Raw genomic sequence first — 121,936 nt, 5'->3', positions numbered from 1 at the left:
CTAGTGCCGAGGACTGCAGGGGACAGGGAGTGAGACCCTGAGGGAACAGCCTGGCTTCTCCCCTGCCTGATGCTCAGAACAGCACTTAAGTGCAGGGACCGCCCTTACATTATCCCTACTGGGGGCTTTTGCAGTTGGGTTTGCAGAATCCTCAGTTGCTATTGGAAACAATGATGTCACTGGCAGGGGGCGGAGCTTGAGCCATCCTTTGCTTTAGGGAGGTGAAGCACTCTGGGGCGGGGGGGGGGGGTGGATAATTAGGATCATGAGGGCAAGAGGGACAAGGGAGGCTCTAGAAAGGGGCAGGAGGAGTGGGGGCCGGGAGTGTATTAGGAAAGGGGCTGGGGAAGAGTGGAAGCAAGGGATCTGGGGTGTCTATCTTGGTACACACCTCACCAGAGCAAGTGCTTTCTGATGTCTAACCTTAGTCCCATCTGCTACAAATGCAACTCCCTCTGGCCTTGGCTTCTCCATAACTGATTTGGGTCCAGACCCCCAGACTCTCCTGGAAGATCCAGCTCTACATGGGGGCAGCCACCTTCACCCCTTCTATTCTTATCAACTCTCTGGGGGGAACGCAAGTCACATGGCCAGGCAGATGGAGTCTGTCCCCCATTTTTGAGCCTTTCAGAGAGGGGATCCTTACTGTCCCTCCCCCAGAGGCATGGCTTAGGGCATCTCCACACCCCTAGGTCTCCAGCCAGGAGAGTCTGGCAGAAATATCGTTGACTATGGGTGAGAACTCGCGTGCGCGCGCGCGCGCGCGCACACACACACACACACACACACACACACTGGCCAGACACATTCGGTCATGTTAAAAGACACGCAAGGCTGCACGCAGTGACACGAACCCCTCTAACCTCCCCAAACTCTTCCTCCTTGCAGGTCTGAGACAGTCCAGGTCACTGTCCCGGCGACCCCTCCAAGCACACCCGCGCACACACGCATACTCGCGCACAGGCTCCCCCGCTCGCGTGCTCTGATAAATGCTCACACCAACGCAGGCGCACACTCTGGCGCGGGAGGCGCCCCTCCGTGTTGGGAAGCGGGGGCGGCGGGAGGGGTAGGAGACGTTGGCCCCACTCGCGGCTCCGCAGCTGCCGCAGTCGCCGCAGCGTCGGGACCAGCACCAGCGAAGCCCGCAGAGGAGCCGCGGCCGCGGCGTCCTCCCGGCGCGGGGCGCCTGGAGCAGCTCCGGGACGCGCTTCAGCACCGCGGACAGCGCCAGCCGCTCGCGCGGAGCGAGGCACCCACGCGCGCCCAGCACAGCGACCGCCGGCCCGGGGCTCGGGTGCCCTCTTCCCGCCCGGAGACGCCCCAGGACTACGGCTCCGGGGGAAGACCTGGCGCCCCCAGCCCGCGAGATCGGGCGCGCGCAGGACGGCCGGGACACCCCGCTGGGGATGCGCCGAGGGCCCCGCATTCGCGCCGCCCAGAGCTAGGGCTCTGCCCGGAGCCCATGAGCACCATGCGCCTGCTGACACTCGCCCTGCTTTTCTCCTGTTCCTTTGCCCGTGCCGCCTGCGACCCCAAGATTGTCAACATCGGAGCCGTGCTGAGCACGCGAAAGCATGAGCAGATGTTCCGTGAGGCCGTGAACCAGGCCAATAAGCGGCATGGCTCCTGGAAGATTCAGCTCAACGCCACCTCGGTCACCCACAAGCCCAACGCCATCCAGATGGCCCTGTCGGTGTGCGAGGACCTCATCTCCAGCCAGGTGCCCACCCCTCCCCGCCCCCCCGCCAGGGCTTCCACTGCGTTGCTCTTGCCCCTCCCCCACCGCCTCCCCACCATCTTCCCTCCTACTGTTCCAGTTTCATCCTAGCCTTCCCCAGCCCTCTTAAGAGACGACTCCTAAGTGAGCTGGCTCATTCTGGAGCAAGCTGGTCTCACTAGCAGCTGAACGCCACCTCCCCATCTTGCTCCCCTAAGCTGGTCACCTGCCACCCTGGTCAGTCCCCGCAAGGGTTCCAGGGCTCCAGATCCCAACCAGTGTGTGCAGACATGTGGCAAGCATTTCGTGGTTTGTTTCCTCACTGTGCCAGTGAGGGGGTGGGCATTCTGGGCTTATGGGCAGAGATGCTGTCCCAGCCACAAGCACGCGCTAGGCGCGGGTCTCGAAACAGGACGGGCCCCGGGGCCATCTTTGTCTCCGCTTTTAGACCTCCTTCCCTTCCTCCTCCCCCTCCCCCTATCCGTGGGTTTGTCCGAGATGGGAAACGGCCCAGGTGGTGAAGCAGGGTGTTCTGTGGGGTGGGAGTGGGGGCTGAGCGTGTGGGAGGTGTCAGGGCCCAGCATGGCAGCCGCCGACAGCCAGCGCTGCGGGGGAGGACATGGCTTCTGGGATTTCGCCTGTCAGAGCTGTCCGCCCCTGTGCCGTGCTGCCTGCTGAATTCCAATGAAAGCACGGGAACACTGCAATGCAGCCCTTTATGTAAGAGCCAGGACCGACACGGGGCCAAACGAGGCTCTCCTTGCTCACCTGACAGGCACACCACATCTGTGGACACGCACACTCACACACGCACGCATTTACACCCAGGTTTACGCACAGAGACGCACAGACTTACATTAGCACACACTCACGCACATCAGCATCACACAGCCAATTTCACGTACTCACACACACTTGCCCACACACACGTGCACATCCGTGGACACGCACACTCATGTGCCACATACTGCCTGGCATACCCAGGTGTACGTGCAAACACATGTGCCCACGCACACGGGCTCAATTGTGCACACACACACAGTATACATATGGACATGTTGGGCCATAAATGTATACACAATGCACATCCCGCACACACTCGTGGGCACTGGCATGGCCAGAGACTCATCCAGACACGGACCGGGAACTTCTGGGTGCAGACTGGTGGGACGGCCTGGGATGGATAACCAGTCCTCACAGCTCCAGCTGCAGACAGGACAGGGCTGAGCTTTGCTCAGAAATCTGCCCCCCCCCGCCCCGCATACCTCATAAGCCACCCCACGCTTCCAGCCCCGAACACCAGAGACGACTGGGTGACGCCTTTGTGGCTGGCGGCTTTGGTCACACATCCCATCCGGGATGAGGGAGAGACATAAAGAGGTAGAGTTAGAGAGTCCAGGTAGGGCCCTTTCCGGGGGCCCCTCCTGCAACTCACAGGACACAGTCTGTTCCCTCAGAGAACAGCCAGTGCCAAGAGCAAAGGTGACAGCAGCTGCCACTCACTGAGCGCGACCTATGGGCAAGCACCACGCTGGCATGGCAGCCGTCGCCCCCACCAGATGGGTCCAGAGCCTGCCACCCCCACCCCATTTGCAGGAAAAGGGGCACCCCGTTGCTCAGAGAGTAGAAGGCAAAGTTGGGACAGAACAGGTCCTCCCCGTGAGGGTAGCGTGGAATCACCCAGACATCTGCTCCCCCCACCACCTCTCTGCCTTGGAGAGCTGAGCCACTGGCTTCAGGCCTGCCCCCGGGGGCCTCGGTCTGGGCAGGAAAGCTGGGCTGCCCCCCCCCCAGCCCCTCCCTTCCCTTCTGCGAGGATGTGGTCAGCGCTCAAAATCAGCACTGGGTCTCCTCCAAACTAAGCGGGGCTCAGCCGGCCCCCGGAAGACACTGGCGAAAAGACGGAAGGTTCCAGGGGCTCCTTGCCTGGCTTCTCCAGACAAGGCTCAATGTGCAGCTTTAGATGCAGCCTTCTGGAGCTCCTCCCAGTCTCTGAACTACGGGCTTTCGCACCCAGGAGGAGGGCCAGTGGGTGGCATGGGTGTGCCTGTCATCATGATGCGGGACCAGTCACTCTCCCCAGCCCACGCTGGGGGCGGTGCGTGCCACCACAAGAACAGTTCTTCACCCTCCCTGTCAGGGTCTCACCACGCACCCAGCACAGCCCCCCGCCCAGTGTGAGAGGGTGAAGGGAGGCCCCGGCAGGGGAGGTGTGGGGAGGGGCCGGTCGCCTCCCTCTGTGTTCTTGCTGCACCCTGCAGTCCGGTTCTGCCTCCAGCTCACCCCTGTGATTTGTTTCTCCTCTGAGGGTGGTTATAGGGTCCTGTCCCCTTGGCTGGGAGCGTGTCCCCTGGGGCTCTATGTGTGCACAGTCGGCGCCCCTGCCTGTCCCCACCCCCGGCCTGCTGAGTCAGCCTCTGCTGCTTCCCGGCAGCCAGCTCCAGTGCCGTGCCCACCCTGCCCTCACCCCCGACGTGCGCTGACCCTGTCCCCTGTGTCCACAGGTCTACGCCATCCTAGTTAGCCACCCACCTACCCCCAACGACCACTTCACTCCCACCCCCGTCTCCTACACAGCCGGCTTCTACCGCATCCCCGTCCTGGGGCTGACCACCCGTATGTCCATCTACTCAGACAAGGTAAGCCTGACCACTCGGTGGGGACCCAGCTGGCTCTGTTCCTGTGTTCAGACCCAGTGGCCGCCGGAGGCAGCTGCCCTGGGGAGGGGGAGGAGGCCGGGCAGGCACCACGCAGGCCGGGCGGGGCACAGACGTGCGCGGACCAGGGGCTCCGGGCTCAAGGAGCAGCAGGGTGATGCGTGAGCTCACGCGTTCAGGCATGTGCACACACTCGTACCCATACCCATAGCCTGAGACGCAAACTCATCCACACGCAGGCACCTACACACCAGCACAGACTCAGACTCACAGAGTCACGGGTACAAACAAACCCACACACTCGCTCGCGCCCACACGCATCAAGTTCATGCACACACGAACACATTCACACGGACACTTGTGTGCTCTGACACGCACACGCATATTACGCACGTTGACGTGCACAACCACATCATCACACACTTGCGTTTGCACTCACGCACACACTCACAGACACTCACGCTCCAGCACACAGACCGACCATCACAGGCACCCTCACGCACTCACGCACACGCACACGCTCACCCTGACAGGTGTCCCACTGGCAGGTGGCAGGGCACAGCTGAGAAGGATGTGGGCACGCGCGCAGGGTTACAGAGGAGGCGGCTTGCGGCAGGAGAGCCTGGCCTGGGGTCTGCAGGCCCAGGGCCGGGAGCAGCACCAGTCGGCAGCGCGTAGAGCCCTTGTGGTCCCCAGGAGGGGTGTGGGGGAGCCATCCGGTCCTGGAGTAGCAGCTGGAAAGGCCAGGAGGCCACTGGGGTGGTTTCCCACAGAGGTGGGGAACTTGTTCGAGGTCACGCTGCTCTCCCACGGCGTCTGCTCGTGATTCCGGGAGGACTCATCAGCTGGGGGTGCCACTAGCCACCAAGAGGCTGGGAGGCCCCCACAGCCTGGCCCACACCCTCCTTCAGACCTTGGGCTTACCTGCAGACAGGTCGGGAGGGGCCGGAGGAGGGGCCGTGTGGTGGGGGCTGCCCGGTCTCCCCATTCCCTCCAATTCCGTCTTGCTGGGAGCCCACAATTCTAGACAAAGCCGCCTAAGGCACGAGGTCATCCCAGCCAGGGCCAAGGGTGTCTGGGGAGGTCAGGGATGTGTGTGTCCCGAGGCTCTGGGAACCCTGGCACGCAGCCGAGGCACCCAAACTGTTCAGATGCACTTGCCCTCAGCTGCAGAGAAGTGGGGGGTCCTTTCCTGGGCCCCCCAACCTTAGCTCTCTGGCGCCAGTCCTCCCATATGTAGAAGGAGGGAAAGCGGCCGACAGGCCACCTCACAGGCAGGGAGGAGACACCCTCTTCCAGGGCAGAACCCTAGCCCAGACCCAGATTGTGGCCCAGCTCCCTGGTCCAGTATGAGGTCAAACCAAATGACCGAACCTCACAAATCCAGCCTGGCCCCACCCACCATCCGGTCCACTGCGAATCTGTGCCCAGCACTTGGACCACGAAGGCCTGGGTCAGAGTCTGTCCAGGACCCCAACCATAACCCCCTTGTAGCCACGTTGTCTACAAGTGGATGAGGGACAGAGGCAGAGGGGCATTCTCACAGCCAGGTTCCAAAACATTGCCCCTCGGGTCACAACGAGGGAGCAGGTAAAAGGCTAATCTGGACGTCTCAGAGGACCACAAGGTCACTGTGGGTCTGCGGGGTCACCGAAGGGGCTAACACAGAGGACCTAGGCCGAGGAGGGCTGCACACATGCTGTGTCCTGCCACGCCCCTGGCTGGCTGCTAATATTTGCACACAGAGGGGCGCCTGGGGGGCTCAGTCCGTGAGCCTCTGACTCTTGATTTCGGCTCAGGTCATGATCTCACGGCTCATGGGTTCGAGCCCCACACTGAGCTCTGCGCTGATGGTACAGAGCCTGCTTAGGATCCCTTCTCCATCTCTCTCTGCCCCCCGCCCCCTGCTCATCTCGCGCGCTCTCTCCCTCTCGAAAATAAATACATAAACTTAAAAAAAAAAATCTTCAAAAATACGCACACAGAGAAGTAAGGCAGGGTCAGCAACCAATAACCCCTGGACTTGAAGAGAAGAAATATTTAGCCCCAAATAAAGATTTCCTGACAAATACTACAGTTATGCAAATTTGGGAAGCTCCCCAAGTCAGTGGGAACTTTCTTGAGCCCAGGCTGTCTGGCAGGGGGTGGCTGGTCGCCTCAGGAACAATTCCACGGAGGCTGTTTCTGAGATTAGATGACTTGGGGGTGGGAGGGGGGAGGGAGGCAGCAGTGGGAGTAGGGTCCCGCGTCTGGCAGGTGTCCCCCAATGGTGCGAGGGTAGGGGTAGGAGGAAGCAGGGTCTCCAGCGGCAGGAGGGCAGGCCGGCGCCCGCTGGCCGCGGGCTCAGGTCTCCGTCCCCGAGGCCCCTCAGCCCCCTCCGTGTCCCCGGGAGAGCGCCCCCCGCTGGCCGCGGGCCGAGGTCCCGTCCCCGAGGCCCCTCAGCCCCCTCCGTGTCCCCGCAGAGCATACACCTGAGCTTCCTTCGCACGGTGCCGCCCTACTCCCACCAGTCGAGCGTCTGGTTCGAGATGATGCGCGTCTACAGCTGGAACCACATCATCCTCCTGGTCAGCGACGACCACGAGGGCAGGGCCGCCCAGAAGCGCCTGGAGACGCTGCTGGAGGAGCGCGAGTCCAAGGTGAGGCCCGGGCCGCGGGCGGGAGGAGCAGGAGGAGCCGAGGCGCCGGAGGAGCGGGAGCAGGAGCCGGCGCGCTGCCTGCCGCTGTGTCTGTGGCCCGTGTGTGAACACCCTTTCTTTCCATCGTGCATGGTCAGCACCACTACGTCTGGCGAGCGCCCGCCCCAGCCTGTTCTCGGCTCATTTCACTCGCTTTGCCATTAGTCGAAATCTCCTTCGTGTCAGTCCCTGCGGGGCGAGGGCAGGACCACCTGGAGCTCCGCAAACACCCCACCCCGCCCCCCGCCCGCGGCCGGACCCTCGCAGCCCCGCCCCCCGCCCCACCGTATACCCCCGCCCCCCCCCCAAGTTCCCCAGCCAGGCCCCGGGCTCGGCCCCTCCCACTCCCCAACCCCAGCGGCCTCAGGGCCACAGCGGCCCCGGCGCCAGGCCCCTCCCCAAAGGACCCTGTACCCTCGCTGCTGTGACGCGTTCCGCGTCCGCAGGCCTCGCCTCCCCCCCACCCCGCCCCCCACGCTGCCCGCCCCCTCTCAGCTGCCCATTGTCCTCACCAAAGCTCATCGAAGACATCCGCCACCTGGACCCCTCAGCCTGGGCTCTGCCCCCTTCAGGCCTCCCCCTCGGCTCCCCTCCCCACTGAGCCACTTGCGGGTCCCCTCCTCACCCCCACCCTGGGGTTGGGCTCTGGACCCCTCCAAGAGACACTGGCCGACCAGCCCCAGCCTGGCGCCCACTCTGGGGCTGCAGAGAGAGCAGAGTGGCAATTTCTGGGGGTCCAGGTGACCCCCATCCCCACCCCCACTGCCAGCCTGAGGAGGCCCAGGGTCCCGCCTTCACCCAGCACAGAGCCCTGGGTGCTCAACACCCGTGCCACGGCCCCTAAGTCAGGACGAGGCCAAGCCGGGCAGAGAGGGAGGGAGGCCTAGGCTGGGGCGGGCCCTGGAGGCCAGACCAAGGGGGTGGCGGGAAACACGTTCGGCCCGTGGAGTCAGAGCTGGCTTCAACAAACTTAGCGCCAACCCCAGGCCCCTCGTAGGCCCCTGAAGGGAGTAGAGGGCACCGGCTGGGGTGGGCGGAGCCAGAGGGCAGACTCAGAGGGTCCTGGGGGGGCCCTGCTGTGGGACACTGAGTCTGAGAGGGAGGGCTGACCACCAGCGTCGTGGGCCCCACCCCTCCCAAGACAGCATCCCCCAGCGCCTGGCAGGCCGGTCACCTCCTGGCGTGCCCACCTGTGGCCGCACACACTCACTCGCACGCTCACCAGCCACGTCCCTGCACATCCACCCACGTGCACCCTTGGTCACGGGGACATGCTATCATTCCCAAGACAGTCCCTTCACACCTCACATCACCCACCACACGCTGAGACCACAGCTGGGCACACACGTGGGCATGCAGCCCACGGGCACACTCACCCCCCCCGGCTCACGCACATGCACATGCTTGCACACACACGCGCGCGTGCACATGCACACACATGCCTGGGCTCAGATGGCTCTGGCCCTCATTTCCCCACCGAAGAGCGTATGTAGACTAACACTTTCACACAGATGCCCACAGGTGCTCGCCACCCCTGCGCGCATGTGCGCGTGCACACACACACACTGTACACACACACTCCTATCATACTCGCTCTCCAGTGCACACGTGGGCCGACGGGTGTGCACACACCGGTCAGTGAGAACAGGCACCTGGGCCGCTAAGGGAGACAGAAGGGAGGACGCCACGGGCGGAGGGACAGAGGGGACAGGGCATGAGGGAGGGGCTGCTCACCCCCCAATTCAGGACCGACCGGGGCGGGGTGGGTACTGCTGGGGCCACACGGCAGGTGCATGGCAGGGGTCGGGAGGGCAGGCGGGACCCCAAAGGGACACGTTTGGTGTGGACACAGACAGGGCCTCCCTTTCTCCCAAGTATGACCGTGTCCGAGAGCACAGCTCCGTGGCCGGGAGCCCCGGTGGCCCCCGTGCCCCCTCGTCCCCAGCACCGCCCTGGCCCCCAGCCCCGCTCGGGCCTAGGTGTTTGCGAGCTCCAGGTACGTGCCCGTCTGCAGACGTGCCGAGGAGGTGGTGTGATTGCTTTAGCGCCGTCATTTTCAACCGTTTATAATCTTCTTCTGTGTCTGCATATTTTCTCTGTGCACATTATTCATCAGAGTAAAAAAAGGAACTATGAAAACCTCGACCAACTGTCCTATGACAACAAGCGTGGACCCAAGGTATATATGCATGGACGTGCACGCCGCCCACCGGCTAGGGGGCCCTGCTCCGGCGCCTCGGCCGCTAGGGCCGCCGTCGGCCCGGCCCTGCCGCGCCGCAGGCCCGAGCGGTGAGGAGAGTGAGCTCGTGAGGCAGGCAGCCGCAGGCAGGAGAGGGCAGGAGCGGGCCGCGAGGGTGTCCGCGGCCCGCCCACCGCGGCCCCGGCCTTGGCCTGCGCCGAGAAGCAGGCGCGGCCGCAGGAGGAGCCGCTCTCCGGGAAGTGCATGCGAATCTCTGGGACCCCCCGGGTTTCCTCGTGGAGCCCAGGAGGGAGCCCGCCCGCCCAGCCGCCCGCCTGCCCCGGTCCAGCCGCTCTCGCAGGGGGCCTGCGGGGTCGGGCCTGAGAGGATCTCCCGTGGTTTTGGAAAAGTCGGCCCCATCTCTGCTCCCGGTTGCCTTCCAAAACTCTTTTCTGTTTCCTGTCCGCTGCACGCGTCCTTCTGAGTCTCAGCCCACTTCAGCTTGCATGCTCAGCGCAAAAGTGAGGCCAGGAGAGCGAGCAGGCTGAAGAAGGGACAGCGAGCGAGGCCGGGCCAGGCCAGCAGGAGCCAGGCAGGCAGGTGCACAGTGCAGGAGGCAGGCGCAGGCCGGGGCAGCCCGAGCCACGCCGCCTCTGGGTTCCTAGCAGCTGCGGCCCGACTCTCGCCCCTGAGGCGCTGTGTCCCCGGCCGCAGCCGTCCGCTGACACTCTCGCTTACACCGCAGGCTGAGAAGGTGCTGCAGTTCGACCCGGGGACCAAGAACGTGACGGCGCTGCTGATGGAGGCGCGGGAGCTGGAGGCCCGGGTCATCATCCTCTCTGCCAGGTGAGGCTGGGCCGGGCCCCTCCCTCCACCTCACCCAGGGCTGCACCTGGGCCACGGGCACTGTGGGGCCGAAGCGGAGTTTCAGCTTCCGAAATGCCATCGCCAGGGAAACCCCCGCCCCCCCCCCCGCCCCCCGCTCCCGTGTACACAGCTGGTGCCCTGGCAGATGCCACGCCCTCCACGTGTCCATCCCAACTCCTTCCCGTCGCCTGCCGCCGCTCGCTCCGAGCTGGACGACGGATAAGCCCCTGCCTTTAGGAAGGCAAACACGGCCTGAGGTGATAGACGTGTCACAGGACTCTGGGAACTGGGCGCAGGGAGAAGGCCCAGGGAAGTGGGAAGTGACATGTGTGCAGGTGAGCCCAGGCGAGAAGGCCACAGCGGGGAGAGAGCCAGAGTCCTAGGACGGGAAGACTGCAATGGTCAGAGTGGGCAGCACAGAGAAGGGAACCAGTTAGGGACCTGTGAGCACCAGGCCGCCGCCAGACAGGGCCTGACCCACACCTCGACTTTGGAAATGAGCCCCTAGGGAACCTCTCCCTGTCTGTAAATGGCTAGGATCCCCTGGGAAGGGAGAAGGCAGGCCACCCGGAGCAGGAAAAGGAAGAGCCCCGCTCCACGGAACAGCCAGGAGGGCCTGGGTGGGCACGGCCCCCCGGCCACCCCTTCCTAGAAGCACTGCCAGGCTCCAACAGAGCGGGGGACCAACGGGGGTCACCTCACCCAGAGAAGCATTCCCCAAATGCTGCTCTCCGGCAGACCACAGACAGACAGACAGACAGCAATACGCCGAGGCTCAGGACAGGTGTCCGTTGTGCATTCAGTCAACAAATCTCTGATACAGAGCCGGGCGCCCCACCTCGAGGTGCAGGAGCAAAGTGAGGCCAATCAAGGCTCCTTGGGCCGGAAGGCAGGAAGCCCTCACTCACCACTCACCCACGTCACGGGCCACTTGCCAAGCCAACCATCTGACCCTGGGCGCTTGGGGAGGAGAAAGGTTTGAGGGCTTGTCCAGACAAGGTCAGGGGGCTGCACGGTCCCTCCCAGAACAAGCCCCTCCAGGAAGGTGCCACCAGATCCTCTGATTGGTTCTATTCCCCCTCACCCATCATAGGGCTTGAGACAGACTCCGTGGGTGCAGTGGGGTGAAGGGTGGGTGGATGGGCCAGTGGACGGGCAGGTGGGCAAGCAGACGGTCAGCTGGCAGCCAGAAGGCCCCTTCCCCCGGGACAGAGCAACTCGAGGAACTCATTATGCCAAAACATAGATGTTCAACCGTTGGGCGCTTTTACAAAGGATGAGGTCACGTCAGACTAGACCCGTCCAGCCCACACACTGCGATCAGAGTGGCCACCGGGACGCAGGCCAGAAAGCCACAGGTAAAACCGACCCACGCAATCCCACCACACCCGGGTCCCAGAGGAGGGGTGGGTGCTTTCTGATCGGTTTTCGCCTGGTCAGCGAGATCCCACACCACACCCTGAAGCCCCCTGAGCTCGGGCTGGGAGGGGCTCACCCTGTGTCGCCAGCCCCTAGGGTCAAGGAGGGGTTTGGCAGATGTGAGTCCAACAAAAAGGCCAGCCCGGGGAAGGGTACGTGGTCACATCAGACAGTTGCACACACACCACACACAGGGCCACGTGCACGAGTACGCGAGCACACACCATATAACGCCACACGTACACACACATCATCTGCACACGCACACCTCAGCAAACGGGTGCACACAGGCACACGGCATATTCACACCAGTCACACACATACACATATACACACACGTTCACACACTCACCTGCACAAATACCACGTACGCAGCACACACAACACGTACCGAGCACACACATGCCACATGCACACACGTTGTGCACGTGCTGTATAGACACGTGCACGCCATATATGCACTCACAAGCTTGCACGCTCACACCCACACATCCATACACAGTGCACACACACGTACCTTACACATATGCACACAAGCCATTCACACGCACAGACACCATATGTGCGCATACAGGCTCACCACACTTATGTGCAGACATATGCACACCTGCACACAGGTGCGTGCACCCCACACACGCACGTACTCCACACCCGCATGCACAGCGCACACGTGTTCCTGCGTGCATACGCACACACACCCCACACGCACACACGCCGCCGACAAAGGCACAGCACTCGTATCGACCACACAGCCACCAACACCCCCTCTTGAATTCCTGTAAGGCCCCCGCCTGGACTGTTAAGACTGGAAGAAACCCCTCCGCTCACATACGGGGCTCCTTGGAGCAGAGACGCCCCAGTCCCACGACAGAGGCTGGCCCGGCCCCCAGCACTCCCAGCTCCCCGGGAGCGGCACCTACAGGCCTTCCTGACCCTGGGACCTCCCCCCACACACTGGCTCCTCCTTCTTGAGGGCTGTTGAGAGCACTTTGCAGAGAGACCTCACTAAGCCAGTCTTCATTTCTGAGCCATTTCCTATGGAGGGCGGAGAAGTCGTTCCTCAGACTTTTCATTCCTATCTTCCGGAGATTGTCTCCTCTGGGGCCAATTACTTCCCTCAAACAGTTTTGATGGATCGATCAGGATTTTGCGCACAACTTTTTACTGGCGATACCGATGTACACAGATACGAGCACAGGCATGTGCTCGTTCCGCTAAGTCAAAAGTCACAGACCTGCACTGTGTCAAGCAGATGAGCTTCTCTGCCAGGTTTTGTGAGCACCACTGACAGGGGGCACAGGTGCCCCTCCACACACAGCGCTGGTCTTTCCGGGTCATCTTGGCTCGATATTCTCCTTTGGCCTCGGGTACGGGGCTGCCTGGAGTACCTCTGTTTGCGTTGCTTATGTCTGAGTAGCATGTCACGTAGAGCAAACACTGAAGGTCTTGGCTCATTCTTGAGAAAATCGAGGGCAGACCCCTTAGGGAGCCTCGGGCCACCTGGGTTTCCAGAGTCAGCCATTGTGAAAATAACCCAACGCTCAGTCTGTCCAGCCTCTCTGTGCCCCAGTGCCCACGTGTTAGAGAGGCAAAGTGCCAGGTGTGGTCTAGGCCTGTGTGGGGCCAAGTCCAGTCCGGCAGAGAAGCAAGGGGGGGTTCCGTACTCGCCCGCCCCGTGGCCCCCATGGCCCTACCGGGCCCAGGATCCTCGTCCTGACCAGGAGACCCCTGGGGATCAGGTGCACAGGGGCTCGCCTGTAAGGACATCCCGAGAGCTCAGGACCACCTGCACTGTCCCCCGCGATGGCCCGGTTCTAGGCGGCAGGACACACAGCATAACGGGTGCAGCAGCTACCGGCCCCCTCCAGCAGCTTCCGCTGCAGTGCTAGGGGCAGTTCCCAGACGCTGGGTCCCACCAACATCTGACCCGCCTGGAGAGTCCCCAGCCCCTCGTCTCGCATGTGTGGACTTGGAGAACCAGAATGTGCGCAGCCTACCCAGGAGGTCACAGGAGCATGGGCCCTGGGGTGACTGTCCAGACGCAGACCCGGGTCTGCCATTACCGTCACTCGTGTGCTTTGGGTGCCTTGGTTTCCCCTCCTGACACAGGGATAGTACTGATGTCCGTCTCGTAGGGATACCGTGAGAATTAAGTAAGAGAGTCCGTGTAACGCGCTCAGAGCAGTGCCTGGTACCGTGAGCAAGTAAGCAATCAACAATGATCCGTCACCATCTGGGGCGCCGTGACCCTGCTCACCAAGGGGGGAGGGCCAGCAAGAGAGGCCTGGGAAGCTCTGGGGGGTCTGGGCCCCGTCACCCCATCCCCACCCTCCACCCGTCACCTCTGCTGTCGGGGTGTGTGTGTGGGGGGGTGTTCTCCTGGTCCAGGTGCGGGCTGGCGATGCAGGCTGGGACCGGTCACCTGTGTAGGGTCAGTGGGCCCAGCTAGGGGGGTACCGGGGACTGTCCACTCTGCAGCATCACTGGACCCAGGAAGGGCTGGAGGTGGGGGGGTGCTGGGCCTGTCACCTCTGCAGTGTCTCCATGCCTCTTTCCAGGGGAGGGAGGGGCTGGGGGCGGGGCCAGGGCCACACTCCAGAGGAGGACCTGTGAACCCAGAGTATCCACAGGCACAGGTCCGGTGGGGAAGGGCTGGAGGGTTGGCCGGGCCCGTCACCCCCCTCTGCCCCACAGCGAGGACGACGCCGCCACCGTGTACCGCGCAGCCGCGATGCTGAACATGACAGGCTCCGGGTATGTGTGGCTGGTGGGGGAGCGAGAGATCTCGGGGAACGCCCTGCGCTACGCCCCGGACGGTGAGTGCTAGACCTCTCTGGGTCCCGGCGGGCAGGGGTCCCCCACGGACACTAAGCCCACCCCACTCGCCCCAGGCATCATCGGACTGCAGCTCATCAATGGCAAGAACGAGTCGGCCCACATCAGTGACGCCGTCGGTGTGGTGGCCCAGGCAGTGCACGAACTCCTGGAGAAGGAGAACATCACCGACCCACCGCGGGGCTGCGTGGGCAACACCAACATCTGGAAGACAGGGCCGCTCTTCAAGAGGTGGGCGGGGATTGTCTTCAAGAGGTGGGCGGGGACTCTCCTCAAGAGGTGGGCAGGACTCTTCTAGAGGTGGGGGCAGGATTCCCTTCTGGAGGAGGGGCGGGACTCTCTTCTAGAGGAGGGTGGGACTCTCATCAAGAGGGCGGGTTTCTCTTCTAGAGGCGGGCGGGACTGTCTTCTAGAGGTGGCTGGGGTCTCTTCAAAAGGAGGGCGGGACTCTTCTGGAGGAGGGGCAGGTCTCTCTTCTAGAGGTGAGGGGGGCGGGATTGTCTTCTAGAGGTGGGCGGGACTCTATTCTGGAGGTGGGTGAGGCCTCTCAGAAGATGAGAGTGGTCGCTCCTCAGCAGGTGGTCAGACATCCTACACGTACAGGCATCTCCCGGACTTCCCCCCCTGGCCCCCCATCTGTCTTCCACCACCACCTCCAGCTCCACTGTGATAATCATCTGTCCCATTTCCAGCAGCGACATTAATGTCTCAAATGTCACTGAAATCGTGGCTGCCTCCACTGCTCCTGACCCCGAGACCCACCCCAGCTCCCCAGGGTAGCTGACAGCCCTTGGGAGGAGGCTCCTGCTGCAGATGGGGACAGGGGGCTTCCAAGTACCGAGAACATTAGACAAGGAGCCCCCTAAGGATGGAACCTAAGCCTGTAGGGAGCCAGGGCTGGCCAGATGTCCAAGTGGACGGACATAGTGGGGCAGGAGTTACTTCACAGCACCCTGGACACTATGCCACTCAGCCTATCACCAGACCCCCTCCACCCCACTAAGTAGCAGACGCGGAATCGCTTGTGCAGAACCACAGTTATGGCGCCCACAACCGGAGCACACACACAACGGCAGGCTTGTGCAGCAGACGTGCACAGACTCGGCGAGGCACGTGGCACGCACACATGCGTAGGGATGCATCCACACAAGGGCCACGCGTGTTCATGTGTATGGCTCGTGGGCACGCTACGCGTGCATGTACCAACAGGACAGCACATCGGCCCTACTTCCCTTGTTGGTGAGCAGGTTACTGCTCCCTTCGGGGCAAGGATAGCTGCTGGGAGGCTCGAGTGTCCCAAAGCTCAGAAAGCCCTCGAATGGGGCGTGGGCTCGGGAGTTGCTGGGCTACCACGGCGGTGCTCTCCGTCTGGTGCCGGCAGGCAGGCACACCGTCTGACTCCCAGCACGAGGGTCTGGTTCCTGCTAACCTCTCCTTGTTGGCACTGAGGCAGAGGAAGGGGCTAGGGCTGCTCAGAAGGCCGGGGAGAGGGCACGTGTCCGGTAAGTGTGCTCACACCGCCCTCCCCAGGGTGCTGATGTCCTCCAAGTACGCAGACGGGGTGACAGGCCGTGTGGAGTTCAACGAGGACGGGGACCGGAAGTTCGCCAACTACAGCATCATGAACCTGCAGAACCGCAAGCTGGTGCAAGTGGGCATCTACAACGGCACCCACGTAGGTGGGGGTCATGAGGGGGTGGGGGCTGGGGCCTTAGGGTCCTGGGGCCAAGACCCCTGCGTGGCCACCCTCCATCTCATACTCCCACCCCCAGGTTATCCCCAACGACAGGAAGATCATCTGGCCAGGTGGAGAGACAGAGAAGCCCCGAGGGTACCAGATGTCCACCAGGCTGAAGGTGGGGGCCTACCGCCCTGTGCCAGCATCCACACCCAGACACTCCATCCAGCTCCGCGGGCCCACAGGAGGGGACAGTGAGGCCAGTGCAAAGGACCGAAGCGAGTGGGGAATGGACCGGCGCCCGGCTGCCACAGCCCACACCTGGTGACACAGAGCAAGCAGGGAGAGCAGGTGGAGGGAGGAGAGGCAGCTGCTGGGCCCCGTCCCGTGGGCTCTCTCCAGAGCGTCTCTGGATCCAAATGCACTTCGGTCAGGAAGCCGTGTGGGATAGGACTCTCCTGGGGATGAGCTGCTAGGGGACGGAGGGACGGACAGAGGTTGTTCTGTGGACTCGAGCTCCTGCACTCATCACCCCTCTGGGGGACCCTAGCCACCCCACCCGCGGTCTTCACAGCCTCTCACCATGACTGAGTCAAACCGTCCTTTCGCCCCTGCCCCCTCCCCCCACACAGCATTCTCCATGGCAGGCTGTTCCCTCCTTGACCCTCCTGCTGGGGCCTCTGGGAGACCCTCCTGGCTGGCCTTTCCCCTCACAACTTCTCTTCCTTGCTCCTTTGGGCTCATCCCTGCCTGGGCCCCTGTGTCCTCCTCGGCACTCTCGTGCGAGCCCCTCCTGTTACCGGCTCACAGCAGCACTGGGCCAGAATCTTAGATCACCAAAGGCAAAGATCCTAAGTGCCGTGGGCCCAGTGAACCTTCTCCTGGCATGCCCAGGTCCTCAAATGTCTCTTGACCTAGTCTCCTTTCTGAGGCCACCCCCTAGGGCCTCTCACCCAGACCCATGTCAGCACCTGCCCGCAGGGCACCGTCCTTCATGACAGGCAGAGTGGGCTTTTCCAAAGCCAACCCGGCTTCTTGCAGTTCCATACCTTGTGTTGGAAAGTGAAAGTAAGAGCCAAAACACTGATGGCCAGATGGTCCAGATGGTCCCATCCAGGCTGCCAGATTCAGATGGCTTTTTCAACTTTTTTTTTTTTTTTTGGTCTCACCGATTTTTTAAACGTGCAAACATACATTGCTTGTATAATAGAAAAACGTGATGAAAGTTTACACAGCTCCTGCAGGGGCTCCCAGTCCCCCGGGGGAAAAGTCAAAATGCTGCCCTTATAGCTGAGGCTCTGGCCAGCCCGCCCTGCAGACCCACCGTCCCCCATGTGCCAGGAGAGAACCCTTCTCAAACTGATCCCTGCTCACTCCGCAGGCTCAACCTGTTGCGTTTGGCTCAGCCCCCCGCGTCCTGTATCTGTCCCCCTCATCCCCTAGGCTATGGGCCCCTGGAAGATAGGAAGAAGAGAGAACCCCAGCATAAGCCTCAAGTATCCCCTTGGGCTGAGAGGCAAGCTACGGGAGAGAGGACAGCATTGGCAAAGGAAAGAGAGAGGCAGGACAGATGATCAGATAGCCATTGCTGAAGAGGCTGAAGGCCAGGAGAGGCCAGGTGGTCAGACAAGGGTGATCCCTGCGGGTCCCAGGTCCTGTGCAGGCTCAGAGTGGATGTCAGGCATGCCCCTGTCCTCATGGTGGGTGGTGGCAGGCAGGGTGCATGCTCTGGGCCGGGACAGGGAGTTTCTCATCCCTGAGAGATCAGAGAAGGTGCTGGGCGCACTGGCCATTCCAGCAGGCTCCTCTGATGGAAGGAGTGATGTGTAAGCCAAGATCCCCAAGACAAGTGGCCAAGAGGAGGGCACACTGTTTCAGGAGGCCATGTGTCTTCTGAATGCTGAGGAGTCTGGGGACCCTCCTGAGGGCAACGGCCAGATGTTGTTGATGGTGGCCGGGGAAGATGTGGATTGGCCCCCTGAGGCTGAGCAGAAGGGAAGCGGCTGGAGTGGGGGGACACCAGGGGCTTGGAGGGAGTGCAGGGGAGTCTGGGCGCTGAGGGTGGATGGTCCAGGCTGGGTCTCTCCCCACCCCCACCCCCCCCCCCCAGATTGTGACGATCCACCAGGAGCCTTTCGTGTACGTCAAGCCCACGCTGAGCGATGGCACATGCAAGGAGGAGTTCACGGTCAATGGGGACCCGGTGAAGAAGGTGATCTGCACAGGACCCAATGACACGTCACCGGGCAGCCGTGAGTGCCAGACGGGCGTAGGGCGCGGGCGCGGAGCGGAGTAGCCAGGAGCTCGGTGGTTACGGCCCCTGTCCACCTCCCTAGCACGCCACACAGTGCCTCAGTGCTGCTATGGCTTCTGCATTGACCTGCTCATCAAGTTGGCGCGGACCATGAACTTCACTTATGAGGTGCACCTGGTGGCCGATGGCAAGTTTGGCACTCAAGAGCGGGTACGCGTGGATTGCTGGGAGCCACGAGGGGCGGGACCGGGTGGACCGAGTCTTACTAAGGACTGGGACAGGGGGTGGGCGGGGCCTGCCAGCGGGGGCGGGGCCTGAGCGGGTGTGGGCGGGGCCTGCGAACCCGGCGGGACCTGGTGTGGGCGGGGCCTGCGGGCAAGGCGGGGCCTGCAGACTGGGGCCGGGTCTGGAGTGGGTGACCCAAGAGCTGAGCCCAGGCGGGAGCCGGCGGCTGGAGTGGGACGGACGGTGTCCGCGCACCCACCGGAGCATCGCCGCGCAGGTGAACAACAGCAATAAGAAGGAGTGGAACGGGATGATGGGCGAGTTGCTCAGCGGGCAGGCGGACATGATCGTGGCGCCCCTGACCATCAACAACGAGCGCGCACAGTACATCGAGTTCTCCAAGCCCTTCAAGTACCAGGGCCTGACCATTCTGGTCAAGAAGGTGGGCAGGGCCCGGCGCGGCTGGGGCGGGGTCCGAGGTGAGGTCGGGCGGCGCTGACAGCCCATGCACCTGCAGGAGATCCCCCGAAGCACGCTGGACTCGTTCATGCAGCCCTTCCAGAGCACACTGTGGCTGCTGGTGGGGCTCTCGGTGCACGTGGTGGCGGTGATGTTGTACCTGCTGGACCGCTTCAGGTGAGCGCGGCCCGAGGGCCTGACGCCTCCACCTGGGGGGGGCGGGGGGGGCGGGCGGAGCCCGGCGAGGGGCGGGGCAGGGCTGCCCTTTCCAGCCCTCTCCCGCCGGCCCTCTGCTCCCCGCAGCCCCTTCGGCCGGTTCAAGGTGAACAGTGAAGAGGAGGAGGAGGACGCGCTGACCCTGTCTTCGGCCATGTGGTTCTCCTGGGGCGTCCTGCTCAACTCGGGTATCGGGGAAGGTGAGGCCACGTCCCGGCCGCCTCCCGCTCCGCCCCTTCCCGCGCGCCGGGAGCTGACCGGCCTCTGCCCGCAGGCGCCCCCCGAAGCTTCTCAGCGCGCATCCTGGGCATGGTGTGGGCCGGCTTCGCCATGATCATCGTGGCCTCCTACACCGCCAACCTGGCGGCCTTCCTGGTGCTGGACCGGCCCGAGGAGCGCATCACCGGCATCAACGACCCGCGGGTGAGGCTTAGCCGCTGCGGGCGGCCGGCGTGAGGTCGGCGGGTCTCTGCCTCGGGTGGAGCCCGGGAGCAGCCGCGAGCCCTGCCCTCTGACCCGGCAGCTGAGGAATCCCTCGGACAAGTTCATCTACGCGACTGTGAAGCAGAGCTCGGTGGACATCTACTTCCGGCGGCAGGTGGAGCTGAGCACCATGTACCGACACATGGAGAAGCACAACTATGAGAGCGCGGCCGAGGCCATCCAAGCCGTGCGGGACAAGTGAGGGGGGGACGGGACGTGCGGGACACGCGAGGGGGGACGGGGCGTGCGGGACACGCGAGGGGGCGGACGGGGGAGGGGCATCCACCCCTACAGGAAGAGTGTCCGTCCAGGCTGGACGGGAACCACGGGACGGAGATAGAGGTGAGGATTCGGGTCGGGCAGGACGAAGGCGTACCAGGTGCAGGGGCGAGGGCAGACCGGTTGTGCCGCGCGCCCATGACCCCCGCTCCTGCCCGCAGCAAGCTTCATGCCTTCATCTGGGACTCGGCGGTGCTGGAGTTTGAGGCCTCGCAGAAGTGCGACCTAGTGACCACTGGCGAGCTGTTCTTCCGCTCAGGCTTCGGCATCGGCATGCGCAAGGACAGCCCCTGGAAGCAGAACGTCTCCCTGTCCATCCTCAAGTGAGTCGGCCTCCCCCGCCGCCCGCGGTCCTGCACCTTCCTCCGAGAGCCTCCCACCGGAGGCGGACCCCTCCCCAGAGCCCGACCCCGCCGCCCGCCACGGGCCAGGCCCCGCCCGCTCCGGGCCCCGCCCACTCCGGGCCGCGCCCTCCCCCCCAGGTCCCACGAGAACGGCTTCATGGAAGACCTGGACAAGACGTGGGTGCGGTACCAGGAGTGTGACTCGCGCAGCAACGCCCCTGCTACCCTTACCTTCGAGAACATGGCAGGTGGGTGTCCCCATCGCCCTCCGTCCCCCTGCGGACACTGGCGGGGTTCTCCAAGGGGCCTGCAGGCCGGCAGCCAACAGCTAAGGCCCTGGGTCCTGGCCCACAGGGGTCTTCATGCTGGTGGCTGGGGGCATTGTGGCCGGCATCTTCCTGATCTTCATTGAGATCGCCTACAAGCGACACAAGGACGCTCGCCGGAAGCAGATGCAGCTAGCCTTTGCCGCGGTGAACGTGTGGAGAAAGAACTTGCAGGTAGGACAGGCACTCTCCGAGGCCTGGTGCCCACGGCCCGGCCTGGCCCCGGCCCTCCTCCATTCCCGCAGGCCGAAGCACTGGCTCTGGCCCCCGGGAGCCCATGTGGGCAGGACCGGAGCTAGGAGCCACAGCCAGGGGCAGCGCTGCTGGGGGCCACCTGCGGGTGGCTGCCCCCTGCAAAGCCCGGCTCCAAGCCTCCGCCTGGCCCCTCTGTCTCCAGAGTCGCCCACCGGCGCCCATTCCATAGGAAGGCAAACTGAGGCAGGGTAAGACAGGGACCCACCTGGGTATAGCACGTGAGTCCAAGACATTCTGCCCTCGCCGCCCCACGCCTCCCCTCGGCACCCTCCAGGGACCCCCTTCCCTGCTGCCCTGCTGTGTCCTGTGCTCCATAACTCCAGCCTGAATCGGGCGAGCTGGCCCTGCCTGGCACTCCAGGCCGTGTCTGTGGGAACTTGCTGCCGGCTGGAAACAGGCTGCACACGGGGCAGCCACGGCCCACCTGGAATAGGGCAGGCAGTGGGGCCTGCGCAGGCCTGAGGGCTCACGCCCCAGGGTCCTTTCTGGCTTGCTTCTTCTCTTCTCTTTCTCTGGGTGATCCCCCAGAGCCTGTGTCCTGGGATGAATTTGATGTTCAGAGAGGGAGGGCCAGGTCCGGGGCGGGGGAGCGGGAGGATGGGTTGCTGGAGCCCCCACACCTCTCATCTGCCCACTCTTGCTCTTGGGACCTGGTCACTGCTCTCACTAGCTGGCACAGGGCCATCCTGGCCATCAGACCCCAGGCCAGGGTCTGGAAGCCACCTCCATCTATCTATCTCTCCAGTTCATCTCGCCACCTGCCTTCGGCCCCTCGGCCCCTTCCCGAATCTTGGCGTGCCCCCTCAGGGGACAGAATCGCTGGCAGGGCCCGAGGGGCGACTCCTCCGGTGCTTGAGGGACCCTTCTCCTCGGGACACCTGTAATCCAGGGCCACCCAGGAGCCAGGGAGCCAGGCAGACGTCCCAGCAAGAGAGCCAGACGGGACCCCCCCCCCACCCCCTCCCAAGTCCAGCCCCAGCACAAGCAAGGTCAGGCCCAAGACCGGGCAGGAGCAGAGGCCGCCTGCACACGTTCGGCTGTTGGTGCGTCTGTCCAGCACAGGGAGGCAGGCAGGAGCGAGGGCCTGAGCGGCGGCCAGGCTGGGCGGCAGCCCCCGAGAAGCAGGCGAGGGCAGGTGTGGCCGCCACCCTTAGCCGTCTAATCACTTATACATATTCATTTTAGGATAGAAAGAGTGGTAGAGCAGAGCCCGACCCTAAAAAGAAAGCCACATTTAGGGCTATCACCTCCACCCTGGCTTCCAGCTTCAAGAGACGTAGGTCCTCCAAAGACACGGTAAGGGGAAGAACGCCCAGTCCCACGTCTCCGACTCTTATCTCGCCCCGCCCCCGTGTCTGTGTCCCGTGCATCAGGCGTGCCCTCTCCCTCACCATCCCATCCACCCCACCTCTGACCGCTGTGGCCCTTCTGCCCTCATCTCTATTTGCCCAGCACACGAGGTCTTCACTCTCTGACTCTCTAGACCTTTCTTGGTCCTTTCTCCCACTGGCCCTCACTGGGCCCTCTTTCCCCATGTGTCTCTGCGTTGGTCTGCCCCCCATGCCATGACGCCATGCGCCATCTTGAAGCTGTGTCATGTTGTTGGTCAGCCGGTCAGCCTCACCGACTCGGGGCTGCGCCCAGGGCCCCGGGAGCCCGGCGCCAATCTGTCCCGGACTCCTCACTGTCAGGAGGCCACACCACCTCTCTGTTACGTCCGTTTCTCCAGCCTCTCCCAGAGCGGCCCACTGCCCTCTTTCCCACCCCTTGCGACATCCATGGAGGGGTGGCTGTGATGTCCCATCCGCCCGTCTGTCTGGCCGCCAGCCCCACCACGCAGACACCTGTCTCACGTGTCTCACCAGAGCCATGCCTGTTGCACCCTTTCCATGTGGTCTCTGTGTGGGCCGGGGCTGGGGGCCGGGCCTGGCTCTGTCTGGGTGGACGGCTGGGGCCTGGAGTTGGAACAGGCCCCCAGCCGCAGGGGACTGTCAGGCGGGGACTGGGTGGCACCAGAGGGGGTGGAACCCACCCCAGGCTGAGCTGTGGCCTACAGAGCCGGAGTCACTGAGGCTCCCAGACAGAGGCCCAGGAAGGAGAGGCCTCCGTGGAGAGGACCAGCGCCTCAGCTCCTGACCCTCCAGCTCCTCTCCCCACGGGGCCACGTCAGAGCAGGCCTCCTAACTTGGGCAGTTTGTCGCTGCACCAGATGCGCACACTTGGAATAAAAGCCCCTAAAATGGACCCAGCCTTGCTAGAGGCACCCCGGTCTGAGGTGGGGAGGGGGCCGCCCAGAGTCAGCACTGCCCTTGGCTTCCCTGCAGTCCAGGGGCAGCTTGGCCCGCATCCCGCAGAAGCTTATGCTTCAAGGTGGATATGGGATTTAGACTCCCCCACACACAGTCCACTGGAAGGGGGGCACATCTCCAGGACACAGACAGGGCTTGCACAGAATAATCGGGAGTCCAGGGTAAAGCCATCAGGGTGCCCCAAGAGCGGCCCATGAGACCTGGGCCGCTCTGCTTCCCAGGAGGGGCTCAGCACTGGCAGCGGGTGGAGACTGAGGGTCGGGGAGCTGGGAGCCCAAAAGTGTGCAGAGCTTGAGCCAGTGGCCCTTGCCAAGGGGTTCAAGGAGAAACCCAAGACCAGAGAGGAGGGGTGGGTGGGGCAGGCCTGGAGACAAGGGTATCCTCACAGACAGCACTTTTAGGGAGGAGCACAAAAGCTACACAGGGAACTTTCTGAGGGCCTCCTTGAGAGCCCCCGCCCCCCCCCCCAATACTCCTGCCCAAAGAAAACACACATGCCCTTAGCTTGTCCAGGTGCAGCTCAGAGACCTTCGAGGTGCCTTTCTGGGGACACACTCCCAACAGACTCCCAACAGACTCTGCCTGGGACCATCCCCCAGGCCAGCCCTGACGCCATGTGGCATCTGGGGCTGGGGCTCTGCCCTGTAGGGGTGACTGGGGGTACTGCCACCTGGAGGGGCTGGGCGGGGGAGGGCAGCCCAGTTTCCCCGTTACGGGCTGGGCGCCTGCTTGGAGGGAGGCCTGGGTGGGGGGCTCTGTTGGGAGGGGTGGGGTCGGTCCGGCTGCTAAGATCCTCTGCCCCTGTCCTGTGGCCGGTCCGGGCCAGGGCAGCACTGGGCGCTCAGGGCTGGGGTCCCTGGCGGCCGGCGGGGCCAGCGGGTATTGATTGTTGGTTCTTATTTATAGAGCACCGGGGGTGGACGCGGCGCTTTGCAAAACCAAAAAGACACAGTGCTGCCGCGACGCGCTATTGAGAGGGAGGAGGGCCAGCTGCAGATGTGTGCCCGTCATAGGGAGAGCTGAGACGCCCTGCCCGCCCTCCTCTGCCCCCCTCCCCCGCAGACAGACAGACAGATGGACGGGACAGCGGCCCGGCCCACGCAGAGTCCCGGAGCACGACGGGGTCAGGGGGAGGAGCGCCCCCCAGCCTCCCCCAGGCCGCGCCCGCCCGCCCGCCGGTCGGCCGGCTGGCCGGTCCACCCGTCCCGGCCCTGCGCGTGCCCCCGAGCATGGGGGCTAACGGGCTGCCTTGTCTGTGTATTTCTATTTTGCAGCAGTATCATCCCACTGATATCACGGGCACGCTCAACCTCTCAGATCCCTCGGTCAGCACCGTGGTGTGAGGCCCCCCGGAGGCGCCCACCTGCCCAGTTAGCCCGGCCAAGGACACTGATGGGTCCTGCTGCTCGGGAAGGCCTGAGGGAAGCCCACCCGCCCAAGACTGCCCACCCTGGGCCTCCCGTCTGTCTGTCCGCCCTGCTGCCTGGCGGGCAGCCCCTGCTGGACCGAGGCTCGGACCAGAGCGGCTGAGGACAGGACAGAGCTGAGCTGGCTGGGCAGGGCCACAGGGCACTCCGGCAGAGGCAGGGCCCTGGGGTCTCTAAGCAGTGGGGAGAGGGGCTAACCTGGCCAGAGGGGCTTGGAGCAGAGGCTGAAGCCCCATCCTTCTCCAGCCACTAGCAGAGCCACAGTGCGGGTGCGAGGCCCCACCTGGCTGGGTCACCCCCTCCTCCAGCGCCTGCTCCTGGCAGCCTCAGCTCCACCCCTCTTTTCTGACCCATTTCCCTTCTCCGCTTGACCCTATCCATCCAGCTGGCCCTGCCCGTCCCCCAGTGGCAGACTCTGACCCTCAGCTGGCCGCTGCCTCCCAGGAGCGCGCTGGGGATCCCCCACTGCCTCCGACCTTCTCCAGTCCCCACGAGGGCTGGGCCAGCTAGTCGCGTCCTCCAGCCCGCAGCCCAAGATAGGCTCCCCGCCCCCGCCAACCACCACACTGGCTCGGGACTGTCCTCAGCCCTGCCCGCCAACCTGTACAGGCCCAGCCCTTCCCGTGTCGAGCGCGTGCCTTCCCCATGCGGCCCGTGCGCAGCCGCGCGCTGCCCCTCCGCCCGGGGGCCCGGCGCGCGCCGCCCCCTGACCCGGTGTGTGCAGTGGTGATGTCTAAAGGAATGTCACGGAACTTTCTGTCTGTGTCGCTTGTTGACGCCTGCAGGGAGAGTGAAGAAGGGCAGGGGACAGGGGAAGATTCGAGAACAGCCAAGGCCCGCTCAGTCCTGAGCAGCGGCCGCGGGGCTCCCGGGGCCAGGGTCCAGCGCTCTCCTCAGCGGGCCGAGGGCGGTGTCGCGCCAGCGGCGCGTGCGGCAGGCGGTGAGCACGGAGCCCAGCGCCAGGCAGGCGGCCAGGCTGGCGAGAAAGGAGACGGGCCCGAGCGCGTAGACCACAGCCAGGTCCCGGGGGGCGAGCCGCTGCGCGCAGTGGCCGAAGGCGGCGTCCGTTAAGGCGGTCAAGGGTCTGAGCGTCAGGCGCCCTGGCAACACGCAGAGCAGCGTCTCGGCCTCTGCGGGACACAGGTACACAGTCAGGTGGCGGCGGCGGGGACCGTGGCCGTGGCTCCCGGCCCGCCTACCCCAACCCGGAGGGCTCACCTGGCGCCGGCCGCGGGTGCCGGCGCAGCCAGGAGCAGAGTGGACGCAGCGCGCAGCCGCAGACCCAAGGGTTGCCGCGCAGGCGCAGTGCGCGGAGAGCGGGCAGGCCGGCCAGCAGTCCCGGCGCGAGCGCAGGCAGCTCGTTGTCCTGCAGGCTGAGCGCGTACAGCAGCGGGAGCGCGCCCAGCGCCGCCGGCTCCAGGCGCGCCAGCCGATTGCCCGCCAGCGAGAGGGAACGCAGCGCGCGCAAGGGCGAAAAGGTGCCGGGCGCCAGCGCCTCCAACTGGTTGGCGCTGAGGTCGAGCTGCTGCAGCGCGCCCAAGCTCCAGAAGGCCCGCGCGTGCACCCAGCGCAGCCCGTTCTCGCGCAGGTCCAGGCGCAGCAGCGTGTCAGCGCCCACGAAAGCGCCGGGCGGCAGCGCGCGCACACGGTTATGGTCCAGCAGCAGCGCGCGCACGCGCCGGCTCAGGCCCGCAGGCACGGCGGGCAGCGCGCGCCTCGAGCAGTTGGCCTGGCCGCCCGGCGCGCACGCGCACGCCTCCGGGCAGTCCGGGGTGCCTGGGGTTCCCGAGGAGGCGGCCGCGGCCGACAACTGGGCCCAGACTGACCACGGCGACAGCAGCAGCAGCAGCAACATCTGCGACGGCCGCCGCGAGAGAGAGGAGAGGCTCCGCATGGGGGCAGAGCTCAAGGCCTGCTGCCCGTGCGTTCACGTAGCCAGTGCGTCTTTGCCGCGCCTGCACAAATATTAATTCTCCAGCCCGAGTGCCGGCAGTTCCTGTTCCACGGCTGGTCCCCGCGCCCAGGGCGGGGGCTGGGCGGATAGCCAGCACCCTGCACTGCCAGCCACCTGTCCCGGAGCCGGGCTCCTCTTGGCTCTGTGCCAGCTGCGGCGGTGAGAAGCCCCACCTCTCCTCTCCTGGGGTATCCACCACCCTGTGCCCCCCTTGAGGCCTAAGCCGCTGGATGACCCCCCCCCACACACACACACCCATCAAACTCATGGATGCCACGCATGGAATGGGACCCAGGGGCCTCACTGCTCACTCGTCCCTGCCTGTCTCCTGCCCAGCAAAGTGACCCTAGCACACACACAGTGGGCCCCCTCCCCGCACCCCCCGTATAGGGATGGTCCCATCTCCATAGTGGATGTTTGGTGGGGTCAGGAGTACATGATGGGAGCCTGAGCCCAGGGGATAGGCCGTAGGGTGGAGCGGGGACTGCATACCTGGAGACCGTCATGTCTGCCCTACCTGGCCCTATGAGGATTCTCCTAGAACCTCAAGGAGACAGTGTGGGTAGGGCACAGGCACCAGCCCAAGTTCTCCAGTCAAATGCTGTTCCCTCTGGAGTCACCAGAGTTGCACATCCTGTCCTGGGGTTTTCCGGGGTGGGGGTGGGGTGGGCAGGGGCCCAGGAGCCATGCCAACGTCGTGGGGCAAGGCAGCAGGACGATGCTGGGAGGAGCTAGACGGAGGCCATGGCAGGAGGAGATGGAAACACCAGGGCTGTGGCTCCTGCCCTGAAGGGCAGACAGCGGGCACTTGTGCAGGCAGCGCACACTCGCGCGTGCACACACACACACACCCGCCATCCAAGATAAAGGAGATGACCTAGGTGCACACAGACCCCTCCCCACCCCTTCACGCAGCCGCACAGCGGCTCTAGGAGGAGCCCGCAGAGAGGACAGGGCAGAAGCACTAAATACCATTTAATTCTCTTACCCTAGGCTGCCCGCAGCCCTACTCAGGTGGGGGGGTGAGAGGGGACGGCTCCTCTAGAGTCAGAGTTGGGGCCATCGGGTCCATGGGGATGGTTATGAGGCCGTGAGCCTCCAGGGGAGGCATCAGGGAGACCTCCAGGTCAGGGTCCATGAGGTGGGACTCCACATGCAATGTGTGCAGATCCGTGTGATCTTCCTGGACCCCGAAGTGCCCCACCATCCTGCACGACACGGGCTGGGTCAGGCTTGTTGCAGGCAGTCACCAGCACGGGCTCCCGAGGACTTAACCCCCTCCCAGGGCAGGCCTGGCTCTCAGGTCAGTGCCCCTGATGCATCTGTGACCACACCTCCCAGTGGGGCAGGAGCAGGGGCACAGCTCACCCGTGGGGTCCTCCCCTGAGGTTACTCACGTGCTGTCCATGTGTCTGTGGGAGGCATGTTCATGTCTGGGGGACAAAGGAAGGTGTGAGTCCTGGAGCAGGGGAGCTGGCCCCCAGGAGCCCAGAAGTGCCCCTCCCGCACCCCACCTCTTCACAGCCCAGTCCGGGAAATAGCGTTCCCCAGCTCTGGCTGACATCTCACCTGGGGCAGAGGCCCCTCTCCCAGCAGGGCCCCGTGGCCCTCACCCACCCTGCCCGCCCCGGGGCCTACACACCTCTTGGCTCGCATGGCACCAATTGCCACGATGACGAGGGCACAGAAACAGCTGGCACCAACGCCCGCCAGCACCACCAGCAGGGCAATGAGGGCCTCGCGGCTGAGGCCGAGGCTGCACTCACAGTACGTTCCAGCTGCAGAGACAGGGCCCGTGTGGCCAAGGGGCCCTCGTCACCTGCCAGTGGAGGGCCCCCGGGGCCACCCCTCACCCCAGGAGGGGCCCTGGCTGGGGCGGGGTTCAGGGACGGGAGGAGGCACCTGCAGCAGGGATGAGCAAAAGGGACAGACACATCAGGCCGAGAGGGCCGCCAGCCAGGCAGGAGTCAGGCTGGGGACAGGGGGCCATGTCCAGCCCCCAACCCCACCACACACCTCTGGATGGAACCCATTGGAAGGCGCTGACCTCACAATAGGGCTGTGGAGCAGGGTGGAGTGGTGGGGGAATCGGGGGTCTGGGAGGTGTGTGGGGGTGGGCAGGGCTTCAGCCGGAGCTTCACTTGAACTTCTGTGTGGGAGCAGAGGAGACCTGGGCAGGCAATCCCCGGGGTGAAGCAGGTAGGGTGGCTGGGGGCCTGGGAGCTGCTCCCCAGTGCCCTACTGAATCCAGCCTCAGGGGATGGTGCATTACAGGGAAGGGGGTGGAGATCACCCTTAGGCTCTTGGGATAGTGGACACAATGACCCGGAAACCCTGGGGGGCCCTCAGCAGACAGCGGGAGGCCTGTTTCTCAGGGACTGTGACAGCCCAGGTGAGGCCTGGGCCCCAGCTGACCTATGCCACCATCCTTCCCCCAGGCTGCCAGGAGCAGGGGCCAAGAAGGGGCAAGGCATGGGCCTGTGCTCGCTGCCCTCCCTCACACTGGCGGTCTCGGGGAGGATCCCGCCCCCAGCTCAGCAATGCCGGAGGCCGGAGGAACCGCCAGGCTCTCCAAATCCCCCAGGAGGTGGGGGCGCTGCCCACAGGCCCTCCCACAGCCACAGCCGCTAGGCACTTCTGGCTGAGAAAAGGCTACAGGTAGCATCTGAGGCTCCCAATCTGTATCATTTATCAGAGCCCCCTGCCCTGCCCTGAGGGCTTCTTCCTCTGCATCTTCCTGCCTGAGGGACTTAGCTGCAGGCTGGCGTCGTGGGACTTAACCTCAGCCTCCTCCCTGGCCTCGCAGTCCAGAGGCCTCCTCCCTCCTCCCCTAAGGACCTAGGCCAGCAAACCACACAGGCAGCAGGGGGAGTTGTCCCACACCACGGATGACCCCACAGGGCACCAGGGGCAAGGGTGCAGAGGGGCCCTGGCTGACTCCTTGTCATTGGGGACCTCCCTGACTCCTCTGACACAGGTGTCTCCTCCTAGTGTTGAACCCTCCTTGGGGACCAGCCAGCAGTTTCTGGGACACCTCTGTGCCTGTTGTGTGATGCTGTGACCCAAGATGCAGCTTTTTTGTTTTTCTCACATTTTGTTAACAAACCAAGTCCAAAGGGACGTGTGCCTGTGCCCAGGAGCTGCCCCGCTGCCCCGCCAGACCCGTCTAGCCGGTTTGCATCCGGGTTAGGATGACGGAAGTAAACTCAGCCCCATGCCAGGTGACCTTCCGCCTGGAGGGAACGGTGGGTGTACGAGCCTTCCGGGCCTCCAGCAGAACTCAGAGGAAAGCGGGAAGCCCCTCTCCTAGTGACCACAGCACAGCAGCCTTGGTGGCGGGTGGAGCCCAAGTGAGGCAAACACTGGCTCGCCAGAATCCTGGAACTGCTAAGGCTACGTGCCTAGTCCTACCGCTCGTTCTCCAAACCCGTGGCCAACAGGACACTCTGGAGTGAGGGGGGGTCCCGTCAAGGACTGATACCAGGGCCCCAGGGGAACAGGTCAAAGTGGAGAGGTGGGGGTAGCCACTAGAAGACAGCCTGGCGGAGGGGGCTGCCCAAGGGTGTCTGGGGGCAACAGGCATGACTCCAGGCCTGGGAAGGCACCCCGGGTGGGCGGGAACAGGACGCCGGAGGCTCGTTCCAAAGGGCCTTTGTTGTCCAGGAGGCTGGCACCACCAGCCAGCACGGAGCCTCCTGCACCACAGGCTGTGGTGCCCAGTGCTTCTGAAGACCTCCAGCCTGCGTCCAGCCAAAGCCCTTCCCTGCCTCCCGGGACCTCAGGGGCTGGGGGCGGTGCCAGGACCCCTCGTGTGCTCCAGGGACGTCCACGTGCCAGGACCGTGGGTCTGGAGCCCGGTGACAGGTGTGCAGGCGGGGCTGGGCCCGGACACTCGTGTGTTTCCCCGCACCTGCTCCCAGGGAGCCAGGCCCTGCTAGGCTGAGCTGGAGAGGCCGCTGTGAAGGCCAAACCCGGACCACACGCCCGCGATGGGCCCACAAAGCCACCAGGACAGGGAAAGGATAGAGAACCATTTGCTTTACTGTGCACTCCGGGGGCCGGGCAGGGGCACGGGGGGCACCCCCCCAGCCACCCTCCCTCCGTGGGGACGTCGCGGGAAGGGCGCAGTGGGCGCGTCAGCTGCAGCTCTTGGGCAGGCGGTAGACACCGGCTGAGTAGACCAGCTGCTGGTCCCTCACCTTCTTCTGCAGGAAGCCCTGGAGCTCCTGCAGGTCGATCTCGGCCAGCGCGGGGCCGGTGACCACGAACATGCGCAGCATGCTGTAGATACGCTCCAGCGACAGGCTCTCCAGGTTGGTCAGCATGGCCTGGATGTACGTCCAGAAAAGCTGGGGACACAGAGGCCAGGCTGGCCGTCAGGCCACCCTCCCGCGCGGCCACCGCACCAGAGGCCGAGCCAGGCCCCCGCCCCCGCCCCCGGCCGCACCAGCAGCTCCTCCTCCTTCTGGTCGGCCTGGGAAGCCATGCCGGAGTCGCTCTCATCGTCGCTGTCAAGGAGCACCATGCTGTCCCGGTCCTGGGGCCGCTCCTCCTCCACCACAGAGAAGGTCCCGGCAGGCTCCTCCCGCAGCACTCCCTGCTGCAGCCACACGGACATGCGCCGCCGCAGCAGGGCCACGGGCATCTTCACCACCTTGCTCAGCTCCTCCAGGGTCCAGCTGGCTGCACGGGGCGGCCGGGAACACTAGCCACTGGGCCTCGTCGGCCCGCTCACCTTCCCAGGGGGCAGCCCCAGGAGGCCGAGTCCCGCCCCCAGCCTCCACCCCCCCCACCCCCCAGCCACACGGAGCAGTGCCTGGCACTGGTCCCCCCCCAGGAGGCAAGGCTGGGGCAGGCCAGCCAGGGGCCAGTGGGTTCACCTTGGTCCTGGAAGTAGAGCAAGACCACCGCCTGCACGGGAGTCACTGCCACAGACAAGGTACGATCGGCCAGCTCCACGTCCATGGTCACCAGGCCCAGGGTGTGCTTCCAGCTGAGGGTCCGCATGGCCTGGGGAGGGCCGCAGTCAGCACGAGCAGCCCGGGGGCCCAGCTGAGCCCAGCTGAGTGGGACTCCGCCACCTGGCACCAGGTGACAGAAGAGCTCCCTCACTGCCCCCCGCCCCCCCGGCAGTGGGCAGCAGGGTGGATAGAAGACAGGGCTCCGCTTCCCACGCCCTCCACTACCACGATCTGATAGGACTGAACAATGAGGGCTGCTGGTGAGTTAACGGTGTCTGAAAGACGCCCGACATCGCAACCCCCAGGACCTCAGAACGTGACCTGGGTTGGAGACGAGGCCGCTGCAGACGGGCCTAGTTAAGACAAGGTCATCCGAACTACAGCGAGCCCTGACGTAGCTCGGTCAGCACCCTTGCAAGAGGGAAGACAGTGCGAAGACAGGCAGAGACGGCAGGGATGCAGCCACAAGCCGAGAAACACCGAGGGTGGCCTGCAACACCAGATGCTGGGGAGGCGGAGGGACCCTCTCCCACAGCCTTCGGAGGCGCACAGCCCTGCTGACGCCCTGACCTCTGCTCTGGCCTCCAGAGTGGAGAAAAAGATCTCCGTTGTTGCAAGCACCCGCGTCATGGCACTTGGTTATGGCAGCCACGAGAAAGTGACGCATTTTGGTCCCGGGAAGGGGGTGCTGCTGTAACAAATTCCCAGAAGTGTGAGTCCACGGAGCTGGGTGACAGGCAGAGGCTGGAAGAGCTGTGGGCTGCATGCCTCTAAGAGCCTGAATTGCCCCGGAGAGACTGTCGGCAGGGACACGGCCAGGAAAGCCACAAGAGGTGTCACGAGGAGGAAGAGGCCACGGCAAACTGGAGACAGTGTGGCCCTGCTATGTGGTGGCAGGATCCTGTCTGAGCACCACCCTGCTGGGCAGAAAGCACACCCCAGCACGATGAACCAACACTGGGCTGAGGAGACTCCGCAAACGTGGGAGGGATGGCCTCGCAGCGGCAGCAGGGGTGAGGCGGGGCGGGGGGGGGGGGGGAGCCCGCGCGAAGGCAGGGGTGCTGCTCTTCTCTGTGTGCTCTAGAGACCGAGCCCAGAGGGCGCCAGAGACCCGAGCTCTGACGTGGGAGCCGACCAGCGTCCTCAGAAGAGCCAGGACAGACTGGGCGGTCCAGGAAGGGTGTCTGCGAGGGCCCACGGCCAAAGGCCTGGACGACTGGGAGCTGCAGGGAGGACGAGGCTCCTGAGAATTTTACGGCGACCCGGCCGAAAACGGAGAGACGGCCCGCTGAGGAGGGCTCAGCGGGAGAACGGCAGCGTGGCGGCCCGGCCTGGCAGGGGGGGCAGACGAAGACAGCCTCGAACCCAGAGCAGTGCCTCCACTGGCTTTTGGACTTGCTTTGAGCCTGTGACCCCCCTCCTTCCTTGAGAAGTCACCCTCTCAGAACGGAGGGGTCTGTGCCACACCTCGCAGCCGGAGAGGGACTGCCCTCGATGAGCTGCGCTCGGTCTCGCTCCTGCCCGATTCAGATGCCACTCAGATACCAAACTGTGAGGTGTGGGGTGACGTAAACGTGGTGCTGGAATGGCTTAAGACTTCGGGGGATGTTGGATGAATGTGTTTTGCATGTGGGAAGCACACGAATTCGGGGCGGGGGGGGGGGGCACAGGGTGGACTGTTATAGGTTGAACTGTGTCCCTCATAGTTAAGGATGTTAAAGTCCTAACCCCTGACAACTCAGAATGTAACTGCATCTGGACATCAGATTACCACACGCCGATTCGTTCAAGCGAGGTCATTCTAGAATAGGGTGGGCCTTTAATCCAACATGACTGGTGTCCTTGTAAGAAACGTGGACACAAAGAGACACAGGGAGAATGCCATGTGACAACAGAGGCGGAGGTTGGGCTGATGTGGCCACAAGTCAAGTGACGCCTAGAGCCACCAGAAGCCGGAAGCAGCAGGAGGAACCCTCCCTCAAGCCTCTGGACAGAGTGCAGCCCTATGATCGATCCTGGACGCCCAGCTGCCAGAACTAACACGATACGCCTGCACTGTTTTGAGCCCCGATCGTGGCACTTTGTTGCTGACCAACACAAGGGAGTCTTCAGTAGCCCCCTCACCCCCTCAGCTCCAAAGGAGGAGGCGACAGAGAACCCCACCTTGTAGGGGGGAAACGGAAGCAGAACCCACAGTTTGCCCAGGTCACAAGCAGGAGAGCCACAGACAGGCTCTCCAGCTCCAAGCCCACGACCGTACAGCCACCACTGCAGCCTGCGGCGGGAAAGACGCAAGGCCACCGACAGAAAACACAAGCAAGGATACTCTGTGGGCTGTGTGGCCACCCCCGTGTCCAACGTGATCCTCGGGCCAAGAGTGCTGGTGTGAGGCAGAGACACTGTGGCCACAGGTCCGACCTCCAGCCCCGGGGCCTGCTCCTGCCACTCTAGTATCCAGCTGGAGTCAGGACAAAGCACGCTGAGGCATGGCCGTCACATCAGGTGATTAGGCCTGAGCAGAAAGGCATGGCTGAGCCATCCTCTGGGAAAGCAGCTTCTAGGGAAGCAAGCCAGGCAGTGGCAAGGCCAGGGCAGAGTCCTGGAAGTTGAATGCTTCATGAGCAATCTGGAGACTGCTTGGAGGCAGACGCCCATGGGGCACACACAGCCCCCTGACTCTCTCTGGGGCGAGCCCGGTGCCCCAGCCCCCGGTTCTGAGATGTCAGAGAGTAGACAGTGGAAGAGGAAGCCCGGGAAGGTGGGGCCACCCGGAGGCGCAGAGGGCAGAAGCGGCCCGGCCCCTCCCCCAGTGTGGGTGTGCACGCACACGTGCAGAGGCTCCTAAGGGACGAGGGGAGCAGAACGGGGGCTGCGCCCTCCTGCCCCGACGCAGAGGCACAGGAGAGGTGTCAGCAGAGAGCCGCACAGGTGGGTCGCACCCAGGTCCCGTTGCACAGCCTGCTCGGAAGGGTCACCAGGTCAGGATGCAGCCCCCACCTGCCACCGGAGGGAGGTGTGGCCTGTACCTTCAGCTTCTCGTACTTCTTGCAGTAGACCTCTAGGGCCTCCCTAATGTCCTCGGGGACCTCCAGCTTCTCGTCCTTGAAGGGAGGCCAAAACTCGCTGGACAGGATGACGGCATAGACCCCAAAAGGCGGCTGCTCCTCTATGGGCCGCTTCTCGTCCTCCTCACGAATGTTGGCGTTGATGCGACGGGAGTCCGCCATGTCCTGGGGGGAGGAACGAGGTCTCACGAAGGCCCCGGGGCTGGGCTCAGGGTGAGGCCGGGCCAGGTGGGCAGGAGCCCCGCGTGCCCACCTTCAGCATGACCTCGCAGAAGTGCATGGGAGCCTCGCCAAAGCGCAGCTTCAGCAGCTCCACGTTGCGGATCTCCCTGGAAGAACGCATCTCTGAGGGGGCGTGGCGCGCCCCCACCCCGAGCAGCACCCGTAGCGGAGCGGGCACCCTCCCCCACCCAGCGCAGGGACACCCCAGGGGGAGAGGGGCAAAGTGCAGCTCCAGCCACCGAGACCCTGGACTCCGTCCCGGCTGAGGCCCAGGGGTCCCGGGGATCTGGTTCCCCGAGCCCCTGGGCCTCCCCCCAGGCCTCTCCAGGGTGACGGCTGAGCACGGGTGCACCTCCCCGCCGGAGAGCAGGCAGCGGCGCCCCCTGCGGCCCAGTGGCGCCTTGCGGGCCTCACCGCTCAGGACTAAAGCTGAACTGGTGCAGGAGGCGGTCGGCCAGCAGCGAGCGGTACTCGTTGATGAACAGGTCCTTGCTGCCGTAGATGCTGACCAGCAGGCTGATGATGTCCGAGGAGCGCCGCTTGGAGCTGGACTTCCCTGCACGGCACGGGGACCGGCACCAATGGCATCTCGCAGGGCAGGGACCGAGGAAGCACCATCCGCGCCCACGCAGGCCCCACCCTGCCACGCCCGTGAGGCCCAGGCCCAGATCCCAGGCGAGGGGCGGGGTGGGTAGTGCACAGGCCGCCTGGGAATCTGCTCTTCCGGCAAGCTGGACGGAGACACAGGCCATCGTGGGCCCACTCAAGCCAGCCAGAGCCCCCTGCAGAAGCGGGTCGGGGCGGGTGCTGACAACTGATCCCCTCAAGCTTTCGGGCACCTGTGGAATCAGACGCCTGCCTTGCTGGAGCGTCCCCCAAAACCCAGAGCCAGGTGGGGCTGGTGGCACCGACCTGGATCGGCATCCACAGGGTCAGGGACCCAGTCCTCGGGCTCGCCAGAGTCATCCTCGCTGTCCTGACCAGTCTCCAGGCTCGCCGGGTCTGTCTTGGACAGCTCGACAGCCAAGTCCCCCGTCCCATCCGAGTCCCCCGTCAGCCCGGCTACAATCTGCCGCACCGTGTCCTCCCGCGTCCTGCCAGATGTGAGTACCGCTGGCCTTCACGGCACCTCTCTCCCTGTTTGCCCACACCACGGCACCCCACCTCACCCCGGCAGCCAGCACCCCCGTTGGCCACGTGCTTAGGATGGGTCCATCAAACTTTCTCTCAGAAAACAGTAATACTGATCATAAGATAAACCCCACCGTTTTCGGGAACGCCGAGAACTAAAATAATACGGGATCTAGGCCAGGGCCTTCCCAACCAAGAGGCAGCAGACGTGAGTCAGGGAAGCACCAGATGCCTCCCAGCCCCAGCCCTGAGCCTCTACTGTCCCGAGGGGTCTCCAGACAGCTGTGCCCCAGCACCCGTTCAAACACGTCCTCTGACAGACAGCCTGGGAGTCACTGCCGTTCATGCACAGGGGTCCCCTCCCCGCCCCGGCCTCAGCCTGGGTCTTGGTCAGTAAGCTAAAGCTGAGCCGGGGCCTCTATGGACTAGGAAAAGGGGATGGGAACAGAGAGCAGGGTTGCAGGGTGGGTCCCCAGTGTCTGCCCATGGACGTGGTGGCACCCACAAGACGAAGAAGCCCGGGCCGTGGCCAGGTCATGTGGCCCAACAGGAGGGACAGAGTGTCCCTGGTGTTTCGGGGGCCACAAGGACCCACGGGGAACTTGGCTGCACAAATGGAGCCAAGAGACAAGGACCCCAGGTCCGAGCAGCAGCCTGGAGCTTGGCCACGGGGCTCACCTCAGGTAGCGGCGAATGGGCTCACAAGCCACCTCCAAGATGACCATGGAAGGGTCGAGCACACGCAGTGCCTTGATGGCGGATATATAGAGGGTGATGATGTCGCACGTGTTGACCCCTACGGCCAGGAGAAAGGACAGTAGTCACAGCAGCACCCAGGAGTTGTCCCTTGAGCGGCAGCGCCCTGGCCAGGTGGGTTTTTCGGCCACCACTGTGACCTCACTCCCCAGGATACCACTGCGACCCACGGGACGCTGTCCCCCTTCTCCCCTAACTCTCATGTGCTTTCCCTGGAACTTTCCAAGGTCCGAGCCCTCCCCTCACTGGGCGGTCTGCCCCAGGCCACTCCCATCACTTCCCAGGACTCTCTTCAAGGGAGGATGAGGAGGAGCTCCTAAGGACCGCACAGACCCACACCCTACACAGGCCCCTACAGGCAGAGGAGACTGGCCTCTTGGGCAGCAGCTCAGGCACCTGGGTGGAGGAGCCGCGTCTCCAGGGCAGCCTTGAGAGACAGGAGCAGCTGCTGCCTCTGGTCGGTCCTTTCCAGGCAGTATTTGAGGTCCTCGATGGCTGGCCGGGAGTCTGGGAAGTCTGTAGGAAGAGTGTGGACCCTTGCACACACACGTGCAAGCACGCACGTGCTGTGCGTGCAAGAAAGGACACAAGGTCGGCAGGGCACAGAGGGTGAGCGGTGGCGCCTCCACTCAGCAGTGATGAGAAACACCACTAGGTGCTTCAGGCCATCCCTGGGCGGTCATGTGCCCTCCAGCCCCCGCCCCGCCCCCGAGTGCCCAAGGACAGAGCAGGAGCATGGAGCCGCCGACAGGATGGGGGTGGACGCCCAGAAGCACCGTCTGGGGGCCACACTGGCGGGCCCAGCTCTGCTTGGGACGCCACTGTCTGTCCTAAGTGCCCCTGACCGCCTGAAGGATCTGAATGGCGAAGGCACGGGGAAGGTGGCCACTTCAGCGGGCAGGGGGCCGACCTCGGATGATGCTGAAGAGCTCCTCGATGCGTAGGCCGGCATAGATACGGTAGAAAAACCTCTGCACGTGGCACCGCCACCGGCGCAGTGTGTTGCCAGCCTCCGGGGACGCGGGCCTGGCGGGGCCATCCTGCAGGAATACCTTGCCGAGCCAGCCGACCACCCTCTCGATCCACTGTCGGGAGAGTGCAGGTGTAGGGAGGTGAGGAGCTGAATGAACCCCAGCCCGACATGGAGCAGAGGCTACCCGCACTGCATCCAGTCTTGGGGAGTCTCTAAGGCTCCTGGACACTAGGAGCACATTGAAACCAGCAGGATAACGGGTCCAAAGTGGGCCTCCCAGGCCTCCCATCGATGTGTCCCCACACCCGATGAGCACCAGAGCCCAGGCTTATCTCTAGCAACAGTGGCCCTGATGCAGAGCACGGAGAGAACGCTCACCTCTGACCTGGTGGACAGACACACCCTGGGGGCCACGTACCTGACTAGTCCCACCACGTGGGACAACGTAAGGGCCCTTCTGAGCACACACGCGTAAACTTATAGGCAAAACAGCCGCACAGAGCCTAGGATGCACACGTTCCCCCACAAACTACGCAGCCCCTGATGACAACATCCCGATACTCTACCACCTGGGGGCAACACAGGTGCCCCGGCCAGGCCTCTGGGCTCACACCCACTCCAGACCGCTGCTGTACAGACACTTGCTTTGAACCCCCACCACAGCTAATCTGCGCCCTGGGACGCAGACACCAGGAAGCAGCGGAGAATGACATGCGGGAAGTAGGGGCAGGCTGGACGGTCCCCTGCGGTTGGGCCAGCACCTCCCCGGCTCTAGGGCGACCAGGGCAGAGCCCCAGACCACGCCCCAACAGCACGGGCGCCCTGAGGCCCCTCAGCGGGACACCCCAGACCTTGGCACCGCCTCCAGCCAAGTGATTTCTCACAGACCTTGCTGAGCAGGTCACGGGCTCTATCTTGTGGTCACAAGGGCAGGCCGGGAAGGGCCAGCTTCCACCCAGCACCAAGACAGCTTCATCCACCAGCCAGGTCCTAGCTCGTCCAAGTCCCCATATTGTGGCTGCTTCTAAGACCACTAGGGTGTCAGGTTGGCCAGAAACCTGTTCTACAGCCCCCAGGGAACAGGGCCCGAGAGGCTGTCCTTACCTTGTGGAACTCTCGCAGGAAGGAGCGCTCGTACTCGCCCCGACAGCGGTCCTCCATTCTCTCCCTGGTCACCTGGTGCAGGGTGGTGGTCACAGCTTCCGCACTGACCCGCTCCAACAGACTCAGCCTGTGTCTGGAGGACAGCCCTGCTCGTGGAGCACACGGAGTACCCTGCTCCCCCTCACACCCAGCGCCCTCTGTACCGAAGGCTTCAAGGAAAAGCTGCTGGGGAGGACAGAGCCCTGCCCTCCCCAGTTGGCCTCTCTGCCCAGCCTGAGACCCTGGCCTTGCCCATGTGAGGAGTGGGTGTGGCTCTCAGGGCTAAAACCGCATCTCCTTAAACATGGCTCTGAAGCAACAGCTAAATATATCACCGTCCTGACCAGGTGAGCATAGACGCCACCAGTTATGCCGTTGGGTGCAGACCCTGGTCAGCGACGGCGAATGAACTCGAGAAAACGAGAGAGAACATTTCTGGGCACCCTGCATCTGGGATGAACCAGCAAAAGCCATCCAGGGCCTCCTTGACCCTTGCCAGCAACAGGGCCCCTCCCTCAGTCCAGCTAGAAGCCCCTCCCCCTTCCCAACAGCTGTGCTGCTGCCGCTTCACTCAACGTGACAAGATCATTACCAGCAACCACAAAGGATTAAAGGCTCACAGCTCAGAACCCAGCTTTAACGGCGACAGCAAAATCCTTTCCTCTTTAAAAGGCTGGAAAAGCAATCTGCTTGCCCAGCGTGTTAGCCTAATCCCCAACTTGTCTGGAAAGAATAAAAAAAGCAAGCCCACCTCTTGCAATTACAAGAGAGGATGAACACCATCCCTTCCCCAGGGAGCCTACAGAAGGCACAGCAGAATTCTACGTGGCCCAGAAAATTTGCAATCCCTAGGGTCTCAGAGTAAGCAAAGAGCGGAAACCCAGAGCTAGTGTGAGTGGCAGACACACACCTGTGTCCAAAACAAAACGTATAAATTCACAGCGCGGGGATCCTGGGGACCCGCCCCTGGCCACACCCAGGACGATCCGGCAGAGACCCCACCCCCCACCCCACCCAGCCAGCTGGACCCAGGACAGCCAGCCAGAGGCAAGAACAGAGGCGTGGCCACACAGGCACGAGTACTCACAGGACCTGGCTGAGCTGGTGAAACTGCTCCAGGGCCTGGCGGCACCAGCACTGCTGCTTGTCACTGCCGCATCCCGCACACAACGGGCTCTGCAGAAGCCGGTAGTACCGGCGACGGGCATACCTGCTGTCCAATTCCCCCTCCAGTTCTGGGTCTGTGCCCCCTTCCCCCTTCCTCTTACTCTGCATGTAGACTCTCAAAAAGCGCCCATAGAGGCGCTGAATCATCTCCTGAAAGGTTCTGGGAGTGGAAAAGAACAGGACGCCCCGCAAGGTGGTGTGGACTTTTTCCCGCAGCCCCTGAGCGCCTGCGCCCATCAGCAAGCCCAGGCGAGTCCATTTCTCCAGCAGCTCTAGACTATGCAGGTAGGGATCCAGGCGGCTCTCCAACAGGCCGAAAGCGTCAAGGAGAAGCAGAAGGCACTGGGGCTCGTCTGCACAGTTCTCACGCTGGGAGATAGTATTCCAGAACTCAAGGGAGATGTTGGCCTGCAGGTCGTTCTGCAGCACCTCTACAAACCACTCCTCCAGGACCGAATGCAGACCGTGGGCCCTCAAAACCTCCACCGCCGCCCGGAGCTCCTCCTCCTTTGGCGGCACCGCACCGCTGGTCCGGGAGGACGCCTGGAGTGCAGGGAACCGTGAGAAGGGGACACAGAGTAGCGGTGGGAAGGGCACTGACACGCGGGGAGAAGCGGGGAAAGGGACAGAGCGGAGGGGAAGCTGCGGGATTTCCGCTACCCCTCGTCCACGACGCACGGATGCTTGGCCGACGCTAGGGAAGGGCCGCCTCCGCAGCGGAACGAACCCCAGGGTGGACGTCCTAGTAAAGCGCGCAGGGTCCCCGGAACCCCGCGCGGACCCGCTGCCCTCTTCCGGGGCCTCACCAGTCCCAACGCGGCCGGCGGCACCAGCCCGGTGCTCACGGTGTTCCAGGCCACCAACAGTTCCTGTGCAGGCCCGGGGTCGCCGTCTCGCACCGCCGTCGCCATCTGCGCCCACCAGCTCCCAGGGCTTCGCGGCGCGGCGCGCGGCGATGACGCACACGAGAGGCGCGCCTCGGTGACGTATCGGAGGGCGCGCTGTTGGAAGGCAGTGCGCAGGCGCGAACGGCGAGGAGCTGGCGGCGGTTGGAGTGGTCGCGGCCCAAGCGGCGACCATGACCCAGCAGGGCGCGGCGCTGCAGAATTACAACAACGAGCTAGTCAAGTGTGAGCGGCCGCGCGGCGGGGTCTGCCGGGCGGGCTGGGAGGGCGCGGGGCTCGCCGGCGTGCAGGCCGAGGCAGTAGCTGGCCCGCAGCGCGCGGCCGAGTGGGGTGCAACGGTCCGTGCGTGGGTGTCTCGGCTGGGAAGGCGCCGGTGGCCGTCGGACCCGCCCGGCGCACGGCCGCTCTGTGGCACGCACCAAGCCCTGGGTATCTGTGGAGAGAGCCAAGGAACGAATGGCTAGAGCACGCACTGCCGCCCGGGCGCCACGCCTGCTGGTCCGGTGCGGTGCTTTCTCTAACCCCGAGAACCCCTGGGCGGTCGGAGCCTGGCCTGGCGGCGGTGGAAGGTGGCCGAGCCAGCCCCGGGCCTCCCGCCACCCTCTCCTCCTACACAGCAGTGGGCTCCAGAGTGGCAGGGGTGCTGCTGTCCTTCCTGCCCTGGGTCCACAGCGCCTGCCCCGCTCGGCCCACTGTAGGCATCGAGGAGCTGTGTCAGAAGCGAGAGGAGTTGTGTCGGCAGATCCAGCAGGAGGAGGATGAGAAGCAGCGGCTGCAGAGCGAGGTGAGGCAGCTGACAGAGAAACTGGCCCGAGTCAACGAGAATCTGGCGCGCAAGATTGCTTCTCGCAACGAGTTTGACCGGACCATCGCAGAGACAGAGGCTGCCTACCTCAAGGTGGGGCTCGGGGCCGGCAGGGAGCCTGCATGCCTGTGGCCTGCGGGGGGTGGCCTGGGGGCACCCACGGGCAGAGGCGACAGGACTACAACATGGTCAGGACCGCTGTGGGATGACAGTGGGGCTGTCAGTGGGGCCCGGCACGCCCCAAGTCCTGTTCTGTGCACCGTAGTTTTATGGCTTGGCCCAGACCACGGGCAGAGAGTGGCAGCAAGGGCCAGAGCTCATCTCGTCTGGCTTCCCAGGGTGCAAGGAGGGGGGCTTTGGGCTAAAGGCTCTCCTGACCCTGTCCGACCCTCCTGTCAGGGGCTTCCTCTCCCTGCTTCTGCCCCAGGCTTGGCACCGGCTCGGTAGGAGCAGAGCTGGACTGTGCGAGCCTTCTGACGAGAGGGATAGTGACAGCCGTCTCGTGTCCCCGTTTCCAGATCCTGGAAAGCTCGCAGACTCTGCTTAGTGTCCTGAAGAGGGAAGCCGGGAACTTGACCAAAGCCACAGCCTCGGAGCACAAGAGCAGTGGAGGCAGGGAGAGCTGAGGAGGCCATTGGTGGGGAGGGGCCTGCCTCCCACGTCCCTCAGTGGCTCGACCCCCAACAAGCCTGTCTTCAAAGCGTCTTTATTCTTCGTGGTAGTAGCTGCCTCCTTTCGCTGTCTCGGGTGCCAAGAGGCAGTTGCCCAGCTTCACCTGCCCCAGGTGACAAGTACAGCCCTGGGTACAGCCCACCAGGTGGGGGTCCTGGCCCTGTACTCATAGGACATGGGAAGGACAGGCTCTGGGTGAGTTGCGCTCAGGGCGGAGGTCCCCTCACCCCCGCCCTGGGCTGCCAGAAAGACCCTGCTCCCTACTTTCACCAGCACGGCAGCCACCTCACCTCGGTGCCCAGGCCAGGGGAGCAGGGGAGGGGCTGGGGCCCACCCCCTCAGAGCTTGCCCTGGTGGCCTATGACTGTCAGTAAAGATTGTCTTTGTGAAGGTAGCTTACTGCCTGTGTCCCGTGTCCTGCATGTGGGACGTGGGACTGCTGCACGACCCCAGATCCAATGTGAGCCCAGCCGCATGGCTTCGTGGCAGAGGAGGGCCTGGAGTGGCTTTCCCTGTGACGAGCCTTGTTGGCTTTGGGGACAGAGTTGAGGGTACCCTTGAGCATTCCCTGGGACCTTGTCACCCACCCTTTCTCCCCACCAGGGCTGCTGGCCCCCTGCCCCCAACCCCAGCACTTAGCCTCCCCGTCGGGTGGTGTTCTGCCTGTTGGTCTCGGTCTGTGCGATGCCCTATTCCCCAGCACAAGGCCTGGCCCAGGGAGACGCTCTCCAGCCAGGGCTGTGCCCCAGCTCCAGGATTCTAAACTTTGCTCCAACCCCACAGCACCACCACTCCCCACTCTTCCTGGTCCCACCAAGCGTGCTGACTTCCAGCCTCCCACGCTGCCTGGGGCCCAGCCCTCCACCCTGAGTCCTCTCTGGGACTGTCTCTGCTGGCCAGTTAGCTCCTATGGGGGTCCCTGCAGCTAGGCAGGTCTGAGAAGCGTGTATTGAGAAGGTCTGGAGAAACCTGGGCCCACTCCACCCAGAACACTAAAAACACCCTCCTCCTTCCCAAGTTTGGCCAAGCAGCATTTCTCGCGGGCTTGACTCTTCAGGAGGGATGTACTTGCATCCGTTGCCTGGATTACAAGCAGCCCCAGCTCCAAGCTGAGCAGGCAGTTCTGTGTCTCCTGTTGCCTCTTGGATTCTGCTGGGTTTTCCTGCCAGCCGTTAGCACGGACCCCAGGGAAGTGGTCTGCCTCCTACAGCCTTGCTGCAGGCTCCTGTGGGTCAGGTGGCTTTCCAAGCCACACAGGAGGCGAGATCCCTGAGGTTCCGCCCGCTCCTCGTCCCCTCCCAGGCGCTTGGCCTTAAAAACGGCTCTGGTCCAGCCAGAGTACCAGACCCCAGAGAGCAAGCCCAAAGTGCTCCTCCCCCTACAGCTCCCACTGTGTCAGCCCAGAGACCAGAAGTGCTCACGGGGGTCCCTCTTCCCCCAGGGGGGTGGCTGGGAGGGGAAGCAGGGCAGGCGGGGCTACGGGAGCGAACGCCTGGACCGCCAGACAGCAACGTGTGGGGGTGCCACACAGGACTACCCCATACCCAGGCACAGATGTCCCGGCTGGGCTCCCACTGTACCTTCCTCCTCGCTGCCAGGGCCTCGATGGAGCCCCACAGACCCCACCCCTGCTCCCTGCTTCTTTGGCCAAGGACCACACAGGGAAGGCAGAGGAGGCCTTGTCCAGTGGTATTTATTGAATCCATCGTTAGAGGCAAGAAAAAACTTGCCATTCATCACAAACGGGGCGAGTTGAGGTCTGCAGTTGGGGGGTGTGGGCTGGGAAGGGCTGGAAGTCCCACAGAGGACAGGCAGCCAACCTAGCCCTTCACACATGCACCAGACACCTGCTGGCATGGTGTCCAGTGGGACCCTGTCCATCTTCCACAGGCAGTGCCCCCAAACCAGGGCTGCAGAGTGAGACTCGGCCTCGAGGGAAGCAGGAGACCCCGGCGCCCTAGGCTCAGGCCAACCCCAGGAAGGGAGGGTGGGATATGGCAGGGCAGAGCCCAACAGGGCAGCGAGAGGTGGGGGGTGCAGAGCGAGGGCGGGCTTCTGGGCACTGCCCGGCTCCCAGGGCTCAGCCTGGGCCATCCTGGCAGGGCTGGGGTCAGAAATAGAGGGCTGGCTCACTTCGGAAGTCTGAGAGGTCGTTCTGACTGGCAGGGGTGAGCTGAGAGAGAAGGACAGAGAGGGAGCCAATGGGACTCATCCAGGCATTAGAGACACCCCCCACCCCAGGCCTTGGGTGTTGGCCCTCCCAGCCGCACCCCTGCTCACCATGACCTCCTTGGGTGTGGGCTCCACCTCACTCGGAGCCTGCTCCAGTGTCTGTTCCTGCCATTTACTGAAGGCCACAGAGTGTTTTGGAGTGTAGCCGGACAAGCCTGTGGGCCAAGAGGCACATGTGTGGACGTGTGGCCCAGCTACCCACTGGGCCGCCCATTCCCACACGTGGGCACTCACCTGAGCTGCTGTCCGGCAGGTGAGGGCTCTCGGGCCCCACGCTGTTCACAAAAGTGGCTCGGGGCAGGAACAGCGAGAAGGGCTTCTCCACCACCCCATCTGAGCTGGACTCCTCCTCCTCCTCTTCCTCCTCCCCGTCCTCCTCCTGGGCCTCAGCCGCCTCCTCCTGTACCAGCGAGCTCTCAGGAGGGTACTCAAATGTGGTCTGCAGGCGCTTGTCATTGAAGGAGATCTTCATCTAAGGACAGGAGGTACATCAGCAGGGCTCTGCTGCCTGGCTACCAGGGGTTACTCCAGCCAGGCTGAGCCGGGCACAGTGACCCTGGAGGCACGGTAGAGGTTGGCGGCCCCAGGCAGGTAGCAGAACATGCCATCAACCCTTCAGAACTGAAAGGTGGGGGGGCTGCCCCTCATCGGAGACCACTCCTTTACCGGCACCCTGCTGGCCCGGGCCACAAGGACCCCAGGAAGGTTGTTCTGGCTGCCCATGCAACCCAGGGCCAGTGTGTCCAAACACCTGCCTCCCAGACCCCACCCATCCCCTTCTCCCCCCAGGCCCAGGGTCACATCACCTCGGGTAACCAACCCTGCCCAGGGACCAGAGCCCAAAGTCTCAGTGTCTCTAGAAACTTCTATGGCAGCTCCTAGGGTTGAAGGGCTGCCTTCGCAGGGGAGCACCAGCCACCTAGAGGCTCTATGGCAGGAGCAGGGTCTAAGTGAGACGGCACTCGGGGGGCCCACCTACTCGGGTGCCCGACCTCCTCAGCCACCAGCAGTGTGTTGTTGGCTGGGGTCTCTCTCCAGGACCGAGTTCACATCCTGGCTTGCTAGGCACCCGAATGACGCTTCCTGCACAGCTCAGCATGGACCAGTGCTGCTGGGCAGGACGGGGCACACGCCTAAGGCCAGGCCCCCGGGGCGTCCATGAGGTGGCAAAGCAGGGTGGCTGGCATATGCCAAACCCCAGGGGGGCGACACCAAATGCCATCACCCCATTTTACAGACCAAGTCAGAATTAGACCAAAACTGCACCCAAGTGGGGGTCGCGCTGACCCTTTCCTCCCACCTGGGCTGTCCACTTGGCCCTTGTCTACACTGCCCGCTCTGCAGGCTGCAGAATTTCATGCCTGAGCAAATCCTCTTTTCTCCCAACGGCCTCAGAGTGCAGACGAGGCTGCTGGTGTGGAGAGGAAGCGAGGCGCAAGCAGGATGGCAGATGGACCCTCAAACTCCCTGACCCAGGACTCCACTCCCCACTAAAGCCACAGGCCCACCAGACTTGCTCAGCAGGGTTCGGCCAGGCCCAGCAGGTTGGTAACGAATACGAGAGGCACCAGCCTGCAGCAGATGGGAGCGGCCCTGCAGGAGCCCGAAACATTAAACTCCTGAGCACAAGACTCCAGCAGCCAGCTCAAGTTCCCCTCCTCCCCTGGAAGGAGCCGGAGGCAGGAGCTGGGCCCCCAGGCAGAGAACCATGGGGCCCAGCGACAGCAGGACATGCAGGGGCCTCACAGGAAAGCTGGACTCGCAGCCTGGGCAGCAGAGGGGGTCCCGGCACTGGTCTCAGGGGGCAATGCCAGGCTGAGCGAGTGTCCCCAAACAAGGGCACATGCTCCAGCTGCCCCCTCCCACAGCCACATGCGCACACACAGCCCCACACAGCCACCGGCACCCCCAGCTCGCGTGCTTTCCACCTCAGTGTGGTTCACACACAGACCTGCTGGGCGAATCTCAGGCCCAGGCCCAGTCAGCTTTGCCCCAGCTAGCGGCACAAACGAACAGTCGGGGACAAGAGCAGATGAGCGCAGATCACCCAAGTCAGGCAAAACCAAGAGATACTTGCTCCCGTGGCTTGAAGGCACACTGTTCCTCAATCTGCCTGGTCCCCACAGCAGGCCCCACCCAACCCTCCAGCTGCCACCCCCGCCCCAAGCCTAGCAAGACAGAGGCCTAACCCAGGGGCCTGCCCCTGACCCAAGGCCCCACAGTGACCAGGGCGTCCAGTCACCCCTGGGTACACAGCATTGTCCCCAACGACCCTGAGCCCTCCAGGCCCATCCCCCACCACCGAAGACACAGGAAGGGCTGGCTGCCAGGGCCCGGCCGGATTAGCGTGCCCTCATTAGTCCACATGACCAGCTCCTAGCAGGGAGACCGAGGGGGCTGGGCTCGCACAGGCACTGAGCCTGGCACAGCCTGGCCGGGCAGGGGCGGGGGCGGGGCAGCGCTCACAGGCCACTGTCTGCGCCCAGCTGGGGCCCAGGGCTTGGGTCACATCCGCCTCCCTTCAGTCTCCACACTCCATGGCCTGGTGGGGCTCACAGGCCTCCTTGTGGGTGCAGGTCTCTGAATCACAAGACACCCTGTGACAAATGCTGCTGGGGAGGGCCAGCCTCCAGACCCCAGGCAGATGGGCCGGGCGTGGCCAGGGGCTGGCACTTGCACGCACCTGGCTCTTGGGGACTTTGCCCTCTGTGCCAAGTGCAGTCGGCAGGTGGGTCCTGGGTCGGCCCACCTTCCAGCTCTCACAGGCCCTTTGTCCCCCTCACCCTGCCCTACCTGTGCACACCCAGCTCGGGTTACCGAAGGGCGTCCACCCTGGACTCTGGTCGGGGAGCCGGGTTCAACCAGTCCCCCTGCTGGGGGTGAGCACCCGCCCTGTCCTCACTCCCTGGCACACGCCTGCCTCCTCCCATCCCCCACTCAGTCTGCGTTCTCGGGGACGACGGGACCACCCCACACAGTCTCTGCCAAAGCTCCCACACTGCTTCCGGATGCCCCAGCCCAAGGCAGACCCTCTGGCGGTGGGGAAGCTGAGTGAAGCAGGGTCCAGGCCTGCCCAGTGGCACCTGGGCTGTAGGAAGAACATGAAGGGTGGGTGCCTACAGGAAGAGCTGGGGGGGGGGGCACAGGTAGGAAGCGGGGGAAGGAGGGCAGAGGGGACACAGCCATGACACATCGGTGGTGGCGGGCACAGCGTTCCACACCGGCAGGGAAGCAGGTGACTGGGGCAGCCGCACCACAGGTCTGGGGACTGGAGCGAGGCTGAGGGCCAAGCCCCGGCCAACAAGACTGGGGTGTCTGGGTGGCAGTTACTCCCTAAGTGAGGGCAGATGACCTAGGGTGTCATAGATTGAGCCCTGGGGACACTGACACACTCAGGCTGGGCAGAGAACCAGAGGGTAAGGAGGGGAGGAGGGCAAAGGCGAGGGGAAGGAGCCGCCAGAAAAGCAGGAACCTGGCCAGGTGGCACCTCACAAAGGGGAGAGGCCCTGAGCACCAGCCCACCAACCCCGAGGGAGGCAGGTGTGGAGAGCAGCTGGACAGTCCCACTCGGCAGCACAGCCTGGGGGCTGGGGCAGAGGTGAGAGGGGGCATGGTCACGATGCCCCCCAGCAGCCAGTCCCTGCTTGGCCATTAAGGGAGGGACAGATAGGGCATCAGCAATTCTGCCAAGAGACAATCAAGTAGAGACGCCCCCCAATCCCCGGCAGGCCTCCCAGGCACAATGGCAGGCTGGGTGCCCCCACCACCAAGACAGGGCTATAGCCCTCCAAGGCCCAGCAAGGTCACAACACCCTACACGCACCTGCCAGCTCAAGGGCAGGCTGTCCTGACAGTCCCCCTGCAGAGCCATACCTCACCTGCCCCCTGGAAGACCCCAGTACCTCCCAGCACTACCCGGGTCAGCCAGAGGGCCCCAAGGTCCCACTAACCTCCAGTCCACTAAGTCCCTAGTCAGGATGGAGGCAAGCTGGACAAGGGCCCAAACCACAAGCTGGCTGGCGTGGTACAGGCGAGGGCGAGGTCCCGCAGCCCAGGGCCTGGAGGGATGGCCGGAGGACCACCAGGGAACGGACGAGACACAGGGGACGGCCCGAGCCAGCGGACTGCCCCGAAGGACCGGGCAGCCCCACACCTCTGTCCCACTCAACAGGAGCTCTGGCTCTTCCTGCCGGGCAGCTGGTGCGGGGGTGGGGCAGTGCCCACAAGGAGGAGTCACCTCCAGTAGCCACGCTGCTCTGGCAGGGCCCTGGTGAGGCCACTCGGCTTGCCAGGCATCATCCATCTGGACCCCCAACTCCCTCAGGCTGGCATGGAGACCAGGCCAGGGCCTGCTTCCACCCAGAACTTCCTCCCGCCCTTCTCACCCCAACCCTACCACACAGGACCCCCACAGCTCTTTCCCCAGCTGGGGCCAGGTGAGCGAGGCTCTAGAAGCAGAAACCAGCACTCAATTCCTGCCCCACAAGCTCCACGACCTCCTGCCACCCTCAGGTTCCCCATCTACAAAGTGGGGAACTGTTATCACCTCCACTTCTTGGGGCCAGAATGGAAAGGTACTGCCTCCTAGAGCGTAGGGTCAAAGGTCAGGAAGCAGGAACGAGGGGGAGGGGTGGCTTAGAGCCTGGAGGTGGGGTTGGTGACTGTGTCTAAGGGTAGGAGGGAGGGTGGGAGAGCTGTGGCACTAAAGAGAGGGTGAGTCAAGGTCAGGCAGGCAGGACGGGCCCTCCGGAAGTACGAAGGGAGTTGGGTGTGGATGCCTGTCTCAGCAGATGGAGACAGCAGGAGCACCGATGCCCTCACCCAAGGAGCAGGGCGTGATCACGGAGGAAGACAAGTCCAACTCATGTCAGAGGGAGGAGGTGGCTTACGTGATTGGACGACCAGCAGGCATCGGTGGGGAGGGGGGGGTGCTTCCGTGGACATAAGGCACATCACCACCCCCATCGCCCAAGGCAAGTGAGGCCAATGGCGGAAGTAGCTTCAAGGGTGAGCCTGGAGATACCACCGGCCGACACAGAAGCTTGCCAGGCACCATCTCGGTTCCAGGGGAAGACACGTCTGCCCCATGCCTGCTGAGGGGGGTCATGTGGGGCTGGCCTTGGAATTTGCCCCAGGGCCAGACACAGGTGCTGGAATGACCAGGAAGAATCTGAGGAACTTTTTTTTTTTTTTTTTTTTTTGTGCCCAGAGGGTTCCGGGTCGCTGAGCAGCTGGGGACTGAGGCTCCAGCAGGGCTCCTGGTCTTGCACCTGGGTCTCTCTGTCTGAGGCCTGTCCTCCCCCATGAGAGGGAGAGTCTACACTGCCCCTAGCAACACACCCCGGCCCTGGCACACACACGATAGGAGTTCAATAAACACTTGCATGAAGCCTGGTCCTGCTGAGCACCAGGGCAGCCTCCCTTCTGCGGAGCTGAGAGCCCCCCCCCCCCGCCCCCCGCCCCCAGCCACTGAACAGCTCCCAGCGCTGTGCCCCTAGGCTGACAGTGGGGTAGGGATGTGACCACACCCAAATCACAGGTCTCCTGCCCCTTCCCACTTCTGTCCTGGCACCTTTGGCCCACGTAGGCCAGGACTCCAGAAGACCACGGCAGGCTACACCCTCAAAGCCAGGCCGGAGTGGAACCAGCAGGCCCAGGACTACTTCCTGCAGCTGGACCCTTGATGAGACAGGTCTGCCCCGCCAATTCCAGACGGAGCCGCAAGAACAAAAAAGCAGACACGGTGCTGGCTGGACCGACCCTCCTCGCCAGCCTTGCGAAGTACACCATCAGCACGCTGTCTTCTCTGGGTCATTAGGGCTCTACTGGAACCCAGACCAGGGACCTCCCCCAGCCCAGCCCCTCCAGGAGCATGCATGGCCACCCAGCCCCAGCTCTCCTCTGGTCCACACAGAAGCCATCCCCCAGCCAGGCCAGTTGTCCTGGGAAGTGGGCACCTGCTACATCCACAGCTCTCTCTCCCCCGCGCCCAGCCAGCACCCCTTCCCCTGTGCCCCCTGCTGACCTTCTTTCTGGAGGAGCCGGCCTTGGTGAGACAGGATTTCTCCAGGGCCAGGTAGCCACCGATCACCTCAATCTCATGCACGGTGGGATAGCGCTTCTTCAGTGAGGTCCCCAGGGCAGCAGGGGTCTCTGACAAGCTGCCTGCCTCCTCCTCCTCCTCCTCCTCCTCAGCCTCCTGTGGCCCAGACTCCCCGTTGGCCTGCAGGGACCCCGGCTTCCTCTTGGGCACCACGGTGAAGGTGTTGCCACCTCGGTGATGGAGCCCTGATGGGTGCCCAGGCCCGGTGGGGTGCGGGTGATACCAAGGAGGTCCCCCGGCTCCCGAGCAGGGCAGTTTGGCTTGTTGAAGGACCTCATCCTCCGAGTCCACCTCATCAATGAAGGTGACAGGCAACCCTGGCCTCCCAGGCTCCCCACCATCCTTGGCCAAGCTGGAAACCCCGAGGCCCTGGGCAGGCTTAGCTTCTGCAGCGGCTAAGGGACACAGGGGTGGTGAGGGCAGCCTCTGCCGCCTAACAGCCTGGTTCACAAGGGTGGTAGCTGGCCTGGGGCACCCCCCCTCGTCGACCCCCAAGGGGCTCCTCCCTCCAGCAGGCACGCTATCCCTTGCAGGCACCAGCTGGGCTTCGAGCTCCAGGCGTTGGGAGGCCCAGCCAACCTCTCCCTCTGGCAGTCCCCCCACCTGCCTCCCCTCAGGAGGAGGGGCCCCAGAGGCCTTGCGCTTAGGGATGAACATGAAGGAGTTTCGGGAGTTCACACGGAGGCTGGCCAGGGCCCGGGCCTGGAGGTCCCCAGCGGGGATTCGATCCATGTCTGGCTTGGAGGCTGGCCGTATCTCGAAGGAGTCATTGGCGCTGGTGGCCGCGGAGACCCACTGGCGCTGGCTGGGAGTGGCACTGGCAGAGTTGGTCATGGGCAAGGCCAGGGACGCGGCTGGAGTGGCACTGGGGGTCCCGGGGCTGGGGGGCGGGTGGACAGGGGGCTCCCCCAACTCCACCTTTGGCTTCCACTCGCCCGGCCCAGGCGCAGAGCCCGCGAGGCCGTTGGCAGCACCCGCCCGGGACTCGGGGGCCGCAGGCCCGTTGGGGAGCGGGCGAGGGCCAGCGCTGTGGTGCAGGCCCCGAGGGTGGACGGTGAAGGAGTTGCTGCCGGTCTTCTGCAGGAAATCGCTGCGCCGCGTCCCGGGTCCTGTGGCGCGGCCCTCGGGCTCGAAGCGGGCGGCGCGCTCGCCCACGCGCGGGGCGGCGGGGCCGGGAGCGGGCTGTGGGTGCGGCGGCGGGGGGCGGCCGCGTTCCGGACTCCCGCGGCGGAGCGGCGCGGCCGGAGCGTCGAACTTCTGGAGCAGACGGCTGACACGGCCGGGTGGCGGCGGCGCCTCATACACGAGCACCTCGGCTGCGCGGATGCGGGCGGCCGAGCCAGGGCTAGGGTCCGGGCCAGGGTCCGGGCCAGGGCCCGCAGGCTGGAAGCCGGGAGCCGACTCGATGATGAGGATGTTGTCGGCGCGGATGGTGCGCACGCCCGGCACGCGGCGGTACAGCTCCAGCAGCTGCTGCACCGGCCGCGCCCCCGCCGGCCCCTCGCCCCCGCCGCGCCGCGCCCCGCGCCGCCGCTCCGATTCGAGCCGCATGAATGGGTTCTCGCGCAGCGGGCCCAGGCTCTCGGCCAGCACGAGCCGCTCGGCCTCCGGCCCCGAGGGCTCCGCCGCGCCCGCCTCGGCCCCGGCCCCCGCGCCCCCGCCTAGGGCAGCCAGCTTGGCCCGCTTACGCTCCAAGATCTCCCGTTTCCAGGCGGGCATTGCGGCGCGGGGCCCCGGGCCCGGCCGCCCCAGGCCGGCCATGCTGCGGAGCGGGTGCCGGAGCCAGCGCGCGCCGGGAACTGCGGCCGCCGCCCGGCGCCGGCCTTCTCGCCGCGGCCACGCCCCCCGCCCGCCGTCTACGGCGGGGGGCCGGCTCGGACCCGCCCCGCGCCCGGCGGCCCCACCTACGACAGGGGAGAACGGCCGGCCGCGCTGATTGGACACCGCTCGCCCTGACCTCTCTTTCCCGGGGACTTAGTTGGATAGCGCCGGTCTCCGGAGCCAGTCCCCATTGGGGAAAGGGCCTCTTGGGCACGCCCCCGACCCCTCACGCCGCTCATTGGCGGCCCCACTTCCGCCTCTGCGCCATTGGTCTGCAGCGACCGGGGGGGCGGAGCCCGGAGGGGGCGGGTCCTGGCGGGCAGTCCCAGCCGGACCCCTGGGCCCAGAGCGGTGGGTGACCTTGGCTGGGCTCGGCCCTTCCTCATCGTGCCAGCACCCAGTCCACCTGTTCCTCGCGCTCAGAGTGCAGTGGGAGAAGGGCCTGTCCAGGACTGGAAAGCTGTTCTCGCTCCCGTGAGTGGCACACGGGCTGCGCACCAGCCTCCTGACTCCATCCAGGGCCCGCCAAGCAGGGACAGGAGTGCAAAGCTGTGAGGAAGCACAAAGCTCCCCGCACACAGCTCTCTAACGCAGAAGGAGCCACAAAAGCCACACTGTGCATTTCGCCCTGTTGCCTCCCCACACTACTCCTCTTAACAGCTGCTGAACTTCCCGCATCCCAAGGCTGGAGGGGGTGCCAGTGACCCCAAGAGCACAGCTTCTTTGCCCACATGCCATGAAGAAGCTCACTCCCAGTTGAGGGCTGCACAGCACCCACCACACTCTTTCAGGCCCAGTGGAGCCAAGGGGAGAAGGGGAAACGGGGGGGCACGGGCGCAGAGATGCTACTAGCCTTCCCCTCCTCTCTCCCAGTAATGGCACTACTGCCTGCTACATCACTCACCTCTCAGGGACAGGGCTCCAAGGACACCTGGGGCTCTGCCTAGACCGGGGGCAGGTTTCAACCTGGGTGCCCTTCTCAGCTTCTGGGTCCCGTGGTGGTCTGCACTGACTGACTGACACCTCTCCATTCTGTTGAGCCGAGCAAATAAACTGGATTTCAGCTTTCAGAAGTGTCTCCTTCCTCGGCTCTCATCAAATCACCTTTCCAAAGGAAACGAAGCCTTCTCAGGCACATCACCTCTACAGCAACAGGATCACTCAGTCCTGAACTACAGAACACAACAGGATACAACAACACATGCGATCTAAAAATAACATTAAAGGGAAAAAAACACTCCCTGGCACTTGGCTGGCTCGGTCAGAGAAGCGTGCGACCTCTTGATCTCAGGGTTGTGAGTTCGAGTCTCACATTGGTTGTAGAGATTATGTAAATAAACTGAAATAAATAAAAGTCCGTTCTAATGTTCAGCTTGTATCTGAGTTTGACGCAAATTATGCCAATACTGGGTAGGAAACATTTTTATAGCTGTGGGACACAGCAGAACAGTCTCCAACTCAAGCATCTCAATGGTTCAGGCCATGCAGCATCCATTCTAGGCAAAGGGTCACAAAGCTGCTTCACCAGAATAAGACTGCAAATTTGTTCTAGAAAGGGCCGGACAGTAAATATTTTAGCCTAGTGGTTCTCACCAGGGGCAGTTTTGTCCCCCAGAAGACTTGTTAATGTATGAAGACACTTTTGGTTGTCACAAGTGAGGCGTGCTACTGGCATCTAGTGAGTAGAGGCCAGGGATGCTGGCCAGGGATGTTGTATTCTACAATGCTCAGAACAGCCCCTCCCCCCGCCCCCCCCCCAAAGAATGACTTGACCCAAAAGGCCAAGAGTGCCAAGTTTGAGAGACCCTGGACACTGCAGGCCACATTCACTTTCTGTCACATGTTCATGTTTATAATCCTTTAAAAATGGAAAAGTTACTCTTAGCTGAAAGGTAGTACAAAACCAGACCTCAGGCCATAGTTGGCTGACCCCTGCTCCACAGCAAGGCCAGGCCTACAAAGACTGCACACCGGCAGGAAGACAAGGTTCTGATGTCACACAAACCATTCAGCAGGTCCTCAACACAGGCCTACCCCATTATATCTTCACCCTGGCTCCCCAGGCAGGAAGCAAGGATTCCCCAAGGGAACACCCCCCCCCCCCCACACACACACACACATTGGCTAAAGAAACTCTAGTGCATTCCTGTCTCCCTACAGTCAGCTCTGTAACCAGCTACATCGCACAGCAGGGACCTTCTCAGCATTCATATTGTTTCACCCTCAAGAGGTCAGGCAACCATTGCGCATCTCAGCAAAACATTCTCTTATTTTATTTTTTATCTCAGCAAACGTTCTCATTTGGCACCTTAAACTGAAGACCTCAGGCCAACAAATGTGGGCCAAGACCATTTGCAAGTCTCGATGCCTATGAGCATCAAAGCTGTTCCTCTCTCTGGTCCCTTGAGGGAGGCCTAAATCTGTCTCAGGTGTGCTAACAGTGCTGGCCACAAGGTGGTGGTGGAAAAGTTGTGGACGATGCAATCTGCTGGGATAGGAAGCCAAGCAGCGCTTCATAAGCAAAGTTCTCTCAGGCGACAGATCTCCAAATAGGGTCCCAGTCGTGCTTACTCAACATACTCCTGTCTGCCTGAGCTGGAATGAAGAAGAGGCCATCCTCCCCAGTGGCTCAGGGGAGGAGACACAAGCTGGTTTACACTTTGAGCTCAAGCATCTAAGTCCTGTCCAGATGGAGGGGGCAGTGAGCTCTTAGGTTAGTGCTTCTGGGCAGAGGAAATCCATAAGACCAGCTCTGCAGCCCTTGCACAGGGAGTACTTTCCCAGGATCCATAAACATACGCAGAGCCCATCAGGACATTTTACTGTCAGAGAAATGGCCTGGGGTCCCTCTCAGGATCTCAATTCAGGGTTAGCTATTCAAAGCATGAAATAACAGGAAATACATGTTAAGGATCAAGGCTGCTCTTTTTAGCCCTGCTGAGGGAACAATTTCAGACATGGACTGGTAGAGAGAAAATTGGGCACTCGCCAGGGCAGGAGCTGGCTTTCCTTTCAGACCCAGACTTCTCCTTTGGTACGGTGGAAGTAGGAACTCAGCTTGGGGTCCAGCATGCTAGCCGTCCAGAGTTCACTCCCGCCTGAGGCTAGTTGACCCGACAGGCGCGGATCATGAGCAGCTGTAGGAGAATGAAGACCGGAGACGTGATCAAGCCGAACCAGAGCTCCCGAGTCTGCTCCACTAGCTTCTGGCACAACAACATCTCGAAGACAAACTTGAGGCTAAGAACCGTGAGGACCCAGAAGAGGCGGAGCACTGCCAACCTCTTCTCTCCGTCCTGGAAGAGGCGCACGGACACGATGGTGGTGAAGTAGGTGCTGAGCCCATCAGCGGCGAAAAAGGGCACGAACACGTTCCACCAGGAGAGGCCGGGGGCCAGGCCGTCCACACGCAGTGCCAGCAGCACGGAGAACACCAACAGGGCCAGCAGGTGCACGAAGATCTCGAAGGTGGCGAAGCCCAGCCACTGCACCAGCTCCCGGAGCGAGAAGAGCATCGCGCCGGTTGAGCGCGGGCCGGGGCCCGGCCGAGCGTCCCACAGGCAGGGCTGCGCCTCCTCTCCCCGTGGGCCTCGCCGGCGCCCGCCGCCGGCGCCGCTGCGGCGAGCACGAGGCAGCGAACGGCTCCGCCTGCCCCGGCCCTCGGTCCTGGCGTGTCGCCAATATCTTGGCCGCGGCCCGGGACCCAGCACCGGCCGCTAACGGATACCCGCCCCCCTCGGTCGCCATGCCCTGCCGGGCGCGGTCTAAGGGCGTCACTTCCGGCCACCACCGGAAGTCGGAAGTCCAAGCTGGTCCGGGCCACCTAGGCTTGCGGGATCTCTTAGCTGGTCCGGTGCTTGGATGCCGGGGTTTCCCGGCGCGCCCGGATGCCGAGCCCGGGGCTTCTGGTGCTCTTCGGCAGCCAGACAGGCACGGCCCAGGATGTGTCGGAGAGGCTGGGTCGCGAGGCTCGGCGCCGGCGGCTTGACTGCCGGGTGCAGGCCCTGGACTCCTACTCGGTGGTGAGGGAGCCCTAGGGCTTGGGCGGTGAGACCGAGCAGGCCGGGGGCGCCAGCCCCCAGAGCCCTCGACCGCAGGGCACCGTGTGTTGTGTGAGAGCGGACCGTTCCATTATGGCGGGTTTAGGGGACAGGAAAACTTGGGAAGAGTGGCAGGGCTTAGCACATGGAGAAACGGGCAAGGTGGGAGGATGGAGCCTGAAAGGGCAAAGGCAGGCCGGCCGCTCACGGGTGCTTCGTGACTCCGTTTGCCATACCCCCCGAGTGAAGGAGAGGGGCCAGGCTGCGGAGAGCATACCTACTTGCTACAGCCCGAGGTCTTAACACATGTGTCTTTTTGTTGAGGTGAATCTGATTAGTGAGCCCCTGGTGATATTTGTTTGTGCAACTACAGGCCAAGGAGACCCCCCTGACAACATGAAGGTAAGGCTGACCTGAAGGCTTTCTTTGCTCAGAAGCTCAGATCACTGCCCTGGACCCTCACTGTTTTCATTGCCTGGGGAGTCCAAGAAGCACAATGAACAGTTGCCCTCCTATATCTGTTGCACGTTAGCCGTGGATTTGGGAGGGAACTGGGGGCTCTGGCTGTCCTCCCTAATAAACTGTTCACAGGCCACTAAATAGCCTTGTTCTCCATTTTAACCTTTAATATTTTCTCCAGGGCTATATATGAATCTGGTCTGGGTCTTGTGAGTGTTTCAAAATTGTTGGACCTTCCTCTGGGAACATTCTTCAATTCTTTGACCATCTTTTGAACACACATTCTATTCCAAACATGATCTAGTGCTGGGAATCCAGCCAGGAACCTATTTCTTTCCTCAGGGAGCTCACAATATAGCAAAAGTAACAATTTTAACAGGCAGTTACAATACGAGGAGATACGTGCTGCCAGAGAAAGTGCCAGACGTCATGAGGACATTAATAAACACTATCTAGCCCAACCTGGAGGCTCAGGGAGAGCTTCCTGGAAGAAAGGAGTGTAGGCTAAGTCCTGAGGATAAGTGGGGGCTAGCCAGGCACCAGGAAACTGGGAGCAGCCTGTGCAGAGGAGAAAGACCAGCTCAGGGAAGAGCAGAAAGCAGTTGGGGATGACAGAGCCAAGGAATGCATCAAGGGGGGGAGGGGAGACGAGAGGCAGGAAGCCAGACCTGATCCCAAGAAGCTGGACCGCCCCAGCAAGGTGGATGGGCTTGAGGTGGAGGGCCATGCAGTCCACTGGGTGACAGTCATATTTGTGTTCTAGCAAAACTGCTACGTGTCGACAGGGAGGACAGGCTGTAGGAGAGCAAGAACAACTCAAGAGGATGCACAGTGAAGGCAGGAGGGGGGCAGACAGCAGAGAAAAACAAGACACCTTCCAGAGATGTTATAGTAGAATTGAGAGGACGTGGAATCACACAGGCCTAAAAGCTGGGAACAAAGATGAAGTCGAGACAGGGGTTCGGGCTCAGGGACCAGAGTGGATGGTAGTTCCATGCACAGAGATGGAGACCAGGAGGGCCAAGGGCTGGAAGTCGTCCAGGGGGAGATACAAGGTAGGTGTGGAGCTCTAGCAAGGACCCTGGGCGAGGCATGAGAAAGCCCCTCCCTTTCCCCTGGGACAGGTGGCCCTGAACACGGAGGGCATGGGAGGTGGAGAAAAGCCTGTGAGGGGCAGGAAAGTGGCTCCCAACAGCAAAAAGAGGGAGTGCCCCAAATCCAAGGTCAAGGCAGGAAGGTGATTGTTCTGAGAGAAAAGTCTCCAGCACTCAAAGCTGCACAGAAGTGAAGTAAGATAAAACCTGAGCAGAACTGGTAGGGTTTATCAGCAAAGGGACTGCTGGTGACTTTGGGGAAAGCGGTATCAGCGACTTGGAGAGAAGCGAGGTCACAGGGGAGCAGCAGGTAAGTGGAGAGAATCTTAAGGACGTCTGTACATTAAACAATCACGAGAAAGATTCTGGCTGTGAGTGGGGCTAAGGGGTTGGAAAGAAGGTGTTAAGGTGAGAGAGACCTGTTAAAGGCTGGTGGTGGGGGAGAAAGAGGCTCATGACCGAAGAGCAGGGTCAGAGCAGGGGACGATGGGAGACATGGGGCCAAGACCCCAGCACAGTCAGGAGAGGTCTGAGACAAGAAGAGGGACAGGAGAGAAGGCAAGTGTGAGGGGATCAAAGGCAGGAGGTGAATTGTGGATGCTGTGACACAGGACATGGGAGGGGAGGGGAGGGGAAACAAAGACCTCTACGAGGTCAGCTGGGCTGGGGTGCAGACTGGACATCAGAAGCCAACAGCATGAAGGTGGTGATGGTCACCCTGGATGAGGGTGCACAACGAAGACTGCAGGCACGGACACCTCCACGGAGGTGGTCAGGAGGGGCCCTCCCCGGCCACAGTGCGACCTGCAGGCTCCTTGGAGAGGCTGCAGACTGAGGTCCCAGGAACACGGAGGAGGGGGCGCGGCACCTGCTGAAGACCAGGCTTAGTGACCAGCTCTGTACTAAACAGGAAGACACTGGCTGCCTTGCCTCAGTCCTCAGAACACTGTGGTCAGGCACGTGCTCCCGGCTAGTGGACCAGAGGAGCCCTCTGTGGGGAAACTAACCACAGTGCAAGTCCCGCAGGATCCCGGCCACGAAACGCACGTTGGGTGACAGGCCCAAACTCACAGTTTTCTGTCAGCGTCTTAAGTACAAATAGACCACGAAGAACCACCATACCCTCAGGTACCCTGGAGGAGTAGAGGCGGAGCGGGCCGTCCAGAACTCGGCACCCACAGGACAGGAAGGGACACACAAAACAGGGCAAAAGCTGGAAGCGCTGGGAATGCTCTTTAAGACGATAGCAGGAAAACTTGAAAAGATCAGAGAGCAGAGTTGAGAAATTCTCCTGGAAAGTGTAACCAAAAATGAACGAGGAACCAAGAAAGGAAATAGCAAAATTCTAAGATCGTGTTAGTAACCTCGGAATGAGAAACAGTGGGGAGAAACTGACCAAAGAGAGCAACTAAGAAAACATCCCAGAACTGGAAAAGGGTCCACCGGGTACTTGGGAAGGGCCCATCTTGAGTGGAATGGCTCCCGCCAAGGCGCATCATGGTGGGTTACGGCTCTCGGGGATCGAGAGTGCCCAGGTAGCCGGTGGGGGACAGAGGGGGACACATGATGCTGGTTTCTCAGCAGCGGTGGCCCAGCTGAACCAGCTTGGAGCAAGGACTCGGGCTTTTTGGAAAAACCATTTCCACCAGAAGTGCACCCTGCCAACCTGCCAGTCACTGTGAAGGGAGGGCCCAAGCATTTGCAGGTGCGGAGTTGTGAGAAGTGTACCTTCACTGGGAAGGATATTTTTGGCAAGCTTCGGGAAACAGGCCTTTGAGGAGGAGCATGCAGGAGAGGTTTCCAGAGGCAGAGAGTGTAGTCCCCAGTACTGGCTGACGCAGCTCAGCCCTTGGGGTGTGGTCCAGGGTGGTCCAGGACCAGTGAGCAGAGCTGTGCCCCAACAGGGCCCCTCCATGCCAGTTATGAAGTACAAGGGACGTGGAATGCAGCTAAAGCCTGGACCACATGTGAAAGTTGGTGTCCAGGGCTCAGGTCACCACGGGCTGAAGGTGATGGGGAGCTGTATTTGAGAAGTGCTTCTGGAGGCCTGTGGGGAGGCTGGGGCAGAGTGTGGGCCAGACAGGCTCCAATGAGGGTCCCCGGAGGAAAGAAGAGGCACCTGGGCTGTGACCTTGGGGGTCTGGCTGTAAGGCCCCTGGGTTGGCCAGATGCATGGAGGTGAGGGTGTCCTGGGGAAGGACACAGGTCTGGGTCCTTGGCCGTGAGGGTGGCAGTGAGCACAAAGCAGCCTGGTGGGGGCCCAGGGCTAGAAGAAGGCGCCAAAAGAGAAACTTGGTTGATGGGATGAGACGAGGACCACAGAGGGGTCTTTGGGACATGGGGCTCGGTGTGAAGGGAGGAAGTGGTCCCAGGGGCAGCCTGAGCAGGAGCAGGTGCCACTCCTGCCCTGGGGGGGCAGTGGGGCGGGTGCCAGTAGCCCTCGCAGGGCCCCCTGCCCGGGAAGGGGTGGGGCTCCACACTCTGGTGGTGGCTCTGGGGCAGCTCTATGGTTTACGAGTTTCTGCCTTTTTCCAAATCTTTTGCCATTGTGATAGAATAAAAAATGGTCTGGTTTCAGTAACAAAGATCTGAAGGAACAGGGAGGGTCTAGGTTGTGGCTCCTCCCTACTCCACCCTAGGGCCCTGGTGGCCCAAAGCAGGGCCTCTAACTTGGCTTCTTCTGGCTGTAGAACTTCTGGAGGTTCATATTCCGGAAGAATCTGCCACCGACTTCCCTCTGTCAGATGGACTTTGCTGTTCTGGGCCTCGGGGATTCCTCTTACGCCAAGTGAGTAGGGGCAGGAAGGCGGCTGGCCTGCAGGGACTGCCCTTGGGGTTGAGCACAAAGTCCTGGCGGACGGACAGGTGACTCAGCCCCCAGGGCTCCTTCTAGACTTTGGGCCATGGCCAGGCTGTGGGGACCATCGGGGAGCATCTGGGCTTGAAGGGTGAGCAGAGCACAGACAGGAGGCTGGCAGGACAGGAAAGTGGGCACCAAAACTCCGGGGTGGGCCCAAGGTGTCTCGTAGGACGGGAAGTGACGTCTGGAACGGGACATCAGGGGCCTCAGGCAGCACCATAGGCTGACACGTGACTTAGGGCAGCAGAGGCCTACCTGGCTCTTCCCACTTTTCCATGAGATATTTGGGCTCACAAAGACAGCACAGTGGGACGAGGCAAGGGGCCCGGAAGACCCCCCAGCCCCAGGAGCCACCTCCAAGGCCACTGCTTCCCTGGGTGTGGTGGCATGACCGCCTCGGCCTTGTTCTTGCCAATTTTCAGGACCTATCTGTACCCTAAGCCAAGAATGATGTTGCTTTGCGTGCTTTCTTAAAGAAGCACCGAGGAATTTGTGTGTGAGGGTTCGCATGTCATTAGGTCACTGAAACAGTCCAGCACAGGGCGGGCGGGGTGGGGGTGGGGGGTCATTGGTCTTACCAACGCTTCCAAAGCCAGACACAACAAGGGCAGGACTGTGCTCGCTGAGGTGAACAGGGCAGCGCGACACTCCTGTGCCTGGGGTTTTGTTCTGAGCACAACATAGATGTTGGTTCACGGCAGCACAAACGCAGGCATCTTGCCAACAGCGCTCTCTGGGAGAGGTGTCATTCGAGGCCCGGGGTCTTCTGCTTCTTCGGGGCTGCTTGCCCTCTGCCCTCCGCCCAGGGCCTGCCCAAGCAAGCCTGGCTCTCTCTCTGTAGGTTCAATTTCGTGGCCAAGAAGCTGCACCGACGGCTGCTGCAGCTTGGGGGCAGCGCCCTCCTGCCTGCGTGCCTGGGAGATGACCAGCATGAGCTGGGGTGAGTGGGGTGGGGGCAGCTCTCCTGCAGGCCCGGCCAGGGGCAGGGGCCCCTCAGAACAGCGCGCACATGCTCTCTCTCTCCAGGCCCGACGCTGCTATTGACCCCTGGCTGCACGCTCTGTGGGAGAAGGTGCTGGGGCTCTACCCGGTGCCCCCTGACCTTGGCGTGATCCCCCCCGGAGTCCCGTGAGTGTGGGCCCCGGTGGGGCTCCCGCAGGTGCAGTTAGAGCGGCCTGGCCGCGGGGCCACTTGTGAGGCCCTGCTGACAGCCTGACGGGTGTGTGTCCTCCCTACAGTTTGCCCTCCAAGTTCACCCTCCGCTTCCTTCCGGAGGCCCCCAAGATGTGCTCTGAGGAGCAGCATGTGGCCGGTGCAGATCCCCCAGGTCCCCCTTCAGAGCAGCAGCCCTTCCTGGCACCCATGGTCACCAACCAGAGGGTCACCAGCCCCTCTCACTTCCAGGACGTACGGCTGATCGAGTTTGACATCACAGGCTCTGGGCTCAGGTGAGGGGCCTGAGACACCAGGTGGGTGGTGGCCGAGGGATGAGGTGGGGGGTGCCGGCCAGGCTGCAGGGAAACACACCCATCCGAGGACCGCCGCCCCCAGCCCTCCCCTGAGCCCCCAGTGCCCTGCCCGCACCCTCCCTCACTTTTCCCGTTGGCTTTCCCATGCAGCTTTGCAGCTGGCGACGTGGTGCTGATCCGGCCCCAGAACCAGGCCAGCCACGTCCAGCAGTTCTGCAGGGTGCTGGGCCTGGACCCCGACCAGTACTTCACGCTGCTGCCCCGGGAGCCAGGTGAGCCCGGGGACCCCGGCTGCGGCCACCCTTTCTCTCCGCCCTCCCGGGGTCTGCGGCCTGCCCAGCCGTGTCCCGACCCCTCACAGGCTCCCCGCTTCCTGCTGCAGGTGTCCCCTGCCCCACGCAGCTGCCCCAGCCCTGCTCCGTGAGGCACCTCGTGTCCCACTACCTGGACGTCGCCAGTGTGCCCCGCCGTTCCTTCTTCGAGCTCCTGGCCTGTCTCTCTCCCCACGAGCTGGAGCGGGAGAAGCTGCTGCAATTCAGTGCCCCCCAAGGTCAGGAGGAGCTGTATTCGTACTGCAACCGGCCTCGCAGGACCGTCCTGGAGGTGCGGGCAGGCGCGGGCAGGCGCGGGCAGACGGGCAGGCCCAGGGCTCTGAGCCACAGCCACGTGTGGCGGTGCTGGCCGGAGCCTAGCCGGGGCTGTCTCTGCCCAGGTGTTATGTGACTTCCCACACACGGCTGGAGCTGTTCCCGCAGACTACCTGCTGGACCTCATCCCCCCGATCCGCCCGCGGGCCTTCTCCATTGCCTCCTCTCTGCTGGTGAGGGCCTGTCGGGCAGAGCCCAGGACCGGCTTCAGGGATGCCGGGATCGCGAGGGGCGGGGGGCCGACCCTCAACATCTGCCCCACGTCTGGGACCGCCCGGGTGAAGTGGGCGGAGTCTGAGGCCGGTTGGCAGGCAGGTGGCCCCGTGGAGCACAGCACCCGCCATCCCATCCCCAGGCTCACCCCTCGAGGCTGCAGATTCTCGTCGCTGTGGTGCATTACCAGACGCGCCTCAAAGAGCCCCGCCGGGGCCTCTGCTCCTCCTGGCTGGCGTCTCTGGATCCTGGGCGAGGTGACCCCTGCTTTCTGGAGGGGAGCGGGTAGAGCACTGGGCCAGGGCCCCCGTTCTCCTCTGTGCACCACAGCCGGTCCTGGACCGGGGCCCTGGTCCTCAGAGCCTCCTCACGCCTCCTCCCTCCTGCCGTAGGGCCTGTCCAGGTGCCTCTGTGGGTGCGGCCCGGGAGCCTGACCTTCCCGGAGACACCGGACACACCTGTGATCATGGTGGGTCCCGGCACCGGTGTGGCCCCTTTCCGAGCAGCTGTCCAGGAGCGGGTGGCCCGGGGTCAGACCGGTGAGCACGCAGGGCCTCTGGCAGGGTGGCAGCTGGGGCTGCCCGGGCCGAGCCTCACAGACCTGGGTCCAGGCTTGAGGCCACCTGTGATCCCCCAGGAAACTTCCTGTTCTTCGGCTGCCGCTGGCGCGACCAAGACTTCTATTGGGAATCTGAGTGGTTGGAGCTAGAGAGGAAGGGCTGCCTGACCCTCTTCACAGCCTTCTCCCGGGAACAGGTGGGTGTGCTGGGCAGGGCAGTGCCGGCAGGGAGGGGGCCAGGCCAAGGATGCACCATCCCCATGCCCCGCCCCTGCCCCCTCCGCTCCCCCTCCCCGTAGGAGCGGAAAGTGTACGTGCAGCACAGGCTCCGGGAGCTCGGGCCGTTGGTGTGGGAGCTGCTGGACCGCCGAGGCGCCTACTTCTACCTGGCGGGGTGAGCCTGGGCCCCCGGGGGGTAGGGGTGGGAGCCCGCCCTCCGGAGGTCCCAGCCCTACTGAGCCCTCCTGGCCCGTCCCTCCAGCAATGCCAAGGGCATGCCGGCAGATGTGTCAGAAGCCCTGACGTCCGTCTTCCAGGAGGAGGGTGGGCTCTCCGGCCCTGATGCAGCCAACTACCTTGCCAGGCTCCAGCGGATGATGCGTTTCCAGAGTGAGACGTGGGCCTAAGAAGCCATCCTGCCAGCCTTGGCCACTCTAAATGCTGCCCTCTGGGGGGCTACTGTCACCTTCCACCCTGTCCCCTGCACAGCCTCACTTCAGTCAACCTGGGGTCCTATACCCAGTCCTGACATCGCTGCTCACTCACCACCCCACCCCTGCCCCCATCCAGGGTTGCAGGCTACTGCCGGCCTTTCCCCACTGGCCCCAGCTTGGGTCCTGGTCAGCATGGTCCCTGGGCTGCCCCACCCTGCATAAGGACGGGGCCCCAGGAAGGAACGGGCAGCCTGATGGGCATCAGGGGCTCCCCGGACACCAGCTTCCAGACAGCATGCGAGCCCGGAGAGCCTTCTGAGGTTGTCCCAGGGGACAGCAGTTTCCCAGTCCCCCTCTGCCACATCTCTGTGCCCACCCACAAAGTACATGGTGCTGTCGCAGGGCCTCGCAGGGCCAGGGCTAGGGCTGGAAGGCAGGACCAGAGGAGACCCCCAGCTAGCACACTCTTTCCTCACCCTGTTCCTGGAACACCTCCGTAATAAACTGTGGGCTCTTGTTGGCTGTTTCTGATCTGCTCTTCCACGTGCCTGTCTGGGTGCCTCAGGGCGTGTGTGGGCCCACAGTGTCTGGACGGGGACAGCAGTCGTGGCGAGCACAAATGCACCACAGCTCAGCCGTCTTTGCTGCAGTAGTTTCTCCGGGTCTGAGTCTCTGCGATGTGTCCTACTTGCCCACGCTGTATGGGCTCTGCCCGGACTCCGACAAGCAGGGGGCAGCCTAAGCGGGCCCTGGAAGGATGGGTGAGGGGAGGCCCTGGCCAAGTGGGGATTGACCATTCCTTGCCAGTCCCAGGAGTAGCGGTCCCAGGAGTAGCAGTCCCTTGGGTGGGAACGGGGCGGGGGGTGGGGCAGCCATTGTCCCCGCCCCTGGGAAGGGCCTTCGGTGCTCCGAGGGGAATTCCTGTAGGAGGAGTCGAGCCCTCCCGCCTACCCACAAGTCTGCTGCCTGGAGTCCGCCTGTCTGTCCGCCAGTTGCCGACACGGGTGGGCGGAGGCGGCCACGTCCGGGCTGGGGCAGATCCCGTGAAGACGGCATTCGTGGGCCCAGGAGCTGCCCGGAGCCAGCACAAGCGCCGGGTCCCAGGTGAAGTTGACTTTCCGGGGTGGGGCGAGGCTGCGGCAGTTTCGAGGTCTGTGCCAGGCCCTGCCCTCACCCAGAGGGCTGCACTGACCTTCACGGCCCCAACCACCCTCGTCACCACCCTGGGGACCCCACCCACCCATCCTGACCCCTGCCCTGGGGCCCCCACTCATGGCCCCCGTGACCTCAGCGCTGGGCTCCCCCGTCCACCTTCCACAGGCCCTGAACGCCTGGCCCCCCCGCACCCAGGGCTGGCAGATGAAGAGGTGGACGGCAGGGTTCTTGGGAATACCCAGGGTGCAGGGGCTGGAGACAGTGAACCCCTCCTGGGGGCCACAGCCACAGCCTGCCCCTGGGCTGGGAGAGCAAGGGAGGGTGAGGAGGGGGAGCCAGCGGGGGAACCGGGGCAGGAGGAATGCCCCATCTGCACAGAGCCCTACGGGCCCAGTGAGCACCGCCTGGCGCTGCTGAACTGTGGCCACGGCCTGTGTGTGGACTGCCTGCACCAGCTGCTGGTCACGGCCCCCAGCGCCGACCTGGGCCGGGTCTGCTGCCCGCTCTGTCGCCAGAGGACACCCATGCTTGAGTGGGAGATCTGCCAGCTGCAGAAGGAGCTGCTGCAGGCGGACGGGCCCCAGGGCCCACGGCCCCCCACGCCCCCTGCACCTGCCCGCCGCGGCCCTGGGCCCTGGGCGTCCCTGGAGCACCGGTACCAGCTCCGCTTCCTGGCAGGACCCGTGGGCGGCCGGGGCTGCCTGCCTTTCCTACCCTGCCCGCCCTGCCTGGGTGCCCGGCTCTGGGCCTTGCGGGAACGGGGACCCTGCTCCCGCCGCCTAGTGCTGCTGGGCCTGCTGGCCCTTGAGCTGCTGGGGCTGCTGCTCATTTTCACGCCGCTCATGCTGCTGGGGCTCCTCTTTATGCTGCTGGACCGCGCTGGCCACTAAGCAGGGCCCGGCACACCTGCCGCCCGTGCCACCAGGGCCGCCGAGGGGCCAGGAGGCCCGGGCTTGCCCTGAGGCCTGATGGCCAAGCTGAAAAACCCAAGACTGAGGGGGGCACTGGCCTTCAATCAAGAACCAGGTCTGGGGCCAGGGCTACCCAGGAACCTGTGTTCAGCCTCCGACCGAGCCAGAGACTTCAAAGTACCCTGCTGCCCAGACGCTACTGATGCCCAAGGGCGGTGCTGGAGGAGGTCTGCAACCAGGGCCCCCCAAGCACCCCCTCGATGGAAGGATCCCAAACTGACACAGCCGTCTTCACCCCGTCTCCCTGCCCCGCCCGGCCTGTCTGCAAGAGGGACACAGCGGACACGAAAGTGAACAGAGCCGTCTGGTAGTGAGGTGACTCCTTGAAGAGAGTGGGGCCCTGGGTGCAGGTCCCCCCACCTGGTCATGTTCCAGATGAGGGCCAGTGTGTATTCCCTGAAGGACAGGGCACCAGAGGGGAGGGGCCCTTGCCACGCAAGCTCAGGCCACAAATCGCTCCCTCACTGGCTGGGTCAGGACCCAAGGGGGCGGCCCGAGCGGCCAGGTGCCCGAACTGCAAGGAACAAGGGCCCCGCCAGGCCTTGGAGCTGGGGAGCACTGAGCTGAGGCCCAGTGCCCTGCAACCTCATGTCATTGAGCCCTTTATCTAAAGGACAAACACAGAACGACCTTGTGGGCTTGTGCCCAGCGCAAGGAATGGCTCTCAATAGACAGCAGCTCTCCTGGAACCACTGTTACTGTGTTCTTGCTGTCTCTACCCCTTCTTCGGCATCCGGGGACTCGCCCCAACCCTTCCCTCCTCTCCCCTCCACTGCAAAGGCTCTTCCCCAAATCCAGGTAGTGGAGTATGAGATAGAAGGCCCCCGAGTCCTCCTGCCCCACCAGGATCTCAGCCAGTCTTGGTCTCAGTCCTGGCTCAGATTGGCCCAAAGGCCCTTCCCATTCAAGTTCAGAGGGTCTGGTGGGCACCAGGAGCCCGGTGGACTGAGGTGTCCCCCGTACAGCTGCCCCCACATCCAGGGGCCGGTGCAGAGGACGTGTCTGCCCTTTGCCCATTCTGCACCTCTGCCCACACCAGCACACACAGAAGGCTGGCTCTGCACAGACGTGCGGGGCATTCACGTGCACACACGCACATGCACATCCAGGCCCAGCCCTCCTGAGCGGCGTGCCTGGCCCAGCCTGGTCCCTCCCTGGCAAGCAGAGCAGGCTGGCCCCAAGAGGCACTGGGCCTCCCTCTGGTGGCTCCAGGCTGGACCCTGTCTGGGCCACAGCCCTGGGCACAGGCCGCAAGAGCAGGCTTCAGTCCAGGGAACAAGGTGCAAACTTTGGCAAAGAGTTTTAATGGCAGAGTTGGTTGCAGCGGCAGTGCCACACGGGGAGGGGCCGGAAGCGGTGGTGGGTGAGGGGTCAACAGGCGACAGGGCAGGGCCGGATCCCTGAAGAAGCGGCGAGCAAGGAAGGACTGGCGGGCAGCGTCGAGCGGGCGGGTGCTACATGATGGAGCAGGCGGACAGCGGGTTCCGCACGTGGCAGGTGCACGCGGCCCCGCAGTACTGCCGGAAGGTCTGGTAGCAGCTGCCCTCCGGCTCGCCCCCCCACTGGCCCCCGGATGGGGCGGTCAGTGCCTCGGGTGGCAGGCGGCTCAAAATGGACGTGTTGACGGCTAGTGCGGCCAGGCCGTAGTCCGTGAAGAGCACAGTCTCCCGGCGGCAGGTGGGACAGGAGATGAACTTGTACTTGGGGCAGGACTCATAGAGAATCTGCAGGCACTGCTCACACACGGAGTGCAGGCAGGACAGCACGCGGGGCCGCCGCTGGGTGACGTTGTACGTGTGCCCGCAGGTGGGGCACTCCAGGGGCTCACCTGAAGCCGGTGCCGCCGTGGCGGGGGGCCCCGAGGCGGCAGGGCCGGGCCGCACCACATACTGATTCACAATGACCTCGTCCGCTGGCGCCACGCGGGGGAAGCCCAGCTCCACACTGCCCTTTCGGGGCCGTCGTGGCAACGGAGGGGTGCGGGGCGCCCCATCCAAGGTGGGCATGTCCCCCCCACACGCCTGGTTGACGATGATCTCTGTGTCTGAGGGCCAGGCGCGTTTGGGTGCCAGAGCAGGGGTGGGCCTCGGTGCAGGTGGGAAGCAAGCGGCAGCCGCCTGCAGCTCGGGGAACTTCTCAGGGTGAACAATCTTCATGGCCTCCATCTTGAGGATGACATGGGGGCCCTTCAGGCAGGACATGAGGAGGCCTGGCCAGCCACTGCCCACCTCGGGCCCAGGGTCAGCCGGCATCCGGCTGTCTCCAATCAGATTGGGTGTTCGGGTGGGTGGGGGCGTTGGGTGAGGCCGGGGAGGCGGAGAGGGAGCAGCATCCTGGTCCTGCCAGGCCTGGTGGGGACCCCGGCCGCCCCGAGGACTCCTGGGGGCGGCCGGCGAGAGCTGGGGGGGCAGGGCCCCCCCCAGTGGCCACAGTGGCTTCTCCGGTCCAGTCCTAGGAGGAGGAGGAGGAAGAGGTGGGGGAGGAGGAGGGAGGCGGGGGCAGGGGAGTACAGGAGGCTGCCCTGGGCTGCAGGTCTGGCCCAGGGGCTCACCCAGGGTCTCTGGCTGCTGAGGCCGGAGAGGGGGCGTGGGGGGGGCTCCCCCTGCAGCCGAGGTCAGCAGTCCCTGAGCAGGGACATCCGGGCAGGCAGGGGCTAGGTGGGCCCCATGGCTCCAGGACAAGGCTCCCAGGGAAGGCAGCTAGCCTGAGCCCAGGCTGCGGGAGGCCCCAGGCCGCGGGCTCGGCGGCGGCGGCGGCGGCGGCGGGAGCAGAAGAGAGGCCTGGACCAGGCCCGAGCTGCAGGTGAGAGACAGCGTGAGGGCTGCGCCCAGGGCCCACCCTCACCCCGCACAAAAGACAGGGCTCCCGACCTCTGACCCTCACCCTCGCTGGACTTGGGACCCAGCCCCCTCCCCAGCCCCCGCCCCCAAGGCCCAACCCCTGCCCGGGTGGGAAGGGGAGGCGAGTCGCGACCCCGCGGCCGTCCCGCCCCGCCCCGCCCGAGCTCACCTGCCCCAGCCTGGCGTCCCCGGGCCGCGCGCGCCGCCGCCGCAGAGGTTGTCTCAAAGGCAGGCCCGGATGCGACGCCCGCGCCTCGGCCCGGCGGCTCCGGCGGCTCCGGCGGCGACCTCGGGCAATGGCGCGGCACGGCGGCTCCCGGGGGCGCGGGGCTCGGGGCGCGGGGCGCGGGGCTCCGGGCAGCGCGGCGCGGCGGCAGGTGCGTGCGGAGCGTGGCGCGCTCTGCGGCGGAGGCGCGGGGACCGCAGTGCGCGCGGCTCCCGCCCGCGCCCGCAGCGCCACCCCCCGTCTGGGGACCCGCGCGGGGTCCGCGGGGCGGGGCCAGTCTCTCAGCCGCCCCTCCATCGCCGCGGGCCTGGTGCCGGTTCCCGGGGTTGCCCTTCCCTGCGGGCCGGAAGGGCCCGTGTGAATCGGGACCCCCGCGACACCCCTTTCCAGTACTCCCACCCCCAGTCCTGCTTGACCGACCCTGGGTCCTAGTCGAGTACCCCCACCCCCAATTCTAGAAGGCAAATCCTGCTTTTCGAAGCCGAGACCTCATAATGCCAGAGGGAAGAAGACAAGAGGAGCAGACTGGGGGGTCTCAGCAAAGCTGGTTCCCATAGCCCCCCCCCCAGGACTGCCGTGTGTCCCCCCCCCCCCAGAGAGTCAGCGTCACTGCTGTCCTTCCACTGTGCCCCCAGTAGGCATGCCTCTGGCTCACAAGTGTAACCAGGTTGTGCTCAACGCTGACAGGCTCAAAGAGGATGATGTGACCATGAGGCTGAGTAGGTGTGGGCAAGCAAGCTAGCAGAGGAGTGGATGGAGAGGGGGACAGTCGTTGGGAGAAGGGTCCGAGGACAGGACTCATGGACAGCTGGACAGGGTGAGGGGTATGCGGAAGGTCCGACAGACAGCTGGACAGGCCAGTGGGGCAACCCACGAGGACACGCACCCGCCCAGGGTGGGGTGGCCCTTTCCGGCATCCCATCAGGTCAGCACGTGCCCTGCTGTCACGTATTTGTGTGCTAACCTGACCCCACCCAGCATGGAGGCCCCATTCCTTTCTGTTTCCTCAAGCCGGGCTTCCCTGATTCCCTGGTGTCTACCCTCTCTCTGCCTGTGGGGAACCCTCAGGTGAGAGAAAGGACAGAGGACGTGTTGGCAACTACTGGGCAGGGGACCACAGCTGCCGGGGACCTCCACAGTGCCACCCCCTGACCTAAGCCAGCTACCACGTGGCAGGCTAGCACTCCAGTGACCAGCACTGGGCCCTGTGCCTGACCCTGGACAGTCTCAGCCTCTTCTGGCCACAGCCCCTCTGCTCTGTCCAGGCCGAACTGCGCCTGGCTATGGGCCTTGCCCCGCTCCTTCAGAGAGGTCGCTGTTCCTGGTGACGAAGCCCACGCGGGCAAAACAGACTGGAGCAGCGTAGCTGTCCCATGGGGCCCGACTTTGCTGCTCTGTGTGACCTCAGGCTAGTGTCTGGGTCTCAGTTTCCAAAGCCATTTATGGAGAGCGGGTGTGAGAGGTGTGCAAGTGAGCAGGTGCCTGACGGGATGGGCAGCGAGAGCCTTATGGGCTCTGGTTAAGATGGACAACTGAGAGAGCCCCGGTCAGGGGAGGGCTAGGCGCCCAGCCTCGGCCTCCCTCCGGGGCTGCTCAGCTTCCCACCCGCCCGCTGGGCGAGCACCCAAGGAGGCACCAGCCACCAAGCCCCACCCCTTGCCCCGAGGCCCCGCCCCTGGAGTGAGGTCCCGCCCCCTCAGGCCCACCTCCCGAGCCCGCCCAAATCCGCGCCTCCGGAGCTCCGGCGGTCAGAGCTGAGCGGCCTAGGCCGTGTCCTGGACCGTCCGGAGCAAGCAGACCCCGAACCGGGTCTTTAGAGAAACCTTGGAACGCGGAGGCTTCTGGGGAATAAAGTTCCCACCGGCCATCCTAGGCCTGTTTCACGCATGCGCCAGCCTCCGCCTCGCAGCAAGGGGCGGAGTCTGTAGGGGCAGTGGGTGGGGCTTCTAGAGCCTGCGCAATGAGCATCTGTCGTACACCTGCGAAGTCCGAGGGGCTCGGGGCCCGCTTCCCTCCACCCCCGGTGCCGCAAAGGTGGAATTCGTGTCCGGACCGGTCTGACTGGCCTCAGGCAGGCCACCCCGGTCACGCTGGCTTCTGGGCCACCTCTGATTTGATCCCTCCCTTCCTGGGGGCTCCGTTGGGCACCAAAGACTGGGGGCGCAGGTCCTTGACCCACCCTACTGCCCTAATCGCTCCGAGGGGTGAAGATCACCAGTGCCAGGCCCAGACCCAAGTACTCACATCCATTGTCATCCCGTCACACACAGACACACAGACACACACACGCACACACACACGGCGACCCTGTGTGGCAGGTGCTACCTGCCAACTTACAGATGAAAGTGGGAGACGCTGGTGGGGTGGGGAGCCGGTGGTGGTCCCTGAGCGCGCCAAGAGAAGCTGCATTTTCAGAAATTAGCTACAAACAACACTTGCGAATGAAGCCCCTGTCGTCGCCAATTGTAAGGTCAGTTTTAGCAAAGGTGTGTAAATAAAACATTTTTTATCAGTTAGAAACCTATAAACCTCAGAGCAGTTTGTGCTCTCAGACATCTTAGCCTCTGTCTGCCAGGCAGAGGCTGTTGGTTGAAGTGAGGACCTCTGCCCTCTGCCTCAAAACAGGGGTCCTGAGGTAGGCGACTGATGGCTGGGGTTCCCCAGCCCACCGCAGGCCTGGGAGCTGAGGCTGACTTCAGGCTCACCTCCTGCCCTCCTTCCTGGCGAGCTGCAGGTCCTGGGAGGGATGACGACGTGCCTCAGATGCATGGAGGCTGAGTCACCCAGGCTGGCCGTGCCCCTCGGAGCCCAGGCTGGGCCACCACCCACCTGAGAAGGAAGGGTGGGTGGCTGCTGTGCTGGGAGAGCTGGGGCCTCCTGGGATCTTGGGAACCCCATCTTTGAGCTCCGCCCCACGGCCCCGCCCCTCCCCAGGAGGGAAAAGGCAGCTGCCAGTTGCTTGCCTCACAGGCACTGGGACCCGGCCCACAGGACGAGAGGGGACGCCGCTGCCATCAGCACTGCAGGTGGGTCCTGGGCTGAGGGGCTTCCCTGCACTGGGGCTCGGCCGCGGGGACGGCACAGCTGCATCTCCCAGCCTCCCCGCCCCATCCCCCACTGCCACGCAAGGAGGGCAGCTGGGAGACCTCGGCCCTCACACCCAGCTCACTCCCATGCGCACCCACACGACACATAAGCCTTGTACACCCTGGTGTCTCCACAGCCGGGCCCTTTGCGGGTTGGGCACCCTCTTGGGCTGCAGCTCTGCCCCTCCGCTGAGCTGATTCTGTCTCTTCTGCCTGCCCCCGCCAGGCTGGGCCATGGACCCACATGAGATGGTCGTCAAGAACCCGTATGCTCATGTCAGCATCCCTCGGGCTCACCTGCGGCCTGATCTGGGGCAGCGGCCGGAGACGGCTCCTCCTTCCTTGGATTCCCAGCCTCTGCCTGTGGGATCCTGCACCTCGGAGCCCACCGGGCTCCTGCGGCCCTCCGAGGAGGCTCCAGGGAGCGAGGGGGCCAAGGGGACCACCCGGGTCCAGGGCCAGCAGAGCTGGCGGCAGCCCTGCAACCCCTACAGCGGTGGGCAGCGCCCGGCAGGACTGACCTACGCCGGCCTGCCACCCATCGGGCGCGGGGATGACATCGCCCACCACTGCTGCTGCTGTCCCTGCTGTCCCTGCTGCCACTGCCCTCGCTTCTGCCGCTGCCACAGCTGCTGCTGCGTCATCTCCTAGCCCAGCCCCTGCCGGGCCGAGGGGCCTCCCGCAGGACCCCAACATGGCTCAGGCAGCCACAGCGGTGCCCACATGTTTGGGGCAGCCACTGGACCATTGTCGTGGGAGGTGGCCACTTCCCACCCTGGATAGGAGTATCTACCCGCCACAGAGGCCAACAGCCCAGCTCCGGCCCCTTGAAACAGAGCCCTGGGCACTGGCTGTAATGGCAGCCCTGGGGACACCCTTGACCACCTCTCTCAGGGCCCGCAGCCCCGGCAATAAATCAGAGTGACCTTTGTTCTGGTGACTCTTCTCTGCTGCTGCCCCCTTGAAGTGGGTCCCGGGCTGGACACAACCACCGGCCTCAAGCCTCTGTGGTACATTCAGGGGTGGGGAAGCCACTGATGACATCCTAACCTGTGCTGCAGGTCTCCGGTCCACCCAGAGGCTGGACAGGAGGGGTGGGAGTGTGTCCCCTGCCCTGGCCCAGACGGGCCCGGGTTCAAGCTGTCTTGTGTTCCTTAGGGCTGAGGCCGAGCCTGAGAGGTCAGCCAGTGGGTCAGACGATAGGAGGATGTGGTGTTTGGAGCCAGGGGGGTGGAGCCCTAAGAAAGGCCTCCAGGAGGAGGGTCACGTTGGCGGGACTGCGCGGGTGGGGCCCGCACTGGCAAGTTTCTCAGAGCGGGGGCCCAGGCAGCCAGGACCGAGCCCTGCCCACCCGTGAGTCACGGCCCTACCTCGGCCGGGGTGTTTTTCTGGTTCCCCGTGAAATGTCCCATTCCCGCACATCTGTTGTGTGGCACCCAAGCCATGCTGCTCCTCTGGTGTCCAGCCTCCAGGGCCTGGGCCTCCTGGACGAGGTGAGCAGAAAAGGAACTGGCCGGTGAGGCCCCTCGGAGAACATGTCTCCCCTCTGTCTGAGCAGGGTGATGTGCCTGCCTGGGGTGGGGGTGGGGGGACGAGTGGGGAGCTGAGCTGCTTAGCACTGTCCTCACCTCACTGCCGAGGGGAGGCTGGGATGCCAGGGCAAGGAGCGAGTGGTAGGGCCGGCGCTGGGCACTCTGTGCTTTCCAGGGCCAGGCAGGGCCAGCCAGAGGAGGAAGCCGAGCTGGCCTTGCTGGATGGACGGGTCCTGGTGCCAGCCCTTCCCCGACCCAGGGTGACTGGCCACAGGGCAAGACCCGTCTCTGGGTGTGGGTGGATATGTCATTGGCCTGACTGTACAGGGGCTCCGGTGTGCCAGTTTCCTGGCCCCTGCCCCATGGCCTGCCTCTACCAGAGGATGACCCCACCCGGGCCAGCCCCGGAAACCTGTCCAACCAGACAGAGAGGCTGTGGTGGTAGGAGTAAGGAGGAGCCCCTCTGGCTCTGACTCCCTCCCAGCTGAGTAGTGAGGGTGCCGAGGGTCCTGACCCCATCCGGACCATTCTTGACACACCCCGCTCTGCTGTGCCCACAGTCATGGTCACTGGGCTGGCCTGGGGGCTATGGCCAGGCAGATGCTGGGGGCGGGGTGTAGCCTCTAATGGGGTCGACCAGGGCTGGCCACAGTGCCCTGCACCTCAGGGAGGTTCTGGGTGGTCCGTGGGGGCGGGGGGGTCTCCACACCTGTGCTTGAGCACCCCCTTGGGACCTCGTGGGGCTGGCCACTGCCGTATGATGGGGACGGAGGGGACAGACCAGGTGGGAGGAAGGTGCTGGGACAAATCAACTTGGACACACACACTATGATTGAGCTTTGGGGGAGCAGGACCCCTCGGGGCTCGGAGCCCGTGAGGGTTGTAGCAGGTTACCTGGAAGAGGCGGTGTTCGAGCTGGGAGCCGAAGGATGGAGACATGCAGGTCAAGGCCGGAGAGCTTTCCTGGTGTGAGGTGGGGGGAGCATTAAGAGGAGGGTGGGAGAGGGTCTGGGCGGCCGGGGTGGGGACAAGGACCATGGTGAGCTGTGAAGCCGGGCCTGGGTGGGGGCCTAGTGGAGCTGGGTCCCGGCATGGAGGGGTGTGGGGGGGGCGGTGAGGGCAGACTGGGGGGGCACTTTATCTCCTGCTGAGTTGGTGGTGCCTGGTGGATCCAGTTGCAAGCGCTTTGTGGCTGAAAGGAGAGCCCACTGCCTGCCTCCCTGCTGCCTCGCCTGTGCTCGGCCAGTAATGCGAGCCCCAGCGAGGGAGCCGCAGGGCGGCCTGGGTCCCCCCCTCAAGCCCCGGACATCCTCTGGACAGAGCTGCCCATGAGAGCGGATGCAGGTAAGAGAGGCCTGGGGCTCAGGCCGGCTGGGATGCGGGGCGGTGTGGAGCTGGGCAGGAGGGCCCAAACAGGGGGACAGGATGCTGCCTGGTCGGCAGCCGCAGGAGCCCGGCCTGGGCCCAGGCCCCGGCGTCCACTGGCCACCACCCACCCTCTCAGGTCTGCAGAGGCCCAGGCCAACCCCCCACCCCCGGGGTCGGGGCCCAAACGGTGCCAGACGACGGCAGAGGCAGGCAGGGTGGGCTGCAGCGCCCCTGCTCGCCTCCCCCAGGATGCTGCAGCCAGAGAGCTCCCGGGTCTCCGAGGAGGGGACTGCCACTGGGTCCCAGCGCGGTGACTGCATCATCTGCTACTCAGCCTACGACCTGGCCGGGCACCTGCCGCGCCGCCTCTACTGCGGCCACACCTTCTGCCAGGCGTGCGTGCGGCGGCTGGACACGGTGGCCCACGAGCAGCGCTGGGTCCCGTGCCCGCAGTGCCGCCAGAGCACACCCACACCCCGTGGAGGGGTGGCCATGCTGGACCTCGACCTGGCCGCCTTCCTGGCTGTCAGGGCTGAGCGGGAGCTGCCTCGCATGGAGCCCCAGCGTCCCGCGCCCCCCAAAGGCAGCACCGCTGTCACTCAGCAGCCAGCCAGGCTCTGCCCCACCTTGGGCACCCAGCCCCACTTCCCCCAGCCCAGACGCTGCTGCAGCTGCGGCCTCTGCTGGGACACCCTGGACAGTCCCCAGGTCTGAGTCCACCGCCCGCCGAGGACCTGCTGTCCACGGCATGCTTGTCGTGGAACCTCCGACTGCCGTGCAACCAGCCCGGAACGGCCTGGGGCCCCACACGGACACCCCCAGACCGCAGCCTAAGTGTGGGGGCTGTGCCCATGGTACCGTGAGGCTCTTTGAGAAGCCGGTTACCTCTTTCCCGTCTTGGCCAGGATTCCAGGGCTTCAGGCCAGCCTGACTGTGTGCGTGGTGAGGGCTGCTGCACTCAGAGTCTCCTGCAGGCCCAACCCAGGTCTGGACTCAGCTCAGAGGACGCCTCCACGGGTCTCTGGCTAAAAAAGTCCCACAGGTGGGAACCAGAGCAGAGAGCCACTTCCTTCAGCCCTGTCTTGCAAAGCATCCCTGTGAAGTTCATTTATTCAACAAAGCTCACTGAGCACCCACTACGTGTTGGGCACTGTTCCGGCAGGGTCCCCTGCAGGCACAAAGTCCCTGCTGTGACAGATGTCCAAGGAGCGGGCCCCGGGGCGCGGCTGGCTTTAGGCCCAGAGAGGCTGGGGGCCTGCCCGAGATTGCACAGCTCGGTAGGACCACTCCCACACTAGGCCTTTTCCTGGCCTTCAGCTTCCGCTTCTGTCTACCTCATAATGGCCACCACACAGACCCTTCAGAGGGGCCAGAGAAGGTTCTGGAGGCTGTGGACACAGACATTCCCTCAAGTCAGGCTGCAACATCCCCATCCCCATCCCGAAAGGAGTTGTCACACTGTCACACTGCCTCTGGGAGGAACTGCTGGGCCTGCCCCGGGCAGTGGGTGCAGGACAGGGAGGGACAAGAAAATTTGCTGAGAGGACACTCAGAAACCTCCTCCTTTTCTGGGGCAAAGTCCCCCAGGGCACACAGCGATTGGTGGGCAGCAACTATACCAGGGCGCCGTGGCCCAAGGGGGAGGGGAAGGAGCATGCCCCAGCAGGGGCAGCAGGAAGGGGACTGACCCCGAGAGGCGCCCACAAGCCACGGCGCCAGTCAGGACTCTCCGGGGGGAGGGAGCAGGATGGGCTGAGTCTTCCGGTCCAGGTGGGACAGGCGGTGGGCTGGGCAGCACCGCGGCCTGGGGGACGGGCCCTGCCCCCGCCCCCAACTTGCAGGTGGAGGCGCAGTGCCCTCCCACCATTACTGCCCGCCACTGAGGCTGGGCCCGCTGGGAGCACTGCTGGGCCCAGCCCTGCCCTGAACTTGGGTGTGAACTGTAAGACTTCAGGGGCTGGGGCCCTCCCCACCCGGTGGGTGCAAAGCGCCTCCCTCCCACTCTTCTGATGGGGTAGGGACCACCATAGTAAGGTCTGCAGAGCTCAGGGCAGACTTCTCAAGGGGCCTCCAGGCCAACCAGCCAGAGTGCCAGCATCCTGCCCTTGCCCTGCCCTTCCCCGCCCTACCCAGGGCAGGCAGCACACAGCGTCTGGTCGTGCCACACAGGAGTCTACTTACGCTAGTCCTGCACTCAGAGCCTGTGCCCAGCCCTGCAACACCCCTGGCCTGGCTCAGGGCCCATCCAGGGAGGAAGCCCACTCGAAGAGGGCTGGGCTGGGGGTGCAGAGCACCTGCCACAGGGCAGCAGTGCAACGTGGACAAGGCAGGCACCTGGGGCTGTGACAGGTACCCCTCGGGAGCCTCAACTCCTGGGTAAACATTAATGGGGCTCAGTACACAGCAGGTCATGTGTGCGCCCAGCAGATCTTTGACCGGCAGCTGCTCCCGCCCTGTGTTTCCTCCCCGCAGGTGCCCCCTCACTACCCTCACAGGTAGGAGCTTCCAGAACCAGGTGGGGGCCCAGGGACACCGAGACAAGGGCTGGTGACCTCCCGGCCCAGGGCTCAGGCCCCACCCTGAGCCTCCTGAGCTGAGGACAAGAGACAGGAGGGAGGGTGACAGAAAGCTCTCCAGTACCTGGACCCTGGGGCTTGGGAGGGAGATGGGGTAGACGACTAGACGGGGGATCCAGACCCAGAGGGCTGAAGAGAGGAGCCTTGAGGCGAGGTGGGGGCACCCAAGCCCCTTGCCCTGCCCCGATCACTGGGGGTGGGGCCCTTATCAAGCAGAGACGTCACGGTCTGGTATCAAATGCCAAAGTCTAAGCTGGGACCATCTGCAGTGTCCCTGATGACACCTGATAGGAGAGGTCCCTGGGTTCCCGGCTCCTAGCCACTTCCGGCACCCGGCACCCTGTGCCCTGGGCCACCCACCAGGTCTTCTTCCAGCCAGGACCAGCGAGGGAGCCAGGGAGCCAGGGTCCCCTCGACTCTGCCCCCGAAACGGGACTGGGCTCTCCTGACAGCTGCCTGAGGTCACTATAGCCATCCCCCATAGATGGACGAAGCAGGAAGTCGGCAAGACGGGTGTGGGGGGAGGGGAGGGAAGACAGATCTCAGGTTAGAGGACCCCAGGACCTGGCGGGGCAGGGGGAGGCTATGTATCTGACCTGCTTTCCCCGCCCCCAGCAGATCCAGGCCTGGGCCTGGTCTATCCCTGCCAGAAATCCATGCCGAATTCCCTCACGGGTGGCCAGGTCCCCCCCCTTACTCTGGACACAGTTGGCCTGGTGGACCGGAGCCTGGGAAATGCAGGTACCAAGAGCCCCAAGGGACCAGGCCTCAGCCTGCCTCTCTGCCTATCCACTTAGCCCCTGACCCATTGCTCTGTGCAAGTGGGGAGGGGGCTCCTGCCTATCTCCTGGAGAGCCCATGGGGACCCATGACAATTCCAGTCAGGGCCAGACAAGCTGGAGGCCCCCTTTCCTCTCTCTTACCCCAAGCCCCTATGCCACAGTCCCCTTCACCCCCTCTGGCCCCCCACCTGGGGTGTCCTTGGCCCTACTTCACCTTGGCTCCTGCAGGGACCTCCGGTTCTGCCCCAGTCTTGGAAGAGGGGAAAATGGACCCCTGGGCCCTCCCTCAGCTGAAGGACACTGGCCAGTCCTGGAAAGGTAGGTCTTGAGGTGTCGGGTAACAGGCCAAATGGGGCTCTGACCCCCCAGGGTCTGAGCGTGGAGAGGGTCCTTAGGGAGAGAGCACAGGGAGGAGGTTTGCCTCAGCAGGCCGTATAGAAACCTACTATGCAGACCACCGCCCCAGGGATCCTTGTCCCTCAGATCAGCTGCCTGCCCTGTCTGGAGATGAGAGCCACCCTGACCCAGCCGGCCCCTCCTCCTGCCGGCCAGTAGGCTTCTGGGAGGTCCCAGGAGTAGTCTGCTTGGCCACCCTGCCAAGGAACAGAAAGGGGACCCAGACCCTGCCTTGGGGGACAAGGAGGCAGACCCAGGCCCTGCCCTGTGAAGAGACAAGGAAGGGGGGCCCTGGCCCTGCTCTGGAGGGAGACAGGAGGAAGTGGCCTGGGAGGCATCATGGGCAGGGCAGGGCTGGGCGGGGGCTGGCACCGGGGACAGCCCTGTTCTGTGTTCTTAGAGCTCAGCGTGGCCGGCAGGGTGCTCCGGGTGGCCACTGGCTTCCTCAAGGCCTGTGGACTCCTGGGCAGCCTCTACCTCTTCATCTGCTCCCTGGACATCCTCAGCTCCGCCTTCCAGCTGCTGAGCAGTGAGTGACGGGGGTGAGGTGTGGGGGGTGGGGGGCAGTGTGCGGGCGGCCTGTCGTGCACAGCTTCAGGGCGCCGCTCTCTGGACACAGGCAAGGTGACTGGAGACATCTTTAAGGAAAACGTGGTGCTGTCCAACCCTGTGGCTGGACTGGTCATCGGCGTGCTGGTCACAGTTCTCGTCCAGAGCTCCAGCACGTCTTCTTCCATTGTGGTCAGCATGGTGGCCTCCAAATGTGAGTGCACCCCCTCTCCTCCCGGGACGGTGGTGGCTGGGCAGGGTACGGGAGGTTGATGCAGCACCCCCACAGTGCTGACCGTCCAGGCGTGTGTGCCCATCATCATGGGCGTCAACGTGGGCACGTCCATCACCAGCACCCTGGTCTCAATGGCACAGTCAGGGGACCGAGATGAGTTTCGGAGGTGAGTTGGGAGCTGGGGAGGGCCGGGGGCCGCAAGCCAGGCCACCGCTGAGGCCACCGACCATCCCCGCTCAACGCGGCAGGGCCTTTGGCGGCTCAGCTGTTCACGGCATCTTCAACTGGCTCACGGTGCTGATCTTGCTGCCACTGGAGAGCGCCATAGCCCTGCTGGAGAGGCTCAGCGCCCTGACTCTGGGCGCCACCAGCCTGCAGCCTGGGGGGCACGCGCCCGACATCCTCAAGGTGCTAACGCAGCCTCTCACACACCTCATTGTGCAGGTGAGGAGAGTGCTGCCCTCCGGCGGCCCCTCGGGCCGGGGAATGCGGGGAGTGGGGGGGGGGGGGGGTGGAGCCCCAGCCTCCGTCCTGGGCCCTGCACTGGGTGGGGGGAACAGAGGGCAGAACGAGCCGGGCTGTGGGCGTGAGTCCAGGCGAGCGGGTCCAGTACCCGGTCACAACGCCTCTCTCCCCCAGCTGGACACTGATGAGATTGCAAGCAGTGCCACGGGCAACGCCACCAACAGCAGCCTCATTAAGCAATGGTGCGGCACCAGGGAGGTGATGGTGAGGTGCCTCTGACCCCTGATCTCTGACCTGCCGAATTACTCGGTCCCGCCGGCTCTGAGCCGGTCCTGAGCCTGCCCTGCCTCGCCTCCCCAGACCTCGGGGAACAGCAGCGACTGTGGAGCGGCGGCCTCCGGCCCCTGCCCTGAGAGGAACGGAACGGCTGCGGTGGAGCTGCTGCCCTGTGAGGCCCCGCCCCCGCCCCCTCCGGCCCCGCCTCCCGCCCCCCCTCCCCCCGTGGTTCACCAACCCAGCCCTGCCCCCAGGCCACCACCTGTTTGTGGGGACCACGCTCACGGACCTGGCCGTGGGCTTCATCCTTCTGGCCGCCTCCCTGCTCCTGCTCTGCACCTGCCTCGTCCTCATCGTCAAACTGCTTAACTCTGTGCTGCGCGGCCGCATCGCCCAGGCCGTGAGGAAGGTCATCAATGCTGGTGCGGCCCGGAATGGGGGCATGGGGGTGGGGCGGGGCCGGCGGCCTGGCGGGGGGTGACCCCGTTCCCCCCACCCTGCAGACTTCCCCTTCCCCTTCAGCTGGCTCAGCGGCTACCTGGCCATCCTGGTGGGCGCCGGCCTGACCTTCGTGCTCCAGAGCAGCAGTGTCTTCACGGCGGCCGTTGTGCCGCTCATGGGTGAGTGCAGCGGGCGGGCCCTGGGCTCTGGGCCGTAGGCGCGAGGGCTCAGGCCCGGCGGTGACCCCCCCTCCCCCCCCTCGGTTCCCCCAGGGGTCGGGGTGATCAGCCTGGAGCGCGCATACCCCCTCTTCCTGGGCTCCAACATCGGCACGACCACCACAGCCCTGCTGGCCGCCCTGGCCAGTCCCGCGGACATGCTGCTCAGCGCCCTCCAGGTACCACCCTCACCCCCCTCCCCGACCCCCTCGGAATCCAGGCCTGGGGCTTCCCCCTTGGACTCAGCTCCCTCCTGTCCAACCCCGCGGCCAGGCTGGCCACGGCCCAAGCTCTCCTGGGACCCATCTCCGGCTGCTGGGTCGGACCCACAGCCCCACCTCCTCAAACCCTAGGGATCCTGTGGACGTCCCTCCGAGCCCCAGCCCCGCTCTTGCTCCCCTGGGCCCACGTCATTTCAAGGGTCATGTGGTCTTGGGTGCCTTCTCCTCCTTTCTGGCAGCCCCTGCCCAGCCTCCCTCGAGGAATCCCCGTGCTCCACTCCCAACCCTGTGCTGCTGGCTGTGCTCCTTCAAGGCATCCTGGTCCCGGGGGGCCTTAAGCCCCTCTATTGCACCTCCTCTGGGATGCACCCCCCTCCCCTACCATCTAAACCCGACACCATGCCCTCTTTGTGCCAAAACCCCGCCTCACCTGTGCCAGGTGCTCCAAGTTGTTGTTGCACACGACCGCAATTCTGCCTCCAGGATGCCTCCCTCTAGTCCCCTAGCTCTGTGCCCCACACCCAGTCACATTTAGTCCTGCCGACTCCGTCTCTAAGTCACCCCTTCGTTGGCCCACTGCCCTGGCTCGAGTTTCCGTCCACCACTGGCTCTGCCCCAATGCCCAGACAGGGGCAGCTCCTGAAAGCCCAGACAGATCTTCTGCCCACCAGGACACGAGCCCCAGCCCTCCCCGCCATCCACCTGCATTTTTGCCTCTGCTCTGTCCACTCGGATCCTCTCGGTGCAGGGCCCTGGTCCACCCCCTCCAGGAAGCCCTCCAGACTGCACCTTTCACACCGACTCCTCAAGTCCAGCAGCCCCTGGAGGGGACTATGTTCCCTGCACGTGTGGCCCTGCACCTCCTCCCCACAGGAGCCAGGCCAGAGCCCAGGGGAGGGCCAGACCCATGTGGTCATTGGTGGCGTAGTCACCACACTGGGATGCTGGACTGGGTTCCCTAAGTGTGTGTGGGGGAGAGGAGGCGAACCTGAGGAGTGCACCCACACCTGGCCGGAATCTGTCCCCCTGGGTGGCCCTTCCGGGCCAACAAGTGGACCTCTATCAGGCTCTGGATTTAGTACCCTTTAGGTTGGGGGTGGGGAGCAGGAGGAGCAGGAGGAGCAGGTGTCCTGGGTAGCCTAGGGGGACCTGTGTGCCAGGCCCAGGCTCCCAGCCCCTGCCTGCCCCCGGACCTCTAGGTTGCCCTCATCCACTTCTTTTTCAATCTGGCTGGCATCCTGCTGTGGTACGTGGTGCCTGTCCTGCGGCTGCCCATCCCGCTGGCCAAACGCTTCGGGGACGTGACCGCCAAATACCGCTGGGTGGCCATCGCCTATCTGCTGCTCAGCTTCCTGCTGCTGCCGCTGGCCGCCTTCGGGCTCTCCCTGGCAGGGAGCACAGTGATGGCTGCAGTCGGAGGACCCCTGGTGGGGCTGGTACTCCTCGTCATCCTGGTCAATGTCCTGCAGCGGCACCGGCCAGCCTGGCTGCCACGCCGTCTGCGGTCCTGGGCCTGGCTCCCGCTCTGGCTCCATTCTCTGGAGCCCTGGGACCGCCTGGTGGGCCGCTGCTGCCCCTGCAGGGTCTGCAGCCCCCCTCCGGCCGCTGCCAAGGAGGCCCACTGCTACGAGAACCCTGAGGTCCTGGCCTCCCAGCAGCTGTGAAGGGTGGGCACCCCCACTTTGTGGACTTCTGGGTGCCCTGGGGGACCCTAGTAGCAGGAGACTTCCGAGTCACCTAGCTTGGCTTCTTTCCAAATAAACAAGGCTATAAACCAGGTGTGAGTGGTCTTCACTCCCCCGCCTGGGGATGGCCCCTGAGCTGGCTCCCGGGGGACATGGAGGTGGACAAGCGCCAGCTGTCCCCCGGCCGACACTCGGGACCCACTGCAAGTCCGTGTGGGTGTGGGCACGCAGCTGGCCCCCGAACCCCAGGCCGTAGCTGTTTCTCTCCCGAGCCTCCAGGGAAAGAAAGGGCCAAGCGGCTGCCACTCGGGAGGTGGACACATCCCTCAGCAAGAACCTGTGCTCTGAGGAGGCTGGACGTGTCCGGGGCCCTTCCCCATGGGTGCAGCCGTCTCCCATTCCCCCCCGCCCGCAGAGGACGTGGCCTGGGAGCCAGGCGTGGGCAACCTCTCCGAGGGCCAGCCCCATGGGTCCCGCAGACGCACAGGGAGCGAGGAGGGCAGTGTGAGGACCAGGAGGCCCCAGGCTGCCCCTGTCCGTCTCTCTCAGATGGGTGGGGTGCAGGGCAGTGTCCGGGTGAGACACAGGGCTGTCTTGGGCCCAGCGGAGCAGGCACTCAGCACCCCCCAGGAAGCAGGTCCTGCCCCTAGAGCCACCTGCACCTGGAGCCCATGCCTCCCCAAGCCCCTCGGCTGTGAGGTGGGTGAAGTTCAGGTGAGGGGGTGAGGCTGAGCGATGTCCACCCACCTGAGGGTGCACCCCCTACCCGGGCTCCGGCTTGCCCCTGCCCCTCCCTGCGGCAGGGGCGTGGCCCACTTCCACCCTGTAAGGCTGTCTGCCTGCCAGCCAGTAAGCTGACTCCAGGGAGTCAGGGCCTCCCTGCTCCCATCCCAGGGCTTCCTACAGCACCTCTCTCACCTCCCCACCCCCGCCCAAAACAACGAAAGCTTCTTAGGTAGAATTACATCTGTTGCCCAGAACTCACACACCGAGGGGCACATGCCCACCTCCATCAGAAGTGGAGATGACCCTGGACAGGGGTCTGGGTTGCCCAGTTCTTAGTATGCTGTGGTCATCACCTCCTCCTTGTCCAGGGAATGCTGCCCGCTGGGGGAGGCACCTCTTTCCCAGGCCCTCTGGGTCTGCCTACCGGGACCCAGTGTGGGAAGAGGTCTGAATGGCCAGGAAGAGGAGGCCTGAGGAGTCCCGGGTCACTTCTTGCCCTTGGTCCCACCTTTCCACTCCCCCTCAGAACTCCCAGCCCTCCCCATGTCCTCTCAGCTCTCGGTCCCCTCACTCCCCATGTCCCCTGCCCCCCCCCCCAAGATCCCAGGCCTCCTAAGCCTGAGGTTCACTGCCCACTGAGGGAGGTAGCTACTTGTTCTGGGGCTCATGGGATCAAGACCCCCGCAGCAGGCTCATCCACGACAGCTTGGTTCCCTCCGATTTCAGTGACCTCAGGACGCTCCTGGTGGTGGACATCAGCCTCAAGGTTCCTCTGATGAAAGTTCCCAGAGGTGGGGCTGGGCCTGGCTAGTTCCCTGGGGAGATTGGGGGTGGTGGTGGTGGTGGTGGTGGTGGTGGTGGTGGAAGCTTTCTGTCCCCACTGTGGGGACACAGAGAGAGGGGAAGAAAGTACCCCATGCATCCCTCCTTCCGGGGCGGGTGAGGACGCCCACAAAGGCTGACTGCAGGTCCTTTGAGGCCGTGAAGGACTGTCTGCCTGCTGCCCCTGCCTGGCGGTAACGCACCCTCCCGCTGGGACCATGGCCACGAGTAAACAGAGCCTTCGTTTGTGGATGCCTCCAACAGCTGCAGGCTGGGGCGGGAGGGGCAGGCGCCCAGCACTCCCACGGCCCCTGCCCAGGCTTCCCAGCACGTCTGGCCCTCTCTGCCCTGCATGGCTCCCGGCCACAGACCCCCACGGGGCCCAGGCCCCCCGGGGCTGGCCCTGCTGCCCCATTAAGGCCCATCTCTGCACACTGTGGCAGGAACTGCTTTGGCTCAGGGTGGGGATCTGCAGGGCCTCCGCCAGCCAGCCCAGTGCAGCAGCAGCCACCTTGGTTCTTGGGCTCAAGCCTGAGAGCCACAGGGAGACTCGTGCTGTCTTGTTCCCAGTGTCCATCTCACGGGGACAATGGGAAGGGCGAGGTGGACAAGCTGGTGTCTCAGAGCTCGGAGGCTCACACCTGGGCAGAAACACAGCCTCTGTTCCATCACCCATATGAAGCGGAGGTGCCACACTGAACTGTGGGCACGGGCCTTTTCCAGAAAGTGGGGATGTCAGGCCATACACCCTGGGGGAGGGCGATGAGAAGAGAAGGCTTTGACAGACATCTCAAAGAGCAACCTCCCCAGGGCTTTGTACCACCCGCTGGCTCATGGGGGAGGGGGGGGGACATCTGAGCTTCTCTCTTTCTCACCCGATTTGTGGGTTTATGACTGCCACAGAGCCGGGCCTTGCCAACTGCTGCTTGGGCAGCTGAGTTACTTTGCAGGGCACTGTGAGGAAACCGGGATGCCGGGCAGTGACCTCGTGCACAGCACCTGCTGGGGGGAGGGAGACCCGTGAGCAACAGAAGCTAGGTCCACCTTCCCGGCAGGTATGTGGGGGAGGGGGCTGGTTCCCCAGGCCCGGCTGGGACTCACTGCTGACTCACCCTCCAGGCCAGGACCGCAATCCGGAGGAGCCCAGCTGCAGACCGCTCTCCAGGGGATGAAAATGCTAACCTCTGTGCCAGCATGCTGCTTGTCTCAACAATTTCATCCACAGTTCAGTTTCGGACGTCGCATTCCATAATATGTTAAGGTCGCACGTATGCCATAGTAACGCGGTATCGCATACCGTAGGGTGTTACGCAAAGAGAGTGCGTTATCCTTACAGAAAATAACCAGGTATTGCCCCCCAACACCTCTGGGTCGGGAGACAAAGGAAGCAGGAAGTTCCCTGAGAAAACCAGAATCTAGGGAGGCTCCAGTGGCCACAGCAAGGGAGACAGTTCAAGGCTGACCAAAGGGTGTGATTCAGTTGTTCTAAAATGTTACAAAAACGTACGCAAATGCAGTTTTTAAAACGACTGAGTAAAAATGCGACCACATGTAATCTGTTTTTCCTTCACAAACTACAGAAAAAGTAAACGCATTTGTCAAGCCCAGGTATGGTGGGGGGGAGCGGGGACGGAGCGCCCGGAGATCGGGGGCCCGCCCTCGTCTCCACGCAGCTCTGTGCGCCCCTGGGGCCGAGGCACCAGGCGACCGGCGCGGGGCCAACTCGTCTCCACAACAAGTGCGCGCCGCGGCCAGGCAGGCCCCCGCCCTTCCCTCCCCTCCCCAGGCCCCGGGGCCGAGGCCCCACGTGCTCCCTCACCTGACCGCGACCGGAGCGGGCGTTGGGACCGAGGAGGGCAGCCCGGGACCGCCAGGCCTCGCCCACACGCTCGTCCCGGCGCCGCCCCCGCTCCCGCCCCCTCGTTTCGTTCCCCGGGGTCCTAGGCAGCCGTGCCGGAGAAGGCGCTCGGCTGGCCCGGCCCGCGCGCTCGCCCCCCGGGGCTGCAGTCTCCTGCACGTGTGCGCGCGCGGCCCGCAAGGGCACAGCCCTACGCCGCCGCCCCACCTGCGTTTCCCGGGGCGCGGACCGCGGACTGCGCCCACCCCGCGGCCCGTCCGGCTGGCCCTCCCCGGGGCGATAAGTCCCAGCCCGCGCCCGCAGCCCGCCCCCGGAGCCCGCCCCGCCCGCGCGCGTCCCCGCGGCACTGCGGCGGTTACCAGGACGCTGGCCCTAGGTCGGCGTGCTCTCCGGAGCCAGCCAATGAGAGGACAAATCAATCATTTGAAACACCCAATGGCCAGAGTACTGCAGCGCGAGGGAGGGGTTTTTGATAGGGAGAGCAGAGACCGAGGCTGACCAATGAAGAGCGAACGGCGGTGGGAAGGTGGGCGTTAGGCGGTTGGATTGACGGGAAACACAGCCACTCAAACCAGGATGTTTGCCAGCCTCGTTCTCGCGGCCCAATACGAGGCTGGCGGAGGCGGGTGCGACGGATATATAAGCGTTGGCGGAGCGTCGGTTGTAGCACTCTGCGCGCCCGTTCTTTGGCTCTTGCGTCCGTCCTTCCGCCCGCGCCGCCGCCGCCGCCGCCATGAGGGAGATCGTGCACCTGCAGGCCGGCCAGTGCGGCAACCAGATCGGCGCTAAGGTGGGTAGTGGGGCGCACGGGCCCCGGCACGGGTCTCCCGGGCGGGTGGGCGGGCGGCGGAAAAGATGGCGGCAGCGGGCCGGTGGGCGGACGGCGACCCGCATTGCGGCCCGGCACAGGGTCGGGGCCGGGGCGGCGGCGCTGGCCCCCGGGGACGGATCTGGAGGCGGCCGCGGGGTGGCGGGGGAGGGGAGGGCCGCGCCCATCCGGGGCGGGGCCGACTCCGGGCCCCGCCGGCGTGACTCAGCCTCGGCCCGGCCCGCCGGCGTCTCTCGCAGTTCTGGGAGGTGATCAGTGACGAGCATGGCATCGATCCTACCGGCACTTACCACGGCGATAGCGACCTGCAGTTGGAGCGGATCAACGTGTACTACAACGAGGCCACCGGTGAGACACCACGCCCCTTTCCTAACTCCTTCCTGCCTCCCCCGCGGCTCTTCTCTCGCTGACGTTCTCTTACCCTTCCCCCCCCCCCCCCCCCGTCCCAGGTGGCAAGTATGTGCCCCGAGCTGTGCTCGTGGACCTGGAACCGGGCACCATGGATTCCGTGCGCTCGGGACCCTTCGGTCAAATCTTCAGGCCAGACAACTTCGTTTTCGGTGAGCCGCGGTAGGGGCTGGGCGGCGGCTTGATAGCCGGGACGGCTCAAAGGTCAAGGGGTGCCCAAGGTCACCGCCGTCGGTACCGCAGAGCTGAGATCCTGATCCCCTCTGCCCCCTGAGCAGACGCTAGCGCCCGTGGACACCTTCCTCCTCTCCCTGGAGTCAATCTCCTCATAAAGCGGCTTTGGGAGGGAGGCCCAGCTGTCCACCCGCAGGGAAGGAGTCAGCAGATGTAATCTTTCTGCTACAAACGTTGAATTGCAGGCAGTGGAAGCTGTGTTTGCAGCTCATCTGTCCTTGAGAATTGGCAGAGGCCGCCTGTGGGAGGGGATGGCTTATTGTTAAGCCATCTTGGCTTGATTCCTAACAATTTTTAATCGGGCAGGCTCTTAACCTTCTGGCTTGGGAGTCCATTTGCTCTACCTGCAGGTTGAGTTCACACCATGTTATTTGGGGTTTTTTGGCACGGGTGACCAGTGGGGACCACATGCCCGGCAAAGAGTGACTGGCTGCCTTCTTACAGGTCAAAGTGGTGCCGGGAATAACTGGGCCAAGGGGCACTACACGGAAGGTGCAGAGCTGGTCGACTCGGTCTTGGATGTCGTGAGGAAGGAGGCCGAGAGCTGTGACTGCCTGCAGGGCTTCCAGCTGACCCACTCCCTGGGCGGGGGCACCGGGTCTGGGATGGGTACCCTCCTCATCAGCAAGATCCGGGAGGAGTACCCCGACAGGATCATGAACACGTTCAGTGTGGTGCCCTCGCCCAAGGTGTCGGACACGGTGGTGGAGCCTTATAACGCCACCCTCTCGGTCCATCAGCTCGTAGAGAACACAGACGAAACCTACTGCATTGATAACGAGGCCCTCTATGACATCTGCTTCAGAACCCTAAAACTGACCACTCCTACCTATGGGGACCTCAACCACCTGGTGTCAGCCACCATGAGCGGGGTCACCACCTGCCTGCGCTTTCCCGGCCAGCTCAATGCTGACCTGCGCAAGCTGGCTGTCAACATGGTCCCCTTCCCCCGCCTGCATTTCTTCATGCCCGGCTTCGCCCCACTGACCAGCCGAGGCAGCCAACAGTACCGGGCCCTGACGGTGCCCGAGCTCACCCAGCAGATGTTCGATGCGAAGAACATGATGGCTGCCTGTGACCCCCGCCACGGCCGCTACCTGACCGTGGCCGCAGTGTTCAGGGGTCGCATGTCCATGAAGGAGGTGGACGAGCAGATGCTGAACGTCCAAAACAAGAACAGCAGCTACTTCGTCGAGTGGATCCCCAACAACGTGAAGACCGCCGTCTGTGACATCCCGCCCCGGGGGCTGAAAATGTCCGCCACCTTCATCGGCAACAGCACGGCCATCCAGGAGCTGTTCAAGCGCATCTCGGAGCAGTTCACGGCCATGTTCCGGCGCAAGGCCTTCCTGCACTGGTACACGGGCGAGGGCATGGACGAGATGGAGTTCACCGAGGCCGAGAGCAACATGAACGACCTGGTGTCCGAGTACCAGCAGTACCAGGACGCCACGGCCGAGGAGGAGGGCGAGTTTGAGGAGGAGGCAGAGGAAGAGGTGGCCTAGAGCTGACACCCGGTAAAGCACGCGGAAGCTGTGTGAACTCTTTATTCGCTCGCGGTCTGTTCTCTGATAGCCATGTCTCTGTGTGCACTCGCTCTTTTCCTTGTCTTGACGTCACATGCTGTACAGACGCCACCATTAAAGCATTTTCATAGTGTCTGGTCTCGCCTCTCCAGTTCCTTCTGATAGGCTTTGCGGGTGCTGTTGCCAAACGTCATTGCGTAGTTGTCTTGCATGGCTGCAAGGGGGAACACTGCAGCTGAGCCCCAGCCTTGCCTACACCCAGGAAGGGCATTCAGAGGGCTACCCTGGGCACCTGCCTCCTGAAGATGGGCTTGGCCTGTCCACACTGAACCTCTGGAGGACCAGCATGGTCTAGAAGCAGCCAGCTTCTGGCTTTGAGTAAAGGGCTGAGCCCCTTCCACACCGGGGGGGCGGATATGAACCCTGGGATCATACAGCTGGCTCTGTGCCAGTGGTACAGCGTGGGTAGGGGACCCCAGTCACCCAACTCCTTCCTGGAGCAGCCTGGTCACTCTGCCCTTGTTGAGCAGGTGGGGGGGGGGGGGTGTCTGTTGTGTACTCACATGGTATAAACCCCATGTAGAAAGGTATCAGGCCCTTGCTGTTATAGATGGTGTTGCTGGGCCAGTGTGTTCTGGGCAGCCTTTCACCCAGGGCACAGATGGGATTTTTGATCAGGAACTGTGGAAACAGGCAGGTGCTGACGTGCTGCCCTCACCAACCAGTAAGTGCGACAGGTAATGGTGGAGGCTGGGCTGGTGATCTGAGAGGTGGCTAATGCTCCCAAGGTCTCTTCTGCCCTACCTTCTCCCCACAATGCTGGGGAGTAGTGAGCCTAGGTCTGGTCAGAAGCATGAGGGGGAGCAGCCTCTTTGGGCCAGGCAGTCCCCCCTCCCCAGGCCTCTAAGGAAGCCTGCCCTCCACAGCCCCCTCTGGGGAAGCCGGCTGAGCCTTGGCCATGCTCCTGCCTCCCAGGAGGTGTGGACACCACCTTGCGGGCCATGATGGGCATTTGGGAGCAGGCCCAGAGATGATGTCCTCGTACCTGATTCTTGTCAAACTCGTCCATAGCCTGTGTGACACCATCGCAGTAATTCACCCCCATCACCCAGGCAAACCGAGGGACAAAGCCAGCATACCCTAGGGGATGGAGTCGTCAGGGTCCTGCCCCAGGTCCCCTCCACCTTTCTCTGGGCATACCCACCTGTCCCCGGTATGTCAGGGAAGTCTGTTGGGGCTCCTTCCCTAAACGTCAGTTTCCCGTTGGGGCCGGCGGCAGTGGGTGGGCTGGAGCATCCCACCTTGGGAGAGGCTGGGCTCTAGGAAACCGCTGTCAGGGCAGGCGCATGGCTGGGGGCAGACCCACCGGCAGCCCTCCTCGCTTGCTCCCCCTCATCCTGCCTGGGCTCCTTAGAGTCTTGTTGGGGGGTGGGGCGGGACGGGAGTGTGCTCTCGCCCAGGCCCTGGGCACCCACCTGAGATGGCTTTGCGTTGGATCAGGTTGGGGTGGTCCAGCTGGGGCAGCCTGTGAAACCTGCCCACATCTAATGTCTCCTGCTGGTGGGCTGGGGGTGGGTGTTCATCCCTCCTGCAGTGGTATAGCTGGGGTGGGAGGGGGGCAAGTCACTGCCTCAGCCCCACCTGGGTCTGGCAGGGGTGAGGCTTGGTCCCAGCACATCTCCCAGTTACCTGGGCCCGCTCAGGGGCCTCGTGGACAGGGGTGGTGCTCTTCCAGCCTTCCTCACCGTATGCCAGCCGCAGCCCTGGGTGTCCAAAGTCTCTGGAGTCCCCCTTCCTGCCTGGTGGGCACGGAGGGTAAGGGGGGTAGGGCATGAAGCCTGCAGGCCGCAGGACCTGCCTGGATACGTTCTCTGCCCCCGACGGCCCCTCCTGGGCATTCACCTCCTGGGGTGGGAACCGGCCCAGGATCTCAAAGTTCTTGTAGGGCTTCAGACCTGTATGGATAGGGTGAGTGTGAGTGATGGCACCCAGGAGGGTGGGCCCGGGACAGGCAAGACTGGTGGCGGAGGGCTCACCGGTGTAGTGGGGGATGTAGGGCTCAGTCAGGTCGCGGCAGGGGATCAAAGGTGGCTTGGACTTGCTGAAGTCCTCGATGAACTTGGGCTTGGATATGGGGGACAACACCGAGCAGGGGCTCTTCCTCACGCTGGGGTCTGTGAGCAGCTGCGCTGTGGTGCGCCCATAGGTGTTCCCCACCTGGTAGCGCAGCTGGGGATAGAAGCCGGCATAGCTGCGGAGGGGGGGGGGAGGAGGGCCAGTGGGCAAGGGCAGGGCCTTTGTGACAGGGTGTGGATCCAGCCTGCCGGCCACAGGCAAAGGTACCTGACCTCACAGAATGGGAATCTCAGTAGCAGCTGCTTTCAGAGGCTCTTGAGGCTTGGATGGGCGGCACAGGCCAAGCACTGACAATAGGTCTGCCCCACCGGTGAGACGCAGTCCTGTCACCACCAGACTGCCGTCCACTCTCTACCCAGCCACCCACGAACAAGGAGCTTAAAGATGAGGGAACGGGAAGGGGTGGGGGTGGGGTCGCCTGGGTGGCTCAGTCGGTTAAGCGTCTGACTTCGGTTCGGGTCACGGTTTGTGAGTTCGAGTTTCACATCGGGTTCTGTGCTGACAGCTCGGAGTCTGGAGCCTGCTTCGGATTCTGTGTCTCCCTCTATCTCTGCCCTTCCCACACTCACACACTCACTCTCTCTCTCTCTCTCTCAAAAATAAATAAACATTAAAAAAAAAAAAAAGATGAGGGAACGGGGGATTCTGCCCCTTTGAAGCATTTACAGGGATGGTGACAGGTCCCAGAACCGGACTGAGGCACAGCCCAGTCTACACAATGTGGTGTCCCGGGAAGGCATCACTGACTTTGGCCCCCCGGGAGGCCAGTAGCCAACTGTATGGAGCCAGGATTTGAAAAGCAGGTGGGAGGGCTGCTGGTAGGAGGTAACGGGCCGGGCTGAGTGTCCTTGAGAGATAGGAGTAGCGTAGGCATCACAGTGCAGGCCCCAAATGGGGGTAGCCGTGGGGCCTGTATGATCACCCAAGGAAGGCAAATTGTTTTCTTTCAAAAAATTGTCAAAGGTGTGAGGGTGCCTGGATGGCTCAGTTGGTTGAGCGTCCGACTTCGGCTCGGGTCATGGTCTCACGGTTTGTGGGTTCGAGCCCCACACCGGGCTCTGTGCTGCCTGCTCGGCGCCTGGAGACTGCTTCCAATTTTGTATCTCCCTCACTCTCTACCCCTCCCCTGCTCATGCTCTGTCTCTCAAAAATAAATAAATGTTTAAAAAGCGTTTTTAAAAACTGTCAAAGTGAATGCAGAATTGCTAGTTTGAGAGATAATCAGGACTGAGGCAAGAAGGGTTAGAGCCCTCTTCTGTATCACCTGGCCTGATGTTTGCCCAGAACCATTGTGGAAAGTCGGGTCTGACTCCTTTCTGGATTCTTTTCTTTTCTCTTCTTTTTTCTTTTCTTTTCTTTTTTCTTTTCTTTCTCTTCTTCTTTTTAATGTTTGTTTATTTTTTGAGACAGCACAAGCAGGGGAGGGGCAGAGAGAGGGGGACAGAGGATCTGAAGTGGGCTCTTTGCTGACAGCAGAGAGCCCAATGTGGGGCTTGAACTCACTCAACTGATTGAGCCACCCAGGTGTCCCAGACTTTTTTCTTTCCCGTGGATGTGTGTGTGTGTGTGTGTGTGTGTGTGTGTGTGTGTGTGTAGGTGTGCACATATATTCCAGAGAGGGCTTACTTTTACTTTAGTTTTTACCTTGGGGGTACCGAGTAAGGCAGCCTGGCAGCCTGGCCGGTCAGTTTACTCCGGATAATTATGTCTTTCTAACATGCAGCATTCTATGGAGTGAGCGTCCGGAGTTTATTTGGCCAGCCTCTGCCAGCTGCTGGGCCGCGCCCAGTTTTCTGCTCTTAACAGACCTGTTGGCCATCTGGTAGGGCTCTCAGCACAGTGCTAGAGGGGAGGAGAGGTTTGCGCCCCTGGCAGCCCCGGCCCAACCACTCCTGCCCCAGGCCTCTCCGGGGCCCTTGGGCCTCGTCCCCACTCCCTGGAGACCAGCTTCTGTGCCGTCTTCACAGGTGGCCTTGAGCCCTTCCCCTGCTGCCCTCCCCCATCCTCTGCAGACCCCAGACTCCCCCGGGGCTCCAGCACTTACCCAGGGATATAGTGAGGTTCTGGCGTGAAGAGGTTGTGTTTCTGGGTAGCTGTCATCTTGCCTCAATAGCGCCTTTGATGGCTCCGGCCCCTTTCAGTGTCTGACTCCCTTCCTTGAGAGGAGTCCCTGTTGCCTGGAAACCATTGTGAAGAGGCCTGCCATTGTTGGGCCCTACCTGGGCTGGGCCCTTCCTTAACCCTGTGAGTGCTCCCATTTTACAGGTGGGACGCCTAGGCCCAGACGAGCAACAGGCTAAGGAGGTGTCACGCTGAGGTTCCCTGAGCTCACAGAATTGGGACAGCTGTCTTGGGCCTGTCAGGAAGTGTGGGGCGGAATGAGGCCTGGACTCTTGCTGCCCCCAGGAGGCCAGCAGCCAGCTGAAAAGTAGCTTCCCCACCCAAGTCCACTCCTGAGACCAGAGGCTCTGGAAGCTTCACAGGCATCGTGGGAAGCCTCGTCCGGGGGTTTCTGAGCTTCAGAGCTGTTGCGACTCTGTCCTGGAGAGCCTTTCCCCTGGAACTGGGCACTGTCTTCCATTTTAAACAATTCCTGATTTGATTTTATTTTGTTGTATAGGAATGACTTTCCAACTATAAAAACAAAGGAAGGTACCAACCAAAGAAGAAATCAGCAGATTCTAGTACCTGTTGAAAAAAAAATACTCAAAGGCAGACTACGAATTGGGAACAAAGATTGTAACGAGTGTTGTGGACAGACATGTACGAGTATAGAAACTTTATAAAACAAAAGCAAGAAAAATTAGTGCAATGATAGAAAAATGCCCATGTAATGAACATCTTAAGACCCCAGAGTCTATACACAGAAGACTGAGCCTGAAATAAACACTGCCGAGGTCTGATGTTGGAAGTCTTTGATGCTCATTGCCAGCAAGGTCCCAGGCACTGTCCAGACAGCACCTGGAATACATATCACATCCATACAAGACACTACGATCTTTGACGGGGCGCCTCCACTCGTAGGAATCTATCTACTCCGAGGAATGACTGACATTGAGCTGAAGACATCTGTGCTGTGTCACCCATCACAGTAACAGGTGTTACAGGGAGCAATCACTGAACCCAAACGTTCAGTGCTTTGTTAATAAAGCTCCCCCTACAGCCACTGTCGATTATGCTCTCAGAGAACACTGTACAAGGGAAGGGCCCTGAGCACAGGTCGTGAGCCCCTCACCCTAAGGAAACACATGTTTCCTCAAGCAAGTCTCCATTTGTCCGTCTGTCCCTCCATCTGGAGCACCTCTGGAGGCCAGGCAGGGTCAGTGCTGGATGGGAGGGATCAGGAGAGAAAGAGACTGGGTCTAGGTAGGGTGGGCCTGGAGGATAAGATGTTCCTGACTGGGCCCTGTCTGCACCGATTAGGTCAAGAACAGGGCTGGGGCTGACAGGCTGGTCAGTTGCAGAGGGCACAGCAAGGGCCATGGTGCCCAAGCAGGCTCGCACTCATTTGGGCTTATTGTTCCTTTGCATTTCAGCCTGAGCAGCCCCGTTCATCTGTGACACCTGACAGCCTCTGTGCTCCTAAGCGGAAGACGGGCCCCCATATCTCCATACTGCCTGGCACCTGCGTAGCCACCAGGCAGCTCCTGTCCCAAGACAGCCTCTACGGTCAGCATGGTTCACCCAGGCCCACCTGCCATTACTTTTCTTTTTTGAGGCTGGGTTTCCAGCAGGAGCCCCTCCTCCTCCAGGGAGTTTCCCTGGATCCCTCCACCCTACCCCCCTACTGCCTCATTCTGGATGGCACTGCACAGCTGGGCATCCCATAGCACCCGCCTCTCCTCATCCCTGTGCGGAGGCCTCGGTCCTCCCAGAAGCCCTGCTAAAGTGGACCCGGGCTCTCCAGGGGACCCCCCATTCTATGAGAGGAGAGGGTTGGGATAAGAAGGGAGAAGAGAGGAAATGAGGCCAAGCCAGGAGTCACTGGGGCCGACTAGGGGTCCTCCCGGCCAAGGCTGACACCAGGGTGACCCACCTGGCAGGCCAGGGGAGGGGCCCCTCAGAGGGGCCCACTGGGGCAGTCCCTCCAGGGCTGGGCAGCGTTCCTTCTCCAAGGAGTCCCTGGCAACGGAGATGGGGGGTGCCCATTGACTGGCCAGTGAGGTCACAGAGCTCTGAGGTGTCCCTGGGGAAGGGAGCAAGACACTTTGAGGATGAATTTTGACCAGAAGGCTGTGAAATTCCTGGCAAATTTTTACATCAATGGAGGCAAACACTGGACCCATGGCCCCCTGAAGCAGAAGACACTTGTGCCATACCAGTAACTTCCCAGGGAGCCTGGGTGGGCTCGGGTGTGTGTGTGTGTGGGGGGGGCAGCCCAAATGCAGTGGCCGTTGGACTGGTTGGACGGTGCTTGTCTGTCTCCCTTATAGGCCCAAGGCCTGTGTCTTGTTGCTGGGCCCCCCGCCAGGGGCCGCCTGGGAGGAGATGTGGACCCCTGGAGGGCAGGAGTTCCCACCTGGCCTCGGGATGCAAATGAGTCCCCCCCAGGAGCGTCCCCCTATCTGCATCCAGAACCTGAAGGAGCTGTGTGAGTAAAGGTCCTGGCTACCCTCTACCTCCGTCTGGTCTGGGGAGGCGGGCGGGGGGTGGGGGTGGGGGGGAGGCGCCTGCGGAGACTCTAGGCCCAGAGCTTGCTTCCTGCCAGTACTGGAGCGGCGCCCACCCATCGTGACCGACCTGCAGATCCCCGGCCCCACCAAGTACCAGGTGCCCGATGCTTCAATACGCGAGTGCTCCCCACATCCCCACTTCAGCATCGGCCGCAAGCACTCCACCCGCGGTGCGTGGCCCCTCCCTGCTCCCCTCCACACCGCTCGCCCCCTACCCTGGGAGTGGGGCTCCGGCTACTAGCCTTCCCTCCCCAACCACGCTGCCGCTACTGCAGAGGGCGGTGGCCGCAGGGCGTGGCAGACAGCGTGGTTCCAGAGCGAAAGCCCCTTCACACAGAAAGCCGACTTTAACCAAGAGCAAAAGGTGGAGGGCCGGCAGGACAGGTCCTGGGGGGCGGGCTGGAAGATGGGGGCCTGAGAGGGGCGGAGGCCGGCTTGGGGGCGTGTCGGAGGAGGAGCCTCCGCAAAAGGAGGGGGCGCGGAAGGGGATCTGCGAGGGGCGGGGCTCCTGGGGCGGGGGCTGTGGGGCGGGATTGGCTGGTGGGGGCGAGGCCTGTGGAGAGCGGGCTGGAGGAGGGGCCTTTGGGGGCGGGGCTTGTAGGGCGGGCGGGAAGGGGGACCGAGGGGGCGGGGCCTGTGGGGCGGACGGGAAGGGAGCCCAAGGGGGCGAGGCCTGTGGGGGCGGGTTGGAGGAGAGGCCTGCGGGGGCGGGGCCCGCAGGGGAGGCCTGTGGGGGCGGGGCCCGCAGGGGAGGCCTGTGGGGCGGAAGGGGTCTGGGAGGGGCGGGCCTATGGGGCGGGGGCTGTGGGGGCGGGTTAGAGGAGGGGCCTGCGGGGAGGGAATGGGCTGGTGGGGGCGAGGCCTGTGGAGGGCGGGCTGGAGGAGGGCCCTTTGGGGGCGGGGCTTGTGGGGCGGGCGGGAAGGGGGCCCGAGGGGGCGGGGCCTGTGGGGGAGGGTTGGAGGAGAAGCTGAGGGGGCGTGGATAGGGGACCTGTGGGAGGGCGGGAGGGGCCTGCAGCAGCCTCATTCCCCTCAGTGGCCATCGCCCGCGGACTATCAACCACTCAGCCGGCCTGCCTGCCCGGCCTTCGGCTTTGGGGGCCGCCGCCCCGCCTCCAAGACAGTTGAAGCCCGCTCCCGGCCGGGGCTGCTGCGGGCCGGGGGTGCGGGTTACCGTGCCCAGCCCCGGCTCCAGGCCCCTCCTCAGGCCCCGGGGGGCGAGAAGCGCCCAGGCCCCAACACCTACGACATCTCTCCTGGGAGCCGGCTGCAGAGCCACCGCCCGCCCGCCTTCTCCATGAGCCGTTCACCTGCGTTCGCCTCCTGGGTCAGCTCCTGTAAGGAGGCTTCTGATGACCGAGGCCAGGCCCTGGGAGCAAGACGGGGGACTCAGCCTGTGGGGGAGCTGGGAGCTGGCGCCGCAGCTTGGGTGTGGCTCCCGCCTTCTCTCTGCAGCCCACACTCCCGGCCCAGCTGCCTACCATGTGGAGGATTGCTATAACTCGCGCTTCCCCTCAGCACCTGGGGTGGTCATCCAGGGCGTGCGAAGACCCAAGCGCCATGACACAGGACCCTTCTGCACGCTGTAGCCCCTGCTGGGCTCAGCCGGCCGGGCCGGTTATCCACGGAACCCTGGTCTCCCCGGGGGGGGGGGGGGGGGGCCCAGATTGGCCTTCTGACTCTCTGGGCGCCTCTGATGCCCCCTCCTGGCCGGCCAATCCCTCTCTGTGAGCTGCGGACAGCAAGGAGGGCCCAGCCGCAAGCCCTCACCTGCCCACCCCCTTGCCACACAGAGATGCTGTTGGTTCTTTCCAGCTCTGTTGTGTCTTTCGTGAGCTGTCCCACGGATGTGGCCTGCTGCTGACCTGCCACGTTTGGCTTTCCTCAGCCAGGGGTCTCCCTTTGCTTCCCCTTCAGTGCTCTCTTCTCTAGGGTGGGTGGGGTGGCGGCCTGGGACTTCCTGGCGGGGGGACGGGGTGGGAGGGAGACCTGTGGGCAGTACAGAACACTCTCATCTAGCTGTGCTACCTGGCAGACTGGTGCAGCTGCCAGCCCACCCAAAGCCTGCCCAGCCACCAGAGAGGACCCAGGGGACCAGCTTGCCAGGGCCTGGCTCTACATCCTTCAGCTCCTGACCAAAGACCCTATGAACTTGCCTGGGGCTGTGCAGGCCACGCCACAGCCAACAGACTTCCTGGGCCTTCACTTCCTAGGGCCCTGTGCTTGCCCACGGCAGCAACCTGCCCTTCTACCCAGGGGTTGTCGCCAAGAGTGCCTCCCTCCGAGGACCTCACTGCAGCTGGTGGTGACTGCACCAATTCCTCCAGGGATTCCCCCCTATGCCACCCAAGTCCTGGGCCAGAGCTTGACCCCTTCAAAAAGGCACTGCAACAGCTGCTCCTGTGGTGTGGACATCGCCCCATTCTGCAGGGAGGCCAAGGCCCAGGGGGTCTGAATGCAGCCCACCTGTGACCTCTTCTAGGGCTTGAGTGCCAGCACCCCTGGGAATCGGAGCAGTGGGACTGCAGATGGCCGTCCTAGGGCCCTGGGCTGACCAGCTCAGGCAGCAGGCAACAGAGACAGAGCTGTGAGAGCCCTGGTCTTGGGAACTTGGCTCAGGGGGCTCTGCTTGCTGCTGCACCACTGGCAACCCCTAGTGCTCAAAGTCAGAAGTGGGACTAGCGGGAAGGATGGAGCAATCCCCTGTAGCTGGGCTGAGGAGGGAGGGCTTCCTGGAGGAAGCAGTAGAGGAATTGACTTTTAAAGATGATCAAGGGGCGCCTGGGTGGCTCAGTCGGTTGGGCGTCCGACTTCATCTCAGGTCATGATCCTGCGGGTTCATGGGTTTGAGCCCCACATCGGGCTCTGTGCTGACAACTCAGAGCCTGGAGCCTGTTTCAGATTCTGTGTCTCCCTCTCTCTGCCCCTACCCGCTCACGCTCTGCCTGTCTCAAAAATAAACATTAAAAAGAAAAATCAAGAGTTTGCTGGGCAATGGGAGGGAATTTCTAGCAGGATAAACCTCAGAAGCCAACGCACACAAAAAGGGAGAGGGTGTGATGTTTGGCGTGGCCAAGCTTGGGAGGATACAGGGCTGTTCGGATGAACGGAGGTGAACTGGTGAGGTGAGAGCCTGCAGAGGGCTGACTGCTGGGTCCAGGGGCTTGCACACTTAGCAAGGAGGAGCCGGGGGAGGGTGCAGACCAGGCAGTGGCCACTGACTTCGTGTGAGCTTCTTGCGCTGCAAGGGACAAGGGACATCATGACAGCTGAAACTTGAATTCGCAGTCACGATGGACACCTCAGCCTGAGGGCCCACCACCTTGGGTGAACTTGGGGTTAGATGCTCATGGTGATGAGTATAGCCATCCTTGGTCATGACACCACTTTGCCCCCAGGTCTCTTCCTAGGTCTCTGATAGGCACCTCTGGAGGCACACTTAGATTTCAGTCGCATTTGCAACAACCCTGTGCTGTGAACTTCATCCCTGTCCCGGTTTGACAAGGAGGGAGCCAAGTTCCAGGGAGAGAGAGAGGGTCGAGCACCTGGTGAGGCCCAGGGGCAGGGAGCTTCCGGGGCCGAATGCTCCTTTCCTTGAAGCAAAACTATTTTCACAGTCAAAAGGCTGCTGTGAGGTCAACAGCAGGATTGTTCATGGTTATAAACATAAAATATACTTGGTTAAATGTCAGTGCTGAAATTCGTAAAGCAGGCCAACCCCGCCGGCAGCACCCCTTCTCCGGTGTCCGGCCCCCTTCCCCGGTTCCCCCACCCTCAAGTGCCCCGCAGCACCCCGCTGTGCCCCCAGAGGAGGATGAGGTCAGACGCAGCACACGCCACGAGGTCCGGCCGCAAAAGAGCGGTGGGCTGGTGCTTCGGGGTTGGGGTGGGGCTCAGGTGGGCGGGATTCCCGTCGACAGCCGGCGCCGCGCCCGAGCACAGCTTCCGCTCACGTCCTCTGAGCTTGGAGCCGGGCGCGACGCCACTCCCAGGAACCTCTGCGTGGCGATCGCAGTGTTTCCCGGGGACCGGTCGGTCGGCGGACCCGGCCTCGCAGGGCGGAAGTGGGCGGCTGCGGTGCCCGCGGAGCCGCGCTGCGGGCGGGACCTGGCCGAGCTGGAGGGCGCCGGGGAGCGGAGCTCGGGCGGTCCCCGAGGCCCGAGCGAGCGGACTTCGGGGGGACCCGCGGCGACCGCGCCGGCGTCAGGGGAGCGCGGCGGGGATGGGGCGCCGAGCCGGGCGGGCGCCGGGGCCTCGGCCATGTTCGCGGGGCTGCAGGACCTGGGCGTGGCCAACGGCGAAGACCTGAAGGAGACGCTGACCAACTGCACGGAGCCGCTCAAGGCCATCGAGCAGTTCCAGGTGGGCCCCGCTGGGGAGGCCGGCATCTGGGCGTGAGTCCTCCCGGAGGCGCGGGGGCGCGGGGGAAGTGGGCAGCTGTCCGTTCCGCGGATGGAGGAAGCGGGTGCCCTGAGCTGGTTCCCCGCTGATGGACATCTGGTTGGGTACCGGGGTTTGCCGTTATGTATATATATACCCTGGTTTGCAACCAGGGCTGCTGGGAGGCATCCTTGCCTTCTTAGGTACTCAGGGCATCTGGGGTGCTGGCCAGGTGTAGCAGCGACCCGAAGTTTCTGTTGTCGCCTCCCCATGAGCCCAGCCCCAATAAGTAAAATCGACCCCCCCACCCCCCCGGCCTCTGTTTCCTCAGACAGAGAACGGCGTGCTGCTGCCCTCCCTGCAGTCGGCCTTGCCTTTCTTGGACCTGCATGGGACACCTCGGCTGGAGTTCCACCAGTCGGTGTTTGACGAGCTTCGGGACAAGCTGCTGGAGCGGGTGTCCGCCATTGCCTCAGAGGGGAAGGCTGAGGAAAGGTAGGTGGGCAGGTGACATGTGCAGGCCCCTTCCCAGCCTTGGAACGGACTCAGCAGCACTTAGCGTTCCCTTGGCTACACACCCCCGCTCGAAAAGGGGGCCTTTACTCGAGTGCCCCGCCCGTGGAAACCTATACCCTTATCTGTCATCTGTCTGGGGACAGACAGCTGCTTCAGACTGGGTCCTGTGCTGCTCCTTTAGTCACACGAGCCTTTCCAGGTACAAGAAACTGGAAGATCTTCTAGAAAAGAGCTTTTCTCTGGTGAAGATGCCGTCCCTGCAGCCAGTGGTGATGTGTGTCATGAAACATTTGCCCAAGGTAAAAACCGTGGGCCCACATGCTCAGGGCACTCTCTGCACGAGCCCTTACTTGGGGACATCGCGCATGTGCTTCGTCAAGCTGGCACCTTAGCTCTGGGGGGATCTCGTGAGCTGCCTGCCCAAACCCCGAGCAGCCCTGGGGCATGTTCTCTGTGCTGGCTTTTCTCTGACAAGCCACACGGAGACTGATGCCTGGTGTGTGAATTGGGTTGTGGGACCCATGGCGACTCGGCAAGAACTGTCTGTGTTCAGCTTGGCTGCTTACATCTGCTGGGGCCTGGGGTCCAGTCACAGGCACCCCTGTTGGTGGGTCTGGGTTGAGGTGGTTTCTGCTGGGGGAGCTGAGGCCTCCTGACCCGTCTTGAGGGAGGTCCCTGGGGCACAGGTGCGGCTCACAGGTGGCCGATATGGTCCTGTAGGTTCCGGAGAAGAAGCTGAAGCTGGTGATGGCCGACAAGGAGCTGTACCGGGCCTGTGCTGTGGAGGTGAAGCGGCAGATCTGGCAGGACAACCAGGCACTGTTTGGTGACGAAGTTTCTCCGCTGCTGAAGCAGTACATCCTAGAGAAGGAGAGTGCGCTTTTCAGCACCGAGCTCTCCGTCCTGCACAACTTCTTCAGCCCTTCCCCGAAAACGAGGCGCCAGGGCGAGGTGGGGCACGGGGCCCCCTGACCACCCTCTTTCCCACCCCCGTGCACATTTCAGTCGTTCTGCTCCTGGGAGGGGTGGGCTTGTGCGTGTGGTTGGGGGTCTTTGTGATGTGGTGCCTAACGTGGACCTCTCTGGTTTTACGTCCTTGGTGCTCTGTGAGTCGGCAGGCCTTTCAGGTTAAGTTCATTGTGTCGTCCTTTGGCTCTGGGAAATTTTCTTTTTTTTAAAAGATTTTATTTTTAATAATTTTTATTTATTTATTTATTTATTTATTTATTTATTTTTTTATTTTTTTGAGAGGGAGAGAGAGCATGAGTGGGGGAGGGACGGAGAGAGAGGGAGACACAGAATGTGAAGCCGAAGCAGGTTCCAGGCTCTGAGCTGTCCGCATAGAGCCCGATACGGCACTCGAACCCGCAAACCGTGTGATAATGACCGGAGTCAAAGTTGGACACTTAACCGACTGAGCCACCCAGGCACCCCTAAAGATTTTATTTTTCAGTTATCCCTGCACCTAATGTGGGGCTCGAACACACAACTCTAAGATCAAGAGTCCCGTGCTCTTCCACCTGAGCCAGCCAGGCGCCCGTCTTTTCTTTCTACGTCGGATTCGTTCCTCACTCTGACAAGCGAATGTTTCTTGAGTTCTGATTTCCTGCCATAAGTGCCTGCACCCTTCGGTGACTCTGGGGGTCAGGCTGTTTGCTGGGGGCACTTGCAGTTTGTAAGGGAGCAGATGCTCCACGGTAAATGTCACATGCTGGGCACCCAGAGGAGAGGAGGGTCGAGGCATGAGGTCCCAGAGCAAGGCAAGGCAGAGCCGGGCAGCTTGGGTTCTGGGGGTGAGGAAGAGGAGCCAGGCTGGGGTGTGAGCACAGGCTCTGAAGGTGAGCAGGCTGGCTGTGTGGGAAGGTAAGGCTGATGTGGCTGGAACCAAGAGCAAGCAGGTGAGTGTGTGTGTGGCGGGGGCGGTGTGGCGGGGGGCGGTGGCTGGAGGCCACCATGGACACTTTGGCTTTTCCCAGTGAGTTGGGGGGCCACTGCAATTGCCTGATGTGCTCCAGCATGATGGCTTAACGGCGGAGGCCACCAGGCCCGGGTCGAGTGGTGCGGGGGCGTCTTGCTGGTTCTTTGTTCAGCTTTCTCGCCTGGGGTTGTGTGTTTGGTTGAAGTGGGATCTGACCTAACGCTTTCTCCCCAAATCCGGCCAGTGGTTGTGGTGATACTTCCTGCCTGTGGTCTGTTGCTGCTCTTGTCGGCCTGGGTCCTTCCCACCTCTGCGGCCTTCACCACTGCGGGGGCGGGGGTTGTAGCAGGTGTGTGTGGCGCCCACGGTCCTCAGGGTGTGGGTCGGCCACTAGGGCCACGGCTCCGTGCCCAGCGGCCTGCGCCTTGCCTCCCGTTCGCGGCGAGGTGGGCCTGGGCTGTGGTCAGGGCAGGCACGTGTCCGCCCTCGTCCACACCGGAGCTGCCCGCGTGCTGAGATGTGGGTTGTGCTCCGGGTCCGCTCTGTGCGTCAGGGTCCCTGAGGCCTGCTGAAGAGGCCTTGCTGGGGGCCCTTGAGGTTGCCTGGCGGGCGCTCACTGCTTCTGTCCCTGCTCCCCCCTGCACGCACTGTGTACAGCCTGGTGGCTTTTGGGGCGCCGTGGCGTCTCTTACCCCAGCTCGTCCTGTCTGCTTCCCACCATCAGAGCAAGAGGCCTGCCTCCTGCTCACGGTCGCGCGGTGAGCCGTGCTCCCTCCCGCTGGTGGAGGCTGCTGGAGACTTCCACACGGGGTGCGGGCTGCAGAGGCGGGTGGTCCCTGCCGAGGAAGGGGTACAGGTGCTCGACATGGGAGGACGCAGGGAGCAAGGCAGCCCTGGTGGGGCTACAGTGGCCAGCGTCTCTCAGCGGTGCCCCAGTGTCCCGTGCCAGCTGATGGGCAGCCCTGGAGGCTGGGGTCCTAGGCCGATGGGCTCTCAGGGTCTGTGGGATCCAGGGTGGCCACCACCTGACACAGAGCTGGCGTCTTGTGACAGAGGAGACTCTGGGTACAGCCCGCACAGGAAGGAGTAGAGTCGGGCTGGGGCGGTCCTGCCCCCGCGGCCGTCGTGACCCCGAGGCACGGGTCTCCTCCCCCAGGTGGTGCAGAAGCTGACGCAGATGGTGGGGAAGAACGTGAAGCTGTACGACATGGTGCTGCAGTTCCTGCGGACCCTCTTCCTGCGGACCCGGAACGTGCACTACTGCACGCTGCGGGCCGAGCTGCTCATGTCCCTGCACGAGCTGGACGTCGGGGACATCTGCTCCGTGGACCCCTGCCATAAGGTGGCGCCCGCCCGCCCCACCCCCTTCCCTCCGGCTCCTCCCCTTCAGGGCTCTGGCCGCCCACCCACCCGGCCACGAGCCGTGTGCCAGCCCCCACACCCCCTCTGCCGCCCAGGCTTAGGGGCACCTGAGTCAGAGCCACCGGCCCCGCGTCTGCCGTATTCGCCTGCTGTTTATTCCCCTGCCGTAGCCTTCTCTGGTCTTTCCTGGGCCACTGTCCCTCCCCTGCTCCAGAGCCCTCAGGGGCCTCTTGTGTGCTCCAGGGATGGGGCTTTCTGTGCCGCTGTTGTCTCCCGCATGGATGCTGTGCAGCCCCAGACAGCGTTAGGTCCGGGGGGCACGGTCCCGCAGTGGGGGCTGCCAGGGAGACCCCCTTGAGAACAGAGCACAAATACTGCCTGCTCCGAGCACCACCTGGCCTGCTGGGGATGTGGAACCTCAGGCCTGTGTGCCTTTTCGCCGTACCGGCCCGGACCACGTGAGGCTCGGGGTGGTGGCTGCAGCTGAGCGGTGACCACGGGAGCCGTCTGGAGGCCGCGGTCTCTGACCGTGTCCCGGCTGTGCTTCCTCCCCACAGTTTACCTGGTGCCTGGATGCCTGCATTCGTGAGCGGTTTGTGGACAGCAAGAGAGCCCGAGAGCTGCAGGGGTTTCTTGACGGCGTGAAGAAGGGGCAAGAGCAAGTCCTAGGGTAAGGGTTGGCCTTGTGCCGGTGCCCCAGCCCCCAGGGTCCTGTCCACAGGTGTCCGGATGAGCAGGCTGTGTCTGCAGTTGCTTCCAGTGTGGTTTAGAGCTGCCTTGGCGCTCGTGCACACGGCTGAGACCTGGCTGCTGGGGCCGAGGCTATCAGAGTTTCGGTGAGCCGGGGCCTGACTGCGACCGGGGTGGGTGGTCAGCGCCGTCCCGGGGCCGCTGTGCTGGCGGGACCGGCTCTGTCGAGCTCTCTTTTGCAGCTCTTTCTCTCTGTGACCATCTCTGCGGGGCCCTCGTGAGCTTACGGCTTCAGGGGCAGGTCCTCAGAACCAAAACGGGGGCTTAATTTTTTAAAAAACTTTTAAAGCCCTTCAGTATTTTGAGCAAGTTAAGGATGAGTTCCGAACATCAAGTTTTTGTGCCGAAGAAGCACAGGGCGGGCGGGTGGGTGGGTGGGCTTGCTCTGTGCGGAGGGGCCTTCCCCCCAGGACCGCGGCCAGGGCAGCCCACCCGTGGCCGCGCCATGTTGACGCAGTGTGCTCATCCTCACAGGGACCTGTCCATGATCCTGTGTGACCCCTTTGCCATCAACACCCTGTCGCTGAGCACCGTCAGGCACCTGCAGGAGCTGGTCGGCCAGGAGACCCTGCCTAGGGTGAGCGCGGCGGCTGGCTGCACGCTGCCTTCTGGGTGGGTGTGTGGCCAGGCCCGTGCCGGCCGAATGACAGCACTCCCGATGGGCGGTGGGTGCCGTGGGGGCTGCGGGGGAAGCCGAGGTGTTTGGCCGTGGCACAAGGACCCTGCCAGGCAACGAGTGATTTCAGTGGAGGGGAGCCTTGGGTGAGCACGTGCTGAGGCCTTCGTTTTCCCACAGGACAGTCCCGATCTCCTGCTGCTGCTCAGGCTGCTGGCGCTGGGCCAGGGGGCATGGGACATGATTGACAGCCAGGTCTTCAAGGAGCCCAAGATGGTAACGGGACGAGGGTGGGATGGTTTCCACCGCTTCCTCCAGAGGGTTTGTGGGGCAGGGTCTGTGGAGATCAGCAGGGCGGGGTCTCGGGAGGTGGGAAGGAGGGACAGGCCCTCAGGCTGAAGTCGAAAAAGGTAGATGCAGGGAGGCGGGCGAGGGGCGGGGTCCCTGCAGGACAAAGGTGGGGCTGTGCCCGACTGCTCCTGGCTCTTCTCTGGCGTAGGAGGTGGAGCTCATCACCAGGTTCCTGCCCATGCTCATGTCCTTCGTGGTCGACGACCATACCTTCAACGTGGACCAGAAGCTGCCGGCCGAGGAGAAAGCCCCGGTTACGTACCCGAACACGCTCCCGGAGAGTTTCACCAAGTATGGGCCCCACGGGCACGGGTGGGCGTGCCGCGCCCCCGCCCCCCAGCTCCCCACGGAGGCTGTGCGGAGGGCGTCGCCCAGGGGTGACCTGTCCTTGCCGGGCGCAGGTTCCTGCAGGAGCACCGCATGGCCTGCGAGGTGGGGCTGTACTACGTGCTGCACATCACCAAGCAGAGGAACAAGAACGCGCTCCTGCGCCTGCTGCCGGGGCTGGGTGAGTGCGGGCAGGCCCCGTGCCGGGCCCCAGGCTCCTGCCCTGTCCCAGCTCTGAGGGGCTGGCTCGGCGTGCTTCTCCATCTTCGTCTTCTGGAGGTGGTTTTGGTGCAGGGGTAGTTGGGTAGTTTCTCAGCTTGGTAGTTTCACGGACACCCTTCGCCATTGTCACCGTTTGTGAAAGCATCTTTTTGGCTGTGGGGGAAAAGCTACCATGATTTGCTCCTAACTGGCGAGGGAGGTGGAGCCCCTCAAGGCCTCAGACGATTGAGAGAGCTCACCCCCGACGGTCTCTGGCTGTGTGGGGCCAGGGGGCCGGTTGCTTTGTGGTGGGGCCCGAGTGGACCCCTTCAAGAGTAAGCTGCAGGTGGAGGCAAGGAGAAGGGTGTTGGGGAGCACCTGGCCTTCCCATGCTTGCCCAGACCCAGGGGCCTCTGCTGGCTCGGCTCATGTCTGGGGTGTTGAGTCTGCTTCATAAGGATCCTGCACGTTCCCGGCCAAGTGCATTTCTGGGTCACTGACGCGTCTGAGGGTGGTGCCCGTGTTACGTTTCCCGTGTTTTCTTTAGGAAGGAAGCTATTTGTGCATCTTACTTCGTATCTAGTTTCCATGTACGTGAACAGCACGAACTTATTTTCTTCTCGCTCTGGAGGCTGGAAGGGTGAAGCGAGTGCCCCGGGGCTACAGGCAAGGTGTGGGCGAGGCTGGCTCCTTCCAGAGGCTCTGGGGAGAATCTGTCTCCTGGTCTCCTCCAGCTTCTAGGAGCCGCCTGCATCCCGGCTCCTGACTTTGTCTCGCGGTTCACCCTTCCAGCTCCTCCCGCCCGCACATCCCTCAGTCTGGCCCCCTGCCTCCCGCCTCCCTGTGATGCTGTCGGGCCCACCTGGGTCATGCGGTGTCGTCTCCTGTCGTAGGGCTTCTTTCCACATGAGGTAGCATGTCCACATGTAGAAGTGTCACAGAGCCACAGGGGCTGGAGCCTGGAGACTTCCAAGGGTGCCGTTTGGGTTTGTCTCATCGTTCCAGTTCGTTTCAGTACCTTTGTTTCTTTCTCGCGTCTAACGGTGTCGGCTAGGAGCGGGGTGTCCTGCCTGCGTCGGGAGCATCCGGTGAGGGAGTGCTCCTCCCTCCCTGCCTCCGACACTGCGTCGGTGTCTCCCAGCCACGCGCTGCTGCCCAGGACGCTGGGACTCAGATCTTTCCTTGTGCTCAGGATGGGTACGCTGTCCTCTTCTGTCATTACCGGGTGCTAGTAAGATCAGATGTCAGTTTTAAAAATTCCTTTCTGTTTATTTTTTAGCTTTTTATCATGGGGGTTTTTGATGACGTTACAAGCAAAGAGCACAGCGTGGTGAAGCCCAGTGCCTCTCACCTGCTGCATGGGGGTCCGTGTGCGCCGCTCGTCCCCCGGATGATGGTCTGGACGTAAACCCACGGAGGACTTGACAGGTGTTTCTACAAAAGAATGGTGCTGTGGTCACATCTGGGTCCAGGGCCCAACGGTGGCCACGGATCTCTCGTTGTCACGTGACATTTGATGTGGGTGGTTAGTTCAAGTCAGGGCTCCAACTGGCGTCTCCCCTCCACCCTCGTGTCCCCTTGCTGCCTTTCGTGTTTCTCCTTGTCTGGAGGGTTCTGTGGGAAGGGTTGGAACCAGGGCATTTGTTTCCCATTAGGGACTTTGCTGGCAGTGTTCCCTGGGGTGGCGACTGTGCCCTTGCCTGAGTGTCCTGTAAAGTGCCCCCGGCCGTGAGGTCAGCGGGGGCTCTGGTCACATGTGGCGGGGGCACAGCCCGGCTGCATCTGATGGTGCCCGGGCCTCCCCGTGGCATTCAGTGGCGCCTGGGGCTCAGATAGTGCCATGGTCACAGCTCCCTGTCAGCACTTCTCTAGTGGCTGCTGTGGCACTTGTGTCCCCATGTGTGTCCCCCCCCTCCCCGTGACCTGCTGCCCTCCAGCTGGGTCGTCGGCCTTGTTTGCTGTGCACTCTATCTCTGGTCATCAGTGAGATACGTTGGTAGTTACCTTTGCTGATTATTTTAGTTGTTTTTTTTTTTTTAATTTTTTTTTGATTAAATTAGTTTTTGGAGTCCGTGCCTTCAAAAAATGAAAATCTTTCCTTTTGTTGTCTTTCTTCCAGAACCATGTAGCTCGCAGTCTGGTAGAACTTGGGGGCCAGTGCTGTGGCACTTTCCTGTTTCTTTTCTAGTTCTAGTCTGTTCAGTTTCTCCCTCTTCTCGAGTCCACTTAGTCCAAAGTCCCTTGGCCATGGGGCAGAACCACCGGCAGCAGGCTCCCGTGCCCTCCCCACCCCGACCCTCACCCCCACAGCCCTGCTTCTCTGCCTCCATGGGGGTGGCTGGCCGCCCCTGCCTCCTCGTGGTGCGGCCCCGGTTCTGGCTGCAGGAAAACCGGGCACCCCGTCCTCAGGGGGCGCTGCTGCTCCGCGGCCTCCCTGTTGGCCCATCCAGGGGCAGGGGCGGTGGGCTGAGCGGGGCTGACACCTGTGTTTGCAGTGGAGACCTTTGGCGACCTGGCGTTTGGGGACATCTTCCTGCACCTGCTCATGGGGAACTTGGCGCTGCTGGCCGACGAGTTTGCCCTGGAGGACTTCTGCAGGAGCCTCTTCGATGGCTTCCTCCTCACGGCCTCGCCCAGGTGCCCACCCTCCGCCTGCACCCTGCGGGGCTCCGGCGCGCTTGTGGCACCTCCGGGCGGGCGGGGGCGGGGGGTCAGGGAGGAGGGGGTCGGTTCTGGGCTCCGCCCACCCGCCGCGCTGCTGTGGCCTCTTCCAGGAAGGAGAACGTGCAGCGCCACGTGCTGCGGCTCCTCATCCACCTGCACCACCGGGTGGCCCCGTCCAGGCTGGACGCCCTGCGCAAGGCGCTAGAGCCCACGGGCCAGGTGGGTGCCCTGCCTCCCGGGCCTGTGCCGCCCACCCTGCCCCCAGGCGAGCCGGGGGGGTGGGGTGGGGTGGGGCTGCCCCCGAACCTCGCACTTTCCCCCCTGCAGAGCGGAGAGGCCGTGAAGGAACTTTACTCTCAGCTCGGTGAGCGGCTGGAGCAGCTGGAGCACCGGAAGCCCAGCCCGGCCCAGGCCGCGGAGACTCCAGCCCTGGAGTTGCCCCTTCCCGCCGTGTCTACTCCGGCTGGGCTCTGAGCCTTCACCTGGGGCTGCTCGGGACTGGGCAAGGCCCCCGGTGGGGCCGTGGTCGGCCAGGAGGAGCTCCCCTGCCATTGCAAGCACGGACCCCGTCTCTCCTGGGGGTGGGCGGGCCGCTAGGGGGGCTGGGGCTGGCCGAGCGGAGCACCCCCCACCCTGGGACCTCCTGCACGTGGGGCCCTCTTCTGCGCCTCCGCCTCCCCACGAACTGGGTCCTGGGAGGTGTGTGTTGTCCACGGGAATGGGATCGTGTTTTCGCTCCTCGTGGGTCCCCATCTGGTTCTGTGGAGCACAGCTCTGGGTCTGCTCTGCCCCTCCTGGCCGCTTGAACTCATTCCAGGCCGTGGAAGCTTCTGGCTGGTTGCCGCCTCGTGTTGTGGGAGGGGAGGCAGATTGGCAGTAGTTGGAATTAGGAAAAAGCCACCTGTTTTCCATGGGGCGAGGGTGGGAGAGGGACACGTGCCGAGCCAAGGGGGAGGGGTGGGCCCAGGCTTGTTGGCACAGACGGGCAGAATCATGCAGTGTGCTGAGTCCGGTCATCTGCAGAACGAACCTGGCTTCCGAGGAGCGTCTGAGTGTTTCACCCGGGACTGGCTGGCTGACCCAGAGCCCACAGGCAGGAAGTTGCTCCCCCACTGGCCAGCCGCGCCCCATGTAGCAGGTGTGGCTGAGGAAAGCCCAGGCCACTGACTGGCTGCCTCAGTTTACCCTTGGAGGGGTGTGCTCCCTCTTACTCAGTCGCACCCGCACTTGGCCAAGTGAGGGACTGTTGCACAGTGAGACTTTGACTTATGTAAATAAAAGGTGTTTGGGTAAATCCAGTGGGTGCGCTGTTTATGGGCACGCCTGAGGGGTGGGTGTAGTATAAGTAGGTAGGTATCTTCTTAAGGACACTTCTGCTTTGGGGGCCGCGGTCTGGATGCTTGGCCCTGCCCCTGGGAGCAGGGGGGAGACGTCTGTGGGTGCGCATGCTGAGGGGTAGTCCCTTTCCATTTTTTCCTTAGGAAGCAGAGATTCAGGCAGGACCCCACCCCCACCTCCCTATGCTGGGATCGTGGGGTGTGGGGAGGGCCTGGACAGTGTCCTCCCCCCCCTCCCCCTACTGGCCCCAGGAAGGCCGAGAGTACTGCCAGGCCATGTGGTGGGTAGGGGGCCCAAGGCCGCACGCACCTGCCCCGCACAGAGGAGGGCAGCCGGTCCTGGGAGCCAGGCCCCAGGGCTGGATGGGAGGATGTAGAGCAGCAGTGACCCTGCCCGAGGGCACCAGACTGAAGGGCAGGCAGGAACATGCATCACCAGAGGCCTGGGAATCCCATATTCTGGAGACAACGGGAACTCTCCAGCCCCGTGACCAACACTTCCCTGATGCACGACGTGCCTGGTGCCACTGTGAGGCGAAGAAGAGTTAGGAGACGGGACAGAGGCAGTGTGTGGGCAAAGGGAGGCTAAGGGGGTGAGGTCGAGGGACCACAGGCAGGACGGCCGAAGGGCTCGGGAACTGAGGGAGGCAGCACCAGACTAGCCGGACTGCTTGATGGGCCCAGCCTTAGGGAGGGCTGCAGACGGGTCTGGGCCCAGGAGAGGTGCTTCTGGGCCTGGAAGGGCCCAGCTCCGTCGGTCAGAATGAGAAGAGCAGAAGGTCATTCAGGAAGGCCGACTGTGCAGAGATGGGACTAGGGCGGGGGGCAGGGCCACACAAGCCCCCACCTGCCACTTCTTTGCCTAAGTCCTTTGTTCTTGGTAAATTGTTGTTGGTAAATTTGCTCCCTGACCAGGACCCTGAGCTACACATGGGGGTCTAACCCCAGGGCTAGAATTTCTGTTCCAGTGTGTTATCCTTGGGATGGGAGGGCTCTAGGCTGGGGGGGGGGGGGGTTGCAGGGGAAGAGGAGAGGGAGATGGGATGGAGCCCTAGTCCCTGGGAGGGGAGGAGGGGAAAACGAAATGACCCCAGGTTGGGGTCGAGGGGAGGGAGGTGGGGGAGAGGGGAATAGGAAGGGACTGGGGGCACCCAGCTGGGCAGAGGGGCCCGGCCCACCCTCTCTGCTCTTGCCCTACTCCGCTCCATGTGGGGGATCAGGTGCCAGTGCCCCTGGGGAGGCAGGGGTTCCTTGGAAGCTAGACTGAGATGCAGGAGTCTGTGGGATCTCTGGGGAGGGGATGCCCCAAGCCTTGCCAGGTGACCTGGGCCTGGACAGCCAGGAGGGCTGCAGGGCTGAGGAAGGTAGGTGACCCGATGGCCAGCCAGGGGACCTGGGCCAGCCAGCCAGGCTCTCCCTCTGGCGCCTCCATCCAGCCTAAGTCCCGCCCACTTGCCACACCCCTGACTCACTTCCTTTGCACAGAAGCGGAAACCTCCCCAGAGTTTCCTCCCGACCTAAGGCTCCCGGGACCTGCAGGTGCTGCTACCCCTCCAGGCCTGAGCTTGCCAGCCAGGCCCCTGACCCCATCAGGACCCTCGACAGGAAGCTGGTATTTTCTGTGTCCTGAGTTGCAGCCTCAGCATCTGGCCTCTGCAGGGGGCTGCCCTTGGTGGGCTGGGGGCCAGCAGGAACTTAACCTGACTCAGCTGCAGGTATGGGGTGGGTTGGAGACCAGGGCATCAGTCCTTTCCTCAGCTCTGTCTCCTCAATGGCCCTTTTCTTCCTCTGGCTCTTGTCTTTGCACCCCACCCTACTAGTGTCTGGGGGTTCTCTGCTGCCACTCCATGTGTGTTCACTGGGGTGCAGGGAGGATCCCTGTTTTGGGGGTGTGGGGGGTGGGAGGCCTGGGCCCATTCTCAAAAGCAGAAGTTCCTGATCGACCCCCCCCCGCCAAGTGTTCTTAAGTGCACGGGGGATGTCTCTGGATTCTGGCGGTGCCAGGGTCCCTGCTCCCCTTGGTTCCCACTTGGGATTCAGAGAGCCCCTGGCGCCTGGCAGGCCGAGCTGCGGGCGGGGCGGGCGGGCGGGCGGGAGGGAGGGATGGGCAGCGGGGCCGGGCCTTGACCCTTCTTTACCCCTAATCGGCGCCAGCTAGCACCGACTTCTCCAGGAAGCGGGGTGGTTGCCCGATAAGCTGCGCCCTCCCCGCGCCGCCACTTCCTCAAGGCCCGCGGCTGTTCCTGGGAGGACCCGAGAGATTTGCATGGGGCCCTGCGGGGAGCCGCTTCCTGGTCAGCCGGGCGAGGCCGGCACCAGGAGTCACCCTTCCCCCGCGCTCCGCACTCCCTGGGGACCTCCCAGAGGAGGGACGTCGCTCCAGGGAAGGGTCCCAGTCGGCCATGCCGACGTCTGGAGACCCTCCCCATCTTCCTGTTGCAGGGAGGGCGACCTGCATGCGGAGCGCCGCCCCTGCGCCATGGACAGCGGCCAGCCCAGTCTGGAGGCCGCGGGCCCCGGCGTCCCCCGCCCGAGCGTGATCGCGCCGCTGCGCGCAGTGGTCCGTCTGCGCCGCCGCGTGTGCCTCCTGCGCAAGCGGCGCCCCCAGCCGCCCGGCTCGGGGTCGGCTTCCGCGCCCGGGGCGCCGCACGCTGACCCGGACCAGCCCCGGTTCTTCACCTTCGACGGCCCGGAGCCGCCGTCCAGGACGCCGCGCAAGAGGCGCCGACGCAGCCGTGTGGTGCTCTACCCGGAGACCTCGCGCAAGTACCGGCCTCACGCGGAGCGCCGCAGCCGCGCGCAGCGCTGCCTCCTGCTGCTCGTGGCCATCGTGGGCTTCCAGGTGCTCAACGCCATCGAGAACCTGGACGATAACGCGCAGCGCTACGACCTCGACGGGCTGGAGAAGGCGCTGCAGCGCGCCGTGTTCGGGCAGCCGGCCGCCGTGGGGCGCATCGTGGCGCTGCTGCGGGACTACCTGGCCACGCACGTGCACAGCCGCCCGCTGCTTCTGGCGCTGCACGGGCCCAGCGGCGTGGGCAAGAGCCACGTGGGTCGCCTGCTGGCGCGCCACTTCCGCGCGGTGCTTGAGGACGGCGCGCTCGTGCTGCAGTACCACGCGCGGCACCACTGCCCCAAGGCGCGCGCTGCGCAGGACTGCCGTGAGGAGCTGGCCCGGCTGGTGGCCGGCGTGGTGGAGCGGGCCGAAGCGGAGGAGAAGACCCCGCTCGTGGTGCTGGATGAGGCGGAGCTCCTGCCCCTGGCGCTGCTGGACGAGCTGCACGGCTTCCTGCAGCCGCAGCGCGCCCACCACTTCCACAACGCCATCTACGTGCTCCTCAGCAGCGCGGGCGGCGCGGAAATCACGCGCTTCGTGCTGCAGAACGCGTCCCGCGCGCTGCCCCCGCGCCCCGACGGCGCCCGCGGTGCTCACGGCGACTGGGATGCGGTGGCCGCCGTGCGGGCCGAGGAGGAGCTGCGCGCCGGCCTGCGGGCGCTCCTGGTCCGCGAGCACCCGCTGTGGCAGGCCGCGGCCATCGTGCCCTTGCTGCTGCTGGACAAGAGGGCCGTGGTCAACTGCTTCCGGGACGAGATGGCCGGGGAGGGCTTCTTCCCGGAGCAGGCCCGGGCCGAGCTCCTGGCCGCGCAGCTCAAGTACTACCGCGTGGCTGGCCGCGAGTTCGCCGTCACTGGCTGCAAGCAGGTGGTGGCCACGGTGAACCTCTTGTAGCAGGGGCCCGGCTGGACACGGCGGACGCTTGTGGGCACGAGGGGACATCTTGGGGACATCTCGGTCGTTGGTGGTAGTAGGAGGGAGGGGACCCTGTGGATTTGCCTGAGGCCCCTAATAAATCTGTTTATAGCCCCCACCGCCCTCCCTAACCCGTGGTTCACGCTGGGAGGCTGGTGGGGGTGGCTCCGCTCCGAGCCCCCGCTTCGAGTCACAGTTCCCCCATCAGTGCCCCCAGTCTGCCACCTCCCGGCCCTAGCCCACATTCCTAAGCACCTGCTGTGTGCCCCTCATCGCAGGCATCGGTACAGAGGCTGGATGGCCTCAGAGAAAGTAGCTCCCAGGGTCACCTAGTTGGTCCCCTGCGGCTGGATATGGCTGCAGCAGCCATCAGACACACACACACACACACACACACACTCTCTCTCTCTCTCTCTCTCTCTCAGTCCGGGCCGCAACCCCCTCCCCACCCTGTGGGACCAAAGTCCTGGGTGCTTCTCCAGCCAGGAGAGTGGCATGGACTCCCCGGATTTCTCCCGGACTCTGGGGCCCAGGAGCTCCCTGGGAGGCAATAGGGGGGATGGGAGTCCACACGCAATGAATTGATCCATTGGAATCCCCTGAACGCTCTGGAAGGTGGGGGATCTCGGGGTGCCAGCGGTAGATGGCAGGGCCCAAGTTGGGGGGGGGGGCGCTGACTTCTCCGATCCCCCTGCCCTGGCCACCAACTGGCTTCAGGTCGCTGACTGGGGGAGGCCTGTAGGTAGAGATCCTTTAGACTCGACCGCAGAGGTTTCCAGACCCCTGTCGCTTTTCGGGCGCGGTGGGCGTTGTTTGTGCGCGCGCGCGCGGGGGGTGGGGGGTGCTCCTGGAGGGCGGCGGTCGCGTCCAAGCCACCCCCACTCGGTTTCGCAGCCCCGCGTCCCCCGCGCCCTGGGATGGCCTCAGTGCTGCCGCCCAGTGGCCGCGCGTGTCCGCCCGCGCCGCGGAGGTCGCGGGGGCGTGTCCCGCGTCTCCCTGTCGCCCGGGTCCCCGCAGCAGGCCCAGCTCATCCTGGAGGAGGGCACACACAGCCTGAGGGCCGGGGACACGTGAACACACGTCATCGGCGACCCCGGCCACGGCGAATCCCAAAGGGGGACCCGGGGAGCAGAGGGAAGGGCCCCGCAGAGGCGAAGCTCGAGTTGACTGGGCGCCGGGCTGTGCGGCACCACCCCCCACCCCCACCCCGCGTCAGAGCTCAGCACGACCTCTGAGCCCCGCAGACCTCAGAATCATCCCAGGCCGGGTCCCCAAGGGCCCCGCGTGGCGGGAGCCCCCTCACCGCCTATCCATTCTGGCCCTGGGGGCCGTCTGCGGCCCTGGGCCAAGGTCAGCCCGAGGAGGGGGCGGGGGGGGGGCACGCTGGCCAGGTGCCGCGGACCTGCGGCCCCGCGCCTGGGAATCAAGGGCAGAATGGGGCCAGGCTGGCCCTAGAGGCTCTGAGAACTGGCGGGAAGGGGGGAGGGGGGAGACGTTTGGGAAGCTTTGTTCCCCAAGGGGGTTGGGGGGGCGGTGGCCAGCTCTGTCCACCAGACCCCACTTGCTGGGCAGCTGGGGACAGGAGCCCCATGTCTCTAAGGCCGAATATATGACAGGAGCCTGTGTCCAGTGCCGAGGTCCCAGGTCCCCGGCGCCGCTCCTGCTTCCGGTGCGTGGAAGCAGCGCCTACAACGCAGCGACAGACTTGAACTTCTCGGGACTTTGTTTTGTGCCTTCTAGTTGTCCTGCCTTTTTACACCTCGTTTATTTTTATTTGGGGGCAGTGGTCCCCCTGAGCACACTCCGTCCCATCTGTGTCCTCTCACTCAACCCTCCATACCAGACATTATGTTTATGTTTACTCTTTGTTGATGTTTAAATTTTATTTTGTTGACTTATTTATAAACCAGCTCCCTCTTTTCTCCATGCTCTGTAATTCCCATTCTGTGATAAATGGGTTCCTGCCGGACTGTTTCCAGGATGAGGGTCAGCACCACACCGTCCGGTGGCCCGTTAGTCTTTGGAAGTCATGACAGCTGCCGGGACATCTTCTTTGAAGTTATTTGACTCCTTCTTGGGCTTTTTTCCTTAGAACTTGATGTTGTCAGATTCTTGGGGAAACCTTTTAGGATTTGACTGGAACTGCCCTGATTTAGAGATCAGCTTGGGGAATGGTGATCCCATGACAATGCCACGCTTTGTAGAAAGCCTGGCTTAACATATTTCAGTAGAGCTTTCTAACTTTCTGCGGACAGGTCTTGGTCATTTTTGTGAGATTTCTTTCTAAAAACCGTATCATTTTTGGTTGGTATGGTGAGGGGTTAATGTTGTATAATGCAACATGCATCTGGAAAAGTGTAGAAAGCAAAATATACATTCAAAGTTTTACCACAAAGCAAGCACCCATCCAGGTCAAGAAAAAGGACACAGCGAGGCTCCTAGAAACTCACCAGCTCCTCCTCCCCACCCCAGGCGATAAACACCCACCTTTCAACGTGATTACTGCCTTGTTTTCTTCATACTCGAACCACCTAACTTTACAACTCTAACCAGTCTGATCTGGTGTTTTTTTTTTTTTAATTTAAATGTTCTTATTTATTTTTCAGAGAGAGAGAGACAGAGCGCAAGTGGGGAGGGGCAGAGAGAGAGGGAGACACAGAATCCAAGGCTGTGAGCAGGCTCCAGGCTGTGAGCTGTCAGTGCAGAGCCCGACGTGGGGCTCAAACTCACAAACCGTGAGATCACGACCTGAGCCGCAGTTGGACAGTCAACCACCTGAGCCACCCAGGTGCCCCCGAGATGTCTTTTGAAGTGTAAAAGTTTTTAATTTTTATGAAGTCAAACTTACCAGGTTTTTTTTTTTTCATGGATTACAGCTTTGATGTCATATCTAAGAACTCCTTGCTTAACCCCAGATCATAAAGATTTTTCCCTATGCTTTATTCTACGTGGTTTTAAGGTTTTAGCTCTTACATTTATTTAGGTCTATGAACCATTCTGAGCAAATTTTTATGTATGGTGTGAGATGACAATGGCCCAGCACCACTTACTGAAAAGCCCATGCTTCCCCTGGTACGTTGCCTCGGCACCTGCGGCAGTCAAGGCTCCACCAGAGCGCCGGCGAGCATCAGTGGGAGGCGTCTGTAAGGGCAGGTCTGTAAGGGCAAAGGCGGGCGAGGACTCTGGCACCGCTTCCCAGAAGTGGAATTGGTTCTTCCCCGGAAAGCTCAGCTGTGCTAAGTCTTTTCAACAGACTGAATCAGGCCCACCCAGGTCACATGAGATCACTTCTTTTACATAAAGTCCACGTATGTTGGACTTTAATCTCATCTACAAAATGCCTTCACAACAACATTTAACTTAAAACTAGATTAAGTTTTGTTTGAGTAACAGGGGACTGTAGCCTCACCAAGTTGACACAGAAAACATCATAACACCTTTGTCGAAAATTAATTGGGCACAAAAATGAGTGTTTATTTCTGGACTCTCAGTTCTTTTCTGTTGATCTAAGTGTCTGTGCTTATGCCAGAATCACATTCTTTTGATTTCTGTAGATTCATAGTTAGTTTTGACACTGGAAAGTGTGAGTCTTTCAACTTTGTTCTTAGTTTTCAATATTGTTTTGGCTGGGTCCTTTGCCCTTCTAGATAAATTTTAAGATCAGATTGCCAATTTCTGAAAAAAACAAAAACCAAAAACCAAAAACCAATTTCTATATTTTGATACAAATCGCATTGACTCTAGCAATCAGTTTGGGGAGAAGTCCATCTTGATAATATTGAAGCTTCCAGGCCGTGGTCTTGGAGCCACTCAGGCTCCCGTCTTCAGTCCTCTCAGCACCGTGGCGTGGTTTCCACATAGTTTCCAGTGTGCAGGCCTTGCACTTCCTGTCTTCAGGGTATTCCTGAGTACGTTATTCTTTTTGGTGTCATTGCCAATGGAATGGTGTTACTGTTCTTTTCAAGCTCTTCATTGATGGCATATAAAAATAAAATTGAATTTTGTTTAGTTTAGTTTTTTTGAATGTTTATTAATTTTTGAGAGAGAGAGAGACAGAGTGCTAGCGGGGGAGGGGCAAAGGGAGGGGGAGACACGGAATCGGAAGCAGGCTCCAGGCTCCGAGCTGTCAGCACAGAGCCCAATGTGGGGCTCGAACCCACGAACAGCGAGATCATGACCTGAACGGAAGTTGGACGCTTAACCAACTGAGCCTCCCAGGTACCCCCAAAATAAAATTGAATTTTGTGTATTGATCTTGGAGCCTATGACCCTGTGGAATTTGTTTATTAGTCCTCATTTTGTTTTTGTTTTTGCTTTTGTGTGGTTTGTGGATTTTTTTGGTACGGGTTCCTTGGGGTGCTCAACATATGGGACCACGTTTCTGCAAATAAAGGCAGGTTTACGTTTTCCTTCCCAGTCTCTATGCCCTTTATTTCTGTTTCTTGCCTGATTGTACTGGCTGGAACTTCCTAGTACAATGTTGGCCAGAAGTGGCATTCCTGATCTTAGGGCAGAGCATCAAGTCTTTTGCCATTAAGTAGGATGTTAGCTGTAGAACTTTCTGTAGTGCTCTTTGCTGGCATGGAACAGTCTCATTCTATCTGAGTGTCTAGAGGTTTTTTTGAGTGAGTGTTGGATTTTGTCAAACGTTTACTTCACTTACTGAGAGGCTCATGTGGTTTATGTCCTTTATTTTATTTATTTTCAGATGTTAAACCAACCTTGAATTCCAGGGACAAATCCCATTTGGTCGTGGTATGTAAGCCTTTTTATATGCTGCTTGATTCGGTTTGCTAATATCTTGTTGAGGACTTATGCATCTGTGTTTATGAGGGGTATGGGTATGAAGTTTTGCTTTCTTGTGATGTCTTTGTCTGACTTTGGTATCAGTATAATTGCTAGTTTTCTGTTAATGCCATAACAAGTTGCCACAAACTCAGTGGCTTGAGACAACACAAATGTATTATCTTAGAGTTCTTCAGGTCACAAATCCAAATTGGGCCAGAGTAGGCTAAAATCAAGGTGTCAGCAACACTGCACTTCTTTCTGGAGGCTTCGGGAAAAGTTGCTTTCCTTGTGTCTTCTTGCTTCTATTTTTTAAAAATGTTTTAATTATTTTTGACAGAGGGAGCACAAGCAGGGGAGGGTGGGGGGGGGGACAGAGGAACTGAAATGGGCTCCACACTGACAAAAAATGAGCCCACGTGGGGCTCCAGCACGTGAACTGCAAGATCATGACCTGAGCCAGTAGGACACTTAACTGACTGAGCCACTCAGGTGTCCGTGAAGGTCTGTATTCTTAATTAAATATGCCAGTTCTGTGAGTCAGTTTTCATAATTCATGTTTTTCTAGGAATTTCTGGGAATTTATCCAATTCATGTAAATTGTCTAATTTTATTGACATAAAGTTTTTATAGCATACCCTCATAACCCTTGTGAAAAAGATTGTTTCAGTTTGTGTTTATGACTTCTGTACGTACTCCCAGATTCTAGCCTTTCACAGTCATTGAGCTATTTTAGGACTCTTTGTAAGTTGACATACATCTAAATTCTGTCTTTTCCGTTGCTTCAAAAACTGTAGGAAGTTTGATTCATATAACTTGACTACACTGAAGTGGTAGTCTACTTTGGGGCATATTGACATCTTGACAATATCACATCTTCCAATCCATGAACATGGGATTTCTTTCCATTTATCTGGTACTTCTTTAATTTCTTTCAGCAGCATTTGTAGTTTTCAGCATATAAGTTCGATGGGTTTTGATGGATATGAAATTCCTGGTTGACAGTTTTCCTCTTGACACTTTAAAAATGTCGTCCCACTAGGACACCTGGGTGGCTCAGTTGGTTAAGTGACTGATTTCAGCTCAGATCATGATCTCACAGTCCGTGATTCGAGCCCCACGTCGGACTCTGTGCAGACAGCTCAGAGCCTGGAACCTGCTTCAGATTCTGTGTCTCCCGCTCTCTCTGCCCCTCCCTTGCTCATACTCTGTCTCTGTCTCTCAAAAATAAACATAAAAAAAAATTTTTTTTAATGTCATCCCACTGCCTACAAGTTTTCATTGTTTCTGACAAGAAGTCAGTTGTCACCACACTACATCCCAGTACAGAAGCCCTTCCACTCTTGTTGCCTTCAGGTTTTCTTTTCGACTTTCAGCGTCTTCTGTCTGATATGTCTAGGTGTGGATCTCGTTGAGCTTCTTTGATGTAAAGATTAATAGTTTGCATCTAGTTTGGGAATTTGGGGCTGTTGTTTCTTCAGATATTTTTTTTTCCTTTGTCTTTTACCTCTCTTTCTGGGACTCCCATTATATATATTTTTATATTCCTGATAATGTCTCACAGGTCTCTACAGCTCTGTTTATTTTTCTTCATTCCTTTTTAGCTTCTTCAGAGTGGATAATTTCTATTGATCTGTCTTCAAGTTCGATGATTATTTCTTCTGGCTTTTCTTTCTTTCTTTTTTTAAATGTTTATTTTGAGAGAGAGACAGAGAGAGAGAGAGAGAGAGAGAGAGAGAGAGAGAGAGAGAGGAAGAGAGAGAAAAGGAGAGGGCAAGAATCCCAGGCAGGCTCTGCACTGTCAGCTTAGAGCCCAACATGGGGCTCGATCTCACAAACTGTGAGATCATGACCTGAGCTGACATCAAGAATTGGAACTGAGCTGACTGAGCCACCCAGGTGCCCCTCTTCTGGCTTTTCAAGTCTGCTGTTGATCCCCTCAAGTGGATATTTTAAAAATAGACTTTATTGGGGCACCTGGGTGGCTCACTCAGTTAAGTGTCCAACTCTTGATTTCAGCTCAGGTCATGATCTCACGGTTCATGAGTTCGAGCCCCGCATCAAGCTCTGTGCTGACAGCTCAGAGCCTGGAGCCTGCTTTGGATTCTGTGTCTCCCTCTCTCTCTGCCCCTCCCCTGCTCACTCTCTGTCTGTCTCTCTCAAAAATAAATAAACATTAAAAAAATAAAAAATAAATAACCTTTTTTTTTTTCTTTTACAGCAGCTGTAAGTT

The 121,936-nt window shown here is 62.7% G+C and overlaps 19 protein-coding genes across 45 annotated transcripts; 11 read left to right on the top strand and 8 right to left on the bottom strand.

The window, feature by feature from the left end:
* The first annotated feature begins 962 nt into the window (after positions 1 to 962).
* GRIN1 (glutamate ionotropic receptor NMDA type subunit 1) lies at positions 963 to 25,359 on the top strand. 8 transcript variants are annotated; one of them, XM_027051030.2, is made up of 21 exons: positions 963 to 1,720; positions 4,222 to 4,356; positions 6,837 to 7,013; positions 9,169 to 9,231; positions 9,977 to 10,077; positions 14,212 to 14,333; positions 14,409 to 14,583; positions 15,883 to 16,027; positions 16,125 to 16,208; positions 18,141 to 18,282; positions 18,367 to 18,494; positions 18,787 to 18,951; positions 19,027 to 19,145; positions 19,272 to 19,384; positions 19,459 to 19,607; positions 19,708 to 19,865; positions 20,108 to 20,269; positions 20,429 to 20,538; positions 20,645 to 20,790; positions 22,057 to 22,167; positions 24,087 to 25,359. In XM_027051030.2, the coding sequence occupies exons 1-21, from the start codon at positions 1,463 to 1,465 to the stop codon at positions 24,201 to 24,203; spliced, it is 2,880 nt and encodes a 959-aa protein (XP_026906831.1). In that variant the 5' UTR covers positions 963 to 1,462; the 3' UTR covers positions 24,204 to 25,359. The 8 variants fall into 8 exon arrangements, with proteins under 8 accessions (XP_026906831.1, XP_026906834.1, XP_026906832.1 ...); XM_027051031.2 differs by having other exon boundaries at positions 1,320 to 1,720; positions 24,455 to 25,359; XM_027051033.2 differs by lacking the exon at positions 9,169 to 9,231 and having other exon boundaries at positions 965 to 1,720.
* Position 25,360: 1 nt separating this feature from the next.
* Positions 25,361 to 27,383, bottom strand: LRRC26 (leucine rich repeat containing 26). The gene is made up of 2 exons (XM_027051052.2): positions 25,826 to 27,383; positions 25,361 to 25,737 (listed from the first exon to the last, which is right to left on the bottom strand). The coding sequence occupies exons 1-2, from the start codon at positions 26,499 to 26,501 to the stop codon at positions 25,448 to 25,450; spliced, it is 966 nt and encodes a 321-aa protein (XP_026906853.1). The 5' UTR covers positions 26,502 to 27,383; the 3' UTR covers positions 25,361 to 25,447.
* Positions 27,384 to 27,521: 138 nt separating this feature from the next.
* Positions 27,522 to 29,071, bottom strand: TMEM210 (transmembrane protein 210). The gene is made up of 4 exons (XM_027051060.2): positions 28,464 to 29,071; positions 28,204 to 28,339; positions 27,959 to 27,994; positions 27,522 to 27,769 (listed from the first exon to the last, which is right to left on the bottom strand). Exons 1-4 carry the CDS (start codon positions 28,549 to 28,551, stop codon positions 27,568 to 27,570), a joined length of 462 nt encoding a protein of 153 aa, XP_026906861.1. The 5' UTR covers positions 28,552 to 29,071; the 3' UTR covers positions 27,522 to 27,567.
* Positions 29,072 to 30,581: 1,510 nt separating this feature from the next.
* On the bottom strand, positions 30,582 to 40,946 carry ANAPC2 (anaphase promoting complex subunit 2). The gene is made up of 13 exons (XM_027051041.2): positions 40,786 to 40,946; positions 39,900 to 40,522; positions 38,774 to 38,906; positions 37,607 to 37,781; positions 37,093 to 37,212; positions 36,619 to 36,736; positions 35,722 to 35,903; positions 35,224 to 35,365; positions 34,841 to 34,916; positions 34,549 to 34,752; positions 31,442 to 31,571; positions 31,009 to 31,244; positions 30,582 to 30,910 (listed from the first exon to the last, which is right to left on the bottom strand). The coding sequence occupies exons 1-13, from the start codon at positions 40,888 to 40,890 to the stop codon at positions 30,698 to 30,700; spliced, it is 2,457 nt and encodes an 818-aa protein (XP_026906842.1). The 5' UTR covers positions 40,891 to 40,946; the 3' UTR covers positions 30,582 to 30,697.
* Positions 40,947 to 40,951: 5 nt separating this feature from the next.
* On the top strand, positions 40,952 to 42,755 carry SSNA1 (SS nuclear autoantigen 1). The gene is made up of 3 exons (XM_027051062.2): positions 40,952 to 41,109; positions 41,583 to 41,782; positions 42,208 to 42,755. Exons 1-3 carry the CDS (start codon positions 41,058 to 41,060, stop codon positions 42,313 to 42,315), a joined length of 360 nt encoding a protein of 119 aa, XP_026906863.1. The 5' UTR covers positions 40,952 to 41,057; the 3' UTR covers positions 42,316 to 42,755.
* Positions 42,756 to 44,035: 1,280 nt separating this feature from the next.
* On the bottom strand, positions 44,036 to 52,521 carry TPRN (taperin). Its single transcript, XM_015087672.3, has 4 exons — positions 50,619 to 52,521; positions 44,828 to 45,065; positions 44,642 to 44,748; positions 44,036 to 44,534 (listed from the first exon to the last, which is right to left on the bottom strand). Exons 1-4 carry the CDS (start codon positions 52,455 to 52,457, stop codon positions 44,472 to 44,474), a joined length of 2,247 nt encoding a protein of 748 aa, XP_014943158.3. The 5' UTR covers positions 52,458 to 52,521; the 3' UTR covers positions 44,036 to 44,471.
* A 2,247-nt stretch (positions 52,522 to 54,768) lies between these two features.
* Positions 54,769 to 56,272, bottom strand: TMEM203 (transmembrane protein 203). The gene has a single exon (XM_015087665.3). It carries the CDS (start codon positions 56,030 to 56,032, stop codon positions 55,622 to 55,624), a length of 411 nt encoding a protein of 136 aa, XP_014943151.2. The 5' UTR covers positions 56,033 to 56,272; the 3' UTR covers positions 54,769 to 55,621.
* A 19-nt stretch (positions 56,273 to 56,291) lies between these two features.
* Positions 56,292 to 65,042, top strand: NDOR1 (NADPH dependent diflavin oxidoreductase 1). Of its 6 annotated transcripts, none has more exons than XM_027051047.2 (14): positions 56,293 to 56,539; positions 56,882 to 56,959; positions 60,801 to 60,898; positions 61,812 to 61,910; positions 61,997 to 62,098; positions 62,209 to 62,418; positions 62,590 to 62,711; positions 62,822 to 63,042; positions 63,152 to 63,259; positions 63,442 to 63,556; positions 63,692 to 63,838; positions 63,937 to 64,055; positions 64,158 to 64,252; positions 64,340 to 65,042. In XM_027051047.2, exons 1-14 carry the CDS (start codon positions 56,405 to 56,407, stop codon positions 64,482 to 64,484), a joined length of 1,794 nt encoding a protein of 597 aa, XP_026906848.1. In that variant the 5' UTR covers positions 56,293 to 56,404; the 3' UTR covers positions 64,485 to 65,042. The 6 variants fall into 6 exon arrangements, with proteins under 6 accessions (XP_026906851.1, XP_026906848.1, XP_053060292.1 ...); XM_053204317.1 differs by adding an exon at positions 59,695 to 59,815 and having other exon boundaries at positions 56,396 to 56,959; XM_027051049.2 differs by having other exon boundaries at positions 56,401 to 56,539; positions 56,931 to 56,959.
* Positions 65,043 to 65,133: 91 nt separating this feature from the next.
* On the top strand, positions 65,134 to 66,558 carry LOC106989192 (uncharacterized). Its single transcript, XM_027051051.2, has 2 exons — positions 65,134 to 65,272; positions 65,504 to 66,558. Exons 1-2 carry the CDS (start codon positions 65,189 to 65,191, stop codon positions 66,554 to 66,556), a joined length of 1,137 nt encoding a protein of 378 aa, XP_026906852.1. The 5' UTR covers positions 65,134 to 65,188; the 3' UTR covers positions 66,557 to 66,558.
* A 1,533-nt stretch (positions 66,559 to 68,091) lies between these two features.
* RNF208 (ring finger protein 208) lies at positions 68,092 to 68,889 on the bottom strand. The gene has a single exon (XM_027051057.2). It carries the CDS (start codon positions 68,887 to 68,889, stop codon positions 68,092 to 68,094), a length of 798 nt encoding a protein of 265 aa, XP_026906858.1.
* A 409-nt stretch (positions 68,890 to 69,298) lies between these two features.
* On the bottom strand, positions 69,299 to 78,010 carry LOC113596699 (uncharacterized). 7 transcript variants are annotated; one of them, XR_008290799.1, is made up of 6 exons: positions 77,871 to 78,009; positions 75,458 to 76,714; positions 74,418 to 75,284; positions 74,160 to 74,273; positions 69,647 to 72,532; positions 69,299 to 69,433 (listed from the first exon to the last, which is right to left on the bottom strand). XR_008290799.1 is itself a non-coding variant. In XM_027051054.2 (5 exons), exons 4-5 carry the CDS (start codon positions 74,883 to 74,885, stop codon positions 72,320 to 72,322), a joined length of 939 nt encoding a protein of 312 aa, XP_026906855.1. In that variant the 5' UTR covers positions 74,886 to 75,284; positions 75,458 to 75,513; positions 76,575 to 76,657; positions 77,871 to 78,010; the 3' UTR covers positions 72,193 to 72,319. The 7 variants fall into 7 exon arrangements, 4 of the variants coding, with proteins under 4 accessions (XP_026906855.1, XP_053060294.1, XP_026906856.1 ...); XR_008290801.1 differs by having other exon boundaries at positions 69,647 to 72,440; positions 74,160 to 75,284; XR_008290800.1 differs by lacking the exon at positions 74,160 to 74,273 and having other exon boundaries at positions 75,216 to 75,284.
* Positions 73,024 to 73,719, top strand: CYSRT1 (cysteine rich tail 1). The gene has a single exon (XM_027051058.2). The coding sequence runs from the start codon at positions 73,024 to 73,026 to the stop codon at positions 73,438 to 73,440; it is 417 nt and encodes a 138-aa protein (XP_026906859.2). The 3' UTR covers positions 73,441 to 73,719.
* RNF224 (ring finger protein 224) lies at positions 73,969 to 76,412 on the top strand. Its single transcript, XM_053204321.1, has 2 exons — positions 73,969 to 74,282; positions 75,938 to 76,412. The coding sequence occupies exons 1-2, from the start codon at positions 74,233 to 74,235 to the stop codon at positions 76,401 to 76,403; spliced, it is 516 nt and encodes a 171-aa protein (XP_053060296.1). The 5' UTR covers positions 73,969 to 74,232; the 3' UTR covers positions 76,404 to 76,412.
* On the top strand, positions 76,594 to 83,627 carry SLC34A3 (solute carrier family 34 member 3). Of its 7 annotated transcripts, none has more exons than XM_027051045.2 (13): positions 76,594 to 76,731; positions 78,884 to 79,006; positions 79,276 to 79,365; positions 79,844 to 79,972; positions 80,063 to 80,206; positions 80,282 to 80,393; positions 80,476 to 80,671; positions 80,867 to 80,956; positions 81,053 to 81,140; positions 81,223 to 81,390; positions 81,472 to 81,588; positions 81,682 to 81,806; positions 83,048 to 83,627. In XM_027051045.2, exons 2-13 carry the CDS (start codon positions 78,922 to 78,924, stop codon positions 83,510 to 83,512), a joined length of 1,809 nt encoding a protein of 602 aa, XP_026906846.1. In that variant the 5' UTR covers positions 76,594 to 76,731; positions 78,884 to 78,921; the 3' UTR covers positions 83,513 to 83,627. The 7 variants fall into 7 exon arrangements, with proteins under 7 accessions (XP_026906846.1, XP_026906844.1, XP_053060289.1 ...); XM_027051043.2 differs by lacking the exon at positions 76,594 to 76,731 and adding an exon at positions 77,922 to 78,184; XM_053204314.1 differs by lacking the exon at positions 76,594 to 76,731 and adding an exon at positions 77,922 to 78,184 and having other exon boundaries at positions 78,881 to 79,006; positions 80,867 to 80,950.
* A 3,944-nt stretch (positions 83,628 to 87,571) lies between these two features.
* Positions 87,572 to 90,069, top strand: TUBB4B (tubulin beta 4B class IVb). The gene is made up of 4 exons (XM_027051063.2): positions 87,572 to 87,729; positions 88,008 to 88,116; positions 88,218 to 88,328; positions 88,855 to 90,069. The coding sequence occupies exons 1-4, from the start codon at positions 87,673 to 87,675 to the stop codon at positions 89,913 to 89,915; spliced, it is 1,338 nt and encodes a 445-aa protein (XP_026906864.1). The 5' UTR covers positions 87,572 to 87,672; the 3' UTR covers positions 89,916 to 90,069.
* On the bottom strand, positions 89,940 to 96,244 carry FAM166A (family with sequence similarity 166 member A). Of its 2 annotated transcripts, none has more exons than XM_027051068.2 (8): positions 96,109 to 96,244; positions 94,117 to 95,033; positions 91,973 to 92,187; positions 91,626 to 91,891; positions 91,412 to 91,538; positions 90,982 to 91,076; positions 90,500 to 90,617; positions 89,940 to 90,150 (listed from the first exon to the last, which is right to left on the bottom strand). In XM_027051068.2, the coding sequence occupies exons 2-8, from the start codon at positions 94,170 to 94,172 to the stop codon at positions 90,062 to 90,064; spliced, it is 966 nt and encodes a 321-aa protein (XP_026906869.1). In that variant the 5' UTR covers positions 94,173 to 95,033; positions 96,109 to 96,244; the 3' UTR covers positions 89,940 to 90,061. The 2 variants fall into 2 exon arrangements, with proteins under 2 accessions (XP_026906869.1, XP_053060288.1); XM_053204313.1 differs by having other exon boundaries at positions 94,117 to 94,249; positions 96,109 to 96,219.
* STPG3 (sperm-tail PG-rich repeat containing 3) lies at positions 96,150 to 98,672 on the top strand. Of its 2 annotated transcripts, XM_027051066.2 has the most exons (6): positions 96,150 to 96,393; positions 96,506 to 96,663; positions 96,781 to 96,915; positions 97,021 to 97,109; positions 97,782 to 98,082; positions 98,201 to 98,672. In XM_027051066.2, the coding sequence occupies exons 1-6, from the start codon at positions 96,287 to 96,289 to the stop codon at positions 98,332 to 98,334; spliced, it is 924 nt and encodes a 307-aa protein (XP_026906867.1). In that variant the 5' UTR covers positions 96,150 to 96,286; the 3' UTR covers positions 98,335 to 98,672. The 2 variants fall into 2 exon arrangements, with proteins under 2 accessions (XP_026906867.1, XP_026906866.1); XM_027051065.2 differs by having other exon boundaries at positions 97,782 to 98,387.
* A 1,712-nt stretch (positions 98,673 to 100,384) lies between these two features.
* NELFB (negative elongation factor complex member B) lies at positions 100,385 to 110,651 on the top strand. The gene is made up of 13 exons (XM_027050932.2): positions 100,385 to 101,107; positions 101,457 to 101,620; positions 101,841 to 101,940; positions 102,362 to 102,592; positions 104,716 to 104,901; positions 105,479 to 105,591; positions 106,146 to 106,248; positions 106,468 to 106,563; positions 106,787 to 106,929; positions 107,040 to 107,146; positions 109,662 to 109,803; positions 109,941 to 110,049; positions 110,158 to 110,651. The coding sequence occupies exons 1-13, from the start codon at positions 100,400 to 100,402 to the stop codon at positions 110,302 to 110,304; spliced, it is 2,349 nt and encodes a 782-aa protein (XP_026906733.2). The 5' UTR covers positions 100,385 to 100,399; the 3' UTR covers positions 110,305 to 110,651.
* Positions 110,652 to 112,297: 1,646 nt separating this feature from the next.
* TOR4A (torsin family 4 member A) lies at positions 112,298 to 116,840 on the top strand. The gene is made up of 2 exons (XM_027050946.2): positions 112,298 to 112,882; positions 113,610 to 116,840. The coding sequence occupies exon 2, from the start codon at positions 113,647 to 113,649 to the stop codon at positions 114,895 to 114,897; it is 1,251 nt and encodes a 416-aa protein (XP_026906747.2). The 5' UTR covers positions 112,298 to 112,882; positions 113,610 to 113,646; the 3' UTR covers positions 114,898 to 116,840.
* The last annotated feature ends 5,096 nt before the right edge of the window (positions 116,841 to 121,936 follow it).

Source organism: Acinonyx jubatus, chromosome D4 (genome assembly GCF_027475565.1).
Source record: "Acinonyx jubatus isolate Ajub_Pintada_27869175 chromosome D4, VMU_Ajub_asm_v1.0, whole genome shotgun sequence".
Lineage (NCBI taxonomy): Eukaryota > Metazoa > Chordata > Mammalia > Carnivora > Felidae > Acinonyx > Acinonyx jubatus.
This window is presented reverse-complemented; position numbering and strand designations above follow the sequence as displayed.

Bases quoted from the DNA above. Each gene is read 5' to 3' on its own strand.
- LRRC26 (XM_027051052.2), bottom strand. From the start codon at position 26,501: ATGCGGAGCCTCTCCTCTCTCTCGCGGCGGCCGTCGCAGATGTTGCTG. The intron at 25,738-25,825 runs GTGAGCCCTCCG...TGTGTCCCGCAG, and splicing joins GCACCCGCGGCCGGCGCCAG to AGGCCGAGACGCTGCTCTGC.
- RNF208 (XM_027051057.2), bottom strand. From the start codon at position 68,889: ATGCCGGCTGACCCTGGGCCCGAGGTGGGCAGTGGCTGGCCAGGCCTC.
- STPG3 (XM_027051065.2), top strand. From the start codon at position 96,287: ATGAATTTTGACCAGAAGGCTGTGAAATTCCTGGCAAATTTTTACATC. The intron at 96,394-96,505 runs GTAACTTCCCAG...TCTCCCTTATAG, and splicing joins AAGACACTTGTGCCATACCA to GCCCAAGGCCTGTGTCTTGT. The intron at 96,664-96,780 runs GTGAGTAAAGGT...GCTTCCTGCCAG, and splicing joins CCAGAACCTGAAGGAGCTGT to TACTGGAGCGGCGCCCACCC.
- TOR4A (XM_027050946.2), top strand. From the start codon at position 113,647: ATGGACAGCGGCCAGCCCAGTCTGGAGGCCGCGGGCCCCGGCGTCCCC.
- NELFB (XM_027050932.2), top strand. From the start codon at position 100,400: ATGGTTATAAACATAAAATATACTTGGTTAAATGTCAGTGCTGAAATT. The intron at 101,108-101,456 runs GTGGGCCCCGCT...CTGTTTCCTCAG, and splicing joins AGGCCATCGAGCAGTTCCAG to ACAGAGAACGGCGTGCTGCT. The intron at 102,593-104,715 runs GTGGGGCACGGG...CTCCTCCCCCAG, and splicing joins AAACGAGGCGCCAGGGCGAG to GTGGTGCAGAAGCTGACGCA.
- CYSRT1 (XM_027051058.2), top strand. From the start codon at position 73,024: ATGGACCCACATGAGATGGTCGTCAAGAACCCGTATGCTCATGTCAGC.
- TMEM203 (XM_015087665.3), bottom strand. From the start codon at position 56,032: ATGCTCTTCTCGCTCCGGGAGCTGGTGCAGTGGCTGGGCTTCGCCACC.
- TUBB4B (XM_027051063.2), top strand. From the start codon at position 87,673: ATGAGGGAGATCGTGCACCTGCAGGCCGGCCAGTGCGGCAACCAGATC. The intron at 87,730-88,007 runs GTGGGTAGTGGG...CGTCTCTCGCAG, and splicing joins GCAACCAGATCGGCGCTAAG to TTCTGGGAGGTGATCAGTGA. The intron at 88,117-88,217 runs GTGAGACACCAC...CCCCCGTCCCAG, and splicing joins GTACTACAACGAGGCCACCG to GTGGCAAGTATGTGCCCCGA.
- NDOR1 (XM_027051047.2), top strand. From the start codon at position 56,405: ATGCCGAGCCCGGGGCTTCTGGTGCTCTTCGGCAGCCAGACAGGCACG. The intron at 63,043-63,151 runs GTGCGGGCAGGC...GTCTCTGCCCAG, and splicing joins CTCGCAGGACCGTCCTGGAG to GTGTTATGTGACTTCCCACA. The intron at 63,557-63,691 runs GTGACCCCTGCT...CTCCTGCCGTAG, and splicing joins GTCTCTGGATCCTGGGCGAG to GGCCTGTCCAGGTGCCTCTG.
- SLC34A3 (XM_027051042.2), top strand. From the start codon at position 78,076: ATGGGGCTCAGTACACAGCAGGTCATGTGTGCGCCCAGCAGATCTTTG. The intron at 81,589-81,681 runs GTGAGTGCAGCG...CGGTTCCCCCAG, and splicing joins GGCCGTTGTGCCGCTCATGG to GGGTCGGGGTGATCAGCCTG. The intron at 81,807-83,047 runs GTACCACCCTCA...CCGGACCTCTAG, and splicing joins TGCTGCTCAGCGCCCTCCAG to GTTGCCCTCATCCACTTCTT.
- RNF224 (XM_053204321.1), top strand. From the start codon at position 74,233: ATGCTGCTCCTCTGGTGTCCAGCCTCCAGGGCCTGGGCCTCCTGGACG. The intron at 74,283-75,937 runs GTGAGCAGAAAA...CGCCTCCCCCAG, and splicing joins GCCTGGGCCTCCTGGACGAG to GATGCTGCAGCCAGAGAGCT.
- TPRN (XM_015087672.3), bottom strand. From the start codon at position 52,457: ATGGCCGGCCTGGGGCGGCCGGGCCCGGGGCCCCGCGCCGCAATGCCC. The intron at 45,066-50,618 runs GTCAGCAGGGGG...TCCTGTCCTTAG, and splicing joins CCGGCTCCTCCAGAAAGAAG to ATGAAGATCTCCTTCAATGA. The intron at 44,535-44,641 runs GTGAGCAGGGGT...CTTCTCTCTCAG, and splicing joins CCACACCCAAGGAGGTCATG to CTCACCCCTGCCAGTCAGAA.
- ANAPC2 (XM_027051041.2), bottom strand. From the start codon at position 40,890: ATGGCGACGGCGGTGCGAGACGGCGACCCCGGGCCTGCACAGGAACTG. The intron at 40,523-40,785 runs GTGAGGCCCCGG...CCTGCACTCCAG, and splicing joins CGCCGGCCGCGTTGGGACTG to GCGTCCTCCCGGACCAGCGG. The intron at 37,782-38,773 runs GTAAGGACAGCC...CTCTCCCGACAG, and splicing joins TCCTGCGAGAGTTCCACAAG to TGGATCGAGAGGGTGGTCGG.
- LOC106989192 (XM_027051051.2), top strand. From the start codon at position 65,189: ATGTGTCCTACTTGCCCACGCTGTATGGGCTCTGCCCGGACTCCGACA. The intron at 65,273-65,503 runs GTGAGGGGAGGC...TCTGTCCGCCAG, and splicing joins AGCGGGCCCTGGAAGGATGG to TTGCCGACACGGGTGGGCGG.
- TMEM210 (XM_027051060.2), bottom strand. From the start codon at position 28,551: ATGGCCCCCTGTCCCCAGCCTGACTCCTGCCTGGCTGGCGGCCCTCTC. The intron at 28,340-28,463 runs GTGCCTCCTCCC...CTGTCTCTGCAG, and splicing joins TTTGCTCATCCCTGCTGCAG to CTGGAACGTACTGTGAGTGC. The intron at 27,995-28,203 runs GTGTGTAGGCCC...TTTGTCCCCCAG, and splicing joins GGTGCCATGCGAGCCAAGAG to ACATGAACATGCCTCCCACA.
- SSNA1 (XM_027051062.2), top strand. From the start codon at position 41,058: ATGACCCAGCAGGGCGCGGCGCTGCAGAATTACAACAACGAGCTAGTC. The intron at 41,110-41,582 runs GTGAGCGGCCGC...GGCCCACTGTAG, and splicing joins CAACAACGAGCTAGTCAAGT to GCATCGAGGAGCTGTGTCAG. The intron at 41,783-42,207 runs GTGGGGCTCGGG...CCCCGTTTCCAG, and splicing joins CAGAGGCTGCCTACCTCAAG to ATCCTGGAAAGCTCGCAGAC.
- GRIN1 (XM_027051030.2), top strand. From the start codon at position 1,463: ATGAGCACCATGCGCCTGCTGACACTCGCCCTGCTTTTCTCCTGTTCC. The intron at 18,952-19,026 runs GTGGGCAGGGCC...ATGCACCTGCAG, and splicing joins TGACCATTCTGGTCAAGAAG to GAGATCCCCCGAAGCACGCT. The intron at 19,146-19,271 runs GTGAGCGCGGCC...TGCTCCCCGCAG, and splicing joins TACCTGCTGGACCGCTTCAG to CCCCTTCGGCCGGTTCAAGG.
- FAM166A (XM_027051068.2), bottom strand. From the start codon at position 94,172: ATGACAGCTACCCAGAAACACAACCTCTTCACGCCAGAACCTCACTAT. The intron at 91,539-91,625 runs GTAACTGGGAGA...CTCCCACCCCAG, and splicing joins AGGCCCCTGAGCGGGCCCAG to CTATACCACTGCAGGAGGGA. The intron at 90,151-90,499 runs GTGAGTACACAA...TCCCCCTTGCAG, and splicing joins CTACATGGGGTTTATACCAT to CCATGCAAGACAACTACGCA.
- LOC113596699 (XM_027051054.2), bottom strand. From the start codon at position 74,885: ATGACTGTGGGCACAGCAGAGCGGGGTGTGTCAAGAATGGTCCGGATG. The intron at 72,533-74,159 runs GTAGGGCCGTGA...CTTCCTTCTCAG, and splicing joins AGAAAAACACCCCGGCCGAG to GTGGGTGGTGGCCCAGCCTG.